The sequence below is a fragment of the Medicago sativa genome, chromosome 4 (assembly GCF_051527215.1).
Source record: "Medicago sativa cultivar Bolivia chromosome 4, Bolivia_mono, whole genome shotgun sequence".
In the NCBI taxonomy this organism is placed as follows: Eukaryota; Viridiplantae; Streptophyta; class Magnoliopsida; order Fabales; family Fabaceae; genus Medicago; species Medicago sativa.
In genome coordinates this window covers 15,632,484-15,752,500 of record NC_140752.1, presented here as the reverse complement: position 1 = coordinate 15,752,500, position 120,017 = coordinate 15,632,484, and the positions used below count along the sequence as shown (strand labels likewise).

The window sequence follows — 120,017 nt, the reverse complement described above, 5'->3', positions numbered from 1 at the left end:
ACTAATGAATGAAATTGCCACCCATAAAAGACTAGCACTAAACGTTAACACATCTCCGACAACCAAGATTTGAATCATGATTTGCCGCGTTATAACAAGTAGCCGTTAAACTGAGCACATTACACTCCCTCCAAAACAAATCGACGCCTCTGTCATTCATCATTATTATATCCCAACATTTCTTTCGCACATATCTCATCTCGTATATAAGTTATGATTAATTAATGGATGTAATCGTCACCCTTAAAGACCAGCACTAAACGTTAACACTTCTCCGACAGCCAAGATTCAAATCATGATTTTGCCGCGTTATAACAAGTAGCCGTTAAACCAAGTACATTACACTACCTACAAAACATGTTGACGCCTCTCTCATTCATCATTACTATATCTCAGCATTTTTTTCGCACATATCTCATCTCGTATATAAGTTATGATTAATTAATGGATGTAATCATCACCCTTAAAGACCAACACTAGACGTTAACACTTCTCCGACAACCAAGATTCAAATCATGATTTGCTGCGTTATAACGGGCCGCCGCCTTTTTCTTACATAAAAAGCAAAAAACCTCCCGCCAAAACAAATTGCCGCGCCATTGCCATTCATCATTTCTATATCTTCAGCGTTTTCACTCTCACACTTGTCGAGTTAACCCTAGATCCAATTCTCTCTTCTCTCCACCGCGGCACCACCGAATCCAACCCTATCCAAGGTGAGAAATCCTTCATTTCTTTTCAACATTCTTCTATCGTAGATCTGAAAAGCCCTAAAAAAATCCAACATTTTTCACCACTCTTTTTTTATTCATATAATTTTCAATTCGATTGTGCATTTTATTCATCTTTAAGGTGAATTTGTTAGAATTCAAAGATTTGGGTCAACATTTGAGTTATTTGTTTCTATTGTGAATGCTGAATCGTTTTTTTTTTTTTTTTGCTGTTATTTGAAATATTGTTTATTTAGAATTTAGATTTAGATTTAGATTAACCTGTTTTGATGAGACAAACCATAGTTTTTTATAGCTTCAGTAGAGAGGTTTTGAAAGAAAAAAAAAAAGGATCGTGTTTTGTGAAAAATTGATGGTTTGATACCAATTATGTTTTTGATGTTGGATCTGATATACCCATAATGTTTGTTTTGTTCAGATTTTGTCTAAATTTTGATGGTAGTGTTAAATTGGTATTATAGTTGCATGTTTGGTGTTTTACTTGGTTTGTTTGAGTTTTGATCATTCTGATTTTGCTTCATTTTTTCTGAATTGTTTGTTTTGAGGTATTTTTTTAGTGTAATTTTTTTGTTTGGATTAACATATTTAATGTGACAAGCCCTAGTTTTATAGCTTCAGAAGAGAGGTTTTGAAAAAACAAAGGATTGTTTGTCTGGAAATTTGATAGTTTGAGACCAATGAGGTTTTCATATTGGATCTCATACCCTTGATGTTTTTTGTTGCTGTTCAGATTGTCTGAATTTTGATGGTAGTATTACATTGGTACTTTAATTGCTTGTTTGGTGTCTTGCTTGCATTTTTTGAGTTTTCGATGTTCTGTTTTTATTTACATTGATTTGAGGTTGCTTCATTTTGCATTTACCTGGTGGTTGCTTAGTGGTGCTTAATGTGATAGATTTAGTACTAGGTTTCTTGTCTTGTTCACAATGGTTCTGTTTATGTTTATATAGAGACGTAAAATCTTGCTTTGGTGATATCATTTTTGTTAATGTTAATTATGTTGATTGATTGTTGGAATTAATGCAGGTTGCAAAGTGCTTTGTACATTTGCTGGGTCAGACACTTAAGGTATTTGTATTTAACAGTTTTTTAAATCATGTGAGCTTTGTAGCAGATTTAGTTCTAGAACAGGAGGTGTTGCTTTCATCAAAAAAAGATGAGTTGCCATAGGTTCTTCTAACTATGTATTTTTTTTTACTGATTCCAGTGGTTTGAAATTCTCATGTCAAACCTAGGCCGAATGGAGCGTTGTAGTCATCTTCATTATATCAAAACTTTCAAAGGTGGGTTTGTTACGGAAGTCCTTAATGTATCTCGTGGGCGGCCAAAACTTAAATTCAAAAATCTTTCAGATATACATGAACGCGAGAGTTTGTTGTCTGATGATGATGATGATGATGCAAAGGCTGTAAGATCATGCATTGATGTAATGGAGGAAGGAATAGTGAAAACTGAACCTGATGTTTGGGCATGTGATGATGATGGTGATGTTCAGACAATCCATAACATGGATGATGAGGTTGGTGGAGATGATGATATTTCCATTTTAACACTCAAGCAAATTAAAGATAGCTGCAAAGCAAGGAAGAGAAAACGCTCACAAGGTCTCGACTCTTTGAACATAAAAATAAAAATTGATGATCCATCATCCCCAGAAGACCACATGGAAAAGCAGCAAACAGAAGATGATCCTGATTTCATGGAGACTCTCAGTATCTTGAAAACTAAATTATCAAAGAATATGAAGACCAAGAAGAAGTGCATGAAGGACCACCCAATGTCCTCCCCAGAGATTGTGCCAGTTGACCAATCAGAAGAGATACTAGACGGTCAAGAGTTCTCGCCCTCTAGTGGAGATTCAGCTGGCTTTGCTGAAGTTAAATTTGATTGTCCTGAAAGTGATTGTTTCAATGGGCAAGATGACTGTTCCGGTAGAGAAAGTAAAGAAGACCACCCAATGTCTTCCCAAGAGGCTGTGCTAGTTCACCAATCAGAAGAGATACTAGATGGTCAAGAGTTCTCACCCTCTAGTGGTGATTCAGCTGCGCCTGTTGAAGTTAAATTTGATTGTCCTGAAAATGATTGTTTCGATGGGCCAGATGACTGTTCCGGTCGAGAAAGTAAAGAAGACCACCCAATGTCTTCCCCAGAGATTGTGCTAGTTGACCAATCAGAAGAGATACTAGACGGCCAAGAGTTCTCGCCCTCTGGTGGAGATTCAGCTGCTCCTGTTGAAGTTAAATTTGATTGTCCTGAAAATGATTGTTCCGATGGGCCAGATGACTGTTCCGGTAGAGAAAGTAAAGAAGACCACCCAATGTCTTCCCAAGAGATTGCGCTAGTTGACCAATCAGAAGAGATACTAGACGGTCAAGAGTTCTCGCCCACTAGTGGAGATTCAGCTGCTCCTGTTGAAGTTAAATTTGATTGTCCTGAAAATGATTGTTCCGATGGGCCAGATGACTGTTCCAGTAGAGAAAGTAAAGAAGACCACCCAATGTCCTCCCAAGAGATTGTGCTAGTTGTCGAATCTGAAGAGATACTAGACGGTCATGAGTTCCCACCATCTAGCAGGGATTCAGCTGCTGTTGTTGAAGTGAATTTTGAGCGTCTTGAGAATGATTGTTTCAATGAGCCAGATGACTGTTCTGGTAGAGAAAGTAAAGAAGACACAGAAATAACTCTAGAGTGGAATTTGCAGAATGAATTAAATAACAAATGGATTGACTTTTTTCATATTCCACTACAGACGGTGAAGCCATCTGATATGGATATTGTTATAAGTAATTCTGATGAACTAAGCAGCAACCAGTCTGCAAGCTTTCCTGCAATTGAATTTGAAGACCTCGATAACTCTGATATTTTTGACAATCAACTTGATGATGACGCTGATGTACCAGTCTCACCACCTGAAGTGGCTAGTGATAAAGATCTTGACTCTGTAGGTCTGGAAGTTAGAGATGATAATACTTTACTCACTGATTGCAGTGAAGATGAATATACAGCTGGTGCTGAGATTCAATATAACTCCTGCGCCACTAACGAACATGGACTCAATCCTGATGGGTATCTGGTTTGTCGCTCAGATGATTCACCTGAATACGAGGAGAAGCAATCATTTGCTTCCGAAGGTGATGATGACATTGGTACACTAGTCTCACCACCTAAAGTGGCTAATCATGATTTGGAGCTTAGAGATGATAATACTTTACTCGATGACTGCAGTAAAGATGAATCTACAGATGTGGCTGAGGTTCAGGATAAACTCTGCTCCACTACTGAACAAGGCCTCAATCCGGATGGATGTCCGGTTCGTCTCTCTGACGATTCACCTGAATACGACGCGAAGCAATCTTTAGTTTCCTTATATGATGGTGAGAGGATACATGTTAAAGAGGCTACTGATGAATTGACTTCTTGTGATGAACATGAAGGTAGTTCAAAGCTGCATGGTCCTGAAAGGTTATTGTCAACCAGAAAGGTGAAGATATTATCTCAATTTTTTTTTACTTAATTTTGTTATTTCTTTTTCTCATTAGTTCGTTTTTCTTCAGGCCATTTCACCATCTTCTCAGGAAAAGCTCTGCAAAGCCATGGAGACCGTTGATATCAGTCATAGAAACAATCTAAGTAAGTGCCTTAAGTATTTTGATTTGATCTAGATCAATAAATGATAACCACGTTATAGAATCCTCCCACATTTTTTTGAACTATAAACCCAACAATCTTTTTTTTCTGACAAATAAACCCAACAATCCAGATAGACGAAAAATTTATTGAGCAAAAATATGGTTGTATAGCTATGGCCTACATGAAAACTATCATGATATGAAAAGGTGAAACCTTGCTGCTGTTGTAGTCATAGTAATGCTTGAAATTGCCATGGACTTTATTGAGTGAGAATTGTTTTATTTGTACTCTAATGATTTCATTTCTCCATAATATATTATCTGGGTTTTAATGGATTTTCTTCTCCTGCATACCTCAATCTATGGATTTTTTTCTTATGTATGCCTTGATGTTCTAGGTAATTCATTAGTAAGTAGGCGAATTAGGTTTTTGTTCTCTCTAAATACCTCAATGTTTAACCTATATTATTTTCCTTACATTTGTTTATAATAATTTCAGAATGCAAAGGAAAACTACAGTTTACAGAGCCGACTGATAAGAATGGTGATGCAGAAAGGCCTGGTGTTGTCTCGAGAACTGCAGTTACTAATAACCCTAACAAAAATAGAGTTATTCCAAAGACTTCTAGAAGTGGTTCCAATCTTCAGGGCGCTTCCAAGATTCGTAATTCTTCTCGTTCAGCAACTCATCTGGGGTGCAGCACTCTACAGAATTGCTCAAAAAGTGCTATTGCATTTTCAAAGCAGCAGATGCATGATGCAGAGAGTCTCACTATGAAACTCACAAAAGAGTTGAATTCAATGAAGGAAATTATGGATGACATGTTAAGATCTGAGTTCTGTCTAAATACATCTTTGAGATATAAAGTAAACGAGGTAAGATACCACAGACTTGTTCTTAGTGAATGTTATTTTCTACAGTAGAAATCATTATGATTTGGTTCAAGTCCATTTTAGAGTAATAGTGCAGTTTCCTTAGTAGTTGGTAGTATATACTATATATAGTTTCTGCATTTTTGATATATGTAATCCATATAGTTTGCGGAGTAGTATAGCTTGTAAATTAGTCTGTTGTTAAAGAATAAATTAGTCTTTTATTAAAAGGAGGTTATGTCTCTATAAATAGTTTAATGTACTCAGTTATAGTAGATTTGTCCTCTGTTTACATTTTAATGCCCTCCCTTCAGGTTTTTGGTTCATTATTTGCCCTATCTGTCACTTACTAAAGCAGATTATGCCGGATACATAGAGCTTTCTTGTATCTTCCTATGTTCCTATTTAAAACATTGAATTGTACAACTTTCTTGTAATTTTGATTTTTCAAGGGTGTAAGAATACATTTTAATTTGACATATTTTAGTATTTGTTAATAATTCTTGATCACTGATTTTCAGGCAAGAATGGCAGTCAAGAATGCTACAAAAGCTGAAGAAGGTGCAAAACGGTGGCTGTCTTTCATGTCAAGGGATTGCAACCGTTTCTGTAAAATAATGGTTAGTTCATCCTCTACCATACTCTTGAATTGAAGCGCAATGACACTTCATGTTGAATGTGTTCAGTCTCCGACACTAACACAACACCAACACATGTGGTTGCATTTAATCAAGTTACTACCAGTGTCAATGGGGTTTTTGTCGTTTGTGCTTCTTAACTCTTGAATACTATCAGCTTTGTGTGGTTTAGTTGTCTGTTTCTTGTTTGGCTAATTACTGATATTGATCAACTGCAGAAATTAGCCGACAGTAGTTCTTCACCTCCACAAAATGTAGTCTCACCTCCACAAGATGTAGTGCGTAAAGGGAAAAAAATAGCATTCGCTGATGAAGCAGGTGGAAAGCTGTGCCAGGTTAGGTTCTATGAGGATGATGAGGGACATTTGCCAGAATCTAAGTGAAACAGAATGTTGCTTTTATAACAAGTCGTTTTCTGTATATTAACCTTCTTAATACTTGTATTACTAATAAGATTGATTGGTTAGAAATGTTTTATACTTGATAGACAAAGGGAATTATTGCAGCAAGTTCATTCACTTGATACTTTATATCCGGCCGAGTTGAATCAAATTTTCGATGACTCAATTCTTTATGCTTGTATTTTAAGGAATTTTATTAACATTGAAGAGTTGTAGTTGACGGTTGAGTTGATGCTATTCCGAACCCCTTTCAAGCTCTGGATGGTGCAGTGTTTGTCTACTATTAGATTTAGAGAGAAAATTTCTTTAATTAAGTCCAACAGTCACAATAGCTGCTGCACCGGAAAAGATCTATCAATTTTTCAAATTTATGGTCTGAACATCAAGTTTTAGAAAGGAAAAGAGATTAATTACTTTGGAGGTCTCGGTATTTTTAGAGTATTTTGTAGTAATTTATAATTATAGTTTTTTTTTTTAAAGGAAATTTATGAATTGTAGTTAAATTTAGTGCTGCGCCTTTAAAAAAAAATAAAAATAATTACGTTGCAATGTGATGGATTTTCATTGGATGCTGCTATAAGATTTTTTTTTTTAAAATGTCTCTGAGCCAAAGAGTTTATGAAAGATTCCTACGCTTTTTCTTAATAATTTGTAATTAGGCGATTGAATTAAAACATTTTTACTTGGTTTTTATACTAATAAACATCTTTGAACTAAAACATTAGCAATTGGGTCTTTAGATATATGGACTTTATTACCTAAAAAAATGGAATTTTCCTCTCAATATCGGATCGTAATTGAGTGTTTTTTTTTTGGGTAGAATGAATGAAAGGAAAAAAAAAAAAAAAAAGGAAAAAGGAAATAATCGACAAACAGGGGGCATCAAGCCTCAACACCGAATAGCGAATTTGGCCAAAAAATCAGCGCAACAATTTCCCTCTCTAAGCACAGGAAAGAAATGTTAGAAATATGCTCCTTCAAATCAAAGATCTTCACCAACAAAGATGTATGCATGCATATGCGAGTGATCCGGATGTTGAAGAAGGTGACTTCTAAATAATCTATCCCGCAAATAACCTATTGAATAGCGTTTTAGATTACGAACATCCAACCATAATAAACACCAAAGTGCTTGACAAAAAGTGCATTCCTCCTTCCCGTTATTAGAAGAGAAGCCAGGTATCCAATCTCCCTTGTTATCACGAAGTAAACGGCCAGAAAAGTGCTTGACAAAAAGTGCATTCCTCCTTCCCGTTATTAGAAGAGAAGCCAGGTATCCAATCTCCCTTGTTATCACGAAGTAAACGGCCAGAATCAATGTTGCCGGAAACACCACAACTTCCATCAATATTCAACTTAGTGCATCCATCTTGAGGTAGGGTCCACCTAACATTGTGACGATTAATGTGGTGCTCAGAGGAGTGGATTGTAATTGAGTGTATAACAAAAGGGGGGAGTATAACTAAAACGGAAAATTGAATAACAATTCCCTTAAAAGCAATCTTGTGGCTAACTAGAAGCAGGGGTGTTCAAAACCGAACAAATCCAATAGAAAAACCGCAAATCGAACCAACCCAAATTGAAATCGCCAAAAACTGCATTTGCTTTAGATGTATTCAGATCACTTTTCAGTCAATCGTGTGTTTTGGTTCGGTTTGTGGTTTTTACCTTATCAACCAAACCAAACAACAACATAAAAAAATACTAATTAAACATGTCACTTAGATCGATACTCATGAAAATTCAATGAAAACATTTATAAAATGACATATTTTTTTCTCGTGTTAAGTTTCTTCTTTCATTTTTATATTAAAAATGTGTTTTGTGATACTTGAACTTTTAGAGAATGATAAAATCTTAGTCTTTTGCATTTCTTACAAAATAGGATTACTTATTGTCCATGTTTTTAATTTGGTCTATGTGGTTGGGAACATTGTTGAATAAAAATGAAATTGTAATGTTGGATGAAATTTAAAACATTGATGGAAAAATGTTGTGTTTTATCTTTTTAACTTGGTTTTAATGTTGGAAAAAAATTGTATTGTCTCGAAAAAAGTCGTACCAACTGATCCAATTCAAACCACATTTGTTTAATTTGGTCAGAATTTTATTTTAAAAGTCAACCGAACTAAATCAAACTGTATGTTTTATCTTACAATTCATATTACTTTTAGCCTTAAAATAGAACTAAATCGCACCGTGAATATCCCTAACTAAAAGTGCACAACATGTGTCAACATCTGTCCAAGAACAATAGGATGATATGGTAAGGGTTTCTCTTTAAGTTAACCAAAGGTCACGAGTTCAAATCCATCCATAAGAAGGTAGCTGCTACACCCTAATTTTGGACCTAAAAATACTTGTTCAATTCTTCTTTTCTTGCATTTCAAGCCATTTGAATTGTCTCTGATCAATTGCATCTTTCTCTGCATTGTTTGCAAAATTCATGAAAAAGGGCATTTTAGTCATTTCCGATGTTAAAATTTCTTTCAGTCTTTTAAAGATTGTTTGAGCCCTTTCAAATAGTTTGAATAAGCCTTCATTTCAATTCTATGTCAAAATCCATTTCAAAAATTGTATTTGAAGTCGTTTTGAGTCAGTTTAGCCCTTAGGGGCATTTTAGTCTTTTCATGTGCCAAAACTCTGTTCAAACTTTAAAAAATTGTCTCTGAGTCTTTCAAATTGGTTTAAATAAACTCTTGCTTCAGTTCTCTGTTAAAAATCATTTTAAAATTGCATCTGAGTCATTTTTAGTCGTTTTAGTCCCCAGGGGCATTTTGGTCATTTCACACGAAATTTCGACAGAGAGAGGTTACTTTAAAGTACCTCATTTAGGTAATTGGTTCGTTTTAGTCCATTTTGTGTTTTTTATTAGTTTCACTTTACGTTTTGTTCATTTTACCAATTTTATTCCAATTTTATTATTACTTTTTCATTTTTTGTCCTTTTATTTTCAGAAATTGCATTTAAGCCCTTTTGGGCTAAAATTTGTTTTCATTTTTTTATTGCAGAATGGTCCTTATTAGTGTCAAGTTTTTTTTTAGTCCATTTGTCTCAATTGCAGATTAGTCCCTTAATTTCAAAGAATTGCAGATTAGTCCCTCAAGGCAAAAAGTCCAGAAATCAGTCCAAGGTAAAGTCCAGATACGTGGCAAGTCCTAAGTGGCTCAGAGGCCACATGGCAGCCTATATAAGGGGCCAAGTCATCAATGCACAGCACAGAATACCATTCAATCACTGACACATCATCAGAAAACCCTAACAAACTCTCTCTCTCTCTCTTCCAAACCCTAGCCACCGTAACAGAACACCACCACCGTAACAGAATCAAAAACCACCACAACAGAATCATAAACCACCACAACAAACTCTCAAATTAACACCAATTCTCCATCAAATTCATACAAAAATCAATACGAATTTCTAGAAAACCAAAGCTGAAGCATTCAATTCGAAGAAATCTTTTTTGGAATTAAGTTTGTTCTCAGTGATTTTCCACGAAAATCATCATCATCGAACGGTTTTCTCTCATCTTCTTGCAATTCAAGTCAGAGACGATCACAAGAAGAAGGTTTGAGGGAGAGAAGAAGAGGAATTGAAGAGGAATTGAACCGGCGAAGAAAGAGAAGAAGATTCACCGATTTATTTTCAGTTTCAAAAGTTTCGAACAACTTACCAGAGGAATCTAAAGCCATAACGAAGCTTTCTGAAGAGTTATCTGTCCAAATCTCCAAATTAAAAGCCAGGTAGACACACGAACTTTTCTCATTTTGTTCCAACTCATCATCGAAAGTTCGTAACAAAAAAAAATAAACGGTGAAACTGAATAGATCAGCAAGCTTTGAGGCTCATCCTTTCGAAAAAGTTTGAAAAAGATTGAAAAAGTTCAAAGTCGAAACCCTAACATGTAGATCTAGGATGATTCACCGTTTATTTCATAAAATCAAGTTTAAATTCATGATCAGCATGAAAAATAGAATAGATTAGGGTTTGGAGTCATTTGATTCGAGTGTGAAGCTCGCCGGTTTCTGGAACGAAACGGCCGGAGAAGATGAAGATTCCGGCGGAGTTGATGAAGATTCCGATGAATCTTCATCTTCTCCGGCCGTTTCGTTCCAGAAACCGGCGGGGAAGACGACGGAGAAGAAGAGAGAAGGAGGAGCCTCTCTCTTTAAGTTTAAACCTAGAGAGAGAGTGAGAAGGAAGGAATGAGGTGAACCGGCCTCACTCTCCTTTTATAAACGTTTTTGAACCGGCCGGTTCATCCAAACCCTGCTGGTTCACTTGGTTCAGTCCACTCTTTCAATCTCAGCCGTTAATCTTGTTTGATGATGAAGTGTACGGACATGATTAGCCCTTCCTGTGTATCCATTTCGTCTTACCATGCGTTGTGTGTTCCTAACCCTTGGATTTAGGGTTTTGATGAGATTGGATCAATCCAACGCCTCTGAGGCATTTGGATGATCCAGATCCATCAAGACCTTGGGCCTGGGTCTCCTCTTTACTGGATTTCGTTTGTTCCTTGTTTTTTTGCTGTGTGCACCATGTGACATGCTTTTCACACCCCTGTTCACTCAAAATTTCTTTTAAAAATTTCTAAAAAATTTCTTATGTATTTTTGATCATTTTCTTGATATTTTTTATGATATTGTTATGTGTTAAATCTTGATTAAAAATATGTGTAGCATTTTTTAGTTTGTTTACTATCTTTTGTTAAAATTTGTGATGTTCTTGTGCATCTTTAAGCCCAAAAAAATCCTTTAAAAATTTTAAAAAAAATTCATATAGGCTTCTTGATAGTTTTGTGATGTTTTGTGATGATTTTTGTACTTTAAAATTGGAGAAAAATAATGTGTTGACCTTCTTGCTACTTTGTGTTGTTTTGAATCAAAAATTGGTGAAAAAGTTGCTTGATTCTAGTCCCAATTTCTTGACAAATGGTTGTGACCTATACCATATGACTTTGTGAAGTTTTAGCTACTATTTGTGTGTGCTCTTGCTGCATGTGTATGAGTTGTGTTCAATTGCTTGGTTTGCAAGTTATGTTTGTGAATAAATGATGCAAATATGCCTAGATATACCATGGATCTTGATTTGAATGTGTTCTTATGATTCTCATATCATTGATTGTAAGAAAACCTTTAGAAAATTGTCATGATATGAGGATTATAGGTCACATATTTGTCTTGGTGTCATGGTAAATTTTAGGTGATTTTAGCTACTTTTAGGTTAAAAATTTCACTAACTTTTGCCAAGCTTTAGTATTTCCTTTTGCCTATAATTTTCAATTCCTATTATTCCTTATGCCACTAACTATTTCATTTCATGTTCCATTCATTCATAAGCATTCCATACTTCATCTCCTCCTTCATCTTATTTCTTGCACTTTAAGTTTCACCAAAGATTAGAATGTAAAACTTAGGAATTTTGTAATATTTCTCCTATGCTTTTAAATTCTAGCAAGACCATAGAATGTATCTAGGCCAATGATGTAATAAGGACAATGGACTCGAATAATGTACACCGACACATGCACACACATCACTTTAGGTATATGGCTAGGATATGCATGTTTAGATGTATGTTTAGGATTGTATGTTTAGATGAATGCTTAGGATTTACACTTAGAAAAATTAATTTTCCAAAAAAAACTAAAACAACATCACTCAAATCATTTTCACAATAAACCATGGGATCAAAATCCCATTGATTTTCCTTTTATTTTCTTAATCAAACTTTAATGAATTTTAATCATACTTTGACTTTCATTTTGCAAAATAACTAATCCCACCTCACATTTTTCCAATCTTATGCCCTTGAGGCCTCTCAATCTCCATTCTTCAAATTTCAATTTTCAAACTTAAAATCAATCAACAAAAACAAAAATATTTTTTGGAAGAGAACTACGGTGGATTTGATCCCTTAAACGGGTACGTAGGCAAGGACAAAATTCCTTCAATTCAAATAAAATAAAAATTCAAACACTTTCTTCTCCCTCCAATTCTTCACTTAGAATACTTTAGGCTTAATATCATTTTCAAATAGCATCTAAAAATAAAGCGCGCACGTAGAAAATAAAGACGGTTCCTATAGGATACTATAGTCGTTATGGGTGCCTAACACCTTCCCGTAGCGAAAACAACTCCCAGACCTCGATTCTCAAGGGTTTTGCTTATTTTTTCCCTTCCCAAGAAAAAATGAGATATCACCGGTTAAAAAGGTTCAAACGTAATCAATGTTTGACACCCGAAAACCAAGATAAAACAGCTGGCGACTTCACTGGGGATTCAAGAGTTACGCCTAGTCTTTATTTCCACGCTTGCGCTCTTTTTACTTATTTCTTTTACTTGCTTTCTTATGTGAATAAATGTTTAATTTCTTGCAGACGTGTGGGGTGAGAATATCAAAAGTCCTGCACCCGGGCTGAATGAACTTAGGATTTAGGAGGGATATAATCGACAATTCATTCCGGGGGTTGCCTCGTGTTTTGGATTATGCGATCAATCCCACATAGCTAAGGCATTTTGGGGGTGATGTTGTCGGCGCGTGTTGTCGCGTTTAGGCACTTTACTTCTAATTGTTCTATGACGCTATGAACCGTAGATAACCAAACCCATCCATGGCCATTTTCTAGGATGTAGTGCGGAGGCTAAACCGAGTGTTGTCTCGAATTTTAGTCGTCACGCGATACTACACTCAAGTTAAACCTTCTTATGTATAATCATGGAGCGAGTGTTGTCTCGTGACACCATGATATACGTCGGAGAAGTTGCAGCTTGGGAACCTTTTTAGAACCCGGTTACTATTTCCTAAAGCCCTAGTTTCACCGGACACCGTGTCCACCCATGGCTCCTCGACTTTGAACTTCAACCCACCATGTTTTCTCCGAACTTGAACATAATCATGCATTCATGCATACATGCATACATGCATAAACTTTTTTCCATGCATTGTTATCGAAGGGCTTAGACAATTTGAATTTGTAAACATTGTAGGCATGGGGAAGACTAAGTCCTACAAGTTCAAGGAAGTGGATTTGGCTAGTTTGAGAGAGTTGACACTCAAGGTTGAGGATCCGACTGGTTTCCGACATCGTTACGGGGCTTTACTTACTATTCTCCAGACTAATGTGGATGAGAAGCTTGTGCACACTCTAGTGCAATTCTATGATCGAGAGTATCGGTGCTTTACTTTTCCTGACTTTCAGTTGGTGCCTACTTTAGAGGCTTATTCTCACTTGATGGGTCTATCTATTGCTAAGGGGGTGCCCTTCACGGGACTTGAGAATCCTCCTACTCCATTGGTTATTGCTAAAGATCTCTATCTCAAGACCACCGATGTCTCCAAGAATCTTGTCACTAAGGCACGTATCCGAGGGTTCACTTCAAAGTATCTTCTTGAGAAAGCCAACCTCAATACCACTTGTCAGGACACTCTTGAGGCTATTCTTGCACTTCTCATCTATGGGCTTATTCTCTTGCCAAATCTTGATGACTTCGTGGACATGAATGCTATTATGATCTTTCACTCCAAGAATCCGGTACCTACTTTGATAGCTGACACATATCATGCTATTCACGATCGTTCCGGTAAGGGTCGCGGATACATTCTTTGTTGTGTGCCTCTCCTTTATAGGTGGTTTATTTCGCACCTTCCGAAGTCTTTCCACGACAATCCGGAGAATTGGTCTATTTCACAGAGGATTATGGCTCTCACTCCTAATGAAGTGGTTTGGCTCACTCCCGCTTCTAGAGTCAAGGAAATTATCTTTGGTGGTGGAAAGTTTCTTAATGTACCTCTTCTTGGTACCCGGGGTGGAATCAACTATAACCCGGAGCTCGCCTTGCGACAATTTGGTTTCCCGATGAAAGGAAAGCCCATCAATCTTGCTACATCTCCTTACTTCTTTCACTACTCCAATGCACCCACGGGAATTAGAGAGGATTTCATGGAAGCTTGGTTCAAGCTTCGAAAGAAAGAGGTGAAGCATATGGGTATAAGGTCCGGTGTTGCTCATGAGGCCTATACACAGTGGGTGATAAACCAAGCTGAGGAGATTGGTATGCCTTACCCCTCTATGAGATATGTGTCTGCATCTATTCCTACCATGCCTTTGCCTCTACTCCCACCTACCCAGGAGATGTATCAGGAGCATCTAGCTATGGAGAGTCGGGAGAAGCATCAGTGGAGGGCTAGATACTATGAGGCTGAGAACTTGATCATGGCTTTGGATGGAAAGGATGAGCAACAGACTCATGAGGTCTTGACACTGAAGAAAGAGTTAGCTAAAGCTAGGAGAGAGATTGAAGAGAAAGATAGGTTGCTTCTGAGGGACTCCAAAAGGGCTAGGGGTGCCCGTGACTTCTATGCACGATACTGCAGCTATGAGTCTGAGTCTGAGGATGACGCTTCCACTTCCTATGCTTGAGGATCTCCATTTCCTGTTGTTATTTCCATTTGCTTATGTTGTTTTACACTTCAAAATCTATCCCTTGGCTTAGCATTTCAAGGGGAATCGTCCTGTAAAACTATATGTTGGTTGTTTGTTTCCCGTTTATGTTAATTGTTGTTTAGTAATGTTTACAAACTTCTAATTTGTCTAAAACCCTTCGATAACATAAAAAGAGTTCTTTTGCATATACATTAACACATCTCATGCATCATATGCATTCATTGGTCACAAAAGACTTATCTCGTGCTCATTGCCTCCTGGTTTTGTCCGCAGCAGTCTGAAAGGTGGCTCGTGCTCGCAAAGTTTACCAACCAGATAGAGTTCATCAAACAAGATTTCACAAGAGAAGAATCATGGCTAACTTTGAAGAAGAAAATGCTCAGCTCCGTGCCGAATTGGCTGCTATGAAAGAAGACTTGGCTAAGGCTCATGACGCTATGTCCACCATGATGGCTGCACAAGAACAACCAGCCACATCTGTTCCAGTTTCTACTGAAGCAATTCCGTCTATCCCACTATCTACTGTGGTGTCTGATGCTCGGTTTGTTATGCCCAATGGGCGTCCTTATGGGCTCTCAGCTTTCTATTCTCCTAATACTGCTGCTGGTGTCTCTGGTTTTGCTGGTCAAGGACAGATTCCCGTATCCACCTCTATGCCTCAAGTAACTACTGTTGTTACCGATCCTATTGTCCACACTGTGCAACAGGTGATTGATGTCGATACTCCGCGCGGACAAGACCCTGTAATGGAAGCTATGAGGAGACAGTTAAGAGAGTTGGCTGGAGAACTCCATGAGGTCAAAGCTAGCCGTGGAAACAATGTCTCTGCTAAGGCCCGTGATCTATGCTTAGTATCCTGGTTTGAGATCCCTAAGAAGTTCAAGGTGCCGGATTTTGACAAATACAATGGATCTTCCTGTCCACATAGCCATGTCATTCGGTATGTCCGAAAGATGGCCAATTATGCAGATAATGATGCACTGATGATACACTGCTTCCAAGACAGCCTAGCAGAAGATGCGGCAGATTGGTACACTGGTTTGAGCAAAGACAATATCCATACTTTCGAGGATCTTGCTGCTGCTTTTGAAAGTCATTATGAGTTCAACACCCGTCTGAAGCCAAATAGGGACTCTCTTAAGTCCTTGTCTCAGAAATCAGATGAAACCTTCCGTGAGTATGCCCAGAGATGGAGTGGGGCAGCTGCCCGTGTTTCTCCTCGACTCGATGAGGAAGAATTAACACAGACATTCCTGAAGACTCTGAAGAAGGAATATAAGGAAAGAATGATAGTCTCTGCTCCAAACAACTTCTCCGACATGGTTACTATGGGAACTCGTCTAGAGGAGGCTGTCAGAGAGGGTATCATTGTTCTTGAAAAGGGTGAATCTTCAGCCAGTGCATCAAAGAAGTATGGTAATGGCCACCATAAGAGGAAAGAATCTGAAGTAGGGATGGTATCTGGTAATCAGTCTACACCTGTTAATGCTACTCAATTACCTTTGCCCTATCAATACATGCAGTACTCTCAGCATCCTTTCTTCCCGCCATTTTATCAGCAATATCCTCTACCGCCGGGTCAACCACCAGTGCCCGTCAATGCCATTGCTCAACAAGTACAACACCAGCCTCCTGCTCAACAACAACAGTAGCAACAACAGGGTCCTCGGCCCAAGACTTATTTTCCACCAATACCAATGCGATATGCTGAGCTGCTCCCAACTCTACTTGCTAAGGGCCACTGTGTCACTAGACCAGGAAAGCCTCCGCCTAATCCTTTGCCTCCCAGGTTCCGACAGGATCTCACATGTGAATTCCATCAGGGCGCTCAAGGCCACGATGTTGAGGGTTGCTATGCTCTGAAGTATATTGTAAAAGACCTGATAGAAAAAGGACGGTTGAGTTATTGTAAAAGATTGGCCTGATGGGCATAGCAACCCTATTGAAGAGTCTAATCTGGACGAAATTCTGAGGCTTATTAAAAAGAGTGACTATAAAATTGTTGACCAGCTGCTGCAAACTCCGTCAAAAGTATCCATCTTGTCTCTACTCTTGAGCTTAGAGGCTCACATGAAAGTATTAATGAAGGTACTTGAGCAGGCCTATGTTGATCATGAAGTCTCTGCGGATCAGTTTGATGGGATAGTGGGTAACATTACTGCTTGCAATAACTTGGGGTTTGGTGACGACGAACTCCCCGAAGCAAGAAAACACCACAACTTGGCTCTGCATATCTCAGTGCACTGTAAGTCTGACATGATATCCAATGTGCTGGTGGACACTGGATCATCTTTAAATGTAATGCCTGAATCTACACTAAGACAGTTGAGTCATCATGGAATTTCTCTGAGAGGAAGTAGCTATCTAGTTAAGGCTTTCGACGGATCTCGCAAAGACGTTCTTGGAGAGGTGGACTTACCAATTACCATTGGTCCTGAGACATTCCAGGTCACTTTCCAGGTCATGGACATCAATGCTTCTTACAGTTGTCTCCTCGGAAGACCGTGGATTCACGACGCTGGAGCAGTAACTTCTACTTTGCATCAGAAACTCAAGTTCGTGAGGAATGGTAAGATTGTCACTGTACATGGTGAAGAAGCATATCTGGTTAGCCAAGTGTCATCTTTCTCTTGTGTTGAAGCAGGGTCCGCTGAAGGGACGTCATTTCAAGGCTTGACTGTTGAAGGTGCAGAACCCCGAAGAGCTAGTGCTAGCATGGCTTCATTGAAAGACGCCCAGAGAGCTGTTCAAGAAGGGCAAGCTGCTGGCTTGGGCAAAGTGATACAGATCTTGGAAAACAAGCGTAAAGAGGGCCTTGGATTCTCCCCAACCTCCAGTGTTTCAACAGGAACCTTCTACAGTGCTGGGTTTATCAATACTATTGCTGAAGATGCTGCTGAGAGTAGTTATGCGCCTACATTTGTTGTACCAGGAGGCACTGTGAGAAATTGGGAGGCCATTGATGTTCCTTTAGTCATGCATGCTTCCATGTAATGTGTCTTGTTGCTCATGTTTTTCTTTGTTTTCAAAATAACAATCCTTTCGCTCTGCCCAAGGCGAAAGTGATATCATTGTAAGGGCATGTTTGTTTCGGCATTGCCGTTATCAATAAAAGTCGTCGTCTTTCTCATGACTCTTTGTTTTTTATTTTTTAGTGCCTTTTTCTTGGAAATAATGGTAATGCCAGAAAAAACCAAAACATCTGTATTTTCTTATTAATTTCAAAAATCTGCATGAAAAACATTTTTCTAAAATCATCCCAATCATATTATGCAGATTGAACCACAATAAACCCGTTGAACACAGTGACCCTATGGTTCCTCCAAATTTTGAATTCCCTGTATATGAAGCTGAAGATGAGGAGGATGATGAAGAGATACCGTATGAGATCACTCGACTGCTTGAGCAAGAAAGAAGAGCCATTCAGCCTCACCAGGAAGAGATTGAGCTCATCAACCTGGGTACTGAAGAGAACAAGCGAGAGGTCAAGATCGGTGCAGCACTTGAGCCAGAAGTGAAAAGGAAGATTACTCAGCTTCTCCATGATTATCCAGATGTCTTTGCATGGTCCTATGAAGATATGTCGGGTCTAGATCCCAAGATTGTGGAACATCGGATACCGACAAAGCCTGAATGTCCTCTTGTCAAACAGAAATTGAGAAGGTCTCGCCCAGACATGGCTCTTAAGATCAAGGCTGAGGTGCAGAAGCAAATTGATGCGGTCTTCCTCATGACAGCTGAATATCCTGAGTGGATTGCCAACATTGTACCAGTGCCAAAGAAGGATGGGAAAGTTCGAATGTGTGTTGATTACAGAAATCTGAACAAAGCCAGTCCAAAAGATAACTTCCCATTGCCTTATATTGATGTGCTTGTTGACAGTACTGCTCAATCCAAAGTGTTCTCCTTCATGGATGGTTTCTCTGGTTATAATCAGATACGGATGTCACCTGAAGATAGGGAAAAGACGTCCTTCATCACTCCGTGGGGAACGTTCTGTTATAAAGTGATGTCGTTTGGCTTGATAAATGCTGGTGCTACCTATCAAAGAGGTATGACAACTCTATTTCATGATATGATTCACAAAGAGATTGAAGTATATGTTGATGACATGATTGTGAAATCAAGTGATGAAGAGCAGCATGTTGTGTATTTGAAAAAGATGTTTGAAAGACTGAGAAAGTACAAGCTGCGGTTGAATCCTAATAAATGCACATTTGGTGTAAGATCTGGAAAGTTGCTAGGCTTCATTGTCAGTCAAAGAGGCATTGAAGTTGATCCTGACAAAGTCCAAGCCATCAGAGAGATGCCGGCCCCTCAAACTGAAAAGCAAGTCAGAGGTTTCCTCGGACGTCTGAATTATATTTCAAGATTCATATCTCACATGACTACTACCTGTGGTCCAATTTTCAAATTGCTTAGAAAGAATCAGCCTGTTGTGTGGAATGATGAATGTCAGGAAGCTTTTGATAGCATTAAAGAATACCTGTTGGAACCACATATCCTTGTCCCGCCAGTGGAAGGAAGACCCTTGATCATGTATCTGTCAGTGTTGGATGATTCCGTAGGTTGTGTCCTCGGTCAACAAGACGAGACTGGGAAGAAAGAACATGCTATTTACTATCTGAGCAAGAAGTTCACCGACTGTGAGACTCGGTATACAATGCTTGAAAAGACTTGTTGTGCTTTAGCTTGGGCTGCCAAACGCCTGCGTCATTACATGGTGAATCATACAACTTGGTTGATATCCCGAATGGATCCAATCAAGTATATCTTTGAGAAGCCTGCTGTTACTGGAAAGATTGCACGTTGGCAAATGTTGTTGTCTGAATATGATATTGTGTACAAAGCTCAAAAAGCAATCAAAGGAAGCATCCTTGCTGAGTATCTTGCTTGTCAACCTCTTGATGATTACCAGCCAATTAAGTTTGATTTCCCTGATGAAGAGATTATGTATCTGAAAGTGAAAGACTGTGAAGAACCACTGATCAATGAAGGGCCGGATCCCAATAGCAAATGGGGATTGGTGTTTGATGGTGCTGTTAATGCTTATGGTAAAGGGATTGGAGCCATCATTGTAACACCGCAGGGGCATCACATTCCTTTCACCGCTCGAATAACTTTTGAATGCACAAACAACATAGCTGAATATGAAGCATGCATCTTGGGCATTGAAGAAGCCATTGATCTGAGAATTAAGCACCTTGACATCTATGGAGATTCTGCACTTGTTATTAATCAGATAAAGGGTGAATGGGAGACTCATCATGAGAAGTTGATCCCTTACCGTGACTATGCCAGACGTCTGTTGACATACTTTACCAAGGTTGAACTGCACCATATCCCTCGGGATGAGAATCAGATGGCTGACGCTCTTGCTACTTTGTCTTCCATGTTTCGTGTCAATCACTGGAATGATGTGCCCGTAATCAAAGTACAACGTCTTGATAGACCCGCTCATGTGTTTACTATTGAGCAGGCTGATAAAGATGGGAATGATGGAAAGCCTTGGTATTACAACATCAAACAATTCTTGCAGAATCATGAATATCCACCTGGTGCTTCCAACAGGGATAAAAAGACCTTGAGAAGATGGGCTAGCAAATTCCTTCTGGACGGAGAAATCCTATACAAAAGGAACTATGACATGGTCTTGTTGAGGTGTGTTGATAAGCAAGAAGCTGAGAAATTGATGCATGATGTACATGACGGTACCTTTGGGACCCATGCTTCGGGTCACACCATGTCAATGAAATTGTTAAGAGCCGGCTATTACTAGATAACCATGGAGCGTGATTGCCACAAACATGCTAAGAGATGTCATAAATGTCAAATTTATGCTGACAAGATTCATGTGCCTCCACATGCTCTCAATGTTATGACTTCCCCATGGCCTTTCTCTATGTGGGGCATTGATATGATCGGAAGAATTGAACCAAAAGCTTCCAACGGACATCGTATCATTCTAGTGGCGATTGACTATTTCACCAAGTGGGTTGAAGCTGCTTCCTATGCCAATGTGACCAAGCAAGTGGTTGTCAAGTTTATCAAGAATAACATCATCTGTCGATATGTGTTCCCAACAAGATCATCACTGACAATGGTTCCAATCTGAACAATAGCATGATGCAAGCTTTATGTGAAGAATTCAAGATTGAACATCACAACTCTTCTCCTTATAGACCTCAGATGAATGGTGCAGTTGAGGCCGCTAACAAGAACATCAAGAAGATTGTTCAGAAGATGGTCACTACTTACAAAGACTGGCATGAGATGTTACCGTTTGCCTTGCATGGTTACCGTACTACAGTGCGCGGTTCAACCGGGGCAACTCCTTTCTCTCTTGTGTATGGCATGGAAGCAGTTCTCCCTCTGGAAGTGGAGATTCCATCACTTCGAGTGATCATGGAAGCGAAATTAACTGAGGCTGAATGGTGTCGAAGTCGGTACGATCAATTGAATCTGATTGAAGAGAAACGTATGGATGCTATGGCTCATGGACAGTTGTACCAGGTGCGAATGAAGAATGCTTTTGACAAGAAAGTCCGACCTCGAGAATTCAAGGAAGGCGAACTTGTATTGAAAAGAAGGATAAGTCAGCAACCCGACCCAAGGGGCAAGTGGACACCTAACTATGAAGGTCCTTATGTTGTCAAGAAGGCTTTCTCTGGTGGTGCTTTGATTCTTACACACATGGATGGTGTTGAACTCCCAAATCCTGTTAATGCCGATATAGTCAAGAAATACTTTGTCTAGAAAGAAAAGAACAGTGTGGTAGGTCGAAAACCCGAAAGGGCGGCCTAGGCAAAAATGCGCTTCCCGGTGGATCGAAAACCCGAAAGGGCGGTCCAGGCAAAAGTTAGGGACAAAAAAAATGAATATGGAAAAGCTCGCTGAGATTGTACGCAACTCAGGCAAGAAGGAGCGCCTCGATGAGCCGAAAACCCGAAAGGGCGGTTCATGCAAAAATGAGGTTGACAATAAAAGACAAGTAACTATATCTGGCAAATCACCATCACCCCTTGGGGCATCTGCAACTGTCAATGATCGTCTTCATCAGAAGTTTTTGTACTTGTGAATTCAAAATTTCTATGAAATGTAGCGGTCATCGTGTTCAATGTATCACCAACCAATAAAATTACCATTTTCCAAGCTTTGTAAATCCGTGGGGTTATGCCTTTGGCTGATTCTCACTCTTCTACATCAATTTGAGCCTGTGCTATTGTTTGAAATTCTATTTCTCTTTCTACTTTCAATGCTATATACAAAACACTTCCTTTCTATTTGATAATGTCAATGTCTGAAACAAACATTTTTGAAAATTGAAAAATCTTTTCCTATCTATTTTGAAAGCAAACCTGAGCAATAGGGTACATTTCAATGGAACATGCATGAATAAATGAATGTCAATGTCTATCTCAATACATGTTACAAGCAGGTTGTTCCCCAGGATGATCTGTGGTCAATGGCAAGAATGAAAAAACAGAATGAAATTGAAAAAAATGAAAATAAAAGCTCGCTAAGTTGAAAACCCAAAAGGGCGGCTTAGGCAAAAATGAGCACCCCGCTGATTGACAACCTATGAAGGCAATTCAGGCAAAAATGGGGCAATAAAAAGAACTTTACTCCCCGGTGAATCGAAAACCCGAAAGGGCGGTTCAGGCAAAAAGGGATCGAAAAATGAAAGAATGAAAGAATGAAATATTGAAAAGCATTGACCACAGATGCGAACATCCAATGTTTACCCAGCACTGACACGCCTAACAACGGCGACCTGTATCAAAGAATCTTCCAAGGGGCCCTCCTCTACAAGTTTATATTGCCCTCAGCCATGGTTTTGATACGGCTTTCAACGACGATCTCTCCAAAGAGGTTTTCCCTGTGAATATGTTGCAGCACGAGCCACTACGTGCCCAATCTTCCAATGTTTTGTCTATCTCTGTGAAACTTTCTTGTCAGATTACAAACCAATCATGCATTTCAAGCATTCATACATGCATAATCATGCATTTTATGTGCTCATACATTCAATAATTTTGTTATACCATACGTACATATTGCATTTCCAATTTCAACTTTCAATCCAACTCAGTTTCCACTTTCAATTCAGTTCAATCTCCACTTTCAATTTAACTCAACATTCAATTTCCAATTCAACTCAATTTCAATTTCCAACTCAACTCAAATTCCAATTTCAATCCAATCTCAATTTCAATTCAATTCAATTTCAACTGTCAAACCCAATTTCAATCTCCAATTTCAATCCAATCACAATTTCAATTTCAACTGTCAAATTCAATTCAATCTCAACTTTCAATCCAATCTCAATATCAATTCAACTCAGTTTTCAATCCAATTCAATGTCAATTTCCAACTCAATTCAATTCCAATCTCCAATTCGATTCAATTTCAACTCTCAATTCAATGTCTATGTCTATGTCTCTATTTAATCTCAATTTTCAATCTCTCTCTCTCAATATCAAACTTTCAATTCAATGTCTGTGTCAACGTTAATCCACTCTCAATTTGCTTCTGGGCCAACGAAATGGTCATGTCTATTTCCAAATCAAGTCAATATCAACTTACCCTCAATTTGTATCTGTCCAAATCAAACTTCCAATTCATATCTTGTTATTGGCCAAGCAGCTAGTTCGATCCAAAGAATAGCTTGTACCTGCTTATATACCTATACTTCCGAACAAACGACAAGTTCGATCCAAAGAACAGTTTGTACCCAGCTTATGCTTTGTTATCAGTCAAACGACAAGTTCGATCCAAAGAACAGTTTGCACCTACCCGCATGACATGGTGATGATTCAACGGCGAGTTCGATCCAAAGAACAGTTTGTATCTACCCTTTTGTCTATATCTCCAGCCAAACAGCCAGTTCGATCCAAAGAACAGTTTGTGTCTGCCTATCTGTTTGTATTTTCAATCAAGTGTCAAGTTCGATCCAAAGAACAGCTTGTGTCTGCCTATATGTCTGTGTTTCCGGTCAAGTGCCAAGTTCGATCCCAAGAACAACTTGTACCTATCTCTTGTTTTGTATTCCTTGGTCAAGTGGCTAGTTCGATCCAAAGAACAGCTTGTACCCTATTTGCTATCCCCTGGTTTGTCTACCCTGTCAGTGTCCACCTGGATCCCCAGTGACATGACATGCTCCATAGACTCCAGTCGTTTGCGTTGCATTCATAATCAAAATATTGCATGACACTCATGATTCTGAAAATCCGAGAGCGTATTTTTATGTCCAAAAACAGTGCAAATGTTAATATTTAAGTATCTTCGTCCTGTCAACTTAAAGACTTCGTCTCTTGACTCTTCGAGCAAAGAAACTTAAATAGGGGCAGCTGTTACACCCTAATTTTGGACCTAAAAATACTTGTTCAATTCTTCTTTTCTTGCATTTCAAGCCATTTGAATTGTCTCTGATCAATTGCATCTTTCTCTGCATTGTTTGCAAAATTCATGAAAAAGGACATTTTAGTCATTTCCTATGTTAAAATTCCTTTCAGTCTTTTAAAGATTGTTTGAGCCCTTTCAAATAGTTTGAATAAGCCTTCATTTCAATTCTATGTCAAAATCCATTTCAAAAATTGTATTTGAAGTCGTTTTGAGTCAGTTTAGCCCCTAGGGGCATTTTAGTCTTTTCATGTGCCAAAATTCTGTTCAAACTTTAAAAAATTGTCTCTGAGTCTTTCAAATTGGTTTAAATAAACTCTTGCTTCAGTTCTCTGTTAAAAATCATTTTAAAATTGCATCTGAGTCATTTTTAGTCGTTTTAGTCCCCAGGGGCATTTTGGTCATTTCACACGAAATTTCGACAGAGAGAGGTTACTTTAAAGTACCTCATTTAGGTAATTGGTTCGTTTTAGTCCATTTTGTGTTTTTTATTAGTTTCACTTTACGTTTTGTTCATTTTACCAATTTTATTCCAATTTTATTATTACTTTTTCATTTTTTGTCCTTTTATTTTCAGAAATTGCATTTAAGCCCTTTTGGGCTAAAATTTGTTTTCTTTTTTTTATTGCAGAATGGTCCTTATTAGTGTCAAGTTTCTTTTTAGTCCATTTGTCTCAATTGCAGATTAGTCCCTTAATTTCAAAGAATTGCAGATTAGTCCCTCAAGGCAAAAAGTCCAGAAATCAGTCCAAGGTAAAGTCCAGATACGTGGCAAGTCCTAAGTGGCTCAGAGGCCACATGGCAGCCTATATAAGGGGCCAAGTCATCAATGCACAGCACAGAATACCATTCAATCACTGACACATCATCAGAAAACCCTAACAAACTCTCTCTCTCTCTCTTCCAAACCCTAGCCACCGTAACAGAACACCACCACCGTAACAGAATCAAAAACCACCACAACAGAATCATAAACCACCACAACAAACTCTCAAATTAACACCAATTCTCCATCAAATTCATACAAAAATCAATACGAATTTCTAGAAAACCAAAGCTGAAGCATTCAATTCGAAGAAATCTTTTTTGGAATTAAGTTTGTTCTCAGTGATTTTCCACGAAAATCATCATCATCGAACGGTTTTCTCTCATCTTCTTGCAATTCAAGTCAGAGACGATCACAAGAAGAAGGTTTGAGGGAGAGAAGAAGAGGAATTGAAGAGGAATTGAACCGGCGAAGAAAGAGAAGAAGATTCACCGATTTATTTTCGGTTTCAAAAGTTTCGAACAACTTACCAGAGGAATCTAAAGCCATAACGAAGCTTTCTGAAGAGTTATCTGTCCAAATCTCCAAATTAAAAGTCAGGTAGACACACAAACTTTTCTCATTTTGTTCCAACTCATCATCGAAAGTTCGTAACAAAAAAAATAAACGGTGAAACTGAATAGATCAGCAAGCTTTGAGGCTCATCCTTTCGAAAAAGTTTGAAAAAGATTGAAAAAGTTCAAAGTCGAAACCCTAACATGTAGATCTAGGATGATTCACCATTTATTTCATAAAATCAAGTTCAAATTCTTGATCAGCATGAAAAATAGAATAGATTAGGGTTTGGAGTCATTTGATTCGAGTGTGAAGCTCGCCGGTTTCTGGAACGAAACGGCCGGAGAAGATGAAGATTCCGGCGGAGTTGATGAACGTTCCAGAAACCGGCGGGGAAGACGACGGAGAAGAAGAGAGAAGGAGGAGCCTCTCTCTCTAAGTTTAAACCTAGAGAGAGAGTGAGAAGGAAGGAATGAGGTGAACCGGCCTCACTCTCCTTTTATAAACGTTTTTGAACCGGCCGGTTCATCCAAACCCTGCTGGTTCACTTGGTTCAGTCCACTCTTTCAATCTCAGCCGTTAATCTTGTTTGATGATGAAGTGTACGGACATGATTAGCCCTTCCTGTGTATCCATTTCGTCTTACCATGCGCTGTGTGTTCCTAACCCTTGGATTTAGGGTTTTGATGAGATTGGATCAATCCAACGCCTCTGAGGCATTTGGATGATCCAGATCCATCAAGACCTTGGGCCTGGGTCTCCTCTTTACTGGATTTCGTTTGTTCCTTGTTTTTTTGCTGTGTGCACCATGTGACATGCTTTTCACACCCCTGTTCACTCAAAATTTCTTTTAAAAATTTCTAAAAAATTTCTTATGTATTTTTGATCATTTTCTTGATATTTTTTATGATATTGTTATGTGTTAAATCTTGATTAAAAATATGTGTAGCATTTTTTAGTTTGTTTACTATCTTTTGTTAAAATTTGTGATGTTCTTGTGCATCTTTAAGCCCAAAAAAATCCTTTAAAAATTTTAAAAAAATTCATATAGGCTTCTTGATAGTTTTGTGATGTTTTGTGATGATTTTTGTACTTTAAAATTGGAGAAAAATAATGTGTTGACCTTCTTGCTACTTTGTGTTGTTTTGAATCAAAAATTGGTGAAAAAGTTGCTTGATTCTAGTCCCAATTTCTTGACAAATGGTTGTGACCTATACCATATGACTTTGTGAAGTTTTAGCTACTATTTGTGTGTGCTCTTGCTGCATGTGTATGAGTTGTGTTCAATTGCTTGGTTTGCAAGTTATGTTTGTGAATAAATGATGCAAATATGCCTAGATATACCATGGATCTTGATTTGAATGTGTTCTTATGATTCTCATATCATTGATTGTAAGAAAACCTTTAGAAAATTGTCATGATATGAGGATTATAGGTCACATATTTGTCTTGGTGTCATGGTAAATTTTAGGTGATTTTAGCTACTTTTAGGTTAAAAATTTCACTAACTTTTGCCAAGCTTTAGTATTTCCTTTTGCCTATAATTTTCAATTCCTATTATTCCTTATGCCACTAACTATTTCATTTCATGTTCCATTCATTCATAAGCATTCCATACTTCATCTCCTCCTTCATCTTATTTCTTGCACTTTAAGTTTCACCAAAGATTAGAATGTAAAACTTAGGAATTTTGTAATATTTCTCCTATGCTTTTAAATTCTTGCAAGACCATAGAATGTATCTAGGCCAATGATGTAATAAGGACAATGGACTCGAATAATGTACACCGACACATGCACACACATCACTTTAGGTATATGGCTAGGATATGCATGTTTAGATGTATGTTTAGGATTGTATGTTTAGATGAATGCTTAGGATTTACACTTAGAAAAATTAATTTTCCAAAAAAAACTAAAACAACATCACTCAAATCATTTTCACAATAAACCTTGGGATCAAAATCCCATTGATTTTCCTTTTATTTTCTTAATCAAACTTTAATGAATTTTAATCATACTTTGACTTTCATTTTGCAAAATAACTAATCCCACCTCACATTTTTCCAATCTTATGCTCTTGAGGCCTCTCAATCTCCATTCTTCAAATTTCAATTTTCAAACTTAAAATCAATCAACAAAAACAAAAATATTTTTTGGAAGAGAACTACGGTGGATTTGATCCCTTAAACGGGTACGTAGGCAAGGACAAAATTCCTTCAATTCAAATAAAATAAAAATTCAAACACTTTCTTCTCCCTCCAATTCTTCACTTAGAATACTTTAGGCTTAATATCATTTTCAAATAGCATCTAAAAATAAAGCGCGCGCGTAGAAAATAAAGACGGTTCCTATAGGATACTATAGTCGTTATGGGTGCCTAACACCTTCCCGTAGCGAAAACAACTCCCGGACCTCGATTCTCAAGGGTTTTGCTTATTTTTTCCCTTCCCAAGAAAAAATGAGATATCACCGGTTAAAAAGGTTCAAACGTAATCAATGTTTGACACCCGAAAACCAAGATAAAACAGTAGCAATGTTAAATCTCTTTTTGAAAAGTTTTACATCCATAAGAAGGTAGCAATGTTAAATCTCTTTTTGAAAAGTTTTACAATTCATTGTAATTTATCCGACTAAAAACTAATTTATGCAGTTAGAATACGTAATTCTCAAAAATAAAAATAAAAATGCACAACATCAAAGATTTAACATGGTGATAATTCAAGGTGAATAGTAGTCATTGATGTTTGTATCATAAGATTTTTAAAACTTTTTTTTTTTTAGAGGAAGATTTTGAAAACTTGAAAAGGTGTTCTTTTCAAACGAATTCATTTTTAGTGAATTTTTTTTTTTTTGAAGAAATTCATTTTTAGTGAATTATGTGTTGATTTTTAAGTTGATTATTTTTTTTCCTTCGCTTCCAAGTACAAGTTGATTTTATTTTATATAATGAGAATATACATATGATGAGATAAGAATGCATCAAAGTTAACTAAGTACAAGTTGATGTTTTATATAATGAGAATATACATATGATGAGATAAGAATGCATCAAAGTTAACTAAGTACAAGTTGATTTTATTTTATAGGAGAATGTTAACCAGTGCCCCTGGGGCATTGGTTAAACAGTTAAAAAAGGTAAGATTTTATTAAAAAGTGTTATAATAATTAGTTAGTCAAAAGTAACAGTTTATATTTTCAAGACAATTTTTCTATTTTGGATTCCTTAACCAGTGCCCCGGGACCACCGGTTAACAAGACCTTATTTTATATAATGAGAATATACATATGATGAGATAAGAATGCATCAAAGTTAACGGGAGGGAGGGACGAAAGTTGTGGGGGTCGTGAATATACACTATAGGAATAGCATAGCATATGAATGAATAATGTAGAGGCAGTTAAAGCAGTATATACGTACAATATATGACTGGTCTTAGTAATTTGTAAGTTTGTGTTTGACCATAACTTAACTCTACAATAAAAGCTTCACAACTGATCAGACTCAAAGACAGAGATTCACCTTCTCTCTCTCTCTCTTTCATCTGACTCTGTTCATTCATATGTCTCAACAGTGAACAATCACGATCTCCGTTTTGTTCGAAAACGACGCCATATATTGTCCTCATCCTCCATAAAACAATTGTTTCAAATTTATTCACATGCACATTCAAGTTCACAATTTCATTTTGTACCAAAGTTTAATATGAATATATATATTAGAGAACAATACTCCCTTATGCACTTTTTATAAGAAACATTAAATTAACATAGTATATATGACAAAATTATTTAGTCATAAGAAACATTAAATTAACATAGTATATATGACAAAATTATTTAGTCTAGATTAAAAAAAATCTTAAAAGTCTTTGTCAAAGAATATATCTTAAAAAAGTAGTTAATGGTGTAGATTATATAACCTAGTGCAGTGGTTAATATGCTCCGCTAATGTATGATCATTTAGAAGAATTCACGTTTGATTCTTGAATGAATGAGACAATTTTTTGTAAGATTTTACTTACTTTGTGGTTAAACTCCAAATTACTAGGATAATTTTTCCCTAAGAATTAGAGGGTTAACACAAAAGAATGACTATATATAGTAGGATTAAATATGTAAATGATCCATGAAAATATCAAACATTTCGGTTTTAATCTCTATAAAACTATTTTCTTAATAGTTTTAGTCTTTGAAAATATAGAAAATTTTATTTTGGTACTTGGTGTTTTGTTTTAGTCTTTATAAAATCTATTCATATTTAAATTGGTCTATGTAATCTTCACTTTAGTACTTATTTTAAGGGTCAATTTTACATATTACAAGGATCAAATTTGATATGAATCTATTTTACAAGGACTGAAATGAAGAAAATTTATATATCTTCAAGACTAAAACCCAAAAAATATTTTTATTTTAAGTCTATAAAAGCATAGAGTAATACTTACTTGTGTGCAATCCCAAAAATAATAATCTAGCCACACACCGAATCCTAACAAGTTTTAAAAATGAATAAAATTAATTGATGTGACGAAATTATTTTTGTTTAATTTTATTTTTCAAATAATATTGATTTTGAGTTATGTCTATGAAAGACTTTCTCTAAAATAAGACCAACATGGAGCGACTCATTGGTCTTTGCCACATTCGAACCTAGTTCATCGTGATTGAAGAACCAACTTATGCCCTCGTGAATTTAGCTCAGTTGGTAAAGACAATACATAATATATGCAAAGTTCAGGGTTTAAACACCGATCACCACCAAAAAAAGAACAACCAACTTCTAACCACGAAGAATTTCGTAAAACCATATGAAGTGACTCTAATGAAAGAGCTATGATTCTACAACATGGTGAATCTTGGCACCGATCCTAACCATATTTTTATTGACTCATGTTATTTTTATAAGCGCCTATATTGAGGTAATCAAATTTGAGACATATCGAATATCAAATGTGAATACTTCTTTTAATTGAAATTCGAACATTGATATATATTATGAAATTTTAATCTCTTCCGTTAGAATCAAATTTGGTTGGTTGTTGATTCTTGATTTAGAACATCCATTTCTTAATCTAAAAATAAAGTCCACCACTTTTAAAATTTCATAAATTTTCTCAACCGGTGAACTTATGGCTTATTTATGCCGATAGGTAAACTTGAATAGAAAATTGACAATTGCAGGGTTGCCAATGCATACGTGAATTACAAAATTTTATCATTTTATTTTTTGTATCATTAAACTATTGTTTAAGGAATTTTTTTTTTGGATATGTTTGGTTTCAATTTAAAGGATTAAAAGTGATTTAAAAGTGAAATAATTTTGTTTGTGGAATTGATTATACTTGAAACTATAATTTATAGTTTTTACTTTATACAATTAATTTTATTTATTGTTAAATTCATTTTTACATAAATACATATAAATATAAATGACTTTATTTACGGTACTTGTGTTCGAAATCAATTCATTTAAAATCAATTTTTATCATCATATAACCTCTCATACCCTTAAACTAATTAGGTATCGACACTATAGTCATGTGAAAAAATGTTATTGACACAATAGTGTTCATTTATAGCATTATTGATAATTACATCATCTTCTGAACTCAGTTCTGCATGCACATAATCTTAGATTCTGGGTTACTGTGTCACCCAACTCACCCTCTCGATCGATCAACCTGACCTGAATTTTTCTTTACCCATGCCGATCACACTAACACTGTCCAAGGACATTGTAGAACTACTGTTCACTCAGAAAATTTTTCTTTAAAAAGAAACAACTAACCACGTGCACTTATTTTCTTTCATTAACTAGTTTCAATTTTAATTCAAGTTATATATGAAGCTCATCCAAATGTAGGCCAAACATATTAACTTTTAGTCATGCTAACTTTATAGCACATATTAAAGAGGTGCCCATAAATCTTTAATATACTATCACAAGTACTATAGTAACATGTAAGCATTTTTCCATTTTTTAATAGGTAGACATGACAACAATTCTCGTATCCACGAATCTTGGTCCGAATCTATTTCGACTTTGACTGGAAAAGCTTGAGTTAACTGAGTTTGGGTTTAGATTTGAGTTTTTCTTGATTTCAAAACACGAAGGTGGGTACTGAAGACATTGATATTCACGTGAACCCACCCGTTTGCGTCAGATTTCCATTTTAACCTCTCTTAAATTAGAAAACTCTTCGATCACATTTTATATGTTTATTTTTATTTTTAGTTTTAGGAGGAGCCATTAAACAAGTCATTTCCTCTAATAATAATAATAATAATAATAATAATAATAATAATAATAATAATAATAATAATAATAATAATAATAATAATAATAATAAAAAACAAATTGTTGAAACAATACAGTCTTAAGCTTTTACTATTTTCAATAAAATAATTACAAAAATAGGGTTGAAGTTCGTGTGAGGATTAGCAAAATCCTATTTTTGCTATTGTCTGGGATTGAATTGTGTCTTTATCTACATCATACTATTAGAGATGAAACCTTAGGCCTATATAAGCTCAATCATGCCTCGTAAATTGAATACATTAAGAACTTGAGAGAAGCTTTCTTGTGAGATCACTTAAACACTATGTAACTTTTTAATTGAAGTAACAGTCGTTTCGGTTCCTGAATGTGTGACAAATAGTTATAGTAGTCCATCAATGCATACTTTTTTTAAAATAGTTTTAATTGTGCACTTCATTAGTCCAAAGAGTCTCTAACACTAAAATAATCCTTCAATGCTCACAATAACTGTTTTTATATAAGTAATGAAATGTTAGTAAGTAAGCACTTATAAGGACTGATATGACAATAAATAAGTATATTTGAGGACTAATATAACAATATTAAGGAAACATTTTTATGTCAGATACGATTTTGACTTACGAAGTGCACAATAATATTTTAAAATTTTGATACCCGTTATACATCTAGCAACCAAAATAACTATTAGTCTCTTTATAATTTCTCACTTGTTTCACGTCTTGGACAATGGTTAAACAGAGGAAAATTGCTGTTGACACATTGCAAAAGGCTGTGGCACACATGTAAAATACGTTTTTACCCCCTCGGCAGTTAACTGCCGAATTATGAAACCGGCTGCAGTTAACTACCGAGGAAAACTTTGGCAGTTAACTACCGAGGAAAATTGAAAACTTCGGCAGTTAACTGCCGAGGAATCCTCAAACCTTTTTTTTTTTTTTTTACAAAAACCATTAATTCTTTTTATTCTTTAAACTTAAATTTTCCTTAATTAAATTTAATTCTTTAATCCTTTTAAGGAATTAAACATAATTCTTTTCATGATTTCATTCATGTGATTTTGTTGCCATAAATGAAGAAATATGAATTTTGTTGCCATTAAATACACGATTCTTTTTATAAAGTTGTTGATTTCATTCATATGATTTTGTTGCCATAAATAAAAAAATATGAGATCATAGAATTACTACATATTCAATCACTTTTATTAATTAAAAAAATGTTTTTTTTGAAGAATAGAAAAGTGGTTTTATTTGTACAAAAAAAAAGGTATTATTGATAGAATAATTACAAATATAATTATTTGAAAGAGAGATGAATAATATCTGAAATATGATAATCTGTGAACAACAAAAAAATATCTTAAATATTATAATTAATTACTAATAATTACAAATATAATTATTCTATCATTTGTAACGTTTTTTGTTGTTGCATTTTTTTTATTGAATTATCATTTTAGGTCCATTAACTACCGAATATTATTCATCTCTCATATTTCTTCATTTATGGCAACAAAATCACATGAATGAAATCATAAAAAAAAATTGTGTTTAATTCCTTAAAAGGATTAAAGAATTAAATTTAATTAAGGAAAATTTAGGTTTAAAGAATAAAAAAAATTAATGGTTTTTGTAAAAAAAAAAAAAAAGGGTTTGAGGATTCCTCGGCAGTTAACTGCCGAAGTTGTCAATTTTCCTCGGTAGTTAACTGCCGAAGTTTTCCTCGGTAATTAACTGCAGCCGGTTTCATAATTCGGCAGTTAACTGCCGAGGGGGCAAAAACGTATTTTACATGTGTGCCACAGCCTTATGCAATGTGTCAACAGCAATTTTCTAAACAGAGAAGATAACAACAAAAATTATAAGAAATCGGTAACTTTTTATGTTACTAATCATCATTTTTTATGTACGTTATTTCTTCAAATAAGGGGGGATGTACATACATGCAAAGACACTTGGATGTTATAGTAAGACATGGTGCAAGTAAGTGTTAAGTAGAATTTACGTTCATAAGATAGGCAAAGACGCCTCTGTGAGTCAAACAATTTTTTTGATGTGCGTAATAGCATAAACACATCGGACCTTCAAAAATCCCCATCTTCTAAGGTTCTGTTTGGTAAAATTAGCTGATAGCTGATAAGCTAGCTGATAGCTTTTAGCTGATAAGCTAGTTGAAGTGTTTGGTAAAATTAGCTGATAACTTTTGCTTTGAATAATAAGGGTGAATATGGAAGAAAAAATGAGAAGCTAAAAGCTATAAGCTCAAAAGCTACTTGAAGTAGCTCCTGAAAAATAGCTTATAAGCTCCTGAAATAAGCTATAAGCTCGTTGTACCAAACATAGCTAAAGTATTACCAAACAGAGTTTTTTTTGTCAAATGAGCTTATAAGCTAAAAGTTAAGAGCTAAAAGCTCTTTTTTTGGGTTTACCAAACAGAGCCTAATATGCTTATCCCTCAAGACGATGTCAGAAGTAGCTTATGTACCACATCACCTCCTTTTAGTCTGTGTTTCCACATCAAATTTCCTCTTTGCGTATGTTTGTTTATGTAGATCTATGTGAAACTTCACTCAATCCATAAGGAAAATGATAATGAGTGTCCAAAGAGTATTCTTAATTGACGCATTTAAAGCATTGGAAATTTGAGCAATTTAACTTTTTCTATTATATTTTCTTAATTAGAAATGCTTAATAGCAAGACCCAAAATTTAAAAGATAATTTCAAAAAAAACTAATACAAATTATTGCTAAGAAACAAATTAACATCCAACTGAGGGACTACAATTGCTAAACCATAGTGTTTATAATACACACATATAAGACCATTTGCAATGATATGTTTAATGTGAGTTTCAATATCAAATTGCCTATGGCCTGTTGAATGGCCTGCTGAATGTGACATGGATGAGAGAGAGGATGAATCCATTCAACACAAATTAATCCTGTGAATCTGCCACGTGTCGCGTTGTAATTAGGCAGTTTTTGGCGCGTGAAAAGCAGAGGATGGAGAGAGAAGAAGAATTCTGGAATGATGGGGGACATGTGGTGCTACTTTATTGGTTGCCCGGTTTTTAATAATTTTAATAATAAAACCTCAATTATTTCGTTTTAAAATATTTAAAAAAATAAAAAAAATACCAAAATTCATGATTTTTTTTTCTCTATAAATAGAGACTTGGTTCATTTGATTTGGACACAGAAAAAACCAAGTTTTTCACTATCTTCTTTTTATTATTATCTTTCTATTAGCAAACTAAATGAAGTTTTAATCTTCTTTTTAGTGAAATGGATCCCAAAAATAAATTATTTAAATAAATTTTGTTTTTACAAAAAACAAAAAAAAATGTTAAGTGTTTCTTTATTTTAATTTAATTATAATCGATAATTGTAATTTTATGTAATTATAAAAACAAAAATATAATATTAAATAAGAATAAGAAATAAAAGGTGGTGGAGTAGAGTGTTGAATGAAAAAACCATTTGATAGGTAAAAATTGAATGAATGTTGAATTAAGAGAGAGAAAATGATGTAGAGTGTTAAAAATTGAAAAAGTGAATGTTGAAGGTTGTTAAATGTATATAACCATTGTAAATGATCTAAGATGTTTGGTATTCATCTAATCTTAAGACACCATTATTTTTTCAATCTTTACTTTAGCCGCAAAACCTTAGTGCTTCATCCAATTATAGGTAGTAGCATCGACAACTTGGTCGGAAATATTCCTTTCCACGAAAGTTTTGATATCTCCATTTTTTAAGTCTTTAAGTGCAGCTCATAAACTTTTTTTTTATAAACAAAACATATAGTTTCGACAAAATTACAAACTTTTAAATTTAGTTTTTATAAAAATATTATGCATACTTAGTCATCATAATTTTTATATAAATAGGGTACTATTAGTCCCTACAAAGAGACTAAAAGTACATAATTTTTATAAAAGACAGGGATTAAAAATAATATTTTTTGTAGCGATTAAACTCAAAAATAGATACTTTAACGCAACACTGGCTCCTTTAAAAAAAACGCAACACTTTCTTTTTTCTTTTTCTCAAAAAATTTACCCTTCAATAAATATTGTCTGTATGATTTTCGAGTACAAGTATTTAATTATAAATTTATAAAAAATGTCAATAAGTGGGATATATATATATCCTTTTGGATTGAATTTTTCCTTTCTAATTTTACCATTTAATTTAAACTATTTTCTCATTTTTAACATCATTTAAAATAATCAATTAACAAATTAATTAAATCTTATTAAAATATGAACAATATAAAGACGAATAAGCTATATATATATATATATATATATATATATATATATATATATATATATCTTGAAATTTCTACTCACACACTTCTTTATCTGGATACATATAATCGGGATTAAGATTCCAAATCCAAGTATTTTGCACATTATCTTGGACAGAAATGCCATACAATATAAAACCTTACACTCTTCCATCAACTCAACCTCTCCCAAAATTAAATTTCATCTTCAACTCTAACAACCGCGCTCGACAACAATACCTAACACCATATTCCTCACTCATTGCTTGATTAACCAACTTACTAAACACTCGCTTAACGCCTCCGCACCCGTCCATAACTCGGTTCAAAACAACACTTACTACTCCCTTTTTTAGTAGCATTTTCTACCATTCATCTCCTACCATTTACCTATTCGCCTCTCTCAATACTAAAAATATTCTTCCATCAAATTGAATCTAATATAAATCAATCTATTATTCTCCCCCATCCAAAATAGTAGAGTTATTAATTAATCAAATGTGCTAACAGTTAACTCACAAACTCATTTTTAATTCAGAAAATGGAAAGGAAAAAAAAATGTATGTGTGAACACAAGGGTTGATACAACAAACAATACTTGAATAGCAAGTTAATTAACAAAAAGTTATAGAATCTTTGTTAAGTCACCTATTACAACCTTATCATCAAATTGCAAATGATGATCAATCAACAACAAAATGTGATTATTGTAGTAGGTTAATTAATTAATCAATTTGGTGATCCTACAACTAAACAAGGCCCCTCAATCAGACAAATTCACTTCACCACAGTTGTTGTTAGCTTTGGCGCCCTAATAAATGTTTTGGCTACTATTCCACCAATTTTCAAAGGAAAAGGACATCTTGATCAATTAGACACACTCCCCAACAGCATACTTAATGATTGATTATTTAATATGGGACCGGAAAAAGTTTACATTTATTTTAACTACAGTTAATGATTAGTAACCTTACTTTTTTGAAATTGTTTATTTCACTTCTTGTTCGGTAAAAATAATACGTAAAAAATAAAAAAAGTAGAACATGTCATGTAAACCTCGTAAAGAGAGATTGATGAGGCTCCCAAAAGAGGTTTTGGGGTTTGGGGGGATGAGTGTTGAGAAGGGTAAAATCAGCCTTTCTTTCTTCTTTGGTTAGTCTGTTACTTTCTTCTCACGTGCGTCATCCACCATCAGTGTTATGTTACCGTCACTATCATACCTTTCATCTCTTTACCCTAATTTCTTAAGGAAAAAAAAAAACTTTACCCTCATTAAGAAAGTATAATTGAATACCAGGGAAGAGACTAGACTTTATAAAGTAGCAAATCAAATTTGTTTAAACCGTAGGGTACGGTCTTATTAACAAGTGTTTCAATTTTTTTTTCCCAAGAATTTCGAATTTTAGAAATTATTGTTTTAAAAAACTTAAATATTTAAATTTTCAATGTATTAAAACCACAAACTTTAAGAAAAACTTTTTATGTAAGATCTTAAAGAATACTCTAAAGACATTTGTTAACTTTATTCTAAATGAATTGAACCTAAGAATATATTAGTTATTTCAAGATAGAAGAAATTTTGAGCGGGTAGATGATGATCGTACAAAGTAGAAAAGACCTTTAAAATAGAAAAATATTCAAAAAAAATTATCTTACAAAAAAATTTCATATCAAACTCAAAACCTAATAATACATTCTATGTTTTTTCTAAAGATATTTTTTTATGTTTTGTTCTGTAGGAGGAACTCCAATGATAAAACACAGCTAAAAAATATTTTATTGGCAACTAACCTTTATTGTTCTTAGGGCATTTTTTAAGGATTTAAAAGAGAAAATAATTTATAAAATTATGTAGAAAAAGTTTTTTTTTTAAAGTTTCAATGTCTTACATACACAATTAACAATTTTTTAAATAAAGTTTTTTCTTTAGACTTCTAAACAAATACCCTTGAGACACTTGTTAACATTTATCTAAAATAACAAATGATAACCATTCTCGGAACCTTGTGGGAGTTGGAAGTGGTGACCTCTTCTAATACCTAAGTCACCTAGATAAATTCTTAAAATTCCAGATTTCTTTAACAATTATTACTCTAGAGAGTTTAACAATTATTTTTGTTCTTTCAAAAAAAAAAAAAAAACAATTATTTTTGTCATAATTTTCTTAATCAATCATTTATTTTAAATTTGAAATTTATACTTTTCTTTGTCTAAATATTCTTTTTGATCCGAATCCAGTTAGGTAGACTCATAAAAAACCAAAACTCCCCCGACATAAATTCCTTGTCACTTTAATCATTATGTCAATGTTAATTGAAAAATGTTTTTTGAACAACTATTTTTAAATAATTATATGATAAACAAAGATATATAAGACAATGTAATTTTATTACTATTTTCATTTGTTTTAGATTTTTTTGTGTCAATACTATTTATCATTCAATACTTAGATGTTCTTTTAAATATTCGCATAAACATCTACATGATTAGATGTTCTTTGTATATCTTTCGTGTCTTAGAAATATAAGTCAAATACGTGTAATAGTCATAATAACACGGTTATTTGTGTAAAAGTTTCTTTTCTACTACTTAAACAATATTTTAAAGATATTTATTGGAAAAAAAAATCTAAGGATATTTATTAATAGTTTATTAAATTAAATTATTATATACACTAAACTTCGTTACTTTCTAATATTTTCAAAATTAATTATTATTAAAAAAAACTGATAAAGCAAGAGAGTTGAGAAAACGACAAAACCAAGAAAAACCAGCTTTGCAATTTGCATGATGAGAAATTTTATTCTCCCTTTGTCTTTTTCTTTTACATTTTTTCATTCACTTACACACCAAAAAGTATTCTTAAAAGAATTTCAATCTTTAATTACTTGAAAATAATCTATAATATTAATCATGAAAGCATATAAAAATTAAAATATAATCTATTTTTGACAGTATAAAAGCTGAACATGATGGGAATACATACCCCATTCCAAAAATATCTGCAAAACACACAGAAACAAAGATATCACTGGCTATAACCGGTAACTATCCGGTCACTATAGAAACCCTACTATGTCTACACTTTCATCCTTTCATAGTTCACACTTTGTTTTGTTTCCTTGTTCCAAAGAAACAACAATCTGAACTCTTTGTTTAGACTCTCGTGTGTTTTGCGTGTGTTTTTGTGTGTATCATCAAATTCTCAATCACTTTGACGTATCAATTTTTTTTCTGTCATCATAATAATAAACTTAACATCACCATTAATTATTATACCTTCTTTCTTTTTTTGTCACTTCCATCACTTCAATCCAGCTTCATCTATAAAAAGTTTCATATTTTAGTATTTTTTTTCATTTGGGTCATTAAGATTTTTTAGTATTTGAATGAAGTTTTAATATATTTTTTCTATGGCTAGTGATGAGGGTTTTGAAGGTTACCATGTCCCACAACAAAGTAGAAGAGATAAGCTTAGAGTTATTGTGGCTCAAAATCAACAACCTCATGAACCTTTACTTCCTTTCTATGATTCTTCTTCTTTCATTACTAATTTTACTAACCAACAAGGTTTGAAGCATAATTCATGTTCTTCTTCTAATTCTATGAAGGATTTAGAGTGTTCTAATTTGATGATGCGTTTTTCAAGAGAAGATCAAGGAAAAAGGGTCATGAATATGAATATTTCTTCTTCTAACAACTCTTGTTCAGTTTCTCATCATCCTTATTTTGAGACTTTGAATAATAACAATCAAGGAAATAATAATAACCCTTTTCTTTATCAAGCACAAAACATTCAAAATCTTAGACAATTTGATGAACAACATAGTAGTACAAGTACTATGATGTTGAATAATCATGAGCCTTTGTCTTTGTCACTTTCATCAAATAAAAGTGTTAGTAGTAATTTACCTTTGGAGTTGAACCTACAAAGATATGGATCTATGATTTATGGTGGTGGAGGTGTGATTCAAGGGTTGGTTGAAGGAGGAGGAGGAGGAGGAAGTGGGGGTTCAGTTCCATTTACTGGATATGCTTCTGTTTTGAAGGATTCTAGGTTTTTGAAACCAGCTCAAGAATTGTTGGAAGAGATGTGTGATGTTGGAAATCTTGGTGTTTGTGGTGAGAAGGTTGTTGTTGTGGCTGATTCTTCTTTGATGATGGAATCTCCTTTGGAAAGATTGAGTGAAGAAGATCCATTTGGTGATGGTCGCAATAAATCAAGATTGTTGACTATGCTTGATGAGGTTTGTTATTGAATTTTTTATTTTATTTTGTTTTCATTTTTTGTTTTTCTATGTCTTTATGATTTTTGTTATTGTCATGTCAAAATTTTCATTTTGATGCACTGTTTTTTTCTTCTTTTGTCGGTTGAGTTCATGTTTGATGTTTACTGTTTATTATTTTTGTCATTTTGTGTGGATGGACTTACTGTTTTAGTCTGTTAGATTAATATACTTAATTATATCTAGATTAATTTCCATTTTTATTTTTTTTTGGAGATTTCTAAATCTTTATTGATACATGACTTATTCTAAATACTCTCAATTTGGGTGTTGTTGTTCTTAATGTTTAGTGCTTATGTTATTATTTTATTATTAATGTATAGTTTATTATTAAGTATTCTTTTAAAAAGTGGACGGTTTATTTTGTTAGTGGTAGGCTAACATAAGGTTTGATTGGTTGCATGAAACTAGTTTAGCTTTTGTTTCATGGATGATATCTTAATTTATGTGCATTAAGGTTATGTCTTAATTTCTAATTAATAGGTTAATAGGTTAGTTTTATGGATAATCTTTATTCTATTTACATTAAGATTCTTGCATTATATTGTGATGGATGGCCTCGGTGAACTCAATTGGCTTTTTAAGAAAAGTTAATGGGAAGGAATATATGCATGGAGATTGGTATTGTAAAGTGCATGCCAACCATAGATTTCTTTTTTAAGTGACTATGTCACCCAATTTGTAGGGATGATTTGCTTAAAGTTATACTATATTGAAGGAATCCATTGGAAAAGATTTATACTTCAAAAAAGCTTGTAGTGATATGATTATTGTGATTTTAAAAGTTAAAGAAACTTATATTTTTAGATGATAATAAGGTGATTGGCCTTTATGTAAGATTGGCTTTACTTGTTTGGTATTATTTTACATGTCATTCAAATTCATGATATGATTGAATATTTCACACTATTTCTCCCTTAAATTATTGGTATACACCTCATGCCCTAATTATAAGTGAAATTTTGTTTGGGTCTATTTATAAGGAAAAAAGTTGCAACCGGCAAGATGAAATTATTGCTTAAAAAACTTTTTTTACCCTAATTTAAAGTTTTTGTTTTTCTAATATTTCACAATTTTCTATGGAAGTATATTGGTTAAAACATTCAAAAAGTTAGAAAAATAAATAACTTCATTGGTTTTGATGTTTTATTGTTAATTTATAGACCAATTTGTTAATGGTCTAAATATACAATTGTATTGAAAATTGTGTATTCAATTTTCTGATAAGTTTAATAATTGTTTTCTTAAAGACAATTTCTATTTTTTTTATTCTTTAAATGGTGTCCCAAAAGCACCTTAACAAGTTCCTTCAAGGTACACCCTCTAGTCATAATTATAAGAAAAAAATCTATTTTTTAGGTTCATTCAATAAATCATTTATGTAGTCTATATATAAGTCACATACATTATTTATTGAACGAATCTTAAAAGTGAATTTTTGCTTATAGTTGTGACCGGAGGGTGTACATGTGAGCAATACTCTTTCTTATATTTGGGACAAGAAGGAGTCTGTGTAACAAGAAAGTACATAGAAGATTCATCAAAAAAAAAGAAAAAAGAAAATAGAATCATAAATAATCTTGTGGTACATATTTAATTGGTGGATGTTTTATTCTCTATTGTGATATTAGATATTTATATGTACTATTTCCAATATGACAATAATCGTGATAAAATGTAGCTTGAAATGAACGTTATGTATGTCTTGGCTTGTGGAGTTTATCTAGAAAAAGAAATGGGTTGTAATTAAACTACTTTTATCTATTGATCTTGATGGGAAAAAATGTGTATATTTTAATAAACTATCAAAATGCTTAGGGAAAAAAATGTTCTCACTCATGTTTCGTTTTTCAGATTGTTCTTATTTGTTAAAATAACATGAAAATAATGTGAGAACGTTGATAATTCACTAGGTATTTACATGTACCATATTATAGTCCATGCTACATGTGCCTTTTCTTCGGTTGGAACCTATCTTTTCAAACCCATATTTCAGAATCTAATTATTTTTGTAGAAATGTACTGCAGAAGGTTGTCTTCTAAGTACTACTAATTACTAATATGACATCAATACTTTATTCAATGAATCTCTCATTTAAAACCAAAATCAGAAATTCCATTTTAGCCTTAAACCCTCGTGTGAAACTTGTGTTAATTTATTTTTAATGAAATAAATATAAGAAAGTAACATAGAAGCTTTAAATGTGAATTTTAATTGAAACTAACTAAGCTTAAAGTGTTAAGCTAACTATCCCGTGATCTTAGGGCATTGGTTAAAGTACTTGAATAAGTAAGTTTGCATAAAAAGGCCGTGTAATTATTGCAAGACAAGTAAAAATTTGTATAAGTTTCTACTAGTAGATTCCTTAACCAATGCTCTTAGGACATTGGTTAGCGAAACCCTAATTATATAACCACTTCAAGGAAAACGTTTGTTTCAAAGAATGTCCTAAATTATGAATCACATACACATCATTCACTTGTGAAGGATCCTTGTTTAAGAATTAAAATGGTGCAAGTCATGACGGCCAACATAAATCTATAAATCTATAACTGTAAAATAGTATGTGTTAATTTTCTATTTTTTGACCAAGAAATGACTATGCAATCAAATGTGCTTTGCTTGTTTTCTTTAATATAATCCTTTTGCTGTTTCATTGATATGTTTTATCTGCCCCTCTGAGACGAACTATGTTCTATACTTATTATCCGTCGGTCCTGGTGTTTGTGTCGGTGCTTCATAGGTTTCTATTAACCTTCAGTTGACAATGTTTGATATTTAATCATGATTGTGACATTTATTCTATATTTTTACTCAACAGGTTTATAAGCGGTACAGGCAATACTACCAACAGATGCAATCGGTCGTAACATCATTTGAGTATGTTTCCGGCCTCAACAATGCAGCTCCTTATGCAAGTTTGGCGATAAAAGCTATGTCCAAACATTTTAGATGCTTGAAGAAGGCAATTACTGACCAACTACAGTTCAATAATAAGGCGCATTTTCACACAAGCAACCGGAAGGAAGAATCTCCTAGATTTGGCAATAGTGAAAGAGGGGGACCTTACAGCCATAGGTCAGGTTATCTTGAGCAGCAACAACCTGTATGGCGACCTCAAAGAGGACTCCCCGAGCGTGCTGTGACTGTTCTTAGAGCATGGCTTTTTGAACACTTTCTGCATCCGTAAGTGCCATTCTATGTTTCGTTTATTTCGATTAAGCAATGCCTTGGTCAAATTTGATATACCAATAAAGGCATGATGCTGTTTCCTCCATTGCCGAAAATTGAAACATCTGTGCTGGGTTTTATATTGTCAAATCGTTATTTTAGTTCTTGAATGTGTACGGAGGGTGTCACAATAGACCCTGAATGTATTAAAATTACAAACACATCCCTGAATTATATTTTTTGTTAGTAATTTCGTCCACTAAATTGAACAAAATGGATATTCGAGGACAAATCTAACTAGCGAAAGACACATTTGAATATCAAAGTCATAAACGAAATACACATTCTCGGGTGTTTTTGTAATTTTGTTATATTCAAGAACTATAATGACAATGCTCGACACATTCAAGGACTTGAATGATTATTTACTCGTTTTATATTTTAGTCAGGATCACGGTCGTGTTGCTTTAGGATCTTGATAGATGTAATGCAACTGCAATTGTAATCGCAATGACCGTGGTGGTGACTTCAAAATCAAAAGCTTTTACATTTCTGGCATTTTGATTGCTTATTTTTTGTTCCCTGTGCAGCTATCCTACTGATACAGATAAAATAATGTTGGCTAAACAAACTGGTCTGTCGCGTAGCCAGGTAAGCGTTATCTCGATACTAAACGATCCAATGAATTTTAATCCTACCAATATAACAATATCTATCTTGTGTATCAGGTGTCTAATTGGTTCATAAATGCACGAGTAAGGCTTTGGAAACCAATGGTGGAAGAAATTCACATGCTAGAAACAAGGCAAACTCCAAATGATTCACAACAAAAGGAAGAAAATTGTAGGAACAAATCAAGTGATCATCATCATCATTTGCCTTCAGATACTTCTCTAGTTTCCGAGAATCCATCTACATCGACAGATAAGTTTCATGACGCCACTTACAAGCGCGCCGTAAATGAAATTCCTAACATACCAATTAGGAGTCAAGGACAACATCAACAACAACAACAACAACAAATGAGTCTACCTTTTCAACATGTAGGTGTTGGAATGAATATTGTTGGTAGTGGAAGCAATAATAGCAATCATAGTAATAATAATAATAATAATAATAGTAATGTGTCATTGACACTAGGGCTTTATCAAAATCATGGGATTGGTTTAGCTGAACCATTTCCTTTAAGTGCAGCTCAAAGATTTGGTCTTGGCCTTGAAACCAATAATGAAGGTAATTATGTTATGAGTGGTTTTGAATCACAAAATAGGCATTTTGGAAGAGATGTAATTGGTGGGCAAATGTTTCATGACTTTGTAGGATGAAGATTTTTTTCAATATAATTAGTACTTGTATGTACGTTTATTTTGATTGGAGTGATATACTATTTACTAACCAAGTTTCTCTTGTGCTTTTATAAACCATTAGAAACTAGGAAGAAAAATGAGCTATTGAAATATTGATTTATGGTACTTTACAGATTGAGGGTGAAATGTTGTTTTTATTTAGATGAGACGAATGAAGGTTGTAAAGTTTGTGTAAATTAATTAGGCTGATACTTTTCTCATCGTATGAGTTTCTCAAAATGTTTCAACCTGTTTTGAAGGTTTTTATGGGATGTTTATGATGTTTGGATTTTATCATCTAAACTCTATAGGACGCGTAAGAAATCAATAGGATGGGAAAAGAATTAGTCAATTAATTGATTTTGGGTGGGCTTGGTATTGTGTCTTGGCCTGATCCAATTAAAATTTGTTGCAAGCCTTATCCACTAAAATTTCACCCTGCACTCCTCAATCATTTGACTTCACCCCCACAAAATATTCAAAGAACATGAGCTAAAGTTTTTCATTTGGGGTTGGCCTAGTGGTTGGCTTGAGATCTTGGAGTGTGCTCCTCTCAAGGTCTCAAGTTCGATTTCATCTGGTGTCAATTTCGGTGGGCAAGTTTATACATAGTTTTGCTCTGGCTTAGAACGGGGCCCCCGCAAGTGGGCGGTGGGATTGGTTCCCTCAAATTAGTCGGTCCTTTTGGATCGGATACTGAGTTTTAAAAAAAAAAGTTTTTCAGTTGCTAAAATTGTAAACCAGGAAACTAGAAAAAGAGATTTTTGATATTTAACCATGGTTGAACGATGTCTAAAATGTAGTTTGGACAAAAGTTTAAAACCGAGTGTTTTAGAAAAGTTTTCTACAATGTTAATAAAACTTAGTTTATTTACCCTCCTAAAATTCAATATATTCACCTCATGTTTAATATATTGAATTTCAGGAGAGTGAATAAACCAAGTTTTATGGACATTCGGGAAAACTTTTACAAAACTTTGTGGTTTACACTTTTGTCTAATTTTATCATGGTTGAATCGTGACTAAAAATTTTTAATATCTTTTTTCAAATTTTTTCGATTTACAATTTTGGCTGCTAGTAAACTTAACTCAAGTTTTCTGAAAAATTTCAATTCCAGAAAGCTTTTACGTACTAGGAATATTTTAGAATTCTTTATGGTTTATCGGGATGAAAGTTTAAATGTATAGGGGCGTAAAGCAAAATTTTACTTATTCATTGATAATCCACAAGAAGAAAAACCAAGTTTCTTTTAGTTTTCCATACTTCAAGATAATTAACAAAGTTTAAGTTACAGAACTGTAGAATGAAAGGCGTTAACTCGATAATCCACTATTATTGGAAGATGAACCATGCAATAAGCTTCTCTAAAATGAATGCTAAAATATTTTTTTAGGTCTAGTGAATGCTAAAATATTAATGATAAATTCTGTAGTCTTTATTGGAGCAGTTTATATAGTGTGGATATTCCAGAATCCTGATGTCCAAATAGTTTAGATAGTTTAGAGATTTATTCAGTGTCACAACATTGATAGCTCTTACAATTCATTTCAATAACTAGTTCTTTTGGCCACTCTATTGGGTTTCTCAAGGAATAGTGTTTTAGGTTATTTTTGTTTGGACATCATTATTACGATTTATGTTTATTTATTTTTCTTTCAAAAGTGGTCATAAAAGCTTTTTAAATAGTTCTAAGAAATTTATTTTTTTGACAAAAGTTCTAAGAATGTTGGTACTTTATAAAATTATCCTTCATGAGAAAGATAAAATGAAGAACTGAAAGAAGAGAGAGTAATGAATTTGCAAGGATATAATTTGGGACATTGATATCCTAAAACGATTTATAATTTAGGTCAATTTTTTCTCTCAAAACGACTTATAATTTGGGACGGAGGAAGTACCATGTGACGGAAAGAGTAATAGTTAAATAGGAGTATTTTTTTGGTTACAAGTTAAATAGGAGTATAGTGATAGATAAAATGCTACATCGCAGAACATTTAATTAGTGTGTGAGCTGCTAGACTTGGATAAAATTGTAGTCCCTCAACTTTAGTAACAAAACTCTAATTAAAAGTACATTTTAATTAAGAAAGTAATTCACCCTCCATAAAATTTAAAAAGGATAATAGGAGTATTTCTTCAACGTAGCTTACAACATTTGAGAAAGTCTCTTTCAATACCCCCCATGCAATAGAATTTGCATTCCTCACGATAGCTTAATTGTGATCCAAATCCAGTCAAGACATGGTCGTAGAATCGGGAATTTGCTTTATTTGGCTAACTAGTAATTGGCACAAAAATGGTCCAGAATATATTATTTTTGGCTAACTAGTAATTGGCACTATTAATTCTGGTAACAAACCAATGCTTTATGCTCACAATATATTATAGGATTCTCCTTAACAAGGAAATATTATATATCTTACAATTGAACTTGAGAATAATGCTCTTATGTGGCCCTATTCAGTGTAACATATGGTCCAGAAAATAAATAGACTAAGCAATTGATACAACATCGAAATTATATAATTTCTCAATCCGCCCCGCTACATTGCTCAAATATATCAAAATACACTATGTGAGTCGTGCTTCCGATAATGAGTGATAGATGGAAAAATTATCCATAAATTAACATGTATGCCTAGCTAGTAACGTTGTAGCAGGGCCGGTTCGAGGGGCGGTAAGAAAGTAGTCAAATCTCAAAATGTAAATTCATTTTACGTATGTGAAATTGACTTAAAAACTCATACAAGTTCACCTCATATTAAAATTATACATACATACTTACACACACACATTAATAATTTGAAATTTCAACTCAATTATATATAAAAAAAAACATATATGAACAAAATAAAATCAGTAAAGAAGAAAATGAACCAAATGTGAAAATTGGGATGGAAAGGTAAAAAAAAAAAAATTATTGCGAGTTTACGTGAGTTTACTGAGTTCACTACAAATTTAGTTGACTAAACTTAGTTTCATTCCGAGTTTAATAAAATTAAATTTTACATCCGAATCAACTCAAAATAGACAACTCGTGGAATCACACAGTTCCACAAATTAAATCGTGATTTTAACACCATTATCGGTCGCAAGTAAATTAAGCCTCCAATTTATTTATTTTTATTTAATAATAATATTAATTTTATTATGATTAATATTTTTAGGCCTCATAGTATACATTTTACTCACTAATTTTTCTTATATATTAGTTCAGTAAAAAACTAATTAATCATATGAATGAATTTAATATTTACTATTATATTTTTTAATTATATATTCAATTCTATTGTTGTTAGTTTTTAAAAGACCTCGTTTTAAGTTTCTTTTTGCGAAGGAGGGTACCTTTTATCAAGAGATTTGGAGAGACAGCACATGTTTTATTGAATTAGCTATGTGTATAGTTTCAGCTTTAGAGTTTTTTCATAACAAATTTTTCCTTTTAAAAATAAAATGTTTTGATCCTATTGATTTGTTGGAAACCGATCATGCAATGTTGCATGACATCTCTTGAAATTGGTATCAATTCTTGGGGGATTAAATGGAAGTATTTGTAGGAAGCTAGCTCATCTTATTTGTTGTTGCATTTAGGTTGATGCTTATTTCGATCAAAAAAGAAAGAAAAAGGTTGATGCTTCTCTTTTGAATTATAGGAATGTTCAAACTCGACAAGTGATGGTTTATATGATTCAACATTTGCCACATCTTCATGTTTGAATAATCTCTATTCATACGATATTGGATGTGAATATTGTGCGGGCTAAGGATTACAATTGTTTGCGGTTGATGCATCTTGGAAACACGGGTTATTTTTGAAAAAATAATGATATTTGTAGAATCATTGTGTGACAATTTTTGAGATGTTTTTTTAATCTTTCTATTGGTCAAAAACAACAAAGAGAGAAAGAGAAAGGTAGTTAAAACATTATGAGAATATGATACCGTATAAAATACCCGACATGTTATACTCAATGCTTTATAAAATACTCTGCAATTGTATATTGGATGTATTCCGGAGAGAGAGAGAGAGAGAAAGAAAATTATTAAAAAATGATCGTAAAAATATAATATACCTTTTTATATAATAATTATTTAGTTGCATTTGGATAAACAATTTAATGAACATTTAAATTCTTAAACACCCTTGCTAAAAAAAAATCTTAAACACTCATCAGGTTAAGAACATGCATGAATGCTGGTGAAGTAGCATACATATATTCAAGGATTAATCAAACATATGTATGTATCTGAAGACATCATGTGGCTCTCAAAAGGCATATTATAGAGCATAAAATTCCTATCTCATTTTACAGTCATCATTTTGGGACCATAATCTCGATTATTCTATGCATGCATGCAAAAATTGTACCACAATACTTGAGATCTGAAATTGACATATACTTTGCGAACCACTATATATAAGTTTCTACCATCATTCTAATGATTATCAACCTCCTACAATCATTTACACACATGTTCCTTTATTTAACACCCATTTGCTCAATAAGAAAAAAAAAAATTGCCTCAATAAATATTTCTTGGTTATTGGTTCAAGAATTGGTAATCTGCATCCTGAGGTGTAGATCAACATAAACTCTCTCCAATCTTAATTATAAGCAACTTTTTAGTTTTTAAATTAATTCAAAAAATGATGTATATACCACATACATCATTTATTGAATGAATCTAAAAAGTATAAATTTGGTTATAACTGAGACAAGGGGGTATGTGTTTCTTCTATCTACTCCTCGGGATGCTGATTACCTCTTCTTTATTATCGATTAAGAAAACTAGACATAACCATTTCAATAAACTTTATTAGTCCATTGCTTTCATAAAGAGGTATTGGGTGAGGATTGGATAATCTGCATCCTGCGGTCTAGAACAATATATTTGTTGTGTCTAGACCTTAGGATGCAGATTACCCCATTCTTATCACCAATGTAGAATAATTAATTAGTATTATTACGAAGCAAATAATCAACATCATTAGGTCTAGCTTTGTTTAGGTTTTAACATCAATATTTTTCAATGCATGCATTATGCAACTTTGCACTATATCCAGAACAAAATTTTGTGAGAAGGGAGGAGACTATCTGTTGGATTTTTTAACGCATGCCAAATAAGAGGAGTGTAGACTCGATGTCTCTTGGAGAAGGGACGGTCAAAAAGCTTTAGGGATGGTGAGTGCCACATAGATTAGATCCAACATGAAAAAAAGATAAGGGACGTAAACTAGTGATCAAGAGATAGACTAATAGTATATGTTAAGATTCTCTTAGGTTTTGTGATCAAGAGATAAACTAATTGTGTTATGTTAAGATTCTCATGGGTTTTATTCAAGGGTTTGGATGGGTGGGAAACGGAGTTTTTTTTTTTTTTTTTTTTTTTGGGGGGGGGGGGAGGGGGTGTAGAAAAATAGAGAAATCGAAATCTTTCACATTTTTTGAATGAGTAATTTTTTGAAGAATGATAATCAAATACTTATGATTAATATATTTTTAAATTTAAGAATGTCACAACAATATAGATTGAAGCTGAAACTGAATATGTTACAACATCACTTGCTGCTTGTCTAGGCATATAGCTTCAAATGCTTGTTGGTACAGAAGAAAGCATGAAACTACTAGTTGATAATGTGTCTAATATCAATCTTGCCAAACATTTAGTAGCACAAGGTAGGGGCAAGCACATAGAAAGAAAATTCCATTTGCTGCGTGACCAAGAGAATACAGAAAGGCTGGAGCTGAAATATTGCAAGGCATAGTTGCAATTAGCTAAAATACTCACCAAACCATTGAAGAGAAGCAGATTTGATGATGGATATGAGGGCTTTATCCAACATGAATTAGGTGGTGTGTTATAGAGTAATTCAATGTTGATTAATAAGTGGTTAGTTAACTGTTAGAGTTAGTTAAGTATTAGTATGGTTAGTTTTCTAACTGTTACTTGAAATGCAAGTAACAAAGTTGTTAAATGTAGTTAATTGAGATACTTGCTATATAAGCAAGTCACATGTTGTAACTCATAACTAAGTAATTGAATAAACTTTGACTCTTTCAATTTGTGCTATTCTCTTTTCTCTCTAATTCTTCTTCTTCCAAATTAACAAACTTGTTCCAACACTTAGTACACTTGTTAGGAAACTTTGATTCTTTAATCCTATTTTATTTTTGAACTGTATATCTAGTTTTTAGAAGATAGGATATGCATCCGACTAAGATTAAAGAAAGTATATGTCTTATATATTGCCGACCAATGACTATATGCACAGTCGAATAGAATTTCTAAGACAATAGTGAGTGAGAGACAAAACCCTATTCGACTGCTTAGTGATAATAACATGGAATTTGCATATTCCAACAAGATAATTTTCATACACACTACATACCAAAGTTGAGTCCATGACAACATGCTTAAACGACCCAATTATCTGTGTCCCCAGTCTTTAAGATTTTGTTATCATATATTAATAATTTTGTGCATACAAATATGTTTTACATTGATTGTTTCTCTGATTGCTTCCCTGTTGAAGCACTTTGTATCCTAGAAGACTAAACATTTCTTTAGTCTCCAATACATAAGGCTGAACCATCCAAATCTTTTTTAATATGATTAAATACAAGTACTTAAGTTTCTTGAACAAAAGGAAGAACATTTCTTGTCAAAAAAAAAAAAACAAGGATGGACATTTCATCAACAAAACAAAACAAGGATAAACATGGTATAGTATGCCTACATAACACTAGGACTGTATATTAACTCTCCAATATGTACTCATCGATCAAGCTTATAATTATTATTATTTTTAAGAAAAACTTATAATGATAATATGACATATACTTAACCTCTGTTGTTAGGTGTGCATGAATGAATGATAAAAAGAGAGATGCATATTAGAACGATGAAAATAATTAAGCATGAATGTGAAAAAGATGAAAAAAAAGGGTGTATATGACTTTGCCGAAAACAAAGTTTTGGAGATGCAGGGGATCGAACCCTGTACCTCTCGCATGCAAAGCGAGCGCTCTACCATTTGAGCTACATCCCCATTTGATAGAAAACACACTCTAAACTGATAGAAAACTGAGAGAGAGAATATATATGATATGCTTGATAATATGATTTCATTAAGAATTGAAAATTCACATTACAAGGTCCTATTTGTAGGAGTTACACAATTGCTTGTAATACAAGTCATTCACGCAAAGGAAATTAATTTACAAACAATTGTAACTAACTCACTAACTAACTACAACAAAATGACAGATATGAATTACAATCTCAACATCCCCCTTAATTCAAAACTAATGAACACTGTATAAATGACAACTGAAGGTGACATGGTTGTGACTCAATCTAGTAACAATTTCGGTAGATGAAAACCCACTTGGGCCGGTCTCGTGGTATTGACTTGGGATCTGGGAGTATGCTCCTCCTTAAGGTATCAAGTTCGATTCTCCCGATGTCAATTTAAGTGGGCTAATTTAGCTGCTTCAAAACAAAAAGTAGATGAAAATTTCTTTTCAAAATAGATTTTGAAAATCCAAATATAAAATTTTAGAAATCCAAAAACCAACATTTTTGTTAAGACGGAACATTACAATTCCAACAAATAATATGTACATATAGAGTTCAGAGTTTTTTCATTACAAATTTCGCCTTTTAAAAATAAAATGTTTTGATCCTATTGATTTGTTGGACCGATCATGCAATGTTGCATGACATCTCTTGAATTGGTATCAATTCTTGGGGGATTAGATGGAAGTATTTGTAGGAAGCTAGCTCATCTTATTTGTTGTGGCATTTAAGTTGATGCTTATTTCGACCAAAAAAGAAAGAAAAAGGTTGATGCTTCTCTTTTGAATTATAGGAATGTTCAAGCTCGACAAGTGATGGTCTATATGATTCAACATTTGCCACATCTTCATCTTTTGATACTCTCTATTCAGACAAAATTGGATGTGAATATTGTGTCGGCTAAGGATTACAATTGTTTTTTGTTGATGCATCTTCAAAACATTAGTAATTTTTGAAAGAGTAAATTTTGTGACAATTTTTGGGACAACCTTCTTCTTTTATTTTTGGGACAACCTTCTTCTTTTATTTTTTTCATTGATCAAAAACAATAAAGAAAGAGAGAGAGAGTAAAAATATTATAGGAATATGACATCGTATAATATACCCAACATGTTATACTCGATACCTTACAAAATACTCCACAATTGTGTGTTGGACGTATTCCGGAGAGAGAAAGAAAATTATTAAAAAAACAGGAACTATATTCCATACAATATCAAAGGTCAAGTTTTGATTTTTGAAAACATTTAGAGTAGATTATCATTAAACTGATATTAAAAATATAATATACCTTTTTATATAATAATTATTGAGTTGCTTTTGAATAAACAATTTAATGAACATTTAAATTCTTAAACACCCTTGCTCAAAACACAAATATCTTAAACACTCACCAGGTTAAGAACGTGTGTGTGGGTGAAGTAGCACACACATATTCAAGGATTAATCAAACATATGTGTCTGAAGACATCGGGTGGCTCTCAAAAGGCACATTATAGAGCATAACATTCCTATTTCATTTTACAATCATCATTTTGGGACCATAATCTCCATTATTCTACACATGCATGGAAAAATTGTACCACAACACTTGAGCACTGAAATTGACATATTCTTTGCAAACCACTATATATAAGTTTCGGCAATCATGCTAATGATCATCAACCTCCTACAATCATTTGCACACATGTTCCTTTATTTAACATCCACTGCCTCAATAAATATTTCTTGTGTATTGGTTCAAGAATTGGTAATCTGCATCCTGAGGTGTAGATAGCATATGTGTTTGTTGTATCTACTCTTCGGGATGCTGATTACCTCTTCTTTATTACCAATTAATAAAATTGTACATATCATTCAATAGGCTTTTATTAGTTCATTGCTTTTATAAAGAGCTATTGGGTGAGGATTAGATAATCTGCATCCTGAGGTCTAGAACAATGTATTCGTTGTAACTAGTCCCTGGGATGCAGATTACCCCATTCTTATCACCAATGTAGAATAATTAATCAGTGAAACAAATAATCAACATTATTAGGTCTAGCATTGTTTGGGTTTTAACATAAATATTTTGCAATGCATGCATTATGCAACTTTGCAGTACTATATCACAAAACAACATTTTGTGAGAATGGAGAAAGCTATATGTTGGATTTTTCATAGTGTTGTTAGACATGAGATGTATTTTCCAAAAAGCAATGACTTATTAGACTAACCTCTATATACATTTATGTTACCTTTTCAAGCTCTATATAGAAAATGTTGTTTATGGAATTTGTGTTTTCGCGCAATACATATATTTTATCTACCAACTAATATTATAGCTAGTTTTTAGAAGAGAGGACATGCATTCGACTAAGATTAAAGAAAATAATGTGTTCTATATATTGTTGACCAGTAACTATTTGCACATTATTATGATTATATCACTTTTAGGGGAACCATGAATCACTCGAAAAGAATTTCTAAGACAATAGTAGTGAGCGAGAGACAAAATCCTCTTCGAGGCGTAGAGATCGATCACTAACATGAAATTTGCCTATTCCAATAAGAAATCTTTCATGCTTAGGGGACCCAATTATATGTATATGTCACGAGTTTTTGATTAATTTGTTTAAAATAATATATATGAATTTTGTGCATACAAATGTGTTTTACATTAGATGTCTCTATGATTGCTTCCCTCTTGAAGTCTTTTTCAACAGGACTAAATACAAGTATACTTAAGGTTCTTCAACACAAGGGTTTAACTTTTTGTTATAGTATTCATTCATAGCACTAGGACTATATATTAACTAGACACTTATACTTATTTGTCTTTTTAAAAGCTTATAAATATCTGATATATACTTAATTAACCTCGTGTTTGGTGTGCATAGTGATAAAAAGAGATGCATATCAGAATGATGAAAAGAATCATATGCTTTATGACTCAGCAAGAAATTCTAAAAGAATGTGGTTTCACAGCACAAAATTATGGAAAATACTTCCATGACATAGCTTGTGTGCCATTGGTGTCATTGGAGAAATCCTGGCCATTGATGTGTGTGTGGTGGAGATGCAAGCTATGACACCAATGGCACACAAGCTATGGCACCAAAGTGGAGTCCCAAAATTATGAGTAAAAAAAACATGGAGATGCAGGGTATCGAACCCTGTACCTCCCGCATGCAAAGCGGGCGCTCTACCATTTGAGCTACATCCCCATTTGATTATTGTTGAAAACATTTTAATTATATTCGTTTCGAAATAATAACTAAACACCAAAGACAGGATAACGTATTTTTTGTAAGAATACAACACATGCCACGAAAATTATTTTGTATTTATTTCATTGGCTTAGTTTCTTTTGTTGCTGTTGACAACTTCATTAGCTTAGTCATTTCAAGAACCTTTGCCAAGGCAAAAATTAAGATATCCAACTATGTGTTCATGTCTACGTACACTCCAACTATGTTGAATAATGCTCTCCACCCAGCAACTTTTACTCGCACCCTGCAGCCATGCCGAAAATGCCCATGCGCTAGTTAACTTGTGCAAGTGTAAGTTACTGCGCAAGTTAACTCACGTGGCGCAAGTTAAGTGGCGCAACGTTACTTTTTCAAATTATTTTTATTAACTTATTCAAAATTATTTTGTTTATATTAACTTTATTCAAATTATGTTTTTTTCTTAACTTTATTCAAAATTATTTTATTAACTTTATTTTGAAATTATTTTGTTTACATTAATCTAAATTATTTTCTTAATTTTATTCTAAATTATTAATTCGATATTATTCTTTAAATTAATACAAATATAAATAAAGGTAAATACAATACAAATATAAATAAAGTTAAATACAACAAATATAAAACAAAGGAACAAAATTGAGGCATAAATAATCTCTCATTTTATTAATAATTCATAAATTACATTACAATAATTCATATGATAAAAAGTAATCTACTTATTCACTAAATCTACTTATTTTCTCCTTGGGGTAAAAAGTAATCAATCTTCGTGGGGTAAAATAGTGAGCAGCCTTCTTGGGGAAAATACATCATCAACCCTTGGGCTAAATTTAAAACTGTTTTTTTTTACCACACGAAGTTCTTTTTACCCATGGTAAAAAGTTTCTGCGGTTAAAAAAACAGGTTTAAAATTATCCCAATGGTCGATCATTTCCCCAAGTCGGCTACTCACTACTTTACCCCGACGAAAATTGATCACCTTTTACCCCAAAGAGAATATTGAAAAGAAAAAAAAGAAAGAAGAGAAATAGAGGGAGAGAGTGATGAGGGGGAGAAAGTAGTATGGTGTGAGGAATTAGGGAAGTATGGAGGGGTATTTATAGGTGGAAATGGTAGTATAGGTGGTAAATACCATTAATGTGGTCAAAAAACGTGTAAAATTTGGTAGAAAACGTGTGGATTGAATGTTGAAACATTGACCACAGACCAAAAAAAACGTTTGTTCTTCAGTTCTGACCACCGGCCAACGTGCGTGAGTTAACTCGCGCATAGGCCACTGGTGCGTTACTTAAGTCACACATTGCTTACAACTTGCGTGACTTAAGTCGCGCATGGCTTACAACGTGCGTTAGTTAAGTCACGCTGCGTGACTTAACTAACGCAAGGGTATATTTGGAAGCAGTGCAGGGTGCGAGTAAAAGTTGCTGGGTGGAGAGCAAAAATCAACTATGTTTATGTCATCCATCTATACTTATTCTAAATAAGATATCCGAGCTTATTGATTAAAGAAAATTTTATGAGGAAAAACATGATAAATGATTAGTTAGTTCTGTGTGTGGTGGTACTGGTTTTTTTGAAGGATACAAGATGCACTGGTATTTTGCAGATGTATCTTATTTTATTGAGTTCACAATTTAGTAAGTATGACAAATCACATAAAATACTTTTACACGGATAATATATAAATTAAACATTCATATGATATTCATCATGTCCCTAAATATAGGACAATGTATAATTTAACTTTTATATGATATTCACTCCGTCCTTAACTTAAGTATGCTTCTCTCAAGTTCGTTTATCCCCGGTGTTAATTTTGATGGACAAGTCCATAATGAGATTTGTTATAGCTTTAAATAGGATTCTCACATGAGATTTGACCCTTAAGATTAGTCGATTAGTCGGTTTTTAGTAGACATGGCAACAATACCCGTCCCCATGGGTACCCGCCCAAACCCACCCCGATTTGACGGGTTTTCCCCGCTTTGACTGGGTTTGGGTATGGGTTTGGGTTTTCCCCGATTTCAAAACACGGGTATGGGACGGGTAACGGGGTTATATGTACCCACCCCGAACCCATACCCATACCCGTCCCAAATGTAAAAAATTATTTTTTTTACCCCTTTTTATATAAATAGAAACACAATCCTAGATCATGTTATGTTATTTGGTTTAATAATTCCCATGTTATAAAAATTGCCTTTGAATTTTAAAGGAGCAACCAAATCATTATGTTGAGGAAATGTTAAAGGGAACATAATGCTTTACAAAATTGCCATTGGGGTTGGAAAAAAAAAACTTTTTTTTATTAAAAAATAATTCACTGCGGGTACGGGGATGGGGATGGGATCCCCGAACCCGTCGGGGACGGGGATGGGGTTCGATTTCTCATCCCCGTTGGGTATGGGTAGGGTAACGGGTAAGTATATGAGAATAGGGTATGGGGATGGGGAAGGTAAAACCCGTCCCCACCCCGCCACATTGCCATGCCTAGTTTTTAGATCGGATATCGAGTTTTAAAAAATTGGTAGTATTAAAAAAAAATTAATAAATATTATTGATTTTGCTAACTTATCCTTCTTCAAGAAAGAGAATAAATTAGGGGTTTGCTAGGATACACCCACTAGTTTTTATTAAGGTGTGTTTTAGCAAAGATATAACTAAAAAGTTGTTAAATACACCTTAAGGTGAATGTTGCTAAAACACACCTTTTAAAAAATAAGTGGGTGTATGTTAGCAACTCCTTTTTATATAAGGCATTTGCTAGGATACACCCACTTAATTTTTAGAAGGTGTGTTTTAGCAAGTTATAACTAAAAAGTAGTTAAATACACCTTAAGGTGTAACTTGCTAAAACACTCCCACATAAAAACTAATGGGTGTGTTCTAGCAAATCCCAATAAATTAAAGATATGAACTAATTAGAGATATATAAATTAAAAAATCATTGACAGTTAAAATTTTAAAAAAGAATAATAAAATTAAAGAGGGTCTTTTAACAATGAAATTTTCCAAAAGATTCTTATGTCTATGGACAAATGATGTAAGAAACTAAAAGAGGTAAAGGAATCACTATGATACCTTTTCTTTCCTTGAACGTACTATATACATAGGAATTAGCCTTCCATTTCCACTCTCTTTCTCTCTAAGTTATTCCAACTAACATATAGGTGGTTACACTTCTCCAATTTACCAGCCAATCTAAATGTTTGATTGTCTAGAAACTGTTTCTTATACCTCTTAACTATATCATGTCTACACGCAACAGGAGTTAGGTCTCTAGCTGTGTCCAGCTACATTATCATGGAGTAAGATTGAATTAAGAGATGCTTCATCTATGTTTCTACAAATTTGCTTGTGTGATTCATGTAAACAAGACATTTTAATGCTAACGTAGTATCAGCTTTCATTAATTAGCTAAGATGAGTGCTTACTTTCCAGTATACAATGATTCATTAAAATTTGCTTATGTGATTCATGTAAACAAGAAATATTAAGATACAATGATTAATTTTAACTTGAACAAAAAGCTATTGTTTCTAACACTCAATTATTACAACAGTTCAACTTTTCTTTCCAAAGCAATATTTATCCACACTGCCTCTATATCGACTCTACCTCAAACTTAACTTGTTGGCAACTTAAAAAACGAGAAGACGTTTTGCATATTAAGATCATGTAACTTTACAAATCTGCATGAAGGAAATTTTAACCAATAAACTATTGATATTATTTTACCTTAACTCTGAATTTTTTTTTTTCGAAAGAGCTCTCGTCGCCCTACAATTAAAAAAAAAAAAACTACTAGAAATGTAGTTTTGGACAACAAAACTCGTCCAAAAGTCTACTTCCAGATAACACGAAAATTGTGTTTTTCCACATATATACATCTGAAGTGATTTTAAGGAGGGAAGAATACCTCCATTTTTTTCTCTCAACTTCAATTCAAACATATCTTACAAACCCACCCATCATAACAACTTTGCGACAAAATGAAAAAGCATAAATAATGGAATGGACATTAGATCATTCTAGTCACAGAAATGTTGAAATTTACAACTGTGCCATGCTGGTTAATTTCCATCAGCATCCCCAATTTCCCCTCCATCAAAGAATAACTGTACAAATAATTAATTTTAACGTGTGAAATGGTAAATAAAGAAACACCGCTAAAGCTCTAAAACTTTTCCTTAAAGATGCCTTGACTATCATCGCCCTTGAGAAGTGTCATTCTCTGAGACCTTGAGTAACCTTGTCTGTTATTAAGAATATCAATGTAATTCCGTAGCCTGTAACGGTCTGAGTTTGTCAATGAAAATGGAGGGTTGAGGATCAGAGATGGTCCTTCCACTAGAAGGAAAACCAATAGACGGACGGCTTTTGAATATAATGCAGCAGCACTTTCTGTATCACCCATGAGCTCTTCTACCTGCCAATAATATGAGTAACACATCCTCAGTTTTACAATCACCGCATTTGTTCATCCACAAAATAACAAAGATATCCTAAACTTTTAGTATGAAAGTGATGTGGCAAACTCGTGTAAGACATCAGTCAAGTTCCAAGTGTTTATAAAAAAATTAACAACCAAATCCTTTTCCCACAAGATGGGATTTGCTCGATGATTCAAAAAACACTATATTGTCATTAATTATAAATATTGACAGAACATATATACATTTGTCCATGGTTAAATAACACTATGATTCAAGGAAAGAATTGGCAATATTGCAAACAAGTTTTACTTGCAGCAGAGTCCTCAACTTAATCCACACTTTAAATCCTAGGTCATAAAAGGCAGTAGGGGAGCCTAGAGTGGAATCACAGCTGCCTGCATCTGCGTAAGTGGAGTCCGTCAATCACACTGCACCTCTAGCAGTGATTGACTCAAAAATTGTTAGACAAAAAGGCAAATATGATGACAAGTGGCTAGTGTATTGGAAAAAATAAAATTATCCAATGAAAATTCTAAATGGAAAACAGCTTCTGCCATTTGCAATCAGGTTATATATTTCATCCATGAGGACAAGGCTGATACTGGGGGAGGGTGGCAATGCTGACACCCCCACAAAAGGACCAACTGTTAACAGTCAAAGTAGCAAGTGAGCCTGGACCGATGGAAAATTACATGCAAGAGGCATTCGGGGAGTGTAGCTAAAAGGTAAAAAGAAAGATAACGTGGGAGATGATGGGGTGTGGCTACTCAGTCAAACACAGAAAGAAATCGGGGAGAAGAGGGAATTATGTCAGGGAAGGACATTAAGAATTCTGTTAGTTTTGCAACATCAGATGGGTGATGACTCTTATGAGTGAAGCTTAGGCATTATGGATTCCACTTCTCCAAATGGACCATCCATTCACCGTTTCTTTTCATCCCCATACTTGAATAATACCATCCTATTTTCTTCATTTTTCTCTTATTTACTATCATTGAGTAAGGGAGTGTAACAGCCACTCACCCAACTAACTACCTCTCATTGGCATAAATCTAATATTCAAAAGAAAATTTAACATTGGCAGTTAATTTTTAATGAACCTAAAATTGCATTTGAAAGATGCATTTAAAAACCCTGTCCAGAATGGAAGAAATGAGAAGCAGAAGGAAATACTCACTCCCCCATGTCTCCCAAAAGCAAGGGCGGCTTGAAATATTGTCTCCATTGCATCTGGCATCTCTGTATTTCCTGCAATCAAGAGAAACATCTAATTGCTTAAATCTTATATAACATGGAACAAAATATAAGAATTACTTATCTCTCTCTCACATGCACACAAGTGACATAAGACACTGCATCTTTGACATACATTGTATCATTAAACAATTAAAAATATGCCTGACGATTATTTTCTCTATTGGCCATTTTTAACTCACTCTTGACAAAAACATTACATTGATATTTTATTAGAGAACCAGCATTTTCTTCATAGAATATAAAAGTTGCACATAAAAAAATAATAAACTCGGACTCTTCATTAAAAATCAAGCATGGAAAACAAAATACTTTATTAGTGAACCAAAAAATTTATCTCACTGAAGTACACAAGCATGGATGCAAAAGATAGCAAACTTCAAAAAAAAGGAAGACAAGTCAACTAGCCATTCAGCTCGTGATGATAAATATAAAGTTATACCAGGCTCAATGGTCTTAGCAAGTTCTTCGGCATGCTCAAATTCCCTCAAAAAATCACTTTCAATTTGAGATAATAAATCCTTCGTCCCTTGGGTGTTTTCATCAAGACATTCTTCTGAATCAGGACTACCTTGTTTCTTACTGTTGGTCCTCCTATATCTTGAAGCTTCTTGACTTGGACTTCCTTCCATGGCTGAGGCAGCCTGTGTATGGCATATGTGCAGTGCTTGCTTCCAAATGGCAAGAATTACAAGCTGAATAGAAAATGCTTCTAACTGCTTACTTGCCTCAACCTTATTGTTTTGGACGGGGAGATAGAGATGCAGTAATAAGAAATATTAGTATCACGAATATTATGACAAAAAATAACAAATTCAATATTTATTCAAGCAAAACTACTTTATGCAATGCCAAAGACAGCTGCATTAGACATGGAGGAAAATGTGAACAGGAAATAGGGTTTGAATCATTCCTCAAAAGGAAAAGTTCTTAACAGGCAAGCAGACAGTGCATAATGCATACTGATTACGGAAGGAACTATCCAACAACAGGCTCACAATTTATGGCAACACTAACACTAATAACAACAATAGGAAGTTTCTTGAGCAAATGGGAAGGGGGAAATCACCAATGGTTGTATTGGTTATTATCTAGAATACTTGCATCCATTATATGAAATATATCGTATCACTCAATACTTGACCACAAAATGTCCTGACTAGTTTAAAATTGTGTAATTGGAGAACTTCTAAATGCTCTTGCAGAGAAACAGTGAATAAATAGTTCAGATTTGATCATAAATGCACATTCCTGAATTTCAGTGGGAAACTTTGAAAGATAAAATTAGTCATTGTATTGTGTAAGAAAAATAAACCAATAATTTTTTTAGCAATATTTACCTTTTCATTAACTAATTCTGTGATGGCAGATGCATACTCTTGCAATGATTTTACCCTTGTCATACAGTGAGTTGATGGCTGTTCATCACCTGTATCCATTGATCCATGTGAGGTCCCAGGAGCAGAGTCCTGACTACCTGAACTTCCAATTTGGCACATGCTATTGGTAGATGCACCAACGATTTGCATTGGAGCACTTATTCTAGTGATTGTATTAGAAGACTCTTGAGGAAAGCTACCTGACCTAAATAAGGAATGGCTGGGCTTTGAAGCGTTAACTGAAGAAGATGAAACATCCATAGGGGGCCCAGACACGAGAACATATTCTTGATCAATATTCTCAAGTGAATCTGTAACTGCCAATTTCATAGAACAATTATGAGCAGCATTATTTGAAAGACGTGTCTTAAATCTAACCGTGAAAATCAGAAATGGAAAAAAGAAACTTCAGTTTGGTATTGATACCTCTTGGATAAGGGTTTGCAAATATCTGTTCTGGAGATTCTAGAGAACTAGTGAGATTTCTTCCTGAAATTTTATGGTTGTCCAATCTTTTAAAAGTGTTTTCAAGTCTCTGTGTTTCACTACTATATCTGGAAGCAGAATTTACATTATTAGAAACAGGAGCCGACTCTGCTTTATCTAGTTTTGTATTTAGATCAAATCCAAAGGTAGACTTTATTGAGGACTTCTTCTTTGAAAACAATGTATTCCCTGCAGGTCTGCTGGAATCATCATCTAGAATGAAAGGTAAGCAATCCTCTTGATAATTTTCCTCGGTTCTTCTCAAAGGGTCAGTTACTGGTGAACAGAACCCACTTACCGGCCTTGGAGAGCTTTTATTCCTGCAAACCAAAAGACATTTATGACTTGAAACTAAAAAACCATGATAACAACAAATTCTAAAATCCTTCCCTTTTACCTTAATAATGGTTCATCCTGTTTTGTTTGCTGCGGATTAAGGAATGGGTGGTTAAAGAATTCTTCAAAAGTTAGACGTTCCACTGAAAATTAAAAAATAAGCCATGTATTACAATGAGGTTTTTTTCAAATGTAGGTTGGAGGACAAACGTAAAAATTTCCCTCAATTAATACAAGAAACAAGGAATTCTTACAAGCATGTTTTATAAAATATCATCCCTCAATCCCCGACTAATTGTTATGATTAATCCTCAAATTTATCACTCTTCCTCAATTCATAGGATTCTCCTTAACAGTTGCTGATAGAATATAATAAAAATATCTCTAAACATCCTTGACTTTATAATTGAGCATCTTAGTTTACTTCATAGGATCGGTTTATAATCTTAGTGTATCTTAAACTATCTTTAATTTTTATATTATTTATTATTATTGTTTCATGATTTCCCTATTTATTTAGCATTGAGTCTATGTATCCCAAAAATAAAGATCAGAGTTTAATCTTATCAAATTAGTATCAAGCTATTATAATTTACCATCAACTATCAATAATACTCAAGCACTTATTATTTCTCTCATCCCTCTATCTAAAACTCATGACTTCAACAATTACCTTGCTCATGCTCTTCGCAATTGTTAATAAGTTACATTTGCAACAAGATCCTTGTATCAAGTACAGTTAGGTATCTATATCTTTCCCAAAAAGCCAAAATAAGCATGCTACAGTCTCAAGTGTTGTGTCAGATTTCCATTAGAAAAATGAAAAGGAAAAAAAACTAAAAAATGCCCCTTTATTCTTGTTAGCATGGTCAGCAGGAGAATGATTCAAGTTATCTAAAAGCTTAACATCAAGGAAAAATTGTTAGCCCAATTTTGTTGTATATTGTCAAACTGCTGGTTACTAACAGAGCAAATCTAACATCCCACAGGCAATACAACATGCACTGATCATCCCCTCTACTAAAACTAGTTTTCCAGGGCAATTGGTCATAGAATTGCTCAAAGAAACTCTATCCAATAGTAGACAGTTTAAATAATTCATGGGGATACCATTAAATATCTTAAACAGGCCTGCAGATTTCACACTTCATTCATGTCTCGGACTTCAATCTATAACAAAATCAAAATATACCTGGATTACGGCGTAGTAATTTCTGACACAAATCTTTGCACTCAGAACTTAAACTTGGGCTATCCGGTGGAAATTGCAATTCTGTTGAATTCACAATATTCTGTAGTAACTGCAGTGTTCATGATTACAACAGTAAGCTAACTAGCAATGCCAAAAGAGCGATACCCAATTGGAAGGCTAAGGTACAATAATAGCACCTAATTTTTTTGCAACAAAATAAAAAGATATAAAAAAATAAAAAAATAAAAACTCAATGGTTACAAATACCTGTATTTGATTGTTTCCAGTAAAAGGTGTTTTCCCTGTAACAAACTGATATAAGATTGCTCCAACACTCCAGAGATCTGCCTGCGTATTTAATTCAGGATAAATATGATGGAACCCAACAATGAATGTTTTTTGGTTTTCTGATGAGTGATGGCATTAACAAGTAAAAATCACCTTTGCATCATATTTCTGCAGTTGCATGATTTCTGGAGCCATGTAGAGTGGTGAACCACATAATGTTTCTGCAAGGCCCCTCGGTTGCAGAGATCTGCCCAAGAAGAAATTGATGCTTTAATAACTAAATTATAGAAGGGAGTTGAAAGCCTTTTACAAAAATACAGTTCCCATGGTTATTAAGGTAAAAATCAAACAAACAAGCAACACAGAAAGAAAAACGTCAAAGCAAACAAGGTGGTTTAATTTTAAGTAGATACACAATTCAAAGATTCAGCAACTTGAGGTAACTTCAAAATAAACCAATATAAAATATGCTTTCACCAAACGTCTTATATAAAATATTGAGCCACATAAATAAAAAGTAATAATTTCAAAACGATTGGACACTTGTGAGGCTTTCATCATTTTGGGGTCTTAAATATTAATTATATAGAAATAATTAGGCTACCTTGCAAATCCAAAGTCAGCGATCTTCAGAACTGCCTTCTCATCATTTCTGGAGAGAAGAAGATTCTGTTTCAAGAATGATAGGCATATTATCAGTATTTAGATACAATAAAAACGCTACCTTCAGATAAAAATTAAGTTCTAAAAGAGAGGGGAATCGGGTGAGATTATGGACCCAAAAAAGACAAACAATTGATACGCGTTTATGCTTAAAAGTATTAGGATACCTGTGGTTTCAAATCTCGATGAATAAGGTTATTATCCCGAAGAACTTGTAGGCCAGCAGCTGTAACACAGAATTCTCCTTTATTACCAGAAGAACATGAAAAGAAAACGCAACTATAAACAGCTGAAACATACCCAGCTGAAGCATAAAATGTTTTGCAGTTGCCTCCGGTACCCTTCCATGGCGTTGAATGTACAATGAAAGATCTCCCCCTTTACAGTATTCTAACACAAGATGTATCTTCCCAGGAGCCTATAAAAAATTAATGGCATTTCTAAGCAGACTTTCCAAATGCACCAATCTACGTAAATTTCATTTGACTTTACACAAAACACGTATTTTAATTTTTATACGAGACCAATTTACTCAAAAATGATAAAATTCTGAGTTAAAACCAATACCATTATGGTTTTGAATAAAAAAAGCTAATCTAAATACTCATCATAATAAACAGCCATATATCATTTCTCATTAGGGCAAAAATTAACCCAACCCAGAGCCAAAGTCAGGCCACTCGACTTAGCGTTAAACTATAGCATCCTACCATTGCCCTTTGCAATATCAGGAACCAATGTGAGTTCATTATCAAAAATAGTCAAAATAGCTCTTTGTACAGATAATCTAACAAGCTTTAGCCTCAGCAGTTTCCACAATCATAAATACCCCAAATTAAATTTTCAGCATAATATGGCACCAGAGTCAATAGTGAGATGCAAAGAACTCATGATTCCATATTTAAAATATATATTTTCTTTAGAAAATGACACAGAAATGGTGTTGCACCTCAAAGCCAAAAGATTTTCCAATATTTAGTAACATACAAAACAAAACTCCTAATTTAGTACACCCTCATAAAAGGCAAAATCTGTATAAAATTCTCCACTACACCATAAATCAATCTTTACATTATAAAGTAACCAAAAAAAAAACTTTACATTATAACACCTCCATTTCAATAAATCAACTTTAGACTATAAAACCCCCCATTTCAAGCCCCTAGTTTCCCCACCACAGAAAAGCACACATGTCACTTTTCAAAATTACCAAACCCATCACACTGTTAAAATTTTAAACCACCTAAAACTAAAAACAGCTTAATCAAAACCTATGAAGCACCGAAACATAAACAGACACCAAACACAACACTGACACCCACATTTCAACACCAACACCCACATTTCAACACCAGTAATAATTTGAGAAAACAAATTTATTGAAAGCAATCACATGTGTCAGACACCATACACATCTTCAAGTCTTTGATCAGAAGTGTCGGTGCTTCAAAGATTCAAAAATAAATTATAAATTATAAAAATGAAAACTTTAACTAATGATTTCTCCTTAAATTAAATTCAGAATTTCAGCAAGAAACTAACATGTCATATAAATCATAAATTAATCAAAATCACATAAAATTCCTAAAAAAAAATAAAATTTTGAACCTGAATAATATCATGCAAAGAAATGATATTAGGATGATTAATCCTCTTAAGAATAAAAATCTCAGACATAAGACTCTCTTGCAACTTCTTATTCAATCTTAACGTAGCGATCTCTTTAATAGCAACTTCAGTTCCATGAACTTTGTGTCTCGCATGCCACACAACTGAAAACGAACCCGCTCCAATTTGCTTCCCTACTACATAATCTCCTACAATTCTACTGCTACTACTACTCCTTCCCGTCGTTTGCGCCGCCATCGCCGGAAAATCGAAAACCCTAAAAATCCCAAAACGTGAAAATTCGAAATCAGAGGTGGTTGATTACTGAATTCGCGGAAATGGATCGTGGTTTTGATGAATTGGAATGGTTCTAGGGTTTGGATTTTGATTTTGGTGATTTTTTTTTTGAACTGATTTTGAAGTTTTTTGTTGTTGTTGTTGTGAATTGAAGGAATGAAGAAAGAAGAAGAGGATGATGATAATGATGATGATGGTAAGATAAATAAAAAAGTTTATGATTGATTAATTTAGCTTTTATACATATGTGTTAATGAAGATACATTTTTTTGTTCTTTCAAAAAATGTTTTTTTTAATGAAATGATTTTGAGTTTTTAATATTTTTTTAATTTTATGCCCATGATATTTTATTTTTTTACATGAGAAAAAGTCAAAGCAAAAACAAAAACAAAAAAATTAAAAGAGACTAATGGTCGCGATGATAAGCAACATCCATACTGTTTGCCGTAATTAATAAACGAAGCTCCGCCGGAGGGTTAAGCACAATTCACTCCATTGATGATAAATTCTTTGTGAGATTATTATTTAAATTGAATGATAAATTCTTTTAAACAATTCAGTTCATCAATGAGTTCAATTCATTGATGAAATAATTTTTTGTGAGATTATTATTTCTATTGAACTTCGATTATTGAGACCTTCTTCTCCTTAGAATCGAAGGTTAACACCAAAAAAATAACAAATATTAAGGTCTTATGTGATTTAAACAATGCATCTTTCTCTCGACCTAAATTTTATTTTCATCAACACAAAAAAAAAATGTTGTTATTTAGATACACTTATAATGATTTAGCTGCGTTATTTTTTATGTAAAGATAGCCTTGTTAGATTTAATTAATGATATGTTTCTTTTTGATTGTCATTTTTGTAGAGATATTTATGTTATACAATATGTGTCAGGGTGTGATATAATATGGTTATGTTGATATGTGAAATTTTTGAAATTCATGATATGATACGATATGATTTAGATACATTACAAAAAAATTTATAACCTAAATCGGTATATAAAGAGGGTACATCAAATCTAGGATGACTTTTTCTTTTGGCCAAGAATACCTTTTAAACAAACTTGCCGTTAATTTTAGGAAATTAAATGAATTGTTACTATATGTGTATCATTAAGAAAAGATTTTGTCATAAAACAAGTTTTTAAGTTAGAAACAAAATGGTAACTGTTGGTTCCTCAAAAAATTATATATTGTTGGTATCATTGGAAAATATAAAAATGATTTGTTACAACTTAAAAGTCTACAACTCGCAAATATCTATATTTATATCTAAAGCAATTCAATAATTAAATCATTCAAATTAATAAGTAAATAATTAAAATAAAATCCAAAATTATACAAAAAATAATAATATTGCTTATAATTTATCCCTGTTAACGCAATAAAAAAAACATATAACTTTATTTATTAAAAAAATATATCATACAACTTGTAATGGATTATGGACTATGTCTTAGTTAACTCAATAACCCTTAAAGCACTTCACCTTATCAGACTTCGTGTTTGAGGGATTTTGAATGAAAATTGCTTTTCTGACTTAAAAAACGTCACAATGACACATGTAAATTACATAAAAACCCCCAGCGGCAGTTAACTGCCGTTTAGGAAACCGGCAGCAGTTAACTGCCGCTGCCGTTCACACAAGTAAAAAAACCAGTGCAGTCTGCACTGTGATTTCCAGCCATTTTTGGCCTGTTTGTACATATAATTTAAAACTTCCGCATGAATTCAAACCGAAACAACAACATCCAGTAATCACAAACATCAACATTTCATAATTTATCAATTATTCGGTAACATTACACAAAACCGATAATGCGTTAACGTTTCACAATTGTTTGAAATTCGTCAAATTTTCCACATCATGCAATACATTACACGTAAAGTACATTAATTTATAATAAATGCGAAACTCAAATATATTGATATATATAATTCATTAAAGGTTAACTACATATTATCCAAAAAAATTGGTCATTACATTATATATCTCAAAAAAAGGCGTCGGCGCATATCGAACAAAAAACGGATGAACACCTACCAAAAAGTTTCATATTTAACCTAATGAAATTAAATCATCTAAATGTTCCAAAACATCTTCAAAGTCTTCGTTTGCTTTAACCGGAGTGTCATTCAACAAAATAGGATTGTCTTGATTTGTTGGTTTTTTTGGTGGAACCGGTCTCTCTTTTAGCTCAATCTCCATGAGTGTTCGGAAACGATCGTGTTGATCCAAAAATTCATCCTCCCATGTTGCCGCCTCGATGCTCTTGTGTAGGTTCCACTCCGTGGATGATGGAGGTAGTGGGCAACCATCTTTCAACGAAAGAAGGACAAAATGATTTGGGATTAAACCAAGGCAAATCATGTTGCTTTTCGGGTTAACCGGAGGCCGACCTCTAAGTGGGAAAAAAGTCTCGGAGACTCCAATATCAAGGGTAGTCATCTCAACCACCGACCTATTGTAACAAGATGCAACGATGTGTCCCATATCCGGCAATGTCAACCATTTGTCGGGAGGTGCAAAACTACTAGGATTTTTGGGAGGATGCAGTCCATCCAAGATGTAGTTGTAGCGGGGATCGCTTGCATATATCTCGATGTATTTTCTCATATGCTCTTTCAACTCTTTAATAAGTGCTCTCTGCACCATAACATGACTTTCTTCCGTCAAACCCACAGATTCGGCTATAGCCCTAAACCCACAATGTCCATCACCAGTAACATCCACAATTCCCTCAATGTATGGTCTCATGAATTTTGGCATGTAATACATAGGACTCGATGGATCATAATTTCTTGAAATCGAGATAGGCTTAGGAATCGGAACCGGAGAAATGCCTATGCGAGCACCTTTTCTTTTAGGTTGTGAAGATTTTTTTCGTGCTGAAGATTGACTTTCCGGATGTTGAGAATCAATAGTCTCCCACGAAGATGGGATCCTACGTGTCGTTTTTCGTGTAGTTTGATTTTTTTGGGAGCTTCTTTGGTTGTCACCTTTCTTAGAGGATCCTACGTGTCGTTTTTCGTGTAGTTTTGATTTTTTTGGGAGCTCCTTTGGTTGGCACCTTTCTGAAGGTGAGAAAAACACAAGAATGGGGGGTTGAATTGTGTTTTGAAAAATTCTTCGTTTCTCTTAAAACTGAAACACACTGGTCAGAAGCTAAGTGAGGCAGCTTCTGAAGTGGTAATCAGAATCTGAACGCAGCGGATAAAAACAGAGAGAGAGAGAGAGAGAGAGAGAGAGAGAGAGAGAGAAGAAAGACACAAAGCAATTTATACAGGTTCCTTCCACAATCCGGAAGTCAGTCATGTCCCCCTTGCACTTCCAAGGAGAGTTCACTATAATGTAATATCTGATTACAATTGCTCAAGCAGACATCAAGAGACTTCCTTTGCTCAAGCACACTTTGCAAGAGTCTTCCTATGCTCAAGAACACAATCAAGAGACTTCTAGACAAACAAAATTACACAGAAAATTGTTTCAGGTTGAACACTTGATATACAATCAGAGGTGCTCACAATACAAATCAGATATAGACTCTAAGACTTAAGAATTTCTAAGATAAGACTTTAAAAACAGAAATTCTAAGTGAACTTTTGGATGTGGAATGATTTCAACAGAGTTTTGACACTTTTTAATTGTTGTTTAGTCTTGTTCAATCTTCAAGTATTCACTCCTATTTATAGAGGTGTGAAGTGAACGTTGTAAGTGCCAGCACATCCAAAAAGAGTCGTTGTAGAAGCTTGATCTTTCACCAATGATCTTTTGCCTGATTTGGTTGTTGTCCTATGAAGAACCAATTTTAAATCCATTCCAGTTGAGAGGGAACATTTCTGCAGGCTTGGTTGTACATTCAGAGCTGTTATCTTGTCTTGTAGTGGTGACACAAAACAGAGTAGTGGAGAAGGTGGTTGTACAGTTCGTACAAAGTACAATGTCAACGCTTTTGTTCCTTTTGCAAACAAATGCCTTCAAAAGCTCTTGAAATGACCGTTGCAAACTTCCACTAGTCTTCTGCCATCTTCAGACGAATTTCGATCCATGAACAACTCTTGAATCCTTGAATTTTGTAAATCCAGTTGATCTTCAGCTTCTGGTGAAAATAGCTTCTGATAAGGCAGCTTCTGATGACGTGGCACTTCAGGACCTCTAGTCTTCAGGAGCACTAGTCTTCAGGAACTTCTTCAGGAGCACTTTGCCTTCGGGATCACTCTGGTCTTCAGGAGCACTTTGCATTCAGGAGCTTCTAAGCTTCAATTCCATTGATTCCTTTGCTCTTTATTTGCTCATTCAGAACCTTTGTATAATTTAAATTTTTGTCTATGGTCCTGTACACTTGAACAAATATTAGCAATTCCAATTGTCAATTTTTAATACCTTGTTATCATCAAAACTCTAAAGGTTTATTGTTAAACACATTTTGTTCTAACACTTTCTTGGAGGTGGCGACAACATTGTGGTCTCCGGAAATGCTAACAACCGCAAACACTCTTTGATTTCTAGTTTCATTTGAAACATAACTTTTTCGAGACGTTCTTGGATACCACGCCACTCCTCATCGACCGAAAACAAATCTTCATTACTTTCTTCTTCACCCATATACAACTTATGCCAATGCGAGTGTATCTCATACAATCAAATGGGCTTGTTGTGACAGATTTTCATAGCAATGAAGCATGCATAAGGTAGGTCATATGACGTCCTTTGAACACAACCGCAAGTTTTCTTCTCGATGCACAAGGTTTTCCTAGCACGCTCTTCTTCCACAAAAATAAAGTTCATGGTTTGTCTACACATGTGACCCCCCAACCCGGAGTACAAAGTGACATCTTTGTATCGATGTTCCAAGACCGTAACGCTCCTACCCAACGATGATTGTATCTCCCCAAATTCGTTTGCCAACATCTCATTTATTTTTTGCCAACAAGTACCCAAATCACCCTTGGAGGTGGACAAATATTCCTTCACCACACCATGAGCTCCTTCAACTCTGTTTGTGTTCCTGCACCAAAGATGTAACACAAGGTCCGTCCATGCCCTCACTAGTTTGTCCTTAAAATGCTTCAAAATGGTAGTTTGAACATCGTGAAGAAAATTTGGATAATCCTTACAAACATCTTGGAATTCCAATAGATTACCCGCATATAACTCTTAAGTAGGAGATTCAACCAATTTTTCCCATGCATTAAATATGGTATCAACTAACTTACTATGCTTCTCCTCGTCGACAATCTTCTTTTGCCCATCCACCACAACAACATTTTGTTTAACTTTACAATCGGTGATGATTCTTAATCTAACATTTTTGCCAACATGGAAATAACAAACTATTGCACTACTATCGGGGAGAACATTTGCTACGACATTCATCATACCCGTGTCCCTGTCGGTCACCACCACCTTAGGCATATCACTATTTGGTCCAAGAAGTTTAAGCAACATTTGCAAAGCCCAAGTAAAGTTATCCTCCTTCTCCGACGTCATAAATGCAAAACCAACCAAATATGTCAAATAGGTTGAGGTGACTCCAACTATTTCAAACAATGGCATCCTATACAAGTTGGTTTTGTACGTGGAATCCATTATCAAAACAGTCGGTAAATTGTTGAACAACTTTACCAATGTTGGATGAATCCAAAATATGTCTTGAACGGTTTGAGTTTCCTTTTTTTTTCTATTACCTAATAAACATATCCATTCTCTTCCAATTTTGAGATTAGAAATTGCATCTCCGTCAAGTCACCCCTTTTTGCTTTTTTGAATTTATGACATTCATTCTAGACTTGCTTTATATTTGTCATGGACTCTTTCCTTTTCTTCTTCAAATTTGTCAAAATATTTTTTGGTTTCACCGAAGAATCGGTCAAGTCATGTACAATCTTCTTGTTGTCCTCCATTAATCTTCCGGTAAGAAGGTGCGCTGCTACATACGACACCATCTCATGGTTGTGAACGCCATTAAGAATAGCCAATTTCCAAGCATTGTTTTCCCTGACGACATATCCACGCACCTTGAACAAACACCCACATTTTCTTGATCCTTGCTTCATGCTTCACCTTTCTATTTGGTACTTTGTGCTCGTCGCTCCGTTCACAAAGCAACTCCAACATAGCATTTCATCTTCTAATGATAACCGTAAATCCAACCCTATTTGTTTGTCGACGGACCCAACCGAGCAATTCCTCTTTATCTTTCCATGTATCTCGGGTCGAAAAGAAATGAGTCGTGCCCACTTCGTTGTCACGAAGTTTCCACACATCGGGATTGATGCTTGAAGCCTCAACTTTAACGGATACTTCAACCTTCACGGAAGCTTCGACCTTGATGGGAGCTTCAACCTTAATGGAATCGACAACACTAGGTTTTCGATCACCTGTATCATCACCCGCATTCTCAACCTTATCTAAAAATAAACAACATATAATTACTAAACTAATTAATAAACATGTATCTAATATTATATAATAACATAAACAAACCAAAAAAACAAAAGAAAAAAAAATTGGAAAAAAAAAAATTTAGGCAGTAGCACTGCCATTTGAAAATTTTGAAAAAATTCTAAGTGTCCAGCGGCAGTTAACAGCCGCTGACTCCCAGCGGTAGTTAACTACCGCTCATGTTCGTGACAGTACGAAAAAAACTGCAGAAACCAATCAAATGCAAACATGTTAAAACTTGCAATACCTGTTTTTTGATGCATATTGTGTGTAGAGATGTCCTAGCAATTGACCAGCAATGATTTGGAAGCATGATTTTGACAAAGGGTTTTTGAAATGGGGATTTTTTTTAGGAATGGTATGGTGATGAGTGAATAGGACCTAGGGTTGGCAGTTAATTACCGCTGGGGGCTTTTTAGTAATTTACATGTGTCATTGTGACGTTTTTGAAGTCAGAAAAGCAATTTTCATTTTGAATTGGACTATGGACTCAACCCATATCTTTATTATTGCCCAGGCCCAATAGAAGAGCTAAACAACCCATTATTCGAGTTGTGCACCCTCTTAGATTGGGAACAAGGCAATGTTGACCCTAAGCAAGGATTATCGAGCAAGGAAACGATACTTCATATGGGTAATTATCGTGCTGAAATACTAAAATACAGCACAAAATAGCGATATGAACCACCTTGGTATAATTCAAAATAAATGCTAAATATAATTTGTGTGATATAAATGATAAATGTTAAAAGTTTTCCAAATAAAAAGGAAATTGACCCTTTTCCTACTTAAGATCACAACAAAAAATAAAATAAAAAATTTAAATTGGATAGGCTCCAAACAACTTCAATCGCTTCAATTCTTCTAAAATCATGTTTCTGTCTTTGTCTGCTCGTCAAAAGGTGTTTTTCCACTAACCTAAACACCTTATATTTATAGGCAAGCTTTTACATAACTTTTAGGGGGAGTTGGCTCTTGATGCGAGATAGATAGTGAGCTCCTCCTTAGCATGTTGTTCCATTCTCACAATGTGGAGCTCATAACCTGCGACCTGAGCTAGACGATCATGAACACCTTGGCTGATAATTGTATCTCACAATGCAAGACTCATAGTCTGCGATGTGAGATTGGCAGTACCTGACTCTTTGGTTTCTTCACTCTTTGCTCTATCTCTTCTTACCAGAACATCCGCAACAACCATGACCCAAACATCATCAGTAATAAACTTGTAAAAATCATAGCACAATCACAAAGTTGTCTAGTTCGGGTGGATTTTCATGTTGTCAAGTATATTTTCCTTCTTCTATTTTTTAATGACTTTTAAATGATTTCTTTACAAAACACAACTAAAATACACATAAATTGACTACTTTAACTCTAAAATGACTATAAAAATAGACTAAAAATCCTATATGATTTATTGTCATTGTAACCCACACACTTGAACTTTTTCTTGTCCTTCCTCAAGCAAACTTTCTTCTAACTAAAATTCAAAGTAAAATAACACAACCCCCTGAATGATAAAAATACCATAAAGGATTTTACCTTTCTGACGTGCAGCTACCTTTTTAATGCTTACGAATGATCATGATTCTAGACCTACATGTTTTGATGCAAACCAATATGAATCAATCATGTGGATTGACAAATGATAAATTCGAGTTGTTGATAAAAGTTTTAAAATAGTATTAATTTGTCGCAAAGAGTTTCGTTCACCTTATTATTATGAAAAAAAAAGTTATGTTCATATTTCCACTATATATTACATCACCATTATTTCATCTATTTCACCACAAAAATAATTCTTCACATTATCTTATTTGCTAGCAAACTCATTCTTCCAAATTTTACGATGGAGTTTGCACTTTCACCTTGAGTTTTATCCCTTACTCCATAATAATTATCTTTAACATTTATTATCGCTTTTTCTTGTCCTTGCATTTGCAGGTACTATCAACGTTTTTGCCCTTTTACCGGTCGATGAACAACATTATAAAAGATAATATATGTTATTTACATTCCTATATTGAGAACGGAAGATCGAAAGTTCACGAAAATAATTTGTTTCTTTCCGCCAAGAACCCTGAAAACTACAATATTTTGATAATGAAAAATGCAATTAAAATTTTCACAGGTAATTATATACTTAAATGTCATTTTACTAAAATTTAGCAATCGATATTGAATTGGTGTTTAATATTTTTTTAAGCATAATATCACCAAAGTTCAACTCAAAAAAGTGTTGTTCACGAGTCATTTGATTTTACATCTAAACACCATCAAATGTCAAAATAATCAATCACTTGAGCATTATATCACTAAAATCCAACGCAAAAAGTACTGCTCACAAGTCATTAGATTTTACATCCAAACACCATTAAATGTTAAATACATAATTGGAAATAGATAGAAGGGAAATAATAAAATGATTCATTGGGAACGAGAAATATCTCACTTATGAGGAGCTCTTTCTATTGGTCCCATCTTTCCATTTATTAAATATCCTTAGAGTTTTGACCATCAACTACATGTTTCTTTCATTTCTCAATTTCAATAGAATCTTTAGTGGTAGTTAAATAAAAATTTAATAAATTCTTTGAGAAGTGTAACATGCATAGAATTGTTACAACCATAAAACTATATGACCTTCAATCCTACAATTTGCCCCTGAGTAGTGCAGTCGACTCTCCAGAAATACATTTTTCTGTCTTTGCGATACTTTGAATAATAGGAACAGAAGGATGTGTATTTTTTGCAAAAGAAAACTTCGTTGAATCATCTTTTTTAAAATAAGTTTGATTCATTATATGCTTCATTATTTGATAATGTGACGTTGTCTTGAAGTTGGTATAAACATAACTCTCACACTTCTCACCATCATCACTTAAAGGTATCAATGTGTTCACACACGGATATGCAACACATCCAACAAATACAGACCATACCAAGTCTCTGGAATAACCTACGTGTAACAACGTCTGAACATTAAATATCGAACTATCATCAGCATATTCAACACAAATGACAGGATTTGCCTTTTTGATAACTAATACAGCTACATTTCAATTGTTCTTCATATTAAGTACTTCAACTTTCATAGAAATTTTTTCATCTTACACCCTACAAACTACAATGGTATGCATTATATGTTCACAAAAAACATGAACATAAGTCATTAAAACTACATCATTTTCTTTGATAGAATTCTTCATAGGATATTTGTCAACTTTTATGACGAATCATGTACAAAATATTTCGTCTGTTTTACCATTTACTACAAGGTTCGGCTTTATATCTCATGTAAACGCCTTTACCTTATCAGTTAGTCTCATAAATTCTAAATTAGATAGAGAATCATGAAGTGGTGCAGGAGCAGAGTTTGATGTACTTAACATCGGCGAAAAACTGTGCCCAATAAAGGTTTTTCAGTTAATTACTTGTTGTAATTTTTTTGTTATTGCTTAATCTTTATTGCCTTTGTAATACATCATGTCATTATATGCGCATAAGTAGTATAAAAAATGTTGCATCAATAAACAATACACATTGTTGTATAAACAGTACTAACATACAACAATGCACATCATTAAACACACAAAAATACAAACTTCATATTAACAATAATCAATCTACAGTCTAGGATAATAACACACATATTATAACAAATATACAATCATATTTACTACAAATAAACAAAGACAACAAGATTATCACATAAAATTACAAACATCAAACACACTAACAATAAAAGTTTAGAATAAAAGTTAATTATTCAAGATTTATATACAAATATTCATATGAAAATTAATAAAACAATACACGTTCGCAATGAAATACATTATTAAAATGATATTTATGTAACATTTATATTACATCTCTCACATCATTGCACCACATACAAAACACTGAATTGTGTATGAGTGAGTGACAATAACTCGGGATATCGTTGTATGTTATTTTTATAAAATATCTATTCAAATCAGCTAACAAGTTGCAGCGAAGATTTCTGAATGATTAAAAAGAGCAATTTTATTTATTTAGTGATAAATCCATAAAATTTCATTTATAGGAACAATATTAAGTAGTACATATGTTTATAAGAAAACACATTATATGACAAAACAACATAAATGAGCAAAATAAATAAATAATAACATAACTATCACGAAGTAAAAAGTTGGAGAGTGCAAAAATTACGTCATTTTATATTCAAATATATCTTAGATGTCAAATGATATTTCTCTACATATCTTTATATATAGGCTAACATAATTCAATTGAACATGTTATTGTTTGTTCTTTTTAAAATAAACACAAAAATTCAAAATTTGTCTGAAGTAAAATTAAGTAAAAAGAGAACCAGAACACAAAGATTTTAGTCACATAATTCATTGATAAATAAAAATAATATCATTATCAAATGTTTGTTATGAAAATAACTAATTTTGATACTGTGAAAAACATATAAAATATAACATAAAACAAAATAAACTTGTGTTATGATGTATTGTATCATATAATGCATTTACAATACTATTTATATTTATTGACTCAAATTCAATTTGATTGAGCTTCCAGATTATCTTAATAACATAAGAAAATGAATTTCCTTATTGGTAATTTTGTATTGTAAGCCAATTCCATGCCAATGTTGGTACCTTTATCAAGAATATTAATTAAATATTATTTAATTAACTGACTTACTTCTTGTTTTCCTCTGATGAAAACATTGACATAATATGACTTTTATTCGTTATAAGCAAGTGCAAATGCTACCCGAGTCTTCTCGACTATAATAGAGACCAATAAATAATCTTTAACCTGTAAGATTATGGGTCGATCAATAAACGCAAATTAGATTATTAGAGATACAATATTACAATCAAATGATAATAAAACAAATAAAAAGAAAAAAGATAAAAAGAATACAAAATTATATTGTTGCACGGGTCAATTTTATTTATTACTTTTATAGTTAAACATCAATTAATGTCGATCTAAGGGAGAAGGGGTTTCTTACCCCGATAAAAAGTCAAGGGAAAGCGCCTTGTTATTCATTTGCTGGATGTGGTTGTCAGGAGTACTACATTAACAAGGAAAAAAACAAGACATGAAGTGATGCAATAGTACTCTCGCCTCAGGATATCTACAGCGGCCTTGTCAAAACTGAGGAGGAAAACAAGAAAGGGAAGACTATGGAACAAGTTTTTTAATGGATGAAAACCCAAGACTGTGTTCTCGAACAATCATGCAGACTCAGAGGCACCTTCCGTCCCTTAGCTCAACCACGAAAGGTGAGTTTCAGAATTAAAAACTATATATGGATTCCACGGGAAAGCATAAAAAAACATATCGATTCGCATGAGCCGATTGTCGTGACTTTTCTTTGGCTTCCCAGACTATAGTGGGGGTGTTTGCCAAAGACCAGCTGATCAAGATGAGTTTAAAAGCAAAAAACTTACACTGCATTGCTTAGTTGTTGTGGGGTATGGAGTTGAGTATGTGGATGACAAAAATGGAAATATTGGTTGTTGAGAAACTCTCATGGAGTTGACTGGGGAGAATCAGGGTATGGAAAATTCAACCAGGAGATTATGCATGGACGTGAGCTACTGATCCGAGGAGGTTTAGCACCTGAAGGTATCTCGTACCGTGACACCCAAGACAGACCATATTGATTGATGGTGATGGGATGATGATTTTTTTTGGAGATTTTTTATTATGGAGATTTTTGTTAATACTTTGGTTATGGATTTCATGTTTTTAGAGATGACATGTTACACACTCTGTTGGCCAACGCCACATGTCAATTTTTTTCTGGTCATTCTTATGTTTTCTTGCTAATCTTAACTTTTAAAACTCATTCGTTGCTATTTCTAAATCCTACAATTAATTCTCACATACGTAATGATCAAGCATATGCTTCAACTTGCTTGTCCAAAGTTTCAGGTGATAAAAATAAATAAAAAATTAATGTAGTTCATGGTTCCTAACAAATTATTTGGGGTAGTCGAGTTTGCATGGAAATTATGGTATTCTGTTTGTAAACGTATTAAATAAGTGTACAACAACTTGCCAAAAATAAAAAAATCTACAGAAACAATAGATTAAGTTGCTGCAAACCTAATAAAATTAATAAATAATGAGGAGAAGGATTAAGATATTTATTAAATTAAACAAAAAATATACAGAAACAATAGGTTAAGTTGCTGCAGACCTAATAAAATTAATAAATAATATGGATAAGGATTAAGATATCTATTAAATTTTTGCTTTGAAAATATTAGAGAGAAATGAAAAATATATGATGCAAATTTAGAGCAAAATTTTTAGAATAGAGTTGTTGCAAACCTAATAAGAGATTAGTGGAGGGAAAAAATTAGGTTAAGTTGCTGTAGACGTAACAAAATTAATAAATAAGGTTATTATACCCACACATCTGACTATCATAACTTAAATAGACCATCGTCACATAATGATACGCAACATGTGCAACAAATACAAACCATACCAACTAGCCAGAATGACTTCATTGTGCACATGTCTTTGTATGCTTAGAAATAGTATAAAAAATGATGTTATAACACTAAACAACATTATACAAAATGCACTGATATACAACAATACACGTCACTAACAAACAAAAGAATTCTTACTGTGTACTTGTAATCAATCTACGATCTATGATAATATTGCACATAATACCACATATATATAATCATATCATATCCACAACAAATAAACAAAGACAAATAGATTATCATATAAAATTGCAAGTACTGAATACACCAACAAAAAAATGTAGAACAATAGTTAATTATTCATGATTTACATACAAACATTAATATGAAATTTAATAAAACAAAGCACATCAAAGTAATTAAATATATTATTAAGGTATTGAAACTTACATTACAATGTATTAGTCATATAGTTGATCAAAAACATCTTATTATCTTGAATAATATTTTTCTACATATCTTCATATATAGGTTAACATAATATAATTCAACATGTTATTGTTTCTTTTGTTTTAAAAAAATATGTAAATTCAAGAGTTGTCTTTAGTAAAATTGAGCAAATGGGCTAACCAAAACTCAAAGGTTCAATTTATTGAACTCGTTAGTAAATAGAAGTAATCTCATTATCGGTTGATTGTTATGAATTGTGGTTTTTGATTTTCAGTTAGACTTTATTTAGTCTGCACTATTAATGGTTCTTTCAATAGTTCTATACTACCTAAAACAACTAAAACATTTAATGTTTCTTTAAATAAATAGTTGAGAAAGTTGTGAGTCATTAACCTCCTAATTTCAAACGAGCTTAACATTCAACAAACTCAGTCAAATATTAACCACACCTTGGTATAACTTAATGTTATAAAGATATCATAAACTACAACATTAAAAGAATTGTAATTAGAATTAAAAAAAAACTTTGTAAAGACCACACCATTATAATACTTCTCATGATGATAAACATTTAAAATTGTAGTAAGAATTAAAAGTACATGAACATCCGATGCAATTATTTTTGCCATTGTGTGAAAAGATATTTTGTGAAATATTTGTTGTGCGTTGAAACACTAATTGAATATCCCCAAATTAGTACAACTACTGATAATCATAAATTATCTTTTGCTTGCGATTTTTATTTTTGCATAAATTTAATGAAAGTGTGTTAGAAGAAATATGTCATCTAACCTAAATGTTTGTAATTTTATTTTAACACAAAAATTTAAACAAGGATAATGATGGGTGAAATGTAGTGCAAAGGTGGTTCAATGAAATATATCGATTATTTATTTTTCAATTAAATATATCAAAGATATACATAATTGGGTTCCTTTAAAATATAAGCAATTGTTTAGTTAACACGTGCGCGCATGTGTGTGTGGACGCGCGCGCGTTCTCTTAAAAATAAAATAAAGAGATTTAACCTTACTAATTTTAATAAAGTTGTAAGAAAGACATTAATGTAATGTATATGAAAATATTAAGATGTTACTTGATGAGTTTAAAGAAATATTAGTGCTATACGTACATGACTATGATGATTTATTACCCATAACATATTATTTCACTATCAACATTACAAGTTGTGTTCAAAAAAATGTGACATAGTGACATATGCTAATGTTATTCACCACATAAAACCTAACAAAATTTAAAAATTAATGTGCCTATAGTTAAATTATATTTTGACGAGGAAGAGCTCTACCGTGTATGAAAGATTAGAGACATGTGCCAGTCTTTGATTAAGATTGTTACTCAATGTAACAAGTTACTTTATTTTCTTATAAATTATTGTAATCTTAAGGTAACAAGTATTGAAATATTTAACATATATGTGAAATGTATCATATACATAATATAACTGATTGTGACTTTAAATTACATGCAGATGTGTAACTTGTATGATTGAATAGGAACCGATGTGATTGAGTGATCTTAAAAGAAGTGCTTGAGAGCATCTTGTTTTTAAGTGTGTGTTTCAATCTCATGTGATAATTGAAATTTATACTGAACAATTTAAGCAAAGATCTCTCAATGATCAAAAACAAAAGAACAACTAAACCTATTGTCCCAAATTACAATCGAACGCAATATTATATGTATAAAATAAGTTAGTTGATATTTTAATAATTACACACACAAGTGGGATTTTATTAAATATTGTGAACACGTTCTCACCGATTCCGCGCGCACACACACAAACACATAATGAGTAGGACTCTCATTAGTGATCACACATATATGAATATTTTAGCTAGACGTATTAATAATTATTTGGCATACAAAATAAATTAGGAAATTTTTCAAGATTCTAACACACCCCATGGAATTCCAACTCTTTAACTCTTAACTCAAACCAGTTGAGTTACCCAACCCACATGTACAATTGATTTATGTGCAATGTGTATGAATATTGTGAATTATTAAGTCACAACTTCAATTTTTACCCAATGTGTATAGAAACATCATGGCATTCAATGTTGCTTTTCATATTCCAAGACATATGGTATTAGTGATATTAATAAATGATATGTTTGAAAAAAAAAATACATGTATTTAAAAATTGGACCATACTAATTAATACTCAATATGACATTTATCAAATAAACAAAAAAAACTTGTATTGAAAAGAAAAACATTTTTTTTACACTTTTAAGAGATAAACTGCACTAGTTTCAAGATAGTTTTGCTATATTTAGTTTCTTAATAAGTGCCTATAAAACACTTGTTGATTTTCCTTATAAATTCGTTAAGAGACTTATATTTAGAGACTGACAAATGTTCCAATCGAGTCTTATAATTATGCATGGAGTAATTATATAAGTTCTAATCACTACTCAGTCAATGCCCGAATTCATATTCATTATTACAACGATTCTTCAATCCCTACGAATTTGTTTGCTACTAAGGTTGACATTATGCACATCCATCCGGTCCCATTAAGATTTGCCATTTTTTTTTTGTATTACCATGGCCAGTATGTAATCATGATCCATTAGATATTAACCCTGCCAGCAGTATCACCCATCATTTTGACGCTGCTGTTCTCCAATCCACTTTTAAGCCAAGCAAGGTTACTAATGTCTGTAGCTATTGCAGCCAACTCAAAACTTGTGAAAGATTGAGGTTCTGAATATTCAATGAAGTCTGGTCCCAACAAAGAGCTTTTGGAGTTGTTACCAAGAGATGAGCAGCATCCATGACCACACTGATTAGGCACTGACCGATCGACAATAGTTCTGTTAAGCATTTTACAAATTTCCGCATCTGATTTTGGTGAATGTAAAATAGGTCCTTGCATTGGAACAGGTCTTGGAGCTGATGTTGAAGGCTGGGAACCATTGAAAGCGTTATACGCATTAAAAGCACTTACACGTGCTACTGGCTTAAAAAGGGTCGGTGGATCCCTGACTTCATGGTATAATTGAACATCAGTCCTTGCTTTGTCTTCATTTTTATCATCCACAATCTCCATAGAACTAACATCTCTTCCTTCTGAGGATTTCAAAGAATTAACATCTCCACATGATAGAGTTTCTTCAGACGATGCTTTGGCTTTCTCCAAGCTGATATTTCCCCCCATGTTACTAGATTCTAACTTAGTATTATCATGTTCAACTCCCCCAATTCCTCGACGCCTCAGAGTAGAATTCCAGTGGTTCTTAATGGCATTATCTGTTCTTCCTGGCAGAAGCCTAGCAATGGCTGCCCATTTGTTTCCATGGATTGCATGAGCAGCAACTATGATCCGGTCTTCCTCATCTGAAAAACATTATATTTTGTTTAGCCTATATATTCAGGAAAGTGAAATAATAAGATATAATAGATGGAATATAGAAGTTTCTAAGAAAATATAAACTATATAATTAAACCTTGAAGATCACACCCCATGAAGAATAAATGGGACACGGGACATAAATGATGCGACATAGACATAGGGACTCATGCATTAAGCAATTTTGAAAAAAGGAAGGAACTCATGCATATCCAATAGACAGTAGAGATTCACATAAATATTAAATTATACAAAACTGCAGTGATTGAATTTTAACTCTTATAATATTTGAAACATCAAAATCACATAAAGATAAACGACACAAAACAAGCCAACACAAAATAATACCATTTTTGTACAAGCCTATTACAAGCTTAGATTCTCTCTTTTGCCTCTGTGATTCAGTGAACAATTGCGCAGGTTCTCTCTCTTTCTCTCTTTGCTAACCCTCAGCTTCCTCTCTAAAATCTAAGAATTTTATCTTGGATCTGAAACAACTTTAATCCAATGTACCATGTCTTGTTGGATACTATCTCTAATTTAGGATTCATGCCCAAAACTTGCAAGCACAGGCACCATCTTGAGAGGGGTGAACTGTTAACTAAATTGACTCAGGGAAAACCTCAGCATGATTGATTATATATACACGATTAACAATCACTAGTATTAGGAACCTAAGAAAATAAGTGTTTTTTGGAAGTTGAAGGGAAAAGAGAGGGGAAAGAGAAAGGGAAGGGGGGATAGTTCCCCACTTGGCAAGGGGTTTCATTTTCTCCATTAAACTAAATGCTAGAAACCCTCCAATTTGGGGGAACTCAAAAGATGATTTGGGTAAATACTTCAAAGGATTTTGGAGAGCTTTGAAATATTTTTCTCAAATCCTTTTCATCTTTATATTACTCCCAAAACAAAGAATATATTAGTTCTAAGCATTCACCTTCCCTCCCCTCTAAAAACAATCCCGAATAAAGCGAGGGATTACCCTCCCTTTCCCTCCCCTTTCTTCACCTCCTAACTCCCAAAGAACTAAGAAAGTAGGAAACCAAGAACAGCTATACAAATAAAATTAAATCCGAAAAGACATCTCCTAAATATAGGAGATATTCTCACTAAATAGGAGATACTATCCAACTGGGTACAATCGGAAACAGAGGACAGAAGCCATGAGAGTGTCCTTTAATGGTGTAGTTGAAATTCAAAAGAATACTGATGCTGTAAAAGGAATTCAGCAATTTCTGGATTAATTAATGAAAAAATAAGGCATCAACTTTGAGACGGAAGAAGAGGATGAAAAAACTACTCCAAATACACCAAAGTCACAGACAAATAAGGAGAAAGAGGAGTCACAAAAGGATGGTGATTTGGTCCTTCTAAAATGAATCAACATCTTGAGCAAGAAAATCCGAATTGCTTAAATTTGAGGGCAGCAATTTGATGGGCTGGATTGCCCAAGTGGAGAAATTCTTGGATCTGCACTGGAAGATGTTGAACACAAAGATGTAACTTGAGTTTGCAAGCACTGAGAGGTAAGCAGTGCACTGGCTCCAGCTTTTGAGTTAGAAGACCTAACTTGACGTCAACTATGGTTTTGGGCAAGGAGTATGGGCAGTGTGACTGCAAGATTAGTCAACTTGTAGCAAATAATGGGATCCATCAATGACTATATACAATATTATATTATGCTGATGGCATAGGCTTGAAAGATCCAGAGGAGCAACTCCTGGGATATTCGAGGATTGACAGGTGAAGAAAAATGGTGATTTTCTATAAGTTGGTATTGATCAGCACTGTTTGTGCAATAACATCTATTTGTTCATTCTATTTCTGGTTTATTTCTATCAATAAGCCGCCAAAATACAAGAAAAGTGTAAGGCAAGGGGAAGAGAGTTTCTGTGTTTTGTGTAGTCAGCTAATCGGCTCCCATCCCATGCACAGGATCCTAAAAAGAAGCATTAAGGTTGCTGTTTTGGCAGAATATGAACAAGTGGATAGAAGAAAGGAAGATTGTTAAGATAAATCCCAAGCAGGAGAAGTACAATGGGCAGAATGTAGCCACTGTGAGAACTCTTGTAAAACAAGATGGAACTTCAATGAGATGATATTGATGGACCAAGAGAGTAATCGGCTTGGAGTAATCATAGAACCAGCTGGGCAGTTAGCCAGATAGCACTGTTAAGGCTAGGGATTATGCTAAATAGTATGAAATCAGTAGAAGATGGAGCATTCATATTTGTTAGTTTTGGATTGGGCAGTTAGCATTGTTAACCCAAGGCAGTTAGCTGGTTAGCACTGTTAAGGATAGGGATTATCCTAAATAGTATGAAATCAGTAGAAGATGGGGCATTCAGATTTATTAGTTTTGGGGAATTCAGTAGTGACTCACTTGTAAAGGCTGAAGGAAAACACATGGAAGAGGAGTGTTGTCTCCATTGGCCTCTATTTGTGATCCAGTCAATAATTACTGAAGTGTTCATTCTCTTTCCTCTAAGGTACTCAGCTCTCTTTTTAAATCTAAGAATTTTTTCTTGGTGCCACGTGAGCAAGACTCTTGAATGTATATCAATTCATTTAATTTCGTGATGGGATATCGTTTTAACTAGCTTGCAGCATAATAGGAATATATGGATGCAATGAATACAAGAAATAATCTCACATTTCATTCTAAGAATCAATTGTTAAAAGGAAAGATTATCATATAAAACAATGTTAGGAATTAAACTAAAAATAACAATTGAAAATTTTAAGGACAAACATGACAAAACAAATAATGTCCAGCATCAAAAGATGTTTATTTTCACCATTATTAAAAATGGGATTTCCTGGTATTGAAACCAAACAGCACAAATTTTGACCATAAGCAAAACCTACTTGGCTGCAGAACAAGATACACAATATCTAAACAAGGTATGAAATTCACATGGAAGCTCAAATGATGAAGACTTAGAACATCAAGTATGAAATTCACAAGGAAGCTCAAATGATGAGGACCTATGTCAGAGCATCGAGTTCATTATTTTGCCCATCTTAGTAGAGTCAAAAGTGAGAAATATACTCTTCAACCATGAGCGGCCATTTGGGGCCTCTGAAACACAAACAAACAGGGATGTAAACCTATATAGTTACGGGTTTCTACTTACGAGTATGCAACCCTCCTGTTAAACGACAATTTTCACACCTTATTTTTCCGGAGTGGTTCAAGTTCGAGACTCGAGTCCACTTGGCAAACATCAATCACACTACTATAGCAAGAGTCACGGAAATCAGTCAGTAAGTAATAGCTGCAATAACTACCACCATCCCAATCAACATTATTGGCGTAACGACAAAATAGAAATTGATAAAGTAACATCTAGGTGTTACTTATGATCTATAAATGAACAAAAAAAACCTACAGCAAATCCAAATATTCTATAGCAAATCAGGAAAAAAAAAACTCTATCCAGAATGACAACAGTAATTCATGTACCATTAAGCTTTAAAAAGTCCCACATGTCACATTATACCAAGGTTTTAAAAATTGCAGTCCAGAACCAAATTTGTAGTCACAACATCAATATTTTAGACGTTTATGAAACAACATAATGACCACCATAAAATTACCCACCAATAATCGCGACATTTTTTATATAAAAAAAGGTCTGCAACCGCTATCTAGGCCACACTATTACGATTTCTTTATGTCTCAACCACTCCAATTGAGGTCACACAAGCCACATTTGACCATGCGTAAAAGATCACAAACACACTTTAAAACCCTTTCCTAAGATTTTTTTTTTTTGGTCTATACGACTGCAATTGAGGTCCACACAAGCCACATTTGACCACGTAAAGGATCACGAACACACTTAAAAACACTTCAACCTATATATATTTTTTATGTTTCTACAGCTGCAATTGAGGCTACACTACACCAGCCACATTTGACCACGATTCTTTCCCGCGTAAAAGACCACAACCACACTTTAAAACCTTTTCCAATAACTTAAAGGTTTATCCTTGTTGTTTTGCAATCTAGACCACATTATTAATATTTTTTTTATGTCTCTACGACTCCAAGTGAGGCCCCACCCGCCACATTTGACCACAAGTAAACGACCACGACCATAATTTTAAACCCTTTGTCAAATACTTATTGTTTTACAAATCAGATAAACCCTAATTTTTTTTTTTTTAACGATAATAAACCCTAAAACTTGATAACACACATAATCAATTCTTAATTAAACAATCTCAAACCTCAATGCACACACAACCATTCCAATACTTCATTCTAATCTCAATGCACAATGCTTGAATTGAAACCTAGTCTTTTAACTTAATCAATTTAATAAAATCAAAACAAAAACACAATCACATTCAAATTAAAAAGAATCAAACCAATCGATTAGACTCAAACGGTTAACGAACTTCACTTAAAGCACAAACCATTCACGAGAACCCGAACTCGAACAATTCTCAAACCAGACTTTACTTACCTCACAACCAAACTCTAAATTACAAGAGCCCCTTCCTAAACCGGAACGTTTAACAACGGAAAAATAAACTTAGAAGCGATCATTAACAAGTTACATACCAGTGAAGGGTTTCCGTTTAACAGAAGGATCAAGCTGATTACACCATCGGAGCCGGCACGACTTCCCCGATCTTCCAGAAATCCCACGAGCAATCAAACTCCAGTTTCTAGCACCGAACTGACTAACAAGACGACTGAGAATGGCGTCTTCTTCAGGAGACCAAGGTCCTTTCACTTTGCTACCGCTACTTCCTTCACCGCCTTCGCCTAATGCGGCTAAACCTTCGTCTCCGCTTCCGTCGTGCACCGCCGTGAGAGTTGGTGGTTGTTGTTCTGGTTCCATGACGGTTACGGTTTTGAGAAAAAGTGAAAAGGGTTTTGTTGTGAAAGTGATGGGTTATTAAATTGAGAGAGATATTCGCGCATGTGTTTCGACGGTTGATGGAAAGAAACGGGTCAGGAAAATGTTTACTGGAGTCTCTTTGATTTTGAATTACAATTCTATCCTTTTTATTTTTTTTAAAGAAATTTAAAAATTAAGTTCCATTGATTATTTTTTTCTTTGGTTTTTAACTCTACTACTGATGGAGAGGGGCCTGATAATTATAATTTGATAAATAATTGTTTAGGTACAGAAACGGTTTGTGCCATGTGGGCAAGATTATTTTACAATTTAAATTTGTTTTAAAATATTTAAATATTAAAAATAACATGTTATTAAATGATGATGTGCAAGGGTGGTTCTCCTTAAGAGCCTAAGGATGCCATGGTACTCCATCAAGTGTTTGGTGATTGTTCGATAAGTCTTTCATATTTGCTCATAATTGATTTTTTTGAAAAGAGTCAATTTTATTGGCATTTACAGGTCAACGAAAGTTACAACCCGATTAGTTTATTAACTTGAGGGGTCTATTGAACAACCATCCAGGTGTTTTGACATTGTTGTGTTTGTTGTTTTAGTTTTTTTTTTTTTTTTAAAGAATGTTGGTTGTTTTGATGGTTGATGTTTTGTGACATTTTGGCCTTGTATTAGCTCTTTGCAGTTTTTCTTTTTATCTAATATTATTTGATAGTAATATTTGTTGTTCCACAAAAAGTTTTGACCAAGATCCACCACTGATCATATGTTGAATACATACTAATACAAATTAGAGTATCAAAGTGTTCATATTCTTTTGTGGACTATTTTTTGTCGATTTCTCCACCATTTGACGGTGAGTTTTCACCCACCGTCTTAACCTCAAATGAATAACAAAAATGAATTGGATTGGGTTGGTTTATTCTATTATGGTCTAATTCACATGTCACTCCTCCTAATATTTTGGACACAATTAGCCACTGATTCAAACACAATTTTTGACACATGTGTCCCGAATTGATATCATATATAAATTCGTGAACAATGCATAAATTTATGCACATTCTGGTTACTATTATAAACAAAAATCTATATTTTAGATTTATTCAATTAATGATGTATATGGTCTTTATTATAGACCACATACATCATTTAATGAATGAATCCAAAATGTTGATGTTTGCTTATAAATAGTGACCGGAGGGTGTATATTTAATGTCGATTTATGTAGTATTTAAATAACATTTTTGTTTATTTTTGTCTTTGATATGAGTTTGTATAGTTACTTTCGTTGCGAGTCTTTGAACATAGCTAGTTTTGTTAGAGTAAAATATTAGTTACCTACCAATTTCTACATCATGAAATAAGTTGTTAGATGTAGATCCAATGGTATAAATCAGCCTCGTGAAGGCAATTGAAGTTTTGAACTCGTTCTTATATTGAGTTGTTGGACTTTGTATCCCTTGGACCGGATCCTCGTGGCTGTGATTTTGTATTTTGGGACATTGTGCATCCAAATGAAGTAACCTACCAATATTTTCCTAAGTACTTAGAAATGAGTGAATAGCCAAATACCCCCCTGAAATTGCAAGGGGCGTCAATTACCCCCCTGTAGTTAACGAAATATCAATTACCCCCCTGAAATTGATAAACGTTAGTCAATTACCCCCCTCCGTTAATTTCCTCCATCCAACATGCTGATGTGGCAGTTAACTGCCCACGTGGCACTGCCACATGGTCAGAAAAGGCATGCCACGTCAGAGGGGGGTAATTGACTATAGGGGGGTAATTGACTATATTTTTTTTTTTTGAAAAAAATCTGATTTTTTTTTTTTTTTTTCTGGTTTCTTCATAATTTTTTTTGGCTATTCCCATTTTTGTGGAATAACAAATAGTACTATTTTTTGTGTAGACAAACTTTTGCAAATTTTTAATACTTCAATATCCTTGCAGCATTTTCCCATTATCCATGATTAGTTTTAACCTTGTGTTCAGTTTAAAAGCCACTGACTTGGCTAAGATTCACTTAAATAATGGAACCATAAAATCAGTTTAAAAAAATTAGTGTCTAAGCATGTGATTCAGAAATATTAATCATATCTAAAAGGTTTACCATTTACTCCTACTTTCTTTGAGTTCAATATCTCCGCTTAATGATTAAATCCTTGGTTAAAATGAATATTGATCATGTGTCCATATAAAACTGTTTTCCACAATCTAAATGAAATAACTGAGCTGCTCCTCTTTCTTCCTTGAACCTCCTTCTCCATACAAATTATTCCATTGCTCCAGCATTTTCATATTTGATCCTTCTGTAGCATAACTTGCAGCCACCTGTATTTACATTACACATGCATCTATTAGATTAATTTAATGCAGTATCTAAACAGAACATGTGCTGTGCTGCTATCTTGAAACTTAGGTATTAAGTATATTCCTACAAAGTCTCTAGGTAAGAAATATAAGTGCTTATGTATGAGCTATTTCAATTGCAAAAGATAAGATAAAGTCGAGCAGTTTTCATATAAGCTATAATATCTTCTGATTTTTCAACTTCTGCCTCCTTTTTCTTCTTTTTCTGAAATAAGTGGTGGTTATTACTTAGCTTTACAGCACATGAACACTATACATTTGATGGAAATCATTTTAACAATCACATTATTATATGTAATAGTTTAGTATCTACCATTTCTTTTTCCTTCTCCTGTTGCATTAGCTCCTTAATGGGGCGATAGGCTGCAGTGGTGCACAAGTTCTGTTTACAGAAATTAATGTCAAGAGATCATTATCACGACAAACCAGAAGTAGGGAATATGAAAAAGAGAATGATCAATAAACTGAACCTTAAGGTCGCTTCCACTGTATCCTTCTGTCATAGTTGAAAGCTCTTTGAAGTCTATATCTTCGTGTTTTCCCTTAGCTAGAAGAGTTTTCAAGATCGTTTCCCTATTCTCAGCAGACGGAAGACCAACCATTATCCTGCTCAAAATTGCCATGAACACAAATGTCATCCACAGATTTCAAAAACGAGAGTTTGCATCATACCGTGAAATCAAACCATGCAATCACACGCCTGCAAGATGCTTCAAAATAATGGTAGAAAATTATGAAGAAACCAGAAAGAAAAAAAAAAAATCATATTTTTTTCAGAAAAAAAAAATATAGTCAATTACCCCCCTATAATCAATTACCCCCCTATAGTCAATTACCCCCCTCTGACGTGGCATGCCTTTTCTGACCATGTGGCAGTGCCACGTGGGCAGTTAACTGCCACATCAGCATGTTGGATGGAGGAAATTAACGGAGGGGGGTAATTGACTAACGTTTATCAATTTCAGGGGGGTAATTGATATTTCGTTAACTACAGGGGGGTAATTGACGCCCCTTGCAATTTCAGGGGGGTATTTGGCTATTCACTCACTTAGAAATGGATGCCTTACCCAAGTAAGTTCCAATTTCATACGAAAAATTGAATTCAAAGAATACGAGACCTATTTGTGAATCTTTGTTTTCCATTCATCTATATCTATTCTATTCTTCTATATACTATATATAAAAGTTAATGTCCATTGAATTTACAAATTTGCCCCTAGGAGGGGCATTTTGGTAATTCAATTATTGGAGGGTGGTTTTTTTTTTAGGGTTGGTCTATGAATTTCCATTTTTGCCCCTAATCAATTTTTTTAATTATTTTCTAATTTTTATATTTTTAATAACTTTTAATTATTTTCCAATTTTTATATTTTTAACTATTTTTCAATTTTTTCTCCCAAATTCAGTTGCTTCTACATTGTCGTAGTGGGAGATTAAGGTATCGTTTGACCCGACTTTTTTCAAACTTCTCTACATTTTTAAGGAGAAGTTAGGCTGAATACAATATCAGTTAAATACTTACTAAAAAAAGTACTTTTTTTGAACGCATAAAATTGAATGGAATGAGTTTTGACCAGAAGCTGTTGAATGTTACTTTAAAAAACTACTTCTCGACAATTTATTTCACAAGCACCTCTTTTCAACCCACGCTGGGAACCTTTTCTTTATTTTTTAATATTATATTTCAATATGTTTTTTTTCTTCCATTTAACTTTATTTTTTTTAACCGTTCCATTAATTTTTTAAGGAGATTCCAATTAATTTTATTACCTTTTTTTCAAAGGAATTTTATTATCTTTTTATCACTTATATATTTAATTTCAATATCGTTTAATCATCACAATCTCACAAATATTTTTATTCACGCTGTCATTTAATGATCCCAAATATTTTTATCTCCTTTCTTCATCCTCGCGATTATATACACACATTAACGTTTAGAGTAATATTTTATATCCGTCTGTCTGTTTTTTTGTTACGCTAATGCATATAATTTTTTTAGTGTTGCTTGGTTGAGTGCTACCTCACCAATTTTTTTTAACTATTTTCCAATTTTTATATTTTTAAAAACTTTTAACTATTTTACAATTTTTTATTTTTAATTATTTAAAACTAAGTTGATGGTTCATGGTTTTTAAGGTTTATATTTTGACATATTACAATGATTCACAATTATCCGTCATTTTACCATATATCCTTTCAATGTAATCTTCCAGACTGAATATTACTAAGCATATGTGAAGAGACTGAATATTGCTCAGCTGATATTATTTTTTTGACGTCAAAGAGATTTTTTTATTTTTTAACGGTCAAATTATTAATAACCAAGTTCCTACACAAGACGCTAAAGAGTTTAATGTGTTTTTTTCGTTCATTTTGTGTCATGTAAATATTGGTGTTAATCCCTTTTTGGTAACTCTATGACAGTAGCGCTCACTTTTATAATTTTAACTAATATGTAATTTATGATGTTTTCCTGCTCTTGATAAAACTTTCATAAATATTTTGATAAAGATTTATAATTTTTGTGCAATATTTATTAATTTGTTCATTTTTCCATCGGAACAATTTTTTTACAAAATATGTTACTGAACCCCATGCGCCTTAGACCATGCATCACAAATATTTGGATTATGCGACCTTCATTCTCAAATTTACGAAGAATGATAATATTCCGTAATTTGAACATCTCTCCTTTAAAACAAGTTTTTTAAAAGTGCGTATAATTCACATGAAAGGACTCGATACTAAATTGCAGTTAATATCTGCCTTTGCTGTAGATTATGTGAAATGATTTATATACGTTGAAACTGAAAGGGAAAATGATATAAATCAAGTAGTGAGACATTCAACTATTTGTCTAATTCAGAAGTTTGTTTACCTGAAAGGACTAGATACTAAATTGCAGTTAATATCTAACTTTGTTGTAGATCATGTGAAAGGATTTATATACGTGGTATTAAATTGCAGTTAATATCTGCCTTTGCTAGGGGTGGCAAAAATACCCATGCCCACGGGTACCCGTGGGTAAAATCCGTCACGGGTATGGAGCGGGTAGCTAAACGGGTATCCACGGGTATAATAAACGGGTATTTGACTACCCATTATTATATGGACACAGACACGGATTGGATTGTATCCATACCCACGGGTACCCATACCCGATAATAAATTAAGTAAATTACTAATATATCTTTATATATCATATCTTATTACTTAAAGTTGGTACTTTATTGAAGAAAATTTTACCGCCCACCTAAAAATCCTCAATAATAACCTATTTTTATTTTAAATTTTTTTAATTCATCTTATTAAGTTCACCGTTTCCACTTCATTCACATCATAAAACATATAGATTATATAAGAATCATGAATTTTCTATGAATTATGTATGATTTATGAAATTTTGAGTGGATTATGTATGGATGTTTAAAAGTTGAAGTTTTTTGGTAATTAAAAAAAGTTATTATTTGTACCAAAAAATAAATAAATTCAAAACTCCATGGGTACCCATGGATACCTCAATACCCACGGGTACCCGTATAGTGGGTACCCACGAGGATACAGGATTTATATATGTTGCAGTTAATATCTGCCTTTGCTGTAGATCATGTGAAAGGATTTATATATGTTGACGCTTATCTGAAAACCTATCGGTTTATATGTTTATGTGTTTTTGGGTCTCTGTTTGTGACAATCGTAAAATCTTGAAACAAAAGCAATAACTGTAATTAAGCTATTTAGGAAAATCTGCTGATACCTGAGATTCAAAAATATATTTTTCAAGTTAGATTAAATTTAAAATTGTATGCATGTTGACTATGGAACTTTGTTACGATTTAAAATACTATATAAAAAGATTTTAAAGCATTTGGATTAGAGTTAGTGATGAATTTATGTTAAAGATGGTCATGGATATCATTTGCTTCATCACTAACTAACTATGTTTCTGTTTGTGTTGTTTTTGTTTGCTATTCAATCATGATTTTCTTATTTCTTTTTGAAACCAGTAAGATTATTGGTAATTTCTTTAGGTGAATATACTTGCTAATTTAATACCGCTATAGCTGTTGTTTTCTGTTTATGGTTTTTGACTCAAATAAGTGCTTATATCTAAGTTTGCTTGATTTTCTGGTTTTGTTGTATATACAAAGTATAAAGCCAATTGTTGGAGTTAAATTCTGCATTATAAGAATTCTGAATGTTACATCTAAGATGTTAAAAACTGATATAGTTTCTTAATCGTTAAATTACATTTTAGTTCTACTATTGTTCAAATCCAACTTAACTTAACCCTTTTTTTACGTCAATGTAGGCTAGAGTCTGTATTCAACAACACTACTACAATCAACACCGCAAAGAAATCAACTTCAACTCTCCTGGATTGCTTCTTTCTGATGAAGGAATTAACTATGTCACACACTTTGGCAAGGATGACATAGGGGTGTACATGGGTAATGGAATCAAAATTGCCAAAGAGTTTGGATTTTTGGTTCCAACCAAGATTAGGCTCGACTACGAGGGCATCAAAAACATGTATAAGCTGACACAACTAGGACCAATTTACATTCCAACTGTTTTCCCCGCACGAGTTAAACAAGAACCCATTGAGATCATTTCAGACGATGACACTGACACTGAACAAACAAATGGTGAGGATGAAGCAAGAACTAATAATCAAATTCAGCCAAATGCAGGTCCTGTCAACAATTTGCAAAGAACTAATGCGGTGCATTATCATCACTTTGAGAAGGATGTGACAACAGCTTTAGCCTCCATTGAAAAACAACAAGCCTTGGTACGTCAAAAACCATTCTTAATAAATCTAGCATCATCTACTATTGTAAAATAAATATGTCAATCTATTAAAAATAACAAATAACACATAGAATAAGACTATGGAAACTTACCACATATCCTCTGTTACATTAAATTCAGAAGGTGTTATAATTGTAATATATTAATGTCTCATAACATCAACCTTAAAGAAATAGTTTCTATTCAAGCAATGTGCCTTTACAGTTCCATTTTTGATTTCATATAGCATTTTTCAAATCAAATATCCAAAAAAGTCTTGAAAAGAAAGTATCTAAGGATGACTTTAGAAGATTTGGAAACACACAAGACATATAATTGCAAGGTTAGGACTGCTGGCAGAGGGAATGCTGAGAAAAATTTAGGTGGTGAATGGTTTAACTTCGTCGTAGACCGCGACTTACAAGAGGGTGATAGGTTGATATTTGATTTGGAGGATCCACCAACCAAAATGTATGTCAGACACATCCGTGGCCAATAAACAACAAAAGGTACTGATTACTTTTGAATGAAACATGTTTCTTTGGTGTTAGGATTGCAAATCTATTTGCTTATACATTATTCTGTCCTCTCTTTATTGCAACAGGAATCTCTCTCTGCTTATGCTAAAAATGATTTGGATCTCGCTGGGAGCTGCACTTCTGCAAATGTGTTAACAATGTACAATTTGTATAATATTTCGATGACTATGTGTTGAAACGATGGTTTGGATATAATAATCCAACCCTTTTTTTGGTAATCAAACTTAAATAGGTTTTTGACTATATCACAACATCTATATTTTGACTGCAGTACACTATATGTGCAATAACAATGGTTGATATGTTAGTTGCTATGTTAGTTCATTTCCATATTTGAGAAGGACAACAGTGTTCTATGATTTCAACAGTGTTCTATGTTAGTTCACTTTTAACCGTTAACAAATGCGATTGCCAACAAAATTATCCGAAAAAAAGCAATCCACCCCGTGCGAAGCACGGGTTGACAGCTAGTTTGTAGTAAAAAAGTCCCCACTCTTAACAAAGAATGAATCAATTTTTTGATCAATCTTTGCATTAAGTTAATGGTGGTTCTAAGCATTGAAATGGACGATTGCATGTTCAGATTAAACTTTTCTCTCCTAACTCCTAAGGCTTTATATTTATAGCTATTATCCAAGGAGGAAATTACATACAACCAATATAAAAAATAACCAACTGCTGAGTTGCCTTAAGATGCACGTAACAACAGGAATTTAAGTGAGCCAAGAGCTGTGTACCAAAGTTCAACCATAATGTTAATCTCAAACAATTTTTCTTAATCCTAATTTTAATCACAATTTTTTTTCCTTAACTCATCAAATTGGAACTGTAATTCGTTATACCCTAGATTCTAATAGGTACTTCAAACAAGGAACCTTTCATAAACTATAAACTAGTTAATACACAACTTTCTTGAAACAAGTCTTCCTGCAATCCTCTATTTGGAAATTGGACTTTGTGGAAGATAATTCATTACACTGTTATTAGTTTCATCATCTGCCACATGATTTTGTATGCAAATGTATGGAATCACTACAGAAGTCTTTGGATCAAAGGTCATATAGTTTTCTTGATATAGACAATCACCTCAGTATATCTCTCATTTTGTGTTTTTGCCTTTGCTATCATGTCACTGAGTTTGTCGCGGCAAACTCAGTGTGGATTCGAAGTGAATCTTTTTTACTTTTTTTCTCAGATGTCTAACTGTGTTACTCATGACGATTCAATTGCAGTTATTCATTCTTGGAGAAAGTTTGACAAATGAAAGAATTGAAGAAAATATTCATCATTGACTGAATTATTATACATCAAGTATTTATAGTAGGCTAAACGAACTAAGTAGCTTGTTGAGCAAGTTACCGATTGTAACTAACTGTTAACAATCTTCTAACAGTCACGTCTAACTTCTATAACAATCATCACTAAATCCTATAAAGCTAGTAAATCTGTTAGTTGAAGAAATTGGATACTCTGAACTCCAAGAAGAAAATTCAGTAATTATAGAAGTCCATTCACCACAACGAATGGCCAATACTGATATTGCTATTATGATGGAAAAAATAAGGACTTATCTTGACACGTTTCAGCAATTTTTTTTGAATCTTGTCAACATGATTTTGAACCATGTGAATGAATATGATGACTCTGAATTGATGTTGTGCTGCCCTACATGATCGATGAGCTGCCACCTGAATTGATCAACTACCTTCACGAAACTGCAAAGTTGATGGTGAGGGCTGGGTTTCAGGAAGATTAACATCAACAATGAACATCAAATGGTGAAATTTGTAGATACCGTGATTAAAAGATGGACCACTGCATCAGAAATTGCTCTTAAAATTATATTTCCCTGCTAAAAATGACTCTGTTATCACATCTTTTCGGGTTTCACCTCCTCCGCTGCTTGTTGTTTCAGAGGTTTTCCACGGAGCAATGTTTCAGCTTCTCAATTTTGCTGATGCAGATGCTGATGGAAGTCCTTCAATTTGGCGTTTATTCAAAATGATCGCAATCTTTGAGACATTGCACTATTCATCAGTGAACCAAGCGCCAGTTCCAATTCAAAACAGGTTAGGAGAAGCAATCAGTGACATTTTTCTTGAAACTGAATTATCTTATTTATCGTGTCCCAGCAGCTAAGAAAGTTGCTCCGTCTGATGGCCGACATCATCAAATGACGGTCCAAATCACAAGGTACATCACTTCTGCTTGTAGGTCAAGGCGTACGCTAGAACAAATTTTGCAGGAACCTTCATCATGTATAATTGAGTAGTACTGAAAGCTTCTTTGGAACATTTATTTGAACACGGATGTAAAATATCCAATTATAATTCAAATCGAGTCCAAATAGGATCCGTAAAAGATTTTATGTTTCATTAATTGTGCAAATTATTGAACATGGCATGTACATAAACCTCAAACCATACTGTCCTAAACCCTCCAACCTAGCACCAGGACAATAATTTTTTGGAGATTAGGCATGCACATTCACATCATACTATTTCAAGTTTCAACAATTAGCCATCATTTCACATTGTGCTGCTCATTGTTACAAATAAGTTGTTAAAGTAATCAAAGTTTACATGATACAGAAAATATAGATGTTAGAATAAAGGCAATAGAAGAGTTTAAAGCTTTATTATAAAATAACATACTCACAATGAAAAGCTGTATTGGAATTTAGAAGTGTAATTATCATTTCTGGTACCTGTTTATGATGACAAAAATGAAAACATATTTGGAGAGTTTTAAAATTGAAATACAACTTCCAAGTATTGCATGTATACATTTTATGAAGAAGTAACTATCACAAACACTATCTGAGCCTTACTAAATACTAACTAACTAACTGATTTTCTTCAAGTCCTCTGACAGAATCAACATCCTGTAATAAAAACGAACTGTTAAGATGATCTTGAATGTCGCATGTTCCATACTTGTCTTTCATTGAATATGTTTCAGAATTTGCTCCAAGTTCAGTCTTTGACAAGAAAGCCATAACAATGTAGCGAGTGGCCGTGGAGGTCATTGGACGAACCCCACCATCAGCCCAACAATCAAACTCCGCATCGGTGTAAGGATCCATGAAAGTGTCTCTAATTATTTCATCCAATCTATTCTTGATTTTCTTTCACTAATGAATCAAGAAACAAGGATTCAAATTAGGGAATTAGATCACACAGTGTCAAACAAGTCGAGGATTCTAAACAAACGCCTGGCCGAAGGGCTTCGATTTGCAAACGAATCAGCAAAACTCAGCAGTTCAACTGTTGCTCCATGACAAACCTTTGAGAAATAGAAATCAGATAATGCAGGCATTGAATCCGAGAAGACAGGATTTTAGAATCGACGCTCACTAGGAAATAGTACTTGAAGAGCAGTTTTAATCTATCTTCCAATCACGTAATCTTGAAATCCCATCTTTCCCAATCTTAAACATTTATTTATTAACAAGTCTTCCAACCATTCCTTACGATAACTGTTGTAAACCTCAAAGCACTCTTTCTCAAATCTAGCATCCACCTTCAATTTCGCAGTTTCACGAAGCTTATTGATTGTTTCGCAAAAGTGTATCAGTTATGAAGCTGTGGTCAGTAGTTATTTTCGTTCCATCAAACTTCACGTCAAAATTTAGAAATTCTACCGACCAATAAGCCTCGTGTACTAACTCTACCAGAAGATGGCACGCTTTACCATATAGCAGCTGGTACAAAGATAGTCCCAAATGAGCCTTGAAAGCTGTCCTATATGCCCATACAGTATCATCAAGTTTCTCCGGCCAGTACTTCAGAGAAGTGTTAACCGTATTTTCAATGATTTGCTTTATTTGCTTTAGTTGACGATTTGACACTTCGACTTGTCAACTAGTTTGAGGATGAGAAGGATTTGATATCCTGTGCTTAACATTATACTTAGACAAAAGTTGTTCGTATTAATTATTATTTTACAATCATTATAAGACTAACCTCTTGTTAACGAGTTAGCACCTCAAGTTTAAAGAAGTATTCAAAGCCGAAAAACTTAGTTCACAACACTTGAATGATTTTAAATATAATGGAATGGACAAGAAATATGATACTATACATAATTTGTGATTGTTTAATTGACAGTGAATTTGGCAAAATCATGGTAGTTATCTGATTTTGTTAAAACACAAAAGCCTAGCTCGTAACAAAATCATAGTCGCGCACAGGTTAATGACAAACTTAAACTCCGTACATGACTGGAGAAAAATGTCGTAACAGTTAAAGTGGACGCCCTAACTGAGGTTCCACTTGTGAGTGTGAGTTTCAATGATTGTTTGGCATTTTGTGTATTAAAAAACAAAACAAGTATATTTAAAGTAAATAGTAAAATATATGAAGACGAACATCACATGATACTAAAGTAAAGAATTAAAATCACCACCAAAAAAAGTAAAGAATTAATTAGTAAGTCACTTATGCAATATGCTAGGGTTATCCGGATTTTTCACTTTTTTTTTTGAGAGAACGGATTTTTCACTTATTCACTAAAGTCTAACCTTAAAGAAAAACTAAATAAGTAAATCATTCTAATTGAAGGCTTCTCCTCCGATGCCATCATCATCCTTGTTCCTGGTTTGATCACACATATCTTTGAAATGCTTAGCGGCAAGCTTCTCCTGCTCACAACGATCCCTTCTGCCACGAAACCCTCGACCAAAGAGAAGCCGAGCCTCGTCAGGGTTATCGTAAAGGATGTTTAGGTCCTCCAAGATGTCTTCGGTGTTTTCCCAATCGAAAGTAAATCGAAATTTCTCGCTAGGTTTAATAACACGCATCTTAGGTTTTTTCAAACCAAGCTTTTTCTGATGCTCACACTCCGCTAGGTTATTCTCTTTTTCTTTCATGGTTTGATCGTCAATTACTTGCTGTTAACGCTTGGCTTTGGTGGCGGTAGGTCGTCTCATGGAATTTGGAATTGAATTGGAAGATGGATTATTAGGTTTTGATAGAGTAGCAGACAAGTTATATACACTTACTTCTCTATCGAATTCAGAAACCGACTAATTTATTTCTCTCTACAATTAAAAATATTAATGGAAAATATCTTTGTTAAATTATTATTTTTTGAAAGAATCTTTGTTAAATTATTTATTAAATTAAATTTAAAATTCCTTTAAAAAAAGCTTATATTCTTAAGGGCAAAGTTTATATTCAACATGTCATATCGAAAAATATTCAACTACAATAGCAAATTAGTTTTTAAGTTCTCTATAATTACTAATTAGTGTGTAGATTTAAATTTTATCATATCGAAAAATATTCAACTAAAATAGCAGATTAGTTTTTAAGTTCTCTATAATTACTAACTAGTTTAGAGACCCGGCGTTGCCCGGGTTAGATATTAAATAAGTTTTATAAGTTTGTGTGCACGAATACACGTGTCAGTATATTAGATTGAATTTATTTAAATTTACAATTATAATAATATCATAAAAATAAATATAAATGATGAGATGAATGTCCAATGCAAGAATAAAAAGTGTAACAAAATCAATAATGAATTAGTCCAAGTGGTAAGAGTTTTGGGTCCATTTAAACATGTGGTCATAGGTTTGTTTCGTGGCTCATGCGTATGAGAGAGAAAAATCGATTGAAAGGGAAGAAAGTGGTTGAAATATATATATATATATATATATATATATATATATATATATATATATATATATCAAAGTATATGTATGAGAAATAATAAAATTGGTGTTTGGCAAACCTGAAGAAGGAAAAATATTAGATGAAAAGAAGGTTTGGGGTTTCTCCTTGTGCTCAAATATGTAAATATTTGATTAACAAAAATTTATTTATTTATAGTTAACATTTGCATTAGAATATGCTGCTAAAAGATAACATAATAACTAATTGAACCTTTTTTTCCCTCAAACATAAAAACTAATTGAATGATATAGTGCTAAAAGATTAGTAATAACTAATTGAAGTTTCTATTCCTAAAAACAAATAAACAAATTGGAGTCTTTTAATCATAAAATAAGATCGTATATGTAAACTTTGTTGAAAGTATTATGTGTAGTTTGTTGAGATATTTCTGCTACATAAAATATTAGAAATTCAATAAAAATTTAAAGAAAATATTGAGAATGAATGTGGAAGTGACACGTGGCATAAAAAACCTTACTTTATATATATACTATTGATTAGTGTGTAGATTTAAATTTAATATTAATAATATTAAAAAATACTCATTAAAAAATAATACTCCTCAGTTTCTTGTTAAATATCGTTTTAGAATATTAACACCAAATTAGCAAAGTGTGTTTTTGCACATTTACTTTCTATTATACCCTTATTTTAATCCACCAATGTATTCTTATTTTTTTCACACACTTTCTTTTTCCAATAAATTTAATAAGTTAATGTTATATTTCTCTCGTAACATACAACAATTGTTAGTTACTATATTTTTCTCTAACAAATTCCCATTTTTTTACACACTTTGTCTTTCTCTTATAACAAACAATTGTCAATTTTATGATAACAAGAAACAAATTTTGTGCAAAAAAAAAACTTTGTTTAAAAAAAAAACTAGATGATCAAGTATAAGTCACTATAAATATAATCAATAGGAAAAGGAAAATTATCATCGATACATTGTGACAAAATATTTTCAAAGGAGCAATTAGAGAGCAAAATAACGACTCTTATCATATCCATCATCTAAAGGCAAGTCCTCTTAACATATACGAGATAAAATATTTATTTTTGGATCATTGATTATTGAATCAAGTTGGCAAAACAAATTTTTGTTTCTCTTTTCACTATTTCATGTTCTCGATCTCTGGTCCATACTATTTAGGACATTGAGGTTTGTCCATTTTTTTGAAAGTTTGATGATTTCAATTTCATATATGGATCCTTTTCCAGTTTTATTTTTCTCCATATATGTTGTAGTTCTACAATTTGATGATGAATAACCAAAATATTTTACTTTCTCTTAAAAGAATCTCACATTCATGCATTGATAAAAAAAATTAAAATTCGAGCATTATTTGGTTAAAAATTAAAAAACTCATATGATTTAATTTTTTTAACCGAAGAATGCATGAATTTTAATGTTGTTGCGAAATATAGACCCTAAATATTGCTTGTTTAATGGAACATAAATTATTATGGTGTGGTTTAATTTGTTTATGAATATGTTGGGTGTTGAAATCCTACCAGAAAACGACGCTGGAAAAAGAGCATTCTTGTCTATAATTAAATTAAAAACAAATGCGAGTTCATGACCCTTTTATGTTTAGTAAAAAAAAAAACAGAAAACAATTTTTAAATTAAGTTTTGCTATTACCATAAATAAGTCACAAAATTTTATGATATATCACTACTTGTAATTTTTTTGATGAAAGTACTTATTAAAAGACCCGCTAACTCTAACCCAACACCTCTACAAAAAATCAAGTGGGTTCTACTAATAGTTTTTCATCAGTACATGAAGATAGGGTACTTGTATCGTTGATGGTGGGATCAACTTTTACCTATTTTATTTTTTATTTTAACTATAGAACTCGTTTGAGAGTAACTAGGTATCCAATTTTTTATTTTTTATTCTTTATTTTTAACTTTAAGTGTGATTGAAATATTATATTATCATTTATCATATTAATTATTAATTTTAAAAGCAGTTAATAGTGTTTGTAATTTAACAAAAGAAAAAGTAAGTCCTCCCCTCTCTTCTCCCTCTAAACCCTAGCTCCATCCAAATACATCCTTATATAAGTTTGGAAAGGAAACACTGCTGCAATTGAAATCACTTACTTATTTGTATTATCATCTCACGAATCGATCGTCCTTCAAAGTTTTGTTTTCGTTCTTGTGATTACCAGAAACAATGTTTCCTAGCAAGGTTGACGATCAAAAAGGCGCCGTTTCTCTCCGCTCACTCTCAGAGGAAACAACCGGTACCCTAATCAACTGCGGAAGCGATACACCTCACATGCTGTTGCTTCCCACTCTTCCATTCGATTTGGTGCCAGAGATTCTGTGTAGGCTTCCCGTCAAGCTTCTCCTTCAACTCCGATGTGTCTGCAAGTCTTGGAAATCTCTAATCTCCGATCCCATATTCACCAAAAAGCATCTTCGCATGTCAAAGACTTCCCAGCACCACCACCATGTCATAGTAAGCACCCACTCAAATCATCTATTTCTATGGGATTTCCCTATTCACTCTCTTTTCAGTGCGGCTGTATCAAATTCTAGGGTTACACATACCCAACTCAAGTGCCCTGAAATTTTGAACAATGTACAAGGTGCTGATATGCGTGTTTGCTCTTGCGACGGCATCCTTTGTTTCACAAGCATTCGTGAACGTTTGCCTCCTCTTTTGTGGAACCCGTCCACTAGAAAATTCAGTGTGGTTCCCCCTTTGGGAAATTCACGAAAAATAGTTCACCGTTCCTTATATAGTTTTGGATATGATCATGTCACTCATACTTATAACATCGTTTCTGTTTCTTCCTTTGGTGACAAAAATAATGAAGTTAATGTTTATACTTTGGGTTCCCATCTTTGGAGGACCATCGAGAACTTAGAATTTTCTGGGGCCATTAGTAAACCGGGAGTATTTTCGAATGGCACTATTAATTGGTTGACATATGATGCTTTGAGTAGTTCTTCGCACATCATTGTTTCTCTTGATTTGGAGAAGGAGTCATATCAAAAGCTTGTGCTGCCTAATGTGGGAGATGGTCGTTTGACCTTGGGGGTGTTGAAGGATTGTTTATGCATCTTTGCAACTGACGATATATTAGTGGTTGTTTGGATTATGAAGGGAAATGAAAATAAAAATCCATGGACTAAATTGTATAGTGTTCCGTACGTGAGAGAGCGGGGTTTCTATCCATATGCCAACGCTTTATATATTACACAGGATGGCCAATTGCTAATGTATTTTCAAGATATGATTATACTGAAGTTGGCTGTCTATGATTCCAAAAATGGTACTTTAAATATGCCCGAGTTTCAAAAAGTTCGTAGTTGGATGGACCCAGAAGTCTATATTGAAAGTTTAATATCACCTTGTTCTTGACGTTATTCCACTACAAAATTAGAGGTTAACTTCTATTAACATTATTTGTTTTATGCTTATTCTTATTATTGTCAACTTCATGGATCATTGTTAATTAATGGTCAATGCAATGTATAGCTTGAGAAAATTCTATGTTATTTCCATTTGTTTATTTAATTATTGTGGATTGATTTTCTAAGATTGAAGTTAAAATTTAGATATTATAAGCTACAGATATTTCTTAATGATTGCTTCAAATCTTGCACAATGCACATGGTTTATATTTAGTTTCTTTAAATATCTACCATGTCGATCTGATTGTAGATTTGTCTGTATATCGTATATAGTAGCTCCCCAACAGCAGATTATATATTCCTTTTCTTGCATTTTGTGCTACTTCAATAATTTCTGAGTAACTTATGAGAAATTTTTGTCAAATGTTGACTGCTCACTCATTATTATCCAATCCATAATTTTGATTATAAAACTACAAATGTCATTGTTTTGTGATGCCTAAAAATGAGGGCAATACCAATGGCTTGTATTGTAACAAAAAAAAAGAAAGAAGAATAGATAGGTATTTATTCTTGTATACAATTTGTTGCTTAAACTTAGTGGTTTGCAACAATTTTGTTTCATCTTAAGTTCTGGTTTTGGAAAAATCAAACAAAGGTTCAATTTTATTTCACCTATCCAACTTTGTTGGGATGTTTTACCTTCTTTCACTTGAAGACAACTTCTAAACTTGAAAAGAAAAAGTCAGAAGTTGATGCCAATAACACAAATGTAGTTAAGAATATGCTCAACTATGGATAATGTGATTAATTTACGGATCCAGTAACTTTAATACGGTCTCCTTTTTGGGACTGAATAGGAAAATTGGTCCTCGAAATTTTAAGGGTCGGTCAAATTAGTCTCTTGATTTTGCGAATTGGCAAAAACATATCAAAAATAGTAAAGTGCAAATAGTCCCCGAATTAACTCCTATTTGGAGATATACTCTAAGGGAGGTTTAGATTCAATCTGGACTCTTTTGAAAGGCATGTCACTTTGTTAGTGAACTATGCAACTGGGGAAGACATCTTGGTCTCGTTTTGTATTTAAACTAAAAATATGTATGACAAAATAGATTAACAAAATAGTTCTAATCAATCTCTTGAATTAGAACTCTCTCCTAAGGTCACAACCCTTAATCTCTTAAGTGAATTCGAAACCGTTGGAGGTTTTAAAAGTCAATTAATCCCTAAATCATAACTTAACAATTGTCTATCTCTAGCTTAATTAATTAAGTTAATCAAATTATCTAGGTTATATTCAAACGCTGGGGCTAGTAATCATTCAAGTTCTATGATCAATTCATACATTCAAGATGCTAGGGATAGTCAATCATAAACATATAAAAAACATTAAGATCAAGATAAACTGAATAAGACTAGATCTTCATTGATAATCAAGAGACTTCATACAAATTACATATATAGCTTACAAAGGATTCATCTTAGACTTATGAGTTTTGATGGTCTCCCACCTATTCTTCAGCTCTTTAGTTCCAAAAACGCCTTTTTTTCCTTTTATAGAATTAAGTTTTGTAACGTAAAAAATGTGCCCCAATTTTTAGAAATCGTGGCCCGATTTTTGTTGAATTAAAAAGCGCAAAATCTCCTCAAAATCTGGTCAAAATCGTGGCGCGATTTTTGATTTTTCTGGTCTCTTTGTTTTTGTCCTTTTCAGCTTCCGGCTGTCTAAAACTGCGAAAAAGTAGACTAAAACACATAAATACTAACTGAAAAACACCTTATGGCAGCATGTCATCATCCATTACGTTTAATGACAAACAGTGGGAGAGAGATTTGCATGGAAGTTCAAAGTCCTTACAACACAAGAAGCTGAAAACACATCTGGTATGTAGGCAGTGAGATTTTTATACTCAAATTGATTGCCTCAATGATAGTGGTCATTATCATTAAACATGTCGGTATTGTTCCATAAATCTTATTAATGGAAAGATTAAGCACCTGAATGTCTGAAGCATTGCAGAGGGAATGAAGGATGCTTTGAGAGATTGAAAAACTGTAAAAGACATGTAATTACCAATATCTTGTGGGATAGCAGAAAAGTTGCATTTATTAGGAACCTTTTCCTATAATAATAAGATCTTTGCATGCAAAACGTGTCTATTTTTTAATTGCAAAACGTTTCCTAATAATAACATCTTTGAAGGAAAAACATTTCCCAATAATTCCAAGTATTTAACCATCGTAGGAGTCTAGGAGATGGAAAGCATGCATATAGTCCTATTTCATGTGCTACCTTTCTTATCATGTCAATAAGTTTATCGCTGCAAACTCAGTGTGGATTCGAAGTGGATCTTCTTTACTTTTTACTCGGATGTCTAACTGTGATACTCGTGAAGATTAAATTTCAGTTTTTCATTATTGAAGCATGTTTGAGTATTCTCTTATCATTCAAGATCAAAGTTCAGTAATTATTACTGAACTTATTTCATGCATGTGGGACTTGAGTTTTTGAAGCATTTGCCGCAACAAACTAGCCAAAGCCAATACTGATATTACTAATATGATGGAAAAAATAAGGACTTAACTTAAAAATGCTTGAGCAGAAAACATTGATACTAATGCTTTTGAAGCATTTGAATAAATATGACGACTTAGAATTGATGTTGTCTGGCCCTAACTTCATGATCGATGAGCTTCCACCTGCCTTCACGAAACTGCAAAGTTGATGGTGAGGGCTGTCTTTCAGGAAGAGTATTTTAGAAATGTTTGGAGGACTGTCTAATAAATAGATTATTAACATCAAAAGGTGAAATAAATGGATCACAACATCAGAAATCGCTCTTAAAATTCTATTTCCCTTTAAACAACGCCTCTGTGATCACATCTTTCTGCGTTTCAGAGGTTTTCCATGAAGAAATTTTCAGCTTCTGAATTTTGCTGATGCAGTTTCTAATTACAGCCCTTCAATTTGGCCTTTATTCAAAATGAACGCAATCTTTGAGACATTGCATTATCTGATATGGAAACTCCAATTAGTGCTGATTCATCAAACTGAATCATCTAACTTATTGTGTCCCAGCAGCTAAGAAATTTGCTCCGTCTAATGGGCGACATCATCCAATGATGGTCCAAATCACAAGCTACCTCACTTCTGCTTGTAGGTTAATCCCTACACTAGAACAAATTTTGCAGGAACATTCATGTATAATTGAGTAGTACTGATGTATAATTGAGTAGTACTGAAAGCTTCTTTGGAACATTTATTTGAACACGAACGTAAAATATCCAATTACACTTCAAATTGAGTCCAAATAGGATTAGTAAAAGATTATATGTTTCATTAATTGTGCAAATTATTGAACATGACGTGTACATAAACCTCAAACCATAATGTCCTCAAACCATGACGTGTACAATAATTTTCCTGGAGATTAGGCATGAACATTCACATCATAGTAACACAGCGGCTGAAATCATCTTTGCGTTGCTGCAAGAACTGTCATGCGTTCAAACTGAGTTGTTTGCAACGGTTCTTTGGAGTTTGTGGAAGAGCCGTAATTTGAGGTTGTGGCAGAATGGTACGGAAACAAGCCAAACCATATTAGAGCGCGCAAGGCAGCTGCTCTTCAATTGGAAGGATGCGAATAGGAAACAGCAGCAAGGCAGCATAGCTGTTCAGTATCACAGCAGCATAGCTGTTCAGCAGCACAGCAGCACGGTTGCTACATCAGCTGGTCTGAATTCAGCTGTACAGCTGTTAACAGATGTGAACAGTGCTGTGCAATCTACTCCGGTTAAATGGCAGAAACCGGCGCATGGTAGGTTAAAGTGTAACGTCGATGCGTCGTTCTCGGATGATTTAAACTGTGTTGGTTTTGGTTTTTGCATTCGTGATGATGGTGGAAATTTTATACGAGCAAAAACGATGTGGTCGAATCCGGTTTGCTCAACAGATGTTGGAGAAGCTATGGGACTCTCACATGCTATCCAATGGGTACATGAACTACAACTAACAAATGTGGATTTTGAATTGGATGCCAAGAAGGTTGTAGATTATTTTAATAGAGGAAACAATGATATAACCGAGTTTGGAGCAATAGTGGAGGAGTGTAGAAGAAGTTGTAATCTTTACTTTGAAAACTCTAAGGTAGAGTTTAGTCGGAGACAAGCGAATGAGGTCGCTCACACTTTAGCTCGAGAGGCCACTTTCTTAGCTAGTCCCCATATCTTTAATGTTGCACCTCTTTGTATTTCGACTTTGATTATTAATGAAAAGCTATAAGCTATTTTCCCTAAAAAAAAATTCACATCATAGTATTTCAACTTTCAACAAGTATCCATCATTTCACATTGTGCTGCTCATTGTTACAAATAAGTTGTTAAAGTCATCAAAGCTTACATGATACAGACAATAAAGATGTTACAAGAAAATGCAATAGAAGAGTTTGAAGCTTTATTATAATATAATATACTCACATTAAAATTTGTATTGGAAGGGGCTTAATTATTATTTATGGTACCTGTTTGTGATGATAAAAAGGAAACCATAGTTGAGAGTTTAATTGAGATGCAACTTCCAACTTCCAAGTATTCTATTTACACATTTTATCATATATTCCGAAGACTAACCGACCCTTAAAAAATACTGACTAATTAACTAACTGATTCTGACATGGTCTTCTAACGGAATCAATATCCTGTAATAAAAAACGAATGGTTGAGATGATCTTGAATGTCAAACATTCCATACTCAATATACTCGTCTGCTTTTTTACCAACACCTTCCTCAAACATACCAATGAAGTTTTCATATGCTGCCAACAAAATGTTTTCTGTGGAAATTATCATTTGTTTCCTTAGTTGCTCATCAAAAACACGCCACGTAGACTGAATTCCACACATCTCCTTAAACTTCCGATTGAAAAGATTGAGTTTGTCTTTCATTGAATATGTTTCCGAATTAGGCGCCAAGGACTCCTTCATATCCATTTTCAAACAATTTATCACCTTATTCCAAGAACTTTGACAATAGAGTTCAAAGTATTACTCCGTGTTTATACAAAACCTATCATCCCAAAAGGTTTCCAACCTGCTCTTAACCTGACATAGATTAGTCATCATGAAAAAATAGTGTAAAGCGGGGTTTCATAAATTTGTGACCTAGCTTCCAATTTTCTCTCAAACTGTTTCATTATCAACTCCATTTGTGAAAAGAATAAAGATGTTTCCACTCCATCAACTAAAACCAAGGGCTTTTGTCATTAAATTTGCTCGATGTTATGTCTTGACCAGAAAGCCATAATGATGTAGTCAATGGACGCACAAGTAATTGGATGAACCCCACCATCAGCCCAACAATCAAGCTCTGCATCCGCTGTAAGGAATATCATATTCTCAAAATCCATGAAAATGTCTCTATTTATTTCAGCCAATCTATTCTTGATTTTTATTGCTTCATTCACCAATGAGTTAAAAAACAACGATTCAAATTCGAGAATTAGATCACACAAAGTCTCAAGCAAGTCAAGGATTTTAAATAAATACGAGACTGAATGGCTTTGATTTGCAAACAAATCAGCAAAATTCAGTAGTTGATTCGTCGTTCCACGACAAACCTCTGAGAAATAAAGATCAGATAATGCAGGCATTGATTCCGAGAAGACATGATTTTAGGGTTGATGCTCACTAGGAAATAGTACTTTAAAGCAACCTCTGAAGTTTTCAGACATCCTCCAATCACGTAATCTTGTAATCCCATCTTTTCCTATCTTAGACATTTATTTATTAACAAGTCTTCCAACAATTCCTTATGGTAGCTGTCGTAAACCTCACCACTCTTTCTCAAATCCAGCACCCACCATCAATTTCGCAGTTTCATGGTTATTGATTGTTTCACGAAAGCACATCAGTTATGAAGCTGTGGTCAATAGTTATTTTCCTTCCATCCAACTCCATGTTAAAAAAATTTACACCAATTATGGGGCCTAATTCATCTTTACAAAACCGACTTACAAGGTGAGGAGTGCCTCCTCTCTATAAACTCTTCTCAGGAATCATATCTATCCGATGTGGGACTAAATCCAGTGAGTGTTGGCTGCTAACACACCCCCTCACACTTCATCCTGGCCCAAATGGGTCTGAAGCGTGGACGATGCAGGAAGCCTAACAATAGATCTCGATAGGCTCTGATATCATGTCACATATTGGCTTTGATGCCTTTCTCATTGTTATTCCTTGTGTATATATACAGGTTATAAGGCTATCCAAGTAATCATGGTAAATTACATTTAATTTAATGAGAACAAATCAAGAGAGCAAACTAATAAATATAATGAAGAGAGCAAATCAACTACTTACTCACATCAACTTGAACCTATTTAGTGACATAGTCAACATATACAATATATATTGGTTGGAGTAGGAAAACTGAAAAGGACCCTTGAAATCGATCCCTTAACAATCGAAGGGTTCAACTGCGCAAGTATCCCATTTAATGTCATTTCATTTCATTTCTCTTAGCTATTCCTCCAATTCTCTGACACTGGTCACAGTGTCTGACGAAGTCTGCTCAATCCTAGAATAAGGTAGGTAAGAGGAAACTGCTTTGCAAAAATTTTGCTGTCGTCCTATCTCCACTATGATGTCCTCTATAAGGGGACTCCTCGTTGGCTTAAAAGGTAAAATAAACAATTTTTTCTAGTATTGATAGCATAATATAGACACAACCATTTTTGTGCTGATTGAGAATTGAATTTTGACGTGCGTGAATTGTTCTTCTAGGAAGTGGATTGTATCTTATCTGATTATATTTGGAAGTAAATACAAATACCATACATTAATCAATCTTTACTTAAAAAAATCAATCCTTTATCTCGAAAACTTAGTTCATTAAAAAATATTGAAGAGGAAAGTTGTTAGTATTATAATTAGTGTGTGTTTAGTTCATTAAAATTATTTGTATGCGTTTGGTTCTGCGGTGTTACTCAATATTACTTTACAACCGTTATAAGTCTAAACTCATGCTAATAAGTTAGGACCTCAAGTGAAAAGAAGTTTCCAAATCTGAAAAACATAGTTCAAAACACTTGAATTAATTGAAGAAACAATGAGTGTTTGATCCTCAAGACATTTGGCGGAGGCAACTGAGATTTGGAAACTGTTATGTGTTAAAATCTGAAAATTAAAAATCACTGTGGTATTAACTTTGACAGAGAAATAACTGAGATAGTGACTACAAAGGGAAGGCAAACTAGCACGTAAAAAAAAAATAAAAAAATACATAGGTAAAAAATTAATTAGTAAGTTCACATGAACATAGCTCAATTGACCTTATATGCTAGGGCTATCCGGATTTTTCACTTATTCACTATGTTCTAACTTCTAACCACAAAGTTACTTGACCTAAAAAAAATATTGAAATTAATTAGGAGAAATAATAAAACAAGGTTCTTGTATCAGTACTCCTAAAAAAAGATCTAAATAAACAATGAAACTTCTTCTCCGATGCTATCTTCATTGTTCCTTATTTGATCATGCATCTCTTTGATATTCTTGGCGGCAAGCCTCGTGAGAGTTATGGTAAAGGATGTTTATGTCCTCCATGATGTCTTCAGTTTCTATTTCCTCCAAGATGTCTTCAGTTTCTTCCCATTCAAAAGTAAATCGAAATTTCTCACTAGGTTTAATAACACACATCTTAGGTTTTTTCGAACCTACCTTTTTCTCACACTCCGCTAGGTTGTTCTCTTCTTCCTCTTCTTCCTCGAAGATGTCTTCTTCCTCCATGATGTCTTCTTCCTCCAAGATGTCTTCAGTGTCTTCCCATTCGAATGTAAATCGAAATTTCTCACTAGGGTTGATAACACTCATCTTAGGTTTTTTCGAACCTTGCTTTTTCTCCTGCTCACACTCCCCTAGGTTGTTCTCTTCTTCCTCTTCTTCCTCGAAGATGTCTTCTTCGTCCATGATGTCTTCTTCCTCCTCCAAGATGTCTTCAGTGTCTTCCCATTCGAACGTAAATTGAAATTTCTCACTAGGCTTGATTACACGCATCTTAGGTTTTTTCAAACCTTGCTTTTTCTGATACTCACACTCCGCTAGGTTATTCTCTTTTTCTTCTTCCATGTTGTTGCGATTGTGATGATTGTTGATTTCATTGTCAAGTAGTGCTTGCTGTTCACGCTTGGCTTTGATGGCGGTAGGTCGTCTCATGGTTTTCGATTGAAAGATGGAATATTATGTTTTGATTGAGTAGCAGACAAGTTATATATACTTCTTTAGCACCGACTAACTTATTTGTTTCTAGTTTGAAAAAAAGATTATATTTTTTTTTTTAGGAAAGAAAAAAGATTATATTCTTAAGGACAAGTTTGTTACAGAAAAATATTTGACAAAAATAGGCTATTAGTTTTATATATTTCCCTGTAGCCGACTAATTTGTTTGTTTCTACTTTAAGGGAAAATATCTTATTAAATTAAATTAAAAATTCGTGTTAAAAAGATTAGGTTCTTAAGGACAAGTTTGTTATAGAAAAAAATTCAACTGAAATAGGGTTTCGTTTTTAAGTTCTCGTAGATTTAAATTTAATATTAATAATCTTGAAAAGTAATTGAATTTCAAAAGATAAATTTATGTTAAAAAAAATAAAGATAAATTTGTCCAGAAAAAGGTTCAAAAATAATTATTGATATTTTTTTTTTGACAAGCAAAATAATTATTGATATGTTAGTTAATATTTTTTTTTTTGAATTATATAATGGTGTATATAAATAATTATATCTATATCTATACTATATATAAAGAAAACTACCCCTTTCAGCACTTTTGGGTTGGATTTTTCTTTTCAAAAATATCCTTAATTTTAAATACAAATAACAAATAGATAAGAATAAATTTATATATTAAAAGAAATGTAACAAACACAGTATGAATATATATCTATACTATATATAAAGAAAACTACCCCTTTCGGTACTTTTTGTGTTGGATTTTTCTTTCCAAAAATGCCCTCAATTTTTTCAATACAAATAATACATTGATGGACTTTATTAAAAAAAAAAGGGTCTTGCTAACCAATGTCATCAGGGTAATGGTTAAGGAATCTACAAAAAGAAATTTTGTCTTGAAAAATATAAGATTTTACTTTTTATCAAATAATGATTACACAACTTTTTCATAAAAACTTACTTGTTTTGGATGCTTAACCAATGCCCTTGGGGCACTAGTTAGCATTCTCCAAAAAAGAAATCATTAGTGGACTAAATTGATTACCTAAAAACAAATTTGAAGACGAAAATGACGAATAAACACGACACTTGTGGATAGGTTTGAAATATCAATACACTTAGGAATTATAATGACAACGTCTCACACACATTTAGTGACCAAAATAGCTATTTATCCAAAAAATAACCAACTATTGAGATTCCTTGAGATGCAAGTAACAACAGCTAATTAAAGTGAGACCAAGAATTGAGTAGCAAAATTCATCATTGATTATAATTTAAAACCATTTTTCTTACCACTAATTTCAATCTCAATTTTTTCCCTTAACTCATCAAATTGGAATTCGAGTTCATTAAATTTTTTCCTTAACAGGCAAGTGTAAAAGTAAATGACATTAGCCTACCTATCAAAAACTTGTTTACAGGAACACACAACTTTCTTGAAACAATTCATTTCATATTGATACCACACATTGAACATAGTGACCATACAAACGAGTCTCGACACTACATCTTCAGCAAAAATCTTATGGTATTAGGCACACAATACAAAGTAAATCTCAAAAGACACAGGGGACAAAAACTAGCCAACGTTGAAGTCCTTTCGTCACAACAACTAACCAATATTGTTATGGCTATTATGATGAAAACCAAATACGGACTTGTTTTAACACGTTTCAACAGAAAAAACTGAATCTTGTTGACATGTTTTTGAAGCATGTGAATGAATATGATGAATCTGAATCGATGTTGTCCGGACCTAACTTCATGATCGATGAGCTTCCGCATGAATCGATTAACCACCTTCATGAAACCGCGAAGTTGATGGTAAGGGCTGGGTTTGAGGAAGAGTTTTCTAATTATACATCAATTGTAGCAGGAAATGCTTAGAGGAGTGTCTAATAAATAGATCATTGAGCTTGCAGAAGATTTAACATCAAGAATGACCATCATAGGGTGAAATATGTAGAAACTGTGATTAAAAGATGGATCACACTATCAGAAATTGCTCTTAAAATTTTATTTCCCTTCGAACAACAACTCATTGATCAGGTCTCTTCCGGTTTCACCTCCTCCACTAATCGTTTCGCAGAAGTTTTTTCAGCTTCTGAATTTCATGGATGTAGTTGCAGATGCAAGCCCTTCAATTTGGCCCTTACTCAAAAAGATTACAATCTTTGAGAGTGCATGTTATCTGATACCGAAATTACTTTTCTTGAAACTGAATTACTTTAATTTTTCGTGTCCTAGTAGCTAAGCAACTCGCTGCGTCTGATGGCCTACATCATCCAATGACAGTCCAGGTCATGAGTTACCCCGCTTTTGCTTGTAGGTCACACCACACGCAAGATTTGAATGTGAACATAAAATTTCCAATTATCATTCAAATCAAGTCCAAATAGAACCGGCAATAGATGTTATGTTTCAGTAATTGTGAAAATTATTGAACAGCTTGTGTACATTATTCTCAAACCATATTGTCCTAGACCTTCAGGGTACTAATTTTCTTAGAGATTAGGCATGCACATTCACATCATACTGTTTCAACTTTCAATAATTAGCCATCATTTCACATTGTGTTGCTCAATGTTACAAATAAGTTGTTAAAGCCATCAAAGTGTACATGATACAGAACATATAGATTACAAGAAAGGCAATGGAAGAGTTTGAAGCTTTATTATAACATAATATACTCACCATGCAAATTTGTATTGGAAGTGTCTTAATTATCATTTCTGGTATGTTGGAGAGTGTTAAAATTGATATACAACTTCCAACTTCCAAGTATTCGATCTATTCATTTTATCAAGCAGTAACTATCACGAACACTAACCGACCCTTACCAAATACCAGCTAACTAACTAACTAACTGATTTTCATCTGGTCCTCTGACCCTGCAATAAAAATGAACTGTTGAGATGATCTTGAATGTCAGACATTCCATACTCGATATACTCGTCTGCATTTTTACCAACAACATCCTCAAACATACCAATGAATTTTTCATATATTGGCAACAAAATGCTTTCTATGGAAGTTATTATTTGTTTCCTTAGTTTCTCATCAAAAACATGCCATGTAGAATGAGTTCCACACATCTCCCTAAACCTCTGATTGAACAGATTGAGTTTGTCTATCATTGAATATGTTTCAGAATTACGCGCCAGGGACTCGTTCATATCCATTTTCAAACAGTTTATCACCTTATTCCAAGAGCTTTGACAATAGAGTTCAAAGTATTGCTCTGTGTTTATACAGAATCTATCATCCCAAAAGGTTTCCAATCTGCTCTTAACAAGACATAGATTATTCATCATGAAAAAATAGCGCAAAGCGGGGTCTTCATAAATTTGTGACTTAGCTTCCAATTTTCTTTCAAACTGTTCCATTATCAACTCCATTTGCGAAAAGAATAAAGATGTTTCCGCTCCATCAGCAACAACCAAGGGATATTGTCGTAAAATTTGCTCCAAATTCTGTCTAGACCAGAAGGCCATAACGATGTAGTCAGTGGCCGCACAAGTCATTGGATGAACACCACCATCAGCCCAACAATCAAAATCCGCATCCGCTCTATGGAGTATCATATTCCCAAAATCCATGAAAATGTCTTTACTTATTTCAGCCAATCTATTCTTGGTTTTTATTGCTTCATTCACCAATGAGTCAAGAAACAATGATTCAAATTCGGGAATTAGATCACAGAGTCTCAAATAAGTCGATGATTTTGAACAAACGCCAAGCTGAAGGGCTTTGATTTGCAAACGAATCAGCAAAACTCAGTAGTTCAATCGTAACTTCACGACAAACCTCAGAGAAATAGAGATCACATGATGCAACAGATGTTGAACCCGAAAAGACACGATTGTAGAGTCGACGTTCACTTGGAAATAGTACTCTAAGTGCAACCTCTGAAGTTTTTATCCATCTTCCAATAACGTAATCTTGAAATCCCATCTTTCCCAATCTTAAACATTTATTTATTAACAAGTCTTCCAACCATTCCTTACGATAACTGTTGTAAACCTCAAAGCACTCTTTCTCAAATCCAGCATCCACCATCAATTTCGCTGTTTCATGAAGGTGATTGATCGTTTCATGCGAAAGTGCATCAGTTATGAAGTTGTGGTCAGTCACTACCAATTTATAGTTTCCTTTCACCTTTTCCAAAACCATCTCGGCAATGTTCGAATTGTTTTGATTAAGCTCTTTCATACAAGTTCGAAACTGTTGCAACAACAATTCTAAACTTGTACGAAAGTGCTGCAAAACGCAACCACTATTGATATTTTCTCGTTGTTGTAAATCAACTTGAATAATTACTCGTTCTTCTTCGAGTTCAAGACACTGAGTTTCTTGTGTAACATTTAATAAAGAGAACGAAGAACGAAGAATAATAAGACAATAGCTGTAACAAACTCCAACAATAGCTAACAAATAATTAATCTTTGCGAGTTGCACAATCAAACATCCTAGATAAAAATACATAAAATCCACTTCAAATCCGCACTCAATTTGCCTTGATAAACACAGTGACGTGAGAGCCAAGGAAGCACATGAAATCAAACTATATGCATCTGGTTTTCCACTTAAAACTTTATCAGAGAAAAATGAATAGACAGAAGTAATTGTCAATACCAAAAATGCTATATGAGCTTTGAAACGATGACTTCTCGAGTCTTGCCATGTTCTTGCAAACAAAATCATTAGACAAATGATGAAACTGAAAATGATGTAAAGAGATATCTTCAAAATGTTCCACTCTCCAAATAGATGAGTGAAAGAAGAGCTGATAGCATAACAAAGCAAGCCAACAATGGATGAAGTAAAACCTACAAATCTCCATACCTTTATCTTCATCATCTGATTCTCTAAATTTGAATGAAGTATGGTTGTCATGAAATTTTTGAACCGTGTAATAATTAGACCATATACAACCATTGGATGGTGGCCACCAATTATTTTTCATGAAGTTTCATTTGTTTTTAGTGCAATCATTGAAGTTAAATTTTAAAAGTATTTTTGCCTATCCACAAGTTTTATGGATAAATGTTGTTCCAACCAAGTGGTCACACCAAGTTATATAAAGGACAAATTTTATGGGCTGAAACGGTTCAGGTTTTGTTGAAAAACTAAGATATATAATTATATATTCTTCTCCTTATTGAATAAGTCGGCTATCTCACCATATTACCGTTATACTTCCTCCTATCACTATTATAAGCAAAACTTCAATTTTTAAATGCTAATGTATTTAGTCTTTATTATATAATAGATACATTAATTATTCAATATACAAAGTGATATTTACTTTTTCTATACATAGGTTTCAAAAGCAACATCCAATATTTAAGGTTGTATATTCTCCAAAAAATTTCATGTTCAGTATCTTTATCAAGGATCGATATAGGCCCTCTATATATTGTAAATTCACATAGTATGGATTTAGATCCAACATATTAAATTTGTGATGCATTAATTAATTTTGATTGTTCAATCTCAAATTAATGATGTAAGCTACTCTCTTCTTTCCTGTATCTAAACACCCTTTGTATTTTTTACATTTATTAAGAAAAGTTGTTAGTTCAATTAATATGTCCATTTTGTATGTTAATATTACCAAATTGTCCTTTGTTTGTATGTGTATTAAATTTGCTTTTTCATATTTCAAGACAAGTTAATAGTATTAATTAGGGGAATATTTAGGGAAAAAAATAATAAATGCATCTAGTAATTTAAAAAGTGGTTTATATTTAGAGACAAATCTTTAATCAAAAGGGTGCTTAGATATAAGGATAGAGGTAATATTAAAATAAAGTCTATATCTCTATATATAAGAATTTATTTGTGATGTCAAATTGATAAATGTTTACATGGTATGAACTGGACTATGAGGTAGCTATGTTGAAAGAATTGGCAAACCTTTTGGGCTTTATTACACTTTTTCTCAATTAGACAAATAATATTTAAATTATTACAAAATAATAAGACTACTAAACCTTTTTTCACTAATAAATCTTTATTTTTTTAATTAACTCGAGAATTTATAAGGTTTGACATAAAATAATGTACTCAACACTCAGAAAGATCAGCTGGTGGAGGAGGCACCATGGTTCCAAGAGTAGGCCCATTCTCAACCTCAAAAGCCAATGCTAACCCCCATGGCATTTGTATGTTGGTATTTATTTTTATCAATTGTTGATTGTATACGGTATTATGTGATGTTTTGCATATTCTTTTCATTTGTTTTACACTATTACATGTTTTCGAAACTCATCCTCTCGTTGTTTGTGTTGGTCTAACTTGACATGCTTTTGCGAAATCGCAGTTTC

The 120,017-nt window shown here is 33.6% G+C and overlaps 7 protein-coding genes, 1 long non-coding RNA gene, 2 other non-coding genes and 6 pseudogenes across 12 annotated transcripts; 6 read left to right on the top strand and 10 right to left on the bottom strand.

Annotated features, from left to right (window-relative positions):
• The first annotated feature begins 649 nt into the window (after positions 1-649).
• Positions 650-6,438, top strand: LOC146926701 (uncharacterized). Its single transcript, XM_085700193.1, has 7 exons — positions 650-716; positions 1,758-1,799; positions 1,939-4,212; positions 4,286-4,361; positions 4,860-5,236; positions 5,755-5,853; positions 6,090-6,438. The coding sequence occupies exons 3-7, from the start codon at positions 1,954-1,956 to the stop codon at positions 6,252-6,254; spliced, it is 2,976 nt and encodes a 991-aa protein (XP_085556319.1). The 5' UTR covers positions 650-716; positions 1,758-1,799; positions 1,939-1,953; the 3' UTR covers positions 6,255-6,438.
• Positions 6,439-39,123: 32,685 nt separating this feature from the next.
• On the top strand, positions 39,124-44,872 carry LOC146926700 (BEL1-like homeodomain protein 9). Its single transcript, XM_085700186.1, has 4 exons — positions 39,124-40,266; positions 43,128-43,492; positions 44,068-44,128; positions 44,206-44,872. Exons 1-4 carry the CDS (start codon positions 39,433-39,435, stop codon positions 44,800-44,802), a joined length of 1,857 nt encoding a protein of 618 aa, XP_085556312.1. The 5' UTR covers positions 39,124-39,432; the 3' UTR covers positions 44,803-44,872.
• A 6,930-nt stretch (positions 44,873-51,802) lies between these two features.
• Positions 51,803-51,875, bottom strand: TRNAA-UGC (transfer RNA alanine (anticodon UGC)). The gene has a single exon. It is a non-coding gene; the product is annotated as a tRNA-Ala (tRNA).
• A 3,162-nt stretch (positions 51,876-55,037) lies between these two features.
• TRNAA-UGC (transfer RNA alanine (anticodon UGC)) lies at positions 55,038-55,110 on the bottom strand. Its single transcript has one exon. It is a non-coding gene; the product is annotated as a tRNA-Ala (tRNA).
• Positions 55,111-58,992: 3,882 nt separating this feature from the next.
• Positions 58,993-67,279, bottom strand: LOC146926697 (serine/threonine-protein kinase ATG1c-like). Of its 3 annotated transcripts, none has more exons than XM_085700191.1 (14): positions 66,780-67,279; positions 65,472-65,589; positions 65,339-65,397; positions 65,113-65,177; positions 64,662-64,755; positions 64,488-64,568; positions 64,221-64,329; positions 63,090-63,171; positions 62,633-63,012; positions 62,407-62,523; positions 62,168-62,304; positions 61,270-61,561; positions 60,751-60,821; positions 58,993-59,566 (listed from the first exon to the last, which is right to left on the bottom strand). In XM_085700191.1, the coding sequence occupies exons 1-14, from the start codon at positions 67,035-67,037 to the stop codon at positions 59,315-59,317; spliced, it is 2,115 nt and encodes a 704-aa protein (XP_085556317.1). In that variant the 5' UTR covers positions 67,038-67,279; the 3' UTR covers positions 58,993-59,314. The 3 variants fall into 3 exon arrangements, with proteins under 3 accessions (XP_085556317.1, XP_085556318.1, XP_085556316.1); XM_085700192.1 differs by having other exon boundaries at positions 62,168-62,256; XM_085700190.1 differs by having other exon boundaries at positions 62,168-62,523.
• A 1,865-nt stretch (positions 67,280-69,144) lies between these two features.
• LOC146926696 (uncharacterized) lies at positions 69,145-73,793 on the bottom strand (annotated as a pseudogene).
• A 9,031-nt stretch (positions 73,794-82,824) lies between these two features.
• MYB1 (myb domain protein 1) lies at positions 82,825-88,881 on the bottom strand. The gene is made up of 2 exons (XM_085700185.1): positions 88,394-88,881; positions 82,825-83,807 (listed from the first exon to the last, which is right to left on the bottom strand). Exons 1-2 carry the CDS (start codon positions 88,674-88,676, stop codon positions 83,041-83,043), a joined length of 1,050 nt encoding a protein of 349 aa, XP_085556311.1. The 5' UTR covers positions 88,677-88,881; the 3' UTR covers positions 82,825-83,040.
• Positions 88,882-90,836: 1,955 nt separating this feature from the next.
• On the bottom strand, positions 90,837-91,846 carry LOC146926694 (uncharacterized). Its single transcript, XM_085708101.1, has 3 exons — positions 91,535-91,846; positions 91,378-91,446; positions 90,837-91,269 (listed from the first exon to the last, which is right to left on the bottom strand). Exons 1-3 carry the CDS (start codon positions 91,700-91,702, stop codon positions 91,177-91,179), a joined length of 330 nt encoding a protein of 109 aa, XP_085564227.1. The 5' UTR covers positions 91,703-91,846; the 3' UTR covers positions 90,837-91,176.
• Positions 91,847-96,106: 4,260 nt separating this feature from the next.
• LOC146926693 (uncharacterized) lies at positions 96,107-96,707 on the top strand. The gene is made up of 2 exons (XR_015005473.1): positions 96,107-96,370; positions 96,466-96,707. It is a non-coding gene; the product is annotated as an uncharacterized LOC146926693 (long non-coding RNA).
• Positions 96,708-97,093: 386 nt separating this feature from the next.
• On the top strand, positions 97,094-98,672 carry LOC146926692 (exocyst complex component EXO70B1-like; annotated as a pseudogene).
• A 564-nt stretch (positions 98,673-99,236) lies between these two features.
• LOC146926691 (exocyst complex component EXO70B1-like) lies at positions 99,237-100,165 on the bottom strand (annotated as a pseudogene).
• A 787-nt stretch (positions 100,166-100,952) lies between these two features.
• On the bottom strand, positions 100,953-101,270 carry LOC146926690 (DEAD-box ATP-dependent RNA helicase 21 pseudogene; annotated as a pseudogene).
• Positions 101,271-103,737: 2,467 nt separating this feature from the next.
• LOC146926689 (F-box/kelch-repeat protein At3g23880-like) lies at positions 103,738-106,046 on the top strand. The gene has a single exon (XM_085700188.1). The coding sequence runs from the start codon at positions 104,267-104,269 to the stop codon at positions 105,461-105,463; it is 1,197 nt and encodes a 398-aa protein (XP_085556314.1). The 5' UTR covers positions 103,738-104,266; the 3' UTR covers positions 105,464-106,046.
• Positions 106,047-108,862: 2,816 nt separating this feature from the next.
• On the top strand, positions 108,863-109,741 carry LOC146926688 (uncharacterized). The gene has a single exon (XM_085706951.1). The coding sequence runs from the start codon at positions 108,863-108,865 to the stop codon at positions 109,739-109,741; it is 879 nt and encodes a 292-aa protein (XP_085563077.1).
• Positions 109,742-110,148: 407 nt separating this feature from the next.
• LOC146926687 (exocyst complex component EXO70B1-like) lies at positions 110,149-111,414 on the bottom strand (annotated as a pseudogene).
• A 4,812-nt stretch (positions 111,415-116,226) lies between these two features.
• Positions 116,227-118,706, bottom strand: LOC146926686 (exocyst complex component EXO70B1-like; annotated as a pseudogene).
• Positions 118,707-120,017: the final 1,311 nt, after the last annotated feature.

What these genes read in the sequence shown, in the direction of transcription:
- LOC146926694 (XM_085708101.1), bottom strand. Translation starts at nt 91,702, where the DNA reads ATGACATTTGTGTTCATGGCAATTTTGAGCAGGATAATGGTTGGTCTT. An exon ending in ACAGTGGAAGCGACCTTAAG is followed by an intron (nt 91,447 to 91,534) that starts GTTCAGTTTATT and finishes TTCTGTAAACAG; the next exon opens with AACTTGTGCACCACTGCAGC. An exon ending in AGGAGAAGGAAAAAGAAATG is followed by an intron (nt 91,270 to 91,377) that starts GTAGATACTAAA and finishes CACTTATTTCAG; the next exon opens with AAAAAGAAGAAAAAGGAGGC.
- LOC146926688 (XM_085706951.1), top strand. Translation starts at nt 108,863, where the DNA reads ATGACGTGTACAATAATTTTCCTGGAGATTAGGCATGAACATTCACAT.
- MYB1 (XM_085700185.1), bottom strand. Translation starts at nt 88,676, where the DNA reads ATGGAACCAGAACAACAACCACCAACTCTCACGGCGGTGCACGACGGA. An exon ending in TAAACGGAAACCCTTCACTG is followed by an intron (nt 83,808 to 88,393) that starts GTATGTAACTTG and finishes AATGTTTTTCAG; the next exon opens with ATGAGGAAGACCGGATCATA.
- LOC146926701 (XM_085700193.1), top strand. Translation starts at nt 1,954, where the DNA reads ATGTCAAACCTAGGCCGAATGGAGCGTTGTAGTCATCTTCATTATATC. An exon ending in CAGTCATAGAAACAATCTAA is followed by an intron (nt 4,362 to 4,859) that starts GTAAGTGCCTTA and finishes TAATAATTTCAG; the next exon opens with AATGCAAAGGAAAACTACAG. An exon ending in ACCGTTTCTGTAAAATAATG is followed by an intron (nt 5,854 to 6,089) that starts GTTAGTTCATCC and finishes GATCAACTGCAG; the next exon opens with AAATTAGCCGACAGTAGTTC.
- LOC146926697 (XM_085700190.1), bottom strand. Translation starts at nt 67,037, where the DNA reads ATGGCGGCGCAAACGACGGGAAGGAGTAGTAGTAGCAGTAGAATTGTA. An exon ending in ATTACTACGCCGTAATCCAG is followed by an intron (nt 63,172 to 64,220) that starts GTATATTTTGAT and finishes TTTAATTTTCAG; the next exon opens with TGGAACGTCTAACTTTTGAA. An exon ending in TGCTAAGACCATTGAGCCTG is followed by an intron (nt 60,822 to 61,269) that starts GTATAACTTTAT and finishes TCTTGATTGCAG; the next exon opens with GAAATACAGAGATGCCAGAT.
- LOC146926689 (XM_085700188.1), top strand. Translation starts at nt 104,267, where the DNA reads ATGTTTCCTAGCAAGGTTGACGATCAAAAAGGCGCCGTTTCTCTCCGC.
- LOC146926700 (XM_085700186.1), top strand. Translation starts at nt 39,433, where the DNA reads ATGGCTAGTGATGAGGGTTTTGAAGGTTACCATGTCCCACAACAAAGT. An exon ending in TTTGAACACTTTCTGCATCC is followed by an intron (nt 43,493 to 44,067) that starts GTAAGTGCCATT and finishes TTCCCTGTGCAG; the next exon opens with CTATCCTACTGATACAGATA. An exon ending in CTGGTCTGTCGCGTAGCCAG is followed by an intron (nt 44,129 to 44,205) that starts GTAAGCGTTATC and finishes CTTGTGTATCAG; the next exon opens with GTGTCTAATTGGTTCATAAA.